This window comes from Eptatretus burgeri, chromosome 10, assembly GCF_056783735.1.
Source record: "Eptatretus burgeri isolate ZD-2024b chromosome 10, Ebu_testis_v1, whole genome shotgun sequence".
Taxonomy (NCBI): Eukaryota; Metazoa; Chordata; class Myxini; order Myxiniformes; family Myxinidae; genus Eptatretus; species Eptatretus burgeri.
Genome location: NC_140970.1, coordinates 11,735,386 through 11,879,564, shown reverse-complemented (window position 1 = coordinate 11,879,564; position 144,179 = coordinate 11,735,386). Strand labels below are relative to the sequence as shown.

Here is a 144,179-nt window from a genome sequence, read left to right as displayed (position 1 = left end):
TATACAGGAGAAGCGGCACTCCTCAACTCCATTGTGCATCTTCTTGATGTCTTCTTGCAATGGTTGCACTTCATCAGCATTGTTCCATTGATTGTCACATCTTTTTGGAGGTAGTTAGTCATTATTAACCCTTCACTACTCTAGAAAATGGTAGCCATGACCATTCCATCCAATGCCTTCTTCCTGAACTACTGGGGACTAGAACTTCAACATCTTGTGTATGCTTCCACTGCTTGCTATACTGTTTAGTCTTGTGATCAACTCACCCTTGGTCACAATCCTGCTGGTGAATGTGCTGGTGTGTTCTTGTCAGGTCAAGTCAGATTAAATCTCTGGCTTGCTGCAGGTACCATGTAAACCTGTACTAACCTGTTTCATGGTTGGGTTGTCGATGACAAAACCATCTCTCCCACCAGATTTTCTGGTGAGGAAGGTGTGTGGATATGGACACCTAGCAGGATTAAAAACAAAACCTGTCAAAGGGCGAAGGAGATCCTTGTGAAGCAAGGGCCATCCATTTCTAGTGCCCAACTGTGTCTGCGGATGCCCTCCTGCAGTTGGGTTACTTTGTTCAGGAGGTTGGTGGCAGAATTTGCACTCAGGCCACCGTAAAACCATTCACTACACAAAACACACTAAAAACGCAAAGAAAACTGAAAACGCACTCCGTAGAAGTTCCTCCTGTGCATCTGCCCTTTGCAGGGCAGCTCAGCAGATGATGGGATTGGGGCAAAGCCTTCAGGACCCCCACTCTTTGATGATAGAAGGAAAACCACGGGTAACCTTCCCAGGTCAGACTACTGTCGTGTGCGTCAGTTTGGTGCTGAGGTGTCATCCACCAGACGGCGGTCTCTTTGGGTTAACCTGAGGTGGTCCCTTTGGATGGGTGCCTGGAATGTCCTATCCCTAAGAGAGGATGATCGCCATTCTCTCTTATCATCTGAGCTCCAACATATGAACATTGGTATTGTTCTCTCTGGGGTTCGGAGACCGGACAGTGGCGAGATCATGGCGGGTGGTTACACCTACAATTGATCAAGTCAAACTGATGGTTACCATGCCCAAGGAGTTGTAGCTGTGTTCAATAAGCTGACTCCAATGGTAATTGAGGTAACACCGGTCAACAAGCATATTATGAGACGAAGGATTCGTCACTCCTTCGGTGTCATTTCCCTGGTCTCTGTTTATGCTCCGACTGAGGCAAGTGACCTCACCGTGAAGGATGCATTCTATGCCACGCTCGAGTCTGGATACTCTTCTAGTCTTGGGGGATTTCAATGCATCGACTGGAACTGATGGGGATGTTTTTGAGAGAGGTGTTGGTTCCCATGGGTCTGGAACTGTGAACCAGAATAGCACTAAGTTCCTTGACTTTGCATTATGTCATGGACTTAGGGTGGCTGGTTCATGGTTTCAGCACCTACAGGCTCATCGTTGGACTTGGTATTCCAACGCTGGTGGCGTGGGAAAGGACATTAACATGAGCTCTTGATGGTCGCTGGAGGATCATCCAGAACTGCAGGGTCTCCCGGAGTGCTCAGTTCCTCAATACCGACCACAGGCTTGTTATAGCAACTCTGAAACAGCAGCTTAAATCCAAGAGAATGGTACCATCCCAGCCCACTCCTTGTTCGGAGTTCCTCCATGTTGGTTTGAGCAGTGAAAAGCATTGGCTGACGTTTTGTGTTATCTTTGGACTGTTAAATCTTTGCATTGCATTTTGTTAATTTTTCGCTTGAATTCCATATTTAAAGAATTATATTTAAAGGTAAGCCTTTGTGGTTTTCCTTTTTGTGTACTTTATCCGTGCGGAACTTCTTACGAAACCTGGATCAGGCCATTTTTGCCACGCAGGAGAATAAATGTGAAAAAAAAACATTTAACTAATGCTTTGATGGAATTGGGTATGCCTGGAACGTGTGAGGTCAACAATTAATGCTCGGGTAACACACTGCCTTGGTCTGGTGAGAATGGATATACAGCCATACAGGTACAGTCGCTTTTACCTTTTAACCTCAGCAGTGTACGAGTGGTCAAGTTTTTCTTTGTCCTCGTGGCTGTTTCTAAAGTGACGGGTTTGCTTTAGAAATATGACAGAGTTTCTTTTTGTGAGTTTCAAAGCTGACAACACCCGATTTCTGAGCCGTTTGCTGTGTTAACACATGTTTTCTAAAGTGCAGAGGCATTGTGTTTTTTTCCCCATCACATGACAATTGACAGCTGTTTATAAATATTAATGTTTATATACATCTTGAAACGTCTATAATGCAATGCTAGTGTTTTTTAATAACTTATTGAAATTCCCCCAAAACAAGGGTCAAAGCTATACAAGGTTTATGGGTTGTATACAGCATGGAATATAGTCGGCAACCACACTGACTTGAATATGCTGATGCCGATGAATGAAAAATTGCCAATTTTGTTTGTGTCATAAAGCATGACACATTCTCTCTGCTATCTCTCTCTCTCTCTCTCTCTCTCTCTCTCTCTCTCTCTCTCTCTCTCTCTCTCTCTCTCTCTGTCTGTCTCTGTCTCTCTCTCTCTCTCTCTCTCTCTGTCTCTCTGTCTCTCTCTCCCTCTCTCTGTCTCTCTCTCTGTCTCTCTCTCTGTCTCTCTCTCTGTCTCTCTCTCTCTCTCTGTGTCTGTCTCTCTGTGTCTCTCTGTGTCTCTCTGTGTCTCTCTGTGTCTCTCTGTGTCTCTCTGTGTCTCTCTGTGTCTCTCTGTGTCTCTCTGTGTCTCTCTCTGTCTCTCTGTGTCTCTCTGTGTCTCTCTGTGTCTCTCTGTGTCTCTCTGTGTCTCTCTGTGTCTCTCTGTGTCTCTCTGTGTCTCTCTGTGTCTCTCTGTGTCTCTCTGTGTCTCTCTGTGTCTCTCTGTGTCTCTCTGTGTCTCTCTGTGTCTCTCTGTGTCTCTCTGTGTCTCTCTGTGTCTCTCTGTGTCTCTCTGTGTCTCTCTGTGTCTCTCTGTGTCTCTCTGTGTCTCTCTGTGTCTCTCTGTGTCTCTCTGTGTCTCTCTGTGTCTCTCTGTGTCTCTCTGTGTCTCTCTGTGTCTCTCTGTGTCTCTCTGTGTCTCTCTGTGTCTCTCTGTGTCTCTCTGTGTCTCTCTGTGTCTCTCTGTGTCTCTCTGTGTCTCTCTGTGTCTCTCTGTGTCTCTCTGTGTCTCTCTGTGTCTCTCTGTGTCTCTCTGTGTCTCTCTGTGTCTCTCTGTGTCTCTCTGTGTCTCTCTGTGTCTCTCTGTGTCTCTCTGTGTCTCTCTGTGTCTCTCTGTGTCTCTCTGTGTCTCTCTGTGTCTCTCTGTGTCTCTCTGTGTCTCTCTGTGTCTCTCTGTGTCTCTCTGTGTCTCTCTGTGTCTCTCTGTGTCTCTCTGTGTCTCTCTGTGTCTCTCTGTGTCTCTCTGTGTCTCTCTGTGTCTCTCTGTGTCTCTCTGTGTCTCTCTGTGTCTCTCTGTGTCTCTCTGTGTCTCTCTGTGTCTCTCTGTGTCTCTCTGTGTCTCTCTGTGTCTCTCTGTGTCTCTCTGTGTCTCTCTGTGTCTCTCTGTGTCTCTCTGTGTCTCTCTGTGTCTCTCTGTGTCTCTCTGTGTCTCTCTGTGTCTCTCTGTGTCTCTCTGTGTCTCTCTGTGTCTCTCTGTGTCTCTCTGTGTCTCTCTGTGTCTCTCTGTGTCTCTCTGTGTCTCTCTGTCTCTGTCTCTGTCTCTGTCTCTGTCTCTGTCTCTGTCTCTGTCTCTGTCTCTGTCTCTGTCTCTGTCTCTGTCTCTGTCTCTGTCTCTGTCTCTGTCTCTGTCTCTGTCTCTGTCTCTGTCTCTGTCTCTCACACACACACACACACACACATCCTTGCTCTACCCCCTCTCAATATAGTCCAGCACCTTTCTCCCACACCTCTCTCACTCTTCCCTCCCTCTCTGTCTCTGGAAGTGTCTGGACGGTGGTTATGTCCAGGCAGGGTTTGTCTCCAGATGTGTCCAGATGGGAGTTTGTCTCTGAACCTGTCCGGGTGGTGTTCATGTCCGGACATAACTTTATCTCTGGACGTGTCTGAGCAGTGTTTGTGTCTGGGCGCCGTTGGTCTCCGAACATATCTGGGTGGTATTTATGTCTGGATGGGAGTTTGTCTTTGGACGTGTCTGGGCGGTGTTTGTCTCCGAACGTGTCTGAGTGGTGTTTGTCTCCAAACATGTCCTGGTGGTATTTGTCTCCAAACGTGTCCCTGCGATCTTTGTCCCCGAACGTGTCCATGCGGTGTTTGTCTCCAAACATGTCTCTGCGGTGTTTGTCTCCAAACGTGTCCAGGCGGTGTTTGTCTCCGAACATGTCTGGGCGGTGTTTGTCTCCGAACGTGTCCGGTTGGTGTTTGTCTCCGAACGTGTCTGGGCGGTGTTTGTCTCTGAACATGTCCGGGCAGTATTTATGTCCGGACGGAAGTTTGTCTCCGGATCTGTCCGAGCAGTGTTTGTGTCCAGACGGATTGGTTCCAGATGCGTTTGGCGGGTTCTGGCTCCAGACGTGTCCAGACGGTGTTTGTCTCTGGGCCATATTTATAGTCTGATCATTAAAAATGGATTTCAGACGTTATTTTGTTTCTATCTTCACTGTTATTCTTTGCAGAATCGTTTTGATGAGACAGTATGAATCATAATTAATGCTCCACCGTATGTCTGCCTTCCGTTCCTCTCACCTCACACTGTCTTCCATCCCCCCACCCTCCTTGCTCACACACCCCTCCTTGCTCCCACACCCTCCTCACTCCGACACCCCTCCTCACTCCCCCTTCCTCCTCTCTTTCCCCCTCCACCTCTGCACTCTCCCCCCCCTCTTTCTCTCCCTTACCCCTCTCTTTCTCCCCAACCCTCCTCTCTTCCACACTCTTTTTGCCCCCCCCACCCCCTCCATATTCCCGTCAGCGAAGCGAAGGGTGGTATTTGCTCGTGTTAAATATATTAGGCTAGAAACCTTCTGAATAGCCTTTGTACATCTCAACACATTAAATTGTTCTTTTTATAACATTAAATTTCATTCCATAACAATGAATTTCTTCATGGCATTGTCACATCAAATAGCTTGAGGTTTGTAAAATATCAATATACTGTAACTGCCAACTTTCCTCAGTACTTTTGAAATGTGTTCAATGATGTTGCCATATTCACTAACTTCTTGGAGTGTTGCCAGAAAGTAAATATTCAAATGCTTGCACTTGTTGAGATGGGAATGCCAAACAAATCAACCTACAATGAAGAAATATTTTGAAATTGGGATCTATTATTTCGTTTTGTGATGTACTATTCCACTTATCCCAAGACGGAACATAAACCACGAATGGAAAACATTACAAATCATTATATTAAGCACACTCATGTCTCCTTGCTTCCTTTTGTTGCATAAGATACATTATCTCAATGAGAGGAAGACATCAAAAAACAAGAAAAAGAGCAATCAGAGATTGCAGACCCTCACCAGGACCTGTTTTGTGTGTTGTGCAGTGTCTGTGTAGTTTTGTGTGGTGTATTTTGTGCAGCGTTTGTTTACTGGTGTGTTACGTAATTAATGAGACATAACTAGAACTGCGAGCAGTGATGACTGGGTACCAAGAGGTCCCGCTTCGATGCAACCCTGCTTTGATCGGATACCTGACCCTGATCCATGATATTTTTTTTATTATTCAATTGAATTCGGAATGGGATTAAAATAAATTCAATGTAAGACCAAATAGGTACAGTACTGCATTGGAGTAATTAGAAGGAACCGAAACAAGCAAAAAGAAAAGATGAAGTCATCAGGAGGAACCTGGACAGGATTCGCATTTCAGCTGCTACCCCTCTACCCTCAAACCCCTTTAAGAAAAAAAAACCCACATCAAATTTTTTTTTATTCTGGCTGCTCGACCATGTGTTCAATCAAGTTTAAATTTACAACATGTATTCCACATCATTACGAGATCACAATTGTGAATTTTCACATCGATTGATTAAGCAGTTCCAGAGAAAACATTATTTAATATCTTTCTTTCATCCAATATAGCTGCCAAACCATGAGATATCAATTTTTCCTGAACAACCTTGTACACACATGCCTTGGGGAACATTTACGTGAAGTTTCCCCTTGGTCTGTCCAGCTGTTCTAGAGAAGAAGATTTTTCTGTTTTATAGAAAATCCAATGTGGCTGCCAAAGCATGTGACCTATGATGTCATCAAAAAATTTATTTTTGATGTGAACCTTTTGTTCCTCGTGGATAGGCAGTCATATGTGTAAAGTTTTGCCTCGATCTGTTAAGCTATTTTAGAGAAGATTTTTGAAGGTTTAAAAAAAACAAAATGGCTGCCAAATCATGTGACTGATGATGCCATCAAAAAAAATTGGATTTGTCATCATATATATATATATATATATATATATATATATATATATATATATATATATATATATATATATATATATATATATATATATATATCTTGTTCTTTCGGCTGCTCCCGTTAAGGGTCGCCACAGCGGATCATCCGTTATGATCCGCATATTGATTTGGCATAGGCTTTTACGCCGGATGCCCTTCCTGACGCAACCCCAGTCGCCTCTTATGACACAGGGATATGGTACACCCATTCTAACCGGGGCATACCAGGCCAAGTACACTGGTACTCACTTCGCCGACCTCGGAAGGATGACAGGCTGAGTCAACCTCCTGGTGTGTATTCATTCAAGCGGCCAACGGGGCTTGAACTCAGGATCTTTTGGATCCTGGTCCCTAACCACAACGCCAACACCAGGCTCCTGTTGAACCACTGTCACCAACACCAGGCACCAGGCTCCACCAGGCTAACCACTACGCCAACAACACTACACTATATGTATATATATATATATATATATATATATATATATATATATATATATATATATATATATATATATATATATATATATATATAGTTATGTATATCCGAGCTGAAAACTTCAAAATTTGATAACTTGGCATTTTACATCACATCTTTATTGTGGTTCAGCAAGACAGAATATGGTTGTAGCATGTACCAAAATAATTTTCCAGTGTACAGTGTATCAGAAAAAAATGGTCACTGTGTAAATTTAACATTTTTTGCATTTTATTGCACAGAAACTGTACAGTGTTGTCCAGCAAAACCAAATACAATTACAGTATGTCCCAAAAATAATATGCAGGTGTACAGTGTTTCCCAGAAAACATCACTTTTCGGAAATATCACCACTTTAAATTGCAACACCGAAGGTGTGCCGAAATTGGCACTCGCACCCGGTGGCAGCTAGAACAGAGGACGGGAGTGCCGATGCTAGTTACCTCTGACATAGAAGGTGGACAGAGGTTGTGTTTTCACCCCTGTCTGTCTGTCTGTTTGTCTGTGAGCATGATATCTCAAAAAGTTATTGGACAGATTTGGACAAAACCTGATGGACATGTTGAGTGTGTACCACGGACGAATTGATTAGATTTTGGTGAAGACTTGGATCCGGATACAAGAATTTTTTTTAACCTCTAAGTGATTTTTCGAGAGAGAGAGAGAGAGAGAGAGAGAGAGAGAGAGAGAGAGAGAGAGAGAGAGAGAGAGAGAGAGAGAGAGAGAGAGAGAGAGAGAGAGAGAGAGAGAGAGAGAGAGAGAGAGAGAGAGAGAGAGAGAGAGAGAGAGAGAGAGAGAGAGAGAGAGAGAGAGAGAGAGAGAGAGAGAGAGAGAGAGAGAGAGAGAGAGAGAGAGAGAGAGAGAGAGAGAGAGAGAGAGAGAGAGAGAGAGAGAGAGAGAGAGAGAGAGAGAGAGAGAGAGAGAGAGAGAGAGAGAGAGAGAGAGAGAGAGAGAGAGAGAGAGAGAGAGAGAGAGAGAGAGAGAGAGAGAGAGAGAGAGAGAGAGAGAGAGAGAGAGAGAGAGAGAGAGAGAGAGAGAGAGAGAGAGAGAGAGAGAGAGAGAGAGAGAGAGAGAGAGAGAGAGAGAGAGAGAGAGAGAGAGAGAGAGAGAGAGAGAGAGAGAGAGAGAGAGAGAGAGAGCGAGAGCGAGAGCGAGAGAGAGAGAGAGAGAGAGAGAGAGAGAGAGAGAGACACACACACACAGAAACGATATATAACAAGATGTCTCAAAAAGTTTTGGATGGGTTATGATAAAACTTGGTGGATGAGTTGGGTAGGTGACAAGAACAAGCCGATTATATACTGGTTAAGGTCCGGATTCAGATCCAGCCTATCAGTGGGATAGAAAGCGTGTAAACTATTCAGCCTGACGGAGGTATGTGCTCTACCGAGTACCATTCTAATTAATTTAATATATCAGTTTATTCATTGTCTGTGATGTCAACCCAATCTTTTCCATTTACTTCATTTCACTGAGGGGGAGGGGTATGTGGAGCAAGGAGGGATGGGGAAGAAAACAGTGGGGCAGGAACAGGGGCATTTTAGGATGTTGTATGAATGAGAGATAAAAATTGTAAATGTTGATTTCATTTTGTCTTCAAATGGAGTGACTAATATTTATCCTACTGAATAGTCAGCCAGGTTAGTGTGAAGAATTTTTAACCTTATTGTTTCTAAGTGTTTTTTTTCTGATCCAATTCACCATTCCATGAGTATTTAATCTCCCTTTGGATACTGTTGACTTCAATTGATTGGTAATTTATTTGCTAAATATCACTTTTCTACCATTTTGGCCCATCTTTTATAAATTGTTTTTATTTTAAGGTTTAAAGGATTTTTGGCAGAACTGTTATTTTGAAGACTCTTTTTAAACCTTGAATCGACCAGCACACTCACTTTGTGCCAACAACTCCTCCACTTACATCGCAATTGAAGCCGAACAATGAAAAATCAGTCCGACATCCCATTCCTTTTGAGATTGTGGCAGTTCATGCTTGAATGTTGGCATGACCAAAGGCTTATATTTAATTCTCAAATATAAATGTGCAGACTTTTTAACAAAGCTGTTTATCAACTGTGGCCTTATATAAATCAACTCCATTGGTCACTAGCACATGACATAAGTTCAACTTTTCCTTGATGTGCCTCAGAAATTTAAAGATCGTGAATACATTTTGTACAGGGGTATTTAAATTGTTCTTTGAGTGGGGTATCTGTTGGCAGACAAGAGCCGTGGTTTTTTTTCTCATTATAAGCTTAAATATATGCCTGTTATATTCCCTTAGTTTAAGCTGATATTGGTTGTTATTTCAGAGTTTAGTGAAGAAGTTTGCTACATCATACAATTACGAATATTACTAAAATGGAGCATTGAAACATCCTCCAATTATAAGGAGGTAAGCAAAGAAGGTGTCAGCAACAAAAACAAAATCCACAAGTACATGGACATGTACTGATGGTGTGCCCTCATATTCACTGCTAACCAAATGGGTGGCTGATTTTAAGTGTTGACTGAGTCCTTCAAAGATGACCCCAGGACAGAGTGACCTGCAAATGTGACCGGCCCATGAACTGTCACCCAGGGTGAACATTAAATATGGAGGACTGCAACATAAAGGTCACCAATCCATAGAACATAGTTTTTCTCAAGGCGGCATTTGCACGATCTATAAACATTTGAGCGTGTCTCATGGCTCAGTGAGATAGATCCCTCAAAGCCTCAATATGCACAACCTGCAGCAATAGCTGACATCAGGTCAAGAGCTTCGAAAACTTTTCAGCACAGATACAGCCAGCTTTATCCGTTTGTCTGGTCAGGAAACCTGGCTTCACCACTGGGACCCTGAACCCAAATTGGAATCCACGGAATGGAACCACAAGGGTCACCACCGCCCAAGAACGTTTGCATAAAATGGCCCTCAGCTAACAAGATCATGGTATAAGGAAATGGCTGAAGGACGGACGAATCTGAAAACATATATTCCTGGCATAAAAAGTTTGAAGGGCAAATTGAGTGAATTGGAGTCATGGGACATTATATGGAAAAAAACATTATTTAAATTTGGCATATTTTTGGACTTGTGTTTTGCTCATAGATTATTTTGAATGCTCCTCGTAAACTTTGCACTGCCTTATTACATCCCACAATGTGGCTGCTAAAGCAGAGGATGCTGCTACTTCCTTGTTCAGGAAATTATTCATCTTCTCATCTAAGACAGTATGAAGGTCCCATTTGCAGAGGCTTATCCACAGTATATCAGCTTCACCACTCAATATCTCTCGAAATCATCCATCTTGATTTTTGTAATCCAAAGTTTTTGGCAACTGTGAAGTTATCAACAATTGAGGCTGGAGCTACATTGGCACTTTTTACAGGTCTAACACTTTGTCAATACTTTACTTTAAAACAGTGTGAGGATTCAGTTTGTGACAACATTTTCAACAGGAATTACTGAATTATGCAACAATCATATTCATCTTATTACCTCCCTCACCGAAGGTGGAGGAGGTTATTTTTTCACCCTTATCTCTCTGTTTTTTTACTTGGCAATTTTTTTTTTGACAAGTATGTTGATTGCTTCCATTTGTTTGTTTGTGCACTCACCTTTAATCACCAACAGGTCACAAATTTGACACATCTTAATGAAACCACCAAATGGTGGAGTTGGTGGTCCGACAGAAACCTGTTTATTTTTGAGGTCAAAAGGTGATCATAGGCCAAAGGTCAATATCTTTTTCAAATTTCTAAAAGCCTCAATTTTCATCCGATTGACTTGAATTTGAACAGGATTTGCATATCAGGTCAATTAATTCAACCACCGTTTATTTATGAGGTCAAAAAGTCAACATTGGCCTAATTTGTAAAATTGGGAGGGCCATAAACTATAAATATCATGATATCTCAAAAAGTTGTGGACGAGCTATGACAAAACTGGGTGGATTAATTTGTGAGATGACAAGAACAAGCAGATTAGATTTTCGTTCAAATCCAGCACATCAGTGGGATACAAAACGTAAACTGTTCAGCCTGGAAGAGATATGCACTAAACCGAGTGCCGTTCTACTTTGTTTTGTTTTGCCAAGTGTCACTCTCTCAGTGATTTTTTTTTCCATTTGTTTGTTTATTTGTGAACAAAATATCTCAAAAAGTTGTGCATGGATTTGGACGAAATTTGATGGAGGGATTAGGTATGTGACAAGGACAAAATGATTAGATTTTAGTGAAGATACAAATCCGGATCTGGATCCGAGAATTTTTTGAGTGATTTTTTTCACCATTGAGAGATCGGGCCAAAAATGGCATGGAGCATGACATCTCAAAAAGTTGTGAACAGATTCGGACAAAACTTGATGGACAGGTTGGGTATGTAACAAAGACGAATTGATTTGACTTTGGTGAAGATCCGGATCCGAGAATTTTAAAGTGATTTCCCCCCCTTTGAGTGATGGGGCGAAAACGATATGAAGCACAATATCTCAAAAAGTTATGGACGGATTCGAACAAAACTTGGTGGATGAGTTTGTTAGGTGACAAGAACAAGCTGATTAGATTTTAGTTATGGTCTGAATCCAGATCCGGCTTATCAGTGGGATACAAAACGTAAAGTAATCAGCCTGGTGGAGATATGCACTATACCCAGTGCTCTTACAATTGTTTGTGTGCAGGATATCTCAAAAAGTTGCGTATGGATTCGGACGAAACCTGGTGGACAGGTTGGGTGTGTGACAAGGACGAATTGATTTGATTTTTGTAAAGATCAGTATTCAGATCCGATAATTTTTAAAGGAATTCTTCACCATTGAGAGATGTGGCCAAAAACGATATTTAGCATGATGTTTCAAATAATTATTGGGTCAATATGTTCGACTGGATCAGCTTTACGTGCTGGAGGTTTGTGCTCTTCCAAATACCCTTCTAGTTTGTGTTTGTGCTGTTTCGTTAGCAACACATCGATGTTCATGAATTGCGGTTTTAAATGCTGGATGTGTGCAGAACATAACATCTACCTTGCAAGTGGTTGTTGTCTTTGTTTGTCACTTGTTATTTTGCCTTGTGATATGTCTTGGGAATTGCCTTTTGAACCCGAGACTACTCTTGGGTGAAGTACCTGCAATGTTGAGACAAATCAGCCAATATTTGTGTGAAAAAATAGCCTCTAAATAACGAGCTGGGTTGTAATTGAAAACCTAATAACAACATCATTATCCTGAGACTGCGGTAGCTCAGTGTTTAGATGCTTCGGGTATACAAATACAGGGTGTTTCAAAAAGAGTGATGCAACTTTAAATCTTAATTTTCAGTGAAACAGAAACCTCAGCAATGTGAACCAAACATTTCTCGAATGCTTATAACATGGGATTTTCTATCACTGATTGCTATTGCAGTGAGTCACTGCTAGAGCTACTAAGAGCCCATGGTCTGAAATTGGCATTTACACAAAATCCTTGTAATTGATGTTCTCGATGTGTGCTCCTCCACGGTTCAGACCTGACTGCAAAGTTCTGTCCAACTTTCCTGTAGGTCTCATGTGACACTGTCTGGAGGTAGTCTGACACATCCTGCTTCAGATCATCCAGTGTGGCAGGGCAGTTGGCATAGACAAAGCCCTTGGCAGCCCCCCAGAACCAGTAGTCCAGAGGGTTCAAGTTTGGGCTATGGGGTGCTCAGTCATGAGTGGTATACAGGGCAATTTTGCGGTTTCTGAAGAGCTGCCACAGGAAAGTGATTGGTGTCACCAGCTGTATGCGGGGTTGCACCATCCTGCATAAACCAGGTCTTGCTGAACTGGTTTGAGGTGACCTTTTGGGCGATATCATTATGGAACTTCGGGAGCATGGCCCAGTAAGTGGTCACCGTTGATCGTCACCATCCTGCTGTTGTCATTTTCAAAACAGTAAGGCACTAGCATTCCCCATCTGGCATTGGAGGTGCAGAAGCATGTGAGCTTAGTCCCTTTCTGGTACCTCTCAGTGATCTCCTCAGGTGGTTCTGCCTCCCAAAAAATGTTGTTGTGGTTGTTGATGGCACCATTCAAGTGGAAATGGGCTTCTTCACTGAATCAGATCAGGATGATCCAGTTTGGGCACCACTCCATCCTGTCACTGAGTCAATTGCACATATCGAGTCGCTTCCTTATGTCATCTTGACTCAGTTTATGGCTAATAGAGATGATGTATGGGAAAAGCTTGAGTTCTTTAGTGAGGATACACCAGGCTGATGTTGGTTTGATGCCTAGCTCCTGGGAACGCTGGCAGTGGAACTTCTTGGGACTGTCCACTGCAGAATCCCACATGGCGTCGATGTTGACTTGGCTCTTGGTTGCTGATTCTGGCCTGCCACCATTGCCCTTGCTCTGTGCACTGCACTCTCGTGCTCAAAATGTTTCACAATACGTTGAATGGCACAATTTGTAGGTCCATCACGTGTTGTATTATGAGATTATGCAGGTCACTCTGTCCTCGGGTCATATGATATTATGAGAACTGCAGGTGTATTATGAGACTAAGGATTCGTCACTCCTTAGGTGTCATTTCCCTGGTCTCTGTATATGCTCCGACTGAGGCGAGTGATCTCACCGTGAAGGACACATTCTACGCCACACTCGAGTCTGTGGTTGATCAGTGCCCCAGACGAGATACACTTCTAGTCTTGGGGGATTTCAATGCATCGACTGGAACTGATAGGGATGGTTATGAGACGTGTGTTGGTCCCCATGGGTCAGGAACTATGAACCAGAATAGCACTGAGTTCCTTGACTTTGCAAGAAGTCATGGACTTAGGGTGGCTGGTTCATGGTTTCAGCGCCCACAAGCTCATCGCTGGACTTGGTATTCCAACGCTGGCGGTGTGGCAAAGGACATTGACCATGTCCTTGTTGATGGTCGCTGGAGGATGATCCAGAACTGCAGGGTCTACCGGAGTGCTCAGTTCCTCAATACTGACCACCGGCTTGTTGTAGCAACTCTAAAGCTGCACCTCAAATCCGGAAGAATGGTACCATCCCAGCCAAGGTTGGATGTTGGCAAGCTCAAGGATGAGAGGGTATCTGAGGAGCTTGCGAACAGGCTGAGTGGACATTTGGGGGGTCTGGATGCTTTGGGGGGTCCTGAAGAGTTGTGGAGTGCCTTCAAGACCACCGACCTTGATGTTGCCGGTGGATGTCTTGGAACTCACCGCAGGGCAAAGAAGAATTTTGTCTTTCAAGGGACACTGGATACCATGGACCAGAGTCGCAGGGCCAGGCTGAATGGCAGAGCTGAGCTGTTCAGGGAGCTGAGGCGTAAAACTGTACGTGCACTAAGGGTGGACAAGGAGGCCTATGTGCAAGGAATCTGTGAGGGGGTAGAGCATCACCTATGAACAGGTGATTCTCGTCCTGCTTACAGGGGAATTCACGCATTGCGTTCATCCAAGCCCATCCCTCCGTGTACTGCAGTTAGAGCAGAGAGTGGAACGCTCTTGATAGAGGAGTCCGAAGTGAAGGCCCACTGGGCCGGTTACTTTGAGCGGTTGTACCAGGCCGATCCACCAGCTGTCGAGTTGGACGTCAAGGGTGTAACAATCCCTGTTGCTGACCCTCCAATCAACTGTAGTCCACCTTCGCTTGTGGAAACACGGGTTGTGGTGAACCGGTTGAAACGGGGTAAAGCTCCAGGGATCTGTGGCATCCATGCTGACTTTCTCAAGGCTGGTGGAAATGTTGCACTCGTGTCATTGCATGCAGTTCTGTGCTCTGCTTGGAACACAGGCATCATCCCAACTGATTGGAAGAGGGGCCTTGTTGTCCCTCTCTGGAAAGGGAAGGGTGATCGCCAAGACTGCAACAACTACCGAGGGGTGACGCTGCTCTCAGTGCCGGGCAAGGTCTTTGCTCGGATAATTCTCGATAGGGTTCGCCACCATCTGCTTGAGCACCAGCGTCCAGAGCAGTCAGGCTTAACACCAAAGAGGTCAACGATTGACCGTATCCTTGCCCTTCGTGTCCTTACCAAATGCAGATGAGAGTTTCAGCAGGAGCTGGTTGCAGCCTATGTTAATCTCTGTAAAGCGTTCGATTTGGTGAATCGGGATGCCCTCTGGAGGATTCTTGGTCTTCGTGGGGTGCCACCAAAACTGATTGATCTGATGTCTGAACTCTACTCTGGTACTGAGAGTGCTGTGAAATGTGGTGGTACCATCTCTGACTTATTTCCAGTTGTTACTGGAGTTCATTAGGGGTGTGTATTGGCCACCAAACTTTTCAGCACTTGTATGGACTGGATTCTCGGGAGGATGTCGGAGAGATCAAGCTGTGGTGCATCGTTTGGGAATGTCAAGATCTCTGACATTGATTTCGCAGATGATGCAGTCATCTCTGCAGAGACTTTAGATATACTTTTGGGGGCCCTCGAGGTGCTGAATGAGGAGTCGGAGCCGTTGGGATTACGGGTTTCTTGGGTCAAAACTAAGATCCAGGCTTTCAATGACATCTTGGATGCTGCTGTCCTGTCTGTGTCTGTTTGTGGTGAGGATGTTGAGGTCGTGGAGAGATTCACTTACCTTGGCAGTGATATTCATGTCTCTGCTGGCTGAGTCAGAGGTCAATATACGTCTGGGTCGGGCCTGGGGAGTCATGGATTCACTGGATCATGGGGTGTGGCGCTGCCGGTACCTGTGCGGGAGGACGAAAGTCCGAGTCTTCAGGTCCTTGGTGCTTCCAGTCTTGCTCTATGGGTGCGAGACTTGGACTCTGACCAAGGATCTGAGACGGAGACTTAATTATTTTGGTACCAGGTCTCTTCGGAGAATCCTTGGCTTTAGCTGGTCGGATTTTGTGTCCAACGTGCAGTTGGTGAGAGAGACTCAGATGAGATTTATTACCTGCCTCATCCATGAGCGTCAGTTGCGGCTGTATGGACATGTGGCTCGTTTTCCTGACGCTGATCCTGCTCACCAGATTCTCTCAGCGAGGGAGTCTCGTGAGTGGAGGAGGCCAATGGACCGACCACGTTCCTCGTGGTTGCAGCAGGTTGACCGGCATCTCAAGGAGATGGGGATGGGCCTGGCATCTGCCTGGGGGATGGCCAGACGGAGGCCCCTGGAGTACCGGTGGAAAGTGGACGCAGCAATGCGCTGATCTGGCACATGCTCCCATACCTGACCTGATCACGTGTTCTGAGGTCGTATTCCCGGCAGAACCTTCGGCGGGTGTCTACATCTGATTTAGTCCCATACCACAGAGCCACCCCTGTTGTCTTCTGCTTCACTGTCAATGGCATAGTTGAGCTATGGAGCTAGAAATGACAGGGAACAAATATCACGATAACACCACCAAACCTTGAAAAGGAAAACAGTTTTGGTCAAGAAAACAAAGAAATTGCAGGAAGTCAAAGTTGTATTAACACAATCTTTTTGAAACACCCTGTACTTTATATTGCTGCCTTTATCCATAGCTGAACCCACAAGCTTTGGGTTGCCAACTATTTACCGTCAAGTTAATATTCCTATAAAGGGTTAGGGTTCCTCACCTTATTGACCCATTAAGCTTCTTCTTAGTCTCGAACTGTCATGGCACCAAATGTAACTTCATTCCTGAGAAAGTTATCCTGCTGTAAATCCCTTTCTCTTTCAATATCTCAATGACTCATGACACAGAAGCATTTGTATTCTGGATACTTTATATGCTGCAGTGTCTTCCAGCTTTGAAGCCTGCCAAAGTATCCTTTGTAGTTACAACCATACAAACATCGTCTGGCTTATTCAATTATATCCGAAACAACAGTGTACTTTGATATAAACTTTTGCACATTGACATCATTGTCTAAAAGTTTGATGAAACGGACAAGCTTCAGGAACGTAGCCACGTTTATGGCTGCGAAAAATTGATGGATTGATGGATTCTCTCCAAAACACTGGCATGATTCAGCATTCTACTTCTCAAAATACCTTTGCATATCAATGCCTGAAAGTGCATGTGATCTAATGAAACTTGGAGATAAGAAGTAACATGCTCCTTCCGTGTTCAGTGAGATAAATAGCCACAGAAGAGTCACATTATTGATGGGCACCGCTCGATCTTGGCATGACTCGGTCGAAGCTTGTAATGAAGTTATTAATGGTTATTGTGCTCTATTTTTTTTTTATATAGTTATTTATGAAATAACCACTGTGCAATCACTGTTACAGAGAACTGTAGGTGTTGATTAGTGAAGACATTCAATTATCAACCTGTGCATACCTAGCAACATGCCTAATTCATATTAGCTCATTGCAGTTGACAAAACAATGCAATAATTACCAAGCACAGCAGCTAAGTACACACTGATTGTAGAGAAAAATCCTTATGTATAGGATAATTCATCAGAGTAGTTCGCACCTGCAATCCCTCCTGCAGTCTCTCTATGGACAATCATTCTCAAATTGCCAAAGCAGTCTCCACTCTGATTCAACTAGTGCCTTACAAGGCATCTCAAGACACTTCTATAAAATTTCAACCCGGAACTCTTATTGATTGAGATGAACAGCACCAGTTGATCATAATTAATTCTATACTAATTTTTTAATTTTTTTTAACTACATTGCCATGTCATCAATTCCTGGGAAAGCCTGGTGTTGACTTAGTGGTTAGGGTGGCTGGCTTGGGATCTTAGGGTCCTGAATTAACACCAGGTGGGGTTGACTCAGCCTGTCATCCTTCCGAGGTCAGTGAAATGAGTACCAGTGTACTGTTACGGGGGCACAGCATCATTGGCATAGTCATGCCCCAACACAATGATGAATATGGCAGCTTGGCTACCAGGTAGCTAAGAACAAGAAGAATTTCTGGGAAGGGTGGTGTACTAAATGACACCATGCTTCCAAAACTTTAATTCAATTTAGGAAACAATGGTTATTCTTTACAATACATTTCAGAATGTTATAGATGCTTGTCATATATATATATATATATATATATATATATATATATATATATATATATATATATATATTTTTTTTTTCAAGTGTTTGTGCATTTTGTATTTGTGCAACACCAGCCTATGGTGTTGGTAAATTTGAGAATGGTGTGAGGATTGGATAGTGGTGGACTTTGTATGTTGGGATGGAATGGACACTCCATGTTCCTGTCCATGTTGTTATTGCTGCCCATTATATAATATGTCGTGGACTGATACAATGGCCTCTCCATAGTCCAGATTTAATGCCACTTGGATTTTTTTTCTTTGGGGACACCTGATATCAGTGGTTTACACCACATAGTATTTTGAAGAATGAAATCAGAAACGAATAAGCTGACAGGAGCTTACTATCCTATTTGGTGCACATCACACACATTGATGCAATGCTTTGCTTGTTACAAACCATGGTGAAAGTTTATAGTTGGGTCGAAAATCATACCACATGAGACAACTCAAAAAAGTTCTACTTCTGAACTATCCTGCCAACCATAATATCAGCAAACTATGACTAAAAGTGAACAATGATGCTGCTGGTGGAGAGCTTAACAAGCATAGCCAGGTGAAAGATAATATCAAAGCCACAAATGACCTCCAGAAAGATGTTCATGACCTCTTGCTTTCAGTTTTCATCGAGTGTTAGATCAGAAGACAAAGCAATTGCAGTGTGAAATGTCTCGAGAGAAGTGATTGTAAATGGTGCTATAGTTCAATTCTTTGGACAAACAACTCTTGAAAAAGCATGGTTATCTGCCATTATCCACTTCGAGATTTAGCCACAACTTTATTTTTCTTTCCTGAAAATGTTTCTTTAAAACATCACTGGTGTATATAATTTTATAAATTCCTGTATTTTGCGTGAAAGTAATGTTGAAATTCCTGGACCAGGAGCAAAAAAAAAAAATGAATGCATGTTTTTAATTAAAAATTGTGCTGATGTGACAGTAAAAAAAATAGTCAAAACGAGAACGGCACTGGGTAGAGCCAATACCATACCTCCACCAGGCTGAGCAGTTTAGGTTTTGTATCCCACTGATAGGCCAGATCTGCATCTGGATGTTGAACAAAATCTAATCAGTTCATCCTTGTCACACACCCAACATGTCCACCAAATTTTATCCATATCCATCCACAACTTTTTGTGATATCCTGCTCACAGACAGCCAGGAGTGAAAGCATAACCTTTATCCACCTTCAGTGGCGGAGGTAAAAAAAAAAAATAATAGTAATAAAAGGGCTGGCAGGATATCTTAGAGGAATACACACTCACCTTTAAGCTGTGTCGGCTGGGACCCAGCTGTAAAACTCTCACCCTGAACACAATGCAAATTCCAGCCACCTTCATTCAAAGCCGATTCGTAAAAAGACTTGGGCTGCAAACATTCTTGGGCTGGTCTACAAGAAAAAGGAATTATTTTTAATGTGACCTCTAATAAAGCAGTTTAATCACGCATATCAATTAAAATTTCAATTGGATTAAAAATCACACAAAGAAACAATACTGTTGGGGCACAATCTATATGTACTAAAACATTTCTATCCAATGGCCTATCACAAAGTAATTGCAGATAATTACAAGTATAGTTTAAAATTTTTTATTATAATTATACTCTATGACAAGGGCATTAAGAACAATCTGTGCACCATACTTGTGCATGAATTTCAAAGAAGTGAGTAGACTAATGATAAATCGATGCATCGTGTCGGGTTTCAACCTGAATTCCCAGCATTCTGGGCATTGTGCTCAGAAGGGAGCACGACTCGGATCACAGAATTTGTCACTACCGAAAGTGCAAACGGTGGATCAAGCTGATAAGACAACTGGGAATAGATCGGTTGTTAGTTTCGTGCCCATGCTTGTTCGAACGTCGATGACAAAATCAATAGAACTCAATGAACAGTTCCTGCAAACATTTCCCATCAAGTCCACTTATCCGACAAGAGATTCATTGGACGAGCAAATGTTGGAAAGGAAGTGAAGCAAACATGAAACATCGGCTTTCTAGAAAGTGAAACAAGACCTTGTAGTTAGGAGGATTACTTGTAGTTATGAATAACGGACCTTGTAGTTAGGAGGATTACTTGTGGTCTCCATATTGGAAACAAAAGCGAAATATAGGATGTGGAATTTATGATGTAAGAGGGTAAATATATTGTCCTGTGGTGTTTGATCATCTATCTGCAGGAAGTTTGAGCACTTGTTGCATCACATGATTGTTATTAGAGTTGTGGCTTTTTAAAAAAAAATTTATCTAATGGCCTAAAACAGTACCGCAGATCTGGAGCTCGATTATATTTTTGTATCTGCAAAGTATGATATTCATGTGAAATGTGTCGTCTTCCTCAAACGCATTTTGCGCCACACTGGCATCATGCGTGTCTGATAAATTTCTCTCTGGTCATCACTTGATCCTTCAATAAAGCATGACCGGTCCGAAACCATGCTGGCTGAACATTTCCCAGGCCATTCCTCCAAATCTGCCCTCCTAAACAGTAAGGAAGACGCATTTGGAGTGCAATGAATCGTGAAGCTTTTGTCACACAGTGGCTCGACATTGTGAGATGGCATTTGTCAGAGGACATGCCTTTTCCAGTGCTCCGGTGACTCGTGTTGGCATTTATAGTCCCAGATTAGACAGCATCTTCAGTTCTTCTTCAAAATGAGGACCTTGTGAAAGGGTACCCAACTATCAAATTCCATAATGAACAACATTCATTGAATTTTTATTGTGGATGTGTTATGATCCATTCAATTGTGTTGTCCTGGGGTTTCTTGTGACATTTGCACAAATGCTATTTCACATAAAGTGTGTCATGCATTGGTGATCTCTGTCTGTAGTCCTCCTTTTGTCCACCATCTATGCTTAATGATGAATATTTTCCCCCGTTTTACTTATTTGCAGATATATCTGATAAACTGCTGTCCTTGAGAATGGTGCTGAGGTACTGCACTCACCTCTGAGATGGCCAGTTTGAGTTTGATCCCCAACATACCTATAAAGTGTCAGAATGGTGCTTCACATGCAGGGTGTTGAAACACAGTATTCTGTCTGTCCCACAGTAGGATAATAAGCTGAGTGTCCTATCTGCTGGCATGAGTTTGTTGATGTTAAAGATCCCATGGAGTCTTTCATGAAGAGTCAGTGACGAAATACTGGCTTGGAACAATTGAATAAGTAGCAGTAGTAGTTGAAGTAGACACCAAAAAAACTGCTTCAAAAATAAACACTGCATATCCTTTTTACACACACCTACATAGTGATGTGAATACCACTTAACCCATTGAAATTCACAAACCTTAACAGGAGAAGTTCAAACTTCATATATCAATGGAAGACATTTTTTTTTAATTCTCCTGGATGTTGACCTCATAACTTTTAATAACAACCTCTTTGTCATCAAGTTTATAATTGTGCAGTCAGATGGATGTTTGTGTATATCGGTTATTCATGATGTTCCCCTTCAAAAAAATGCTCCATAGAAATTCTACAGAACTCAATAGATTTTCTACAGAACACAATGGAATTTATATAGAACCTGATGAAATTCTATAGAACTCTGAGGAGAGGTCGGTTGTTATATAGAATTCATTAGACATTCTACAGAAATCCATTGAAATGTCTGTAGAGCTCTGCACAGAATGGGTGGTTCATAGAATTCATTAGACGTTCTATAGAAGATCCACTTATATGTCTATAGAGCTCTGTGGAGAATGGGTATTCTATAGAATTAATTACACATTCTATAGAAGATCCATCTAAATATTTATCCAGCTCTGCAGAGAATGAATGTTCAATAGAATTCATGACATGTTCTCGAGAAATCCATTGAAGTATTTATAAAATTCTGTGCAGAATAGGTATTCTATAGACTTAATTACACATTCTATAGAAGATCCATCTAGATACTTATAAAACTCCGCAGATAATGGGTGTTCTACAGAAATAATTAGACATTCTATATAAATCCATTTATAAATTTAGAAAACTCTGCAGAGAATCAGTGTTCCATATAATTAATTAAACATTCTGGAGAAGATCCATTTAAATATTTATAAAACTACAGAGAAAGCGAGCTGTGATCTGTACATGTGCAGGACTTACTTCCATTGGAGAGAGATTGCATGTGAGCGCTTCGTCACATTCCACACATTTTGATTCATATCTCTGCCCAATTGTACTTGCCTTCTGGTTTTTTTGTTTGCTTGCATTAGCGGGAACAGTTGTCTGAGTGGCAGACAGGCTTTTGTTCTTCACGGAATATGCGTTTATTTTTTTTTTATATATTTTATATTTTTTTAACTCTGTGAAACATAATCTGTGGCTGATGCTCACCATTAAAGTAAGGAGGTAATATTTGCATTTAAACGACGACTGTGGTCATCATTAGTTACATATTTATACATTGGTTGCATATCCTGACGAGAATTCAGGATGGCATAATGTTAAATAGAATTTGGTCCTAAAGTTCCATCGAATTTCTATAGAATGTCCATAGAAATTTTCCATAGAATTTCTGCAGAACAGTTTTTGATGGTTGGATCGACAGTATCGCTCAGAGATCATGACTCGTCTTTGAGCTCATGACCATCCAACCATTAACTGTCAATCTGATGCTTCACCAACAGGATGATAATGTGGAGTTTAGGAGGGAGGCCAGAGCTTAGTTAGCACCTTCCTGCTTCAGCGTTTGAAGGTGATTCTCTGTGGGGTCTACAATCCCAGTCTACACTTCTGCATTGGTTGGTTTGCGTTGGTTGATACAGAGTGATTTGAAACAATGAAGGAACGAATGCTGGCAGTCAGTGCAGGGCGAATATTTCACTTTGTCAAGATTTCTGCAAGCTATTTTTAAAAGTTCCATAATAATTGCTTTTAATTTGTTTCAATGCTTTTCAATTAGTTGATAAACCCATGCTTACTGGTCATCTCCACTCATTCGTTCCCTTTTTTTCACACATGTGGAACCAATTTCCACATTGTCTTCAATCTCATTCTTCCCTCCATGTTTTCAAGACAGCTGTTCACCATCTTCTCAGATCACCCCCAATCCAAGCCCACCTCCTTCCAAATTTCCAGTTTTTCCTTCTTGAGAGTTTGCTTCTGTATCATCTTGTCCACCCCATGCATCCACCCAGTCCCTTCATTTTTCCCACACCCTTTATTTGCCCAAGCCTCCGTCTATTTTGTCCCTCAAACCAGCTGTTGGTGTGTTTCCCCACTCTCAATTTCTACTTTTCCTTTTCTTCTGTTATGTCCTGATCCATTATATGTTCTACTTAGCTCCTCCACAAGCCTCGACTTTGTATACAAAAAAAGATTGTTACAGATGTAGGTAGATTCCACCAGAGAATTTGGGAGGCTGTTCCAATTCTCGATCATTCTTTGACTGAAGCAACTGCTTCTGAGAAGTAGCCTACAACTGGCTTGAACACCTCCATGAGATGACTTCTGATAGAGTTGGTAATTACAGGAGTGAAGAAGAGGGGAGGTTTATGTGGTCTCGTCCTTTTATGACCCAGAACACCTGTATCATGTCACCTTGCCTTCGTCTGTAACTTAGAAAGTACATATTCATGTGTTTCGGCTGGCAAGATGGCCGAGAGGTATGTACACTCACCTCTAAGCTGTCAAAGCCGAATTTTGAATCTCAGCCCAGCTATAAACTGTCATCTCGGTGTTTCATCGGCAGGTGATTCATCAATGTGTGTTGAATGTTGGGGCACATATAAATATACAAACAAACCAACAAATATACAAAATCACTCTTCACCCATAGTTAAGATATATATATGAGTGACTTTGTTTGTTCCTTATACATATCTAAATTCCTGGACCAATTTCCAAAAAAATTGGCCCGATCTCACAATGGTGAGGAATCACTTTAGAAATTAAATAATTATCATGTCTAGATCCGGATTGGAACCTTCCCCAAAATCGAATCAATTTGTCGTGGTCACACACCCAAACCTATCCACCAAGTTTCATCCGAATCCGTCCACAACTTTTTGAGATATTGTACTATATAGGAGTTTAGCCCTTTCTCTCAGTGGTGAAGAATCACTTAAAAATTCTTGTAATCAGATCCAGATCTTCACCAAAATCTAATCACTTTGTCCTTGTCACACACTCAACCTGCCCACCAAATTTCATCCGGATCTGTCCTCAACTTTTTGAGATATCCTGCACACAGACAGACAAACAGACAGACTAACAGACAGAAACGGGTGAAAACATAACCTCCTTCACCTTCGGTGGTGGAGGTAACAAGTTAACGACCCTCTGAGTGAAAGACCTCTGCCATATTGTCGTCCCAGTTTTCCTCTTCTTTACTCTCAAGCTATGATGCCTGGTCTTGTTGCTGTTCATTCTGCTGATAAACTTTTGCACAATTATTCCCTCTATAGCCTTCATAATCTAAAACATCTCTATCAGATCACATAGTCAAGACGAGGTAACCCAATAAATAAATCTCATCACTCTGTGCTGCACTCTTTCCATGGCACCTATGTCCTTCCTCAAATTTGGCAACCAACACTGAACACAATATTCCAGGTGAGATGTCACTAAATTCCAGTGCAGTGGAAACACTATCTCTTGATTTAGGTATAAGTTATCCCTCAAAATGCAATCTAAAACCCTCTTGGGTTTACCTCTGGTGGCCTGGTACTTTACTGTTTGCTTACCTCCCGCATATATTCCTACCACAGATCATTTTCTTGTCTCATACCTTCCAAGACTGCCCCTTGCATTATATAAACTCCTATTTTCACTATTCTTACCCAACCCGAGCAACTTATATATTTCTTATGTTTTCTTATGTTAAACTGCAACTGCAAATATTTTTTCCCAATATCAATCAGAGTATCTCGGCTTTTCTGATTTAGGTCAACCCCCTCTCTGCTGTCTACCTTATCTCCAAGCTCATTGTCATCTACAAATTTGGATAGCCGAATCCCAACCCTTGTCCAAATCATTGATGTGGATTTGGAGTAATCACGTTCCTATGACTTATCCCGAGGATACCACACGACTTGCATCCTCCCTGCCAGATATCCTCCCCTTCCCTGTCACTCTTTGCTTCTTGTTGTTAAGCCAGTTTCCAAAACAGTTGGCTACTCTACTGGGCACTCCACAACCCCTCACCTCAGCCAACAGCCTTATATGTGGGATCTTAATAAAAAGCTTTTCTGAAAGTCTCGATAAACTACATCAACACACTCAGAAACTGCTTCATAGAACTCCAATAAATGTGCTAAACATGATGTCCCTTTGATAAATCCATGCTGATTACCTTGAATTGGTTTGAAATTATTAAAATGGTTCCCCATCCGTTCATTAACATCTCCAACACCTTAGTCACAATTGAAGTCAAGTTAACAGGTCTATCTTTCCCCGATTTTTCTCTGCCTCCTTTCTTGAATAGTGGTGCTACATTTGTTACTCTCCAATCCTCTCGGACCTGTCCTGACTCCAACAGGCTATTAAGGATATCCACTACCAACACCCTCATCTGCTCTGCCACCTCCCTCAACACTCGAGGTCTAGGAAGCATATAATCTGGTCCTGGAGTTTTATCATCCCTTAATTTTTCTCGCTGTTTCTTCACTTCCTCAACTCCAACTTGGATCTCTTCTAAAAGCCCTTGCTCACTATCAGGATCGATACTTTCCATGATTGAGAGTTCCTCTGAGTGCTCCTGTGTAAATGTAGAAGCAAACAAACGATTTAATAAGTCTGCCATCTCACGTTCATCGTCCACCAATTCTCCTGTGCTATTCCTCAATGGGCCCATGGCCCCACGCTCCTCTTAACCCTTTCTTTTCCCCTTGCATACTTTAACAATGCCTTGCTGTTGCATTTAATATCATTGGCTACTTCTTTTTCATGTTCACTTTTGGCGTGCCAAGTTATTTTCTGAAATAGCCTCTGTTTTCCTCTCTTCCGATGTGAGACAGACTCCAGTCCTGTTATTTTGTACTTCCTGAATGCCCTCTGATTTTTCCTTAATTATACTGCATACCTCCCTGCTCACCCAACCCCTTCTCACTACCTCTACATTTTCAACTTACTGAATTATACCTACTCTGCATCGTACATGTTTGCTTCTTGAAGGTTGCCCACCTCTCCGATGCAGACCACCCACTCATTATATTCACCCAATATAATTAAAAGCTCCCAAATCACTTCTCATACAGTCAAAGTTTGCCCTCATAAAATCCAACAACCTCACACGACTATCCCGAACTTCATATCTCAACAATAGAGTTGCATTTTCTCTATTGTGGTCGCTTGTTCCCAGATTCTCTCTCACCTTCACCAACTCCACCATATTGGGATCATTACGTCAAAAAGATGTCTAACACTGAACTCCTCCTTGTGGGATTTTCTGCAAACTGGGTTTAAAAGCCATCTTGGACAAGAGCAAGAAAATTATCATCCACTCTGTCTCCCCCCCCCCCCCCGTTCCTGGAGCCAATCGATCCCGAGCAAATTAAAATCCCCCATATTCAATACTCTTCCCTGAACACATGCCCTTCTGAATTCTCCATGTACTCATCTTTCCTGCTCTTCCCTCATACCAGGAGCCCTATTAAAACATCCCGGATAAATATCTTGTGCTATTCATGCAATCTCTAATCTCTATCCACACAGAATCATCTCCATCAATTCCCTCCTTAATGTCATGCCTTTCTCTTGATAAAATACTCTTTCAGCTAGATTGCCACACCTCCATTTTTCCCTTTCCTATCACACCTCTATACACTGTAGCTTTGAAATAAATCCTCCATTTGGATTGCTCACTGAACCACATCTCTCTTACAGGGCAAAGGAGGTCCTTGTGAGCCAACGGCCATCCATATTTGGTGCCCAACTGTGTCTGCGGACGTCCTCCTGCAATTGGATTACCTTTTTCTCGGAGGTTGGTGGCAGGAATTGCACTCAGGTCACGGTAAAACACTTTATAACACAACACGCACAAATAAAGCAAATAAAACAAAAAACCCACTGTGTGGGAGTATCTCCTGTGCAGATGCCCTTCACAGGGCAGCTCACTGAATGATTGGATTGCGGCAAAGCCTTCAGGACCTCCATTCTTTGTGAGGAGAAAAATAACAGGGCAACCTTCCTCGGTCAGGTTGTGGTGGTGTGTGTCGGGTGGTGGTGAGGTGTTGTCCACCAGACTGCGGTCTCCTCGGGGGAAACTGAGGTGGTCCCATCGGGTAGGTGCCTGGAATGTCTTCATTCCAGAAGAGGATGATCACCCGTCTCTGCTATCATCTAAGATCCAGCATTTTAAACTCAGTAATGCAGTACTGTCTGAGGTTCAGAGACTGGAAAGTGGTGAGATCATGGCGTGTAGTTACACCTACTGCTGGTTTGGTCGCTCTGATGGTTACCATACCCAAGGAGTTGCTATCGCTGTGTCCAATAAGCTGACTCTCATGATAATTGAGGTAACATGGGTCAATGAGCGTATTATGAGACTAAGGATCCGTCACTCCTTGAGTGTCATTTCCCTGGTCTCTTTATATGCTCTGATTGAGGTGAGTGATCTCACCGTGAAGGACGCATTATATGCCGTGCTCGAGTCTGTGGTTCATCAGTGCCCCAGGTGGGGTACTCTTCTGGTTTTGGGGGATTTCAATGCATTGACTGGCACTGATAGCGATTGTTATGAGACAGGTGTTGGTTCCCATAGGTCTGCAAATGTGAACCAGAATAGCACTAAGTTCCTTGACTTTGCAAGAAGTCATGGACTTAGGGTAGCTGGTTCATGGTTTCTGCACCCTCAGCCTCATTGCTGGACTTGGTATTCCACGCTGGTGGTGTGGCGAAGGAGTCGGGAAATATGCTCGTTAATGGTCACTGGAGGATGATTCATAACTGTAGAGTCGACCAGAGTGCTCAGTTCCTCAAAACCGACCAAAGGCTTGTTGCAGCATCTCTGAAGTTGCAGCTCAAATCCAGTAGAATGTTACCATCCCAGCCATGGCTGGCTGTTGGCAAGCTTCAGGACGACAGGGTAGTTGAGGAGTTTGCAAACAGGCTGAGTAGGGATTTGGGTGGGGGTCTGGGTGTTTCTGGGGATCCTGAAGAGTTGTGAAGTGCCTTCTTGACTACCATGCTTGATGTTGCCAGTGGTTGACTTGGAACCCACTGCCAGGTGAAGAACTTTGTCTCTCAAGGGACACTGGATACCATTAACCAGAGTTGCTGGGCCAGGCTTGATGGCAGAGCCGAACTGTTCAGGGAGTTGAGGCGTAAAACTGTACATGTGCTGAGGGTAAACAAGGGGGCCTATGTGCAAGGAATCTGTGAAGGGGTAGAGCATCACCTGTGGTCAAGTGATTCTTGCCCTGCTGACGGAGTAATTCATGCATTGTGTTCCTCCAAGCCCATCCCTCGGTGAACTGCACTTAGAGCGGAGGGTGGTGAGGTCATCACAAATGAGTCCGAAGTAAAGGTCCACTGGGCAGATTACTTTGAGCGGAAAAAACAGGCTCACCCACTAGGTGTTAAGTTGGATGTCAGGGAGGTTACTATCCTTATTGCTGACCCTTATCAACTGTAAACCACCTTCATTTGTGGAAACACAGGCTCTGGTGAACGAGTTGAAAGGGGCCAAAAGCTCCTGAAATATGTGGCATCCAGGTCACTCTACCCTGGACATGCTGCTTCTGCTTTCCCAACAATGGATGGAGGTCCGAAATGCCAAATTTGAGATCACAGCCATCTCCCAAGACATATCGTGAGCTTTTGATATGGTCTGGCATCCCACACTGCTCACCAAACTCTCTTCTTATGGTATCCAAAGCAATCTCCACTCATGGCTCGTGGATTTCCTTTCCTGTCACAGTCAATGTGTGGCTCTTAATGGCTCTTTCTCATCTCCTCTTCCTGTACAGGATGGATTTCCTCAAGACAGTGTTCTTGGTCCTGTGCTTTTTCTGGTTTTCATCAATGATTTCTCAGACTCTCTGTAAAATCCTCTTTATCTCTTTGCTGATGACTCCACCCTCTGCTGAACCACATCTCATCCCTCTGATTGGCAGGCAGCAGCCTGTTCACTCTCTGCAGACCTGGATAAAATCACGAGCTGGTCCTGAACTTTGAACATGTCTTTCAATCCCATCGAATCTCACACCCTCACTATGTCTCTCCAAAAGGACCATCTGGAAACCCACCCATGTACTTTCTCAACAATCCCCTTGAAGAAGTCCTTTCATTCAAGCTTTTGGGTCTCACTATCTGCCACGATCTTTCCTGGGAAAGCCACATCTTCAAACTGGCCTCCAAAGCCACTCGGCATCCTACGTCATGCAAAGACCTTCCTTGGCACACCTGAGCTTCCAACAACTTGCAAAGCTTTCACCTTCAGTCTGATAGAGTACTGCTCTCCTCTCTGGTGTGGTGCTCCTCTCTCACACCTAACTCGACTTCACGCTGTGGAAACCAAGTGCTTAGGATCATTGGTATCTCCCACGATGAAGCTGAGTCTTTGGGTCTCTCAATCTCTCACCAGAGGCAAGTCGGTGGTCTTTCTGTCATCTACCATATCCTCTCCAGCATTGCCCCCCCTCTCCCTGTGATCTGTCCCCCCTATATTTCTGCAGGCGCTCAAGGTCCACCAAAACCCCCCCTTCTGCTGAAACTGGCAATAACTACTGCTCATCTTCACTTTCATTATTCCTTTTCCCCGCCTCTTGAACAAACTCCCACACTCTCTTCAATCCCACTCCTCCCTCCAGGTCTTCAAAACAGTTGTTCACCACCATCTCATGTCTTCCCCCGCCCCCCCCCCAAAATCTTGATCTTTTCTGCCCACATTAATCCACCCCAACCCCAGGTCAGGTCAGGTATGGGAGCATGTGCCAGAACAGCGCGTCGCTGCGTCCACTTTCCGCCGGTACTCCAGGGGCCTCCGTCTGGCCATCCCCCAGGCAGATGCCAGGCCCATCCCCATCTCCTTGAGATGATGGTCAACCTGCTGCAACCATGAGGCACGTGGTCGGCCCACTGGCCTCCTCCACTCATGAGACTCCCTCGCTGAGAGAATCTGGTGAGCAGGATCAGCGTCAGGAAAACGAGCCACATGTCCATACAGCCGCAGCTGACGCTCACGGACTATGCAGGTAACAAATCTCATCCGAGTCTCTCTCAGCAACCGCTCGTTGGACACAAAATCCGACCAGCGATAGCCAAGGATTCTCCGAAGAGACCTGGTACCAAAGGAATTAAGTCTCCGTCTCAGATCCTTGGTCAAAGTCCAAGTCTCGCACCCATAGAGCAAGACTGGAAGTACCAAGGACCTGAAGACTCGGACTTTCGTCCTCCCGCACAGGTACCGGCAGCGCCACACCCCATGATCCAGTGAATCCATGACTCCCCAGGCCCGACCCAGACGTCTATTGACCTCCGGCTCACAACCTGCGGAGACATGAATATCACTGCCAAGGTAAGTGAATCTATCCACGACCTCAACATCCTCACCACAAACAGACACAGACAGGACAGCAGCATCCAAGATGTCACCGAAAGCCTGGATCTTTGTTTTGACCCAAGAAATCCGTAATCCCAACGGCTCCGACTCCTCATTCAGCACCTCGAGGGCCCCCCAAGAGGATGTCTAAAGTCTCCGCAAAGATGACTGCATCATCTGCAAAATCAAGGTCCGAGATCTTGACATTGCCAAACGATGCACCGCAACTTGATCTCTCCGACATCCTCCCAAAAATCCAGTCCATACAAGTGCTGAAAAGTGTGGGGGCAAGTACACATCCCTGACGAACTCCAGTAACAACTGGAAATAAGTCAGAGGCGGTACCACCACACTTCACAGCACTCTCAGTACCAGAGTAGAGTTCAGACATCAGATCGATCAGTTTCGGTGGCACCCCACGAAGACCAAGAATCCTCCAGAGGACATCCCGATTCACTGAATCGAACGCTTTACAGAGATCAACATAGGCTGCAAGCAGCCCCTGCCGAAACTCTCGTCTGCGTTCAGTGAGGACACGAAGAGCAAGGATACGGTCAATCGTTGACCTCTTTGGTGTAAAGCCTGACTGCTCTGGACGCTGGTGCTCAAGCAGATGGTGGCGAACCCTATCAAGAAATTATCCGAGCAAAGACCTTGCCCGGCACTGAGAGCAGCGTCACCCCTCGGTAGTTGTTGCAGTCTTGGCGATCACCCTTCCCTTTCCAGAGAGGGACAACAAGGCCCCTCTTCCAGTCAGTTGGGATGATGCCTGTGTTCCAGGCAGAGCACAAAACTGCATGCAACGACGCGAGTGCAGCATTTCCACCAGCCTTGAGAAGTTCAGCATGGATGCCACAGATCCCTGGAGCTTTGCCCCGTTTCAACTGGTTCACCGCAGCCCGTGTTTCCACAAGCGATGGTGGACCACAGTTGATTCGAGGGTCAGCAACAGGGATTGTAACACCCTTGACGTCCAACTCGACAGCTGGGGGATCAGCCTGGTACAACCGCTCATAGTAACCGGGCGAGCGGGCCTTCACTTCAGACTCCTTTGTCAAGAGCCTACCGCTCTCTGCTCGAACTGCAGTGCTCCGAGGGATGGGCTTGGATGTTCGTAATGCGCGACCCCTGTAAGCGGGACGAGAATCACCTGTCCACAGGTGATGCTCTACCCCTCACAGATTCCTCGCACATAGGCCTCCTTGTCCACCCTCAGTGCACGTACAGTTTTACGCCTCAGCTCCCTGAACAGCTCAGCTCTGCCATTCAGCCTGGCCCTGCGACTCTGGTCAATGGTATCCAGTGTCCCTTGAGAGACAAAATTCTTCTTTGCCCTGCGGTGATCTCCAAGGCATCCACCGGCAACATCAAGGACGGTGGTCTTGAAGGTGCTCCACAACTCTTCAGGACCCCCAAAGCACCCACACCCCCAAGTGTCCACTCAGCCTGTTCGCAAACTCCTCAGCTACTCTCTCATCCCTGAGCTTGGCAACATCCAGCCTAGGCTGGGATGGTACCATTCTCCAGGATTTAAGGTGCAGCTTTAGAGTTGCTACAACAAGCCTGTGGTCAGTATTGAGGAACTGAGCACTCCGGTAGACCCTGCAGTTCTGGATCATCCTCCAACGACCGTCAATGAGGACATGGTCAATCTCCCTTTGCCACACCGCCAGCGTTGGAATACCAAGTCCAGCGATGAGCTTGCGGGCGCTGAAACCATGAACCAGCCACCCTAAGTCCATGACTTCTTGCAAAGTCAAGGAACTTAGTGCTATTCTGGTTCATAGTTCCTGACCCATGGGGACCAACACACACCTCATAACCATCCCTATCAGTTCCAGTCGATGCATTGAAATCCCCCAAGACTAGAAGTGTATCTCGTCTGGGGCACTGATCAACCACAGACTCGAGTGTGGCGTAGAATGCATCCTTCACGGTAAGATCACTCGCCTCAGTCGGAGCATAAATAGAGACCAGGGAAATGACACCTAAGGAGTGACGAATCCTTAATCTCATAATACGCTCGTTGACCGGTGTTACCTCAATTATCATTGGGGTCAGCTTATTGGACACAGCTACAGCAACTCCTTGGGTATGGTAACCATCAGAGCGACCAGACCAATAGTAGGTGTAACCACCCACCATTATCTCGCCGCAATCCGGTCTCCGAACCTCAGAGAGAGCTGCAATCCCGATGTCCAAACGCTTGAGCTCAGATGATAACAGAGACAGGTGATCATCCTCTCTTAGGGATAGGACATTCCAGGCACCCACCCGAAGGGACCGCCTCAGGTTAACCCAAGTGAGACCGCTCTGGTGGACGACACCAGCACCACTCCGACACACTCTCCCGCAATCTGACCCAGGGATGTTACCCCGTGGTTTCCCTCCTATCAAAGATTGGGGTCCCGAAGGCTTTGCCCCAATCCCATCATCCGGTGAGCTGCCCTGCGAAGGGAAGCTGCACAGGAGGTACTCCCACGGAGTGGGTTTTCAGATTTTTTTGCGTTTTTGCGTTTTGCGGAATGAAGCGTTTTACGGTGGCTGGAGTGCAAATCCTGCCACCAACCTCCTAATAAGAAGTAACCCAACTGCAGGAGGACGTCCGCAGACACAGTTGGGCACTAGATATGGATGGCCGTTGGCTCACAAGGAGCTCCTCCGCCCTTTGACAGGTTTTGTTTTTAATCCTGCTGGGTGTCCATATCCAAACACCCTCCTCACCAGAAAACCTGGTGGGGGAGACGGTTTAGTCGCCGACAACCCGACCATGGAACAGGTTAGTACAGGTTTACATGGTACCTGTAGCAGGTCACAGATCGAACCTGACCTGACCTGACCCAACCCCACCTCCTTCAAAACCCTGTTTCCCTTCCTGAAAGTTCCTGAAGTGTCCATCTTGTTTTATCCAGTGTACCCTGCCCCATCCCTCTCCCTTCCACAGATCTCCTATTGTCTCTGTTCCTCACTATTTTGTATTTCACTCTCCCACCCTCTCGTCTCCTGCCATGTTATATGTTCTGTGTGTTAGCTCTTGCATGAGCCTCGACATGTTATACAAAAAAAATATTCTCAAGACTGGTGGAAATGCTGCACATGTGACATTGCATGCACTTCTGTGCTCTGTTTGAAGCACAGGCATCATCCAAACTGACTGGAAGAGAGGCCTTGGTGTCCCTCTTTGGAAAGGGAAGGGTGATCACCAGGACTGCAATAACAAGGGGTGATGCTGCTGAAGTGCTGGGCTAGGTCTTTGCTGGGTTAATTCTTGTTAGGGTTTGCCACAATCTGCTTGAGCACCAGCACCCAGAGCAGTCGGGCTTTACACCAAAGGGGTCAACGATTGACCGTATTCTTGCTTTTCTGGTCCTCACCGAATGCAGGCAAGAGTTTCAACAATGGCAGCTCACAGTCTTTATTGATCTCCAAAAAGCGTTCGATTCAGTGAATCGGAATGCCATCTGGATCATTTTCGGTCTTTGTGGGGAGCCACCAAAACTGATCAATCTGATGTCTGAACTACACTCTGGTGCTGAGAGTGCTTTGAGGTGTGATGGTTCCATATCTGTCTTATTTCGAGTTGTAACTGCAGTTCCTCAGGGGTATGTACTGGCCTCCCCACTTTTCAGCACTTGTATTGACAGGATTCTGGGGAGGATGTCGGAGAGTGCATCGGTGCATCGTTTGGGAATGTGAATATCTCTGGCCTTGATTTCTCAGATGATTGAGTAATCTTTGCGCAGATGCTGAATATCCTTATGGAGGCCCTCAAGGCACTGAATGAGGAGTTGGAACCACTGGGATTTCGGGTTTCCTTGTTCAAAACTAAGATCCAGGCTTTCAATGACATATTGGATGCTGCTATCTTGTCTGTTCCTGTTTGTGTTGAGGATGTTGAAGTCATGGACTGATTTACTTACCTTGTCGGTGATATTCATGTCTCCACATGTTGTGAGCCAGAGGTCGATAGACATCTGGGTCGGGCCTGGGGAGTCATGGATTCACTGGATCATTGGGTGTGGTGCTGTCGGTACCTATGCAGGAGGATAAAAGTCCAAGTTTTTAAATCCTTGGTGCTTCCAGTCTTGCTCTCCAGATGTGAAACTTGGCCTCTGACCAAGAATCTAAGATGGAGACTTGACTCCTTCTTTACCAGGTCTCTTGGGGAGTCCTTGGCTATCACTGGTCAGACTTTGTGTCCAAAAGCGGTTGCTAAGAGAAACTCAGATGAGATTTGTTACCTGGATAGTCTGTGAACGTAAGCTGTGGCTGTATGGACATGTGGGTCATTTTCCTGATGCTGATCCTGCTCACCAGATTTTCTTAGCAAGGAAGCTTCTTGGGTGGAGGAGGCCAATGGGCTGACCACTTCTGTGCAGTAAAATCAGCCAACACATGTCCTTTGGCTCAACCGTTTAATGGCGGCTCTCACCTCCTCCACTCACGAGACAGCCCGCTGACATCACTCTCGGTTCCGCCTCGTCAGTTCCGGCTCATCATGCATTCATTAACATTCATGCAACTCCCAAGACCACATTTTCCTTTTTTCGTGAAAATAAAAACTGAATGCAAAAAAACAAAGAACATAGTAAAGCATGTAATTGTCATGCATTCATCAACATCCATGGAACTCCCAAGACCACATATTCCTTTTTTTGTGAAAATAACAACTGGTGATGAACCCCCCTCGCCCCCCACCCAAAAAAATTAAGCATGTCACATGACAAAGTCCTAGATCCATTCAGGGGCTCGACAATATCTCATCCCACGACGAACACCTGGGGTAAAAACTTGTGGAGGTATTTGTTGGACAGGGCTATGTGCCTTATAGTCCTCAGAACCCATCGTACTTCCAGCAGAAAGTCCATTAAGGTCTCAATTGCAGGTGCTAGATGAATTGCATTCCACACTTTCCCATCAGAGAGTCTGGAGAGAGCAGTAACTCTCTGTCCACTGATCTTGAGGAGCTGGGTATACTTGTTTTGTCCTTTCTGGTGAAGTCCATGTTTCCGAACTCACACGAAAGAACCACATTAGAAGGTGGAAGGTTTCGCTCTGCGACGCTTGTCTGTGTATCATTTAGACTTCTCTTGTTTCTGTTGAACACAGCGTCTCACATCCTCGAGTCTTGCAGCAGGTACACTGATTTGACGATCCCCAATGTGCAACTTGGTGTGCAATGTACGTCCATGTAGAAGTTCAGCAGGGGTCTGATGAGTTGCATGTCTTGTTGCTCGATGCGTTTGCAAGAAGTCGGGTACGAATGATTTCCAGGCCTTCCCTTCGAGATTTGCAGGATATAAACAGTTCTAAACACTCTGTTGAATCCTGAAACCAGTCCAGTCTGGTTTAAGGCTTGTGGGTTTAAGACTGTTGAATCCAGTCCTTAAACACTCTGTTTCTTTCCTGCAGAATATCTCCCCGTTGGCTTGTGGGTAATAGATAGAACTATGGCAGTGTTTGATGTCTCTTTCCTGCAGGAATTCACTCAGTTGAAACAAACTTAGATCCATTGTCAGAGATAAGTTCCCGTGGATTTCCTTCAGGACTGAATACTGTAGTCAGGAACTTGATAACTGTAGCAGATGCAACTTGGGACATAAAGGCTACTTCTGGCCATTTGCTGAAGTAATCAATTAAGGTAATGGCATAGTGACAGTCCATTTGGCCGTTATCAAGTGGTCCCTCTATATCGATGGCAAGCTTTTCCCAAGCAGCATTAGGGAGTGGAACTGGTTGCAAAGGTGGAACCCTTTTGGAAGAGTCACTTCTCTCAATGATACCCGCTTCTTCAAGCGTTTTCACTTCTTGCGAGACAGCATCACGGACAGCAAAAGGTAAACGGCGAAGCTTCTGCTGGATTGGCACCACATCGGACCTTATCTTCACTCTGTGTACAAATCCTTTTGCACAGTCTAGAGTTTCAGTGATGTTAGGATTTGATGTCTGCCAAGCCGATGTTTGATGCACAGAGGTACTTAGCACCGATGCAGGAGTACCACATCCATAAACAATATTCAGTCCGAGAGCAGTGAAGAGGTCCATGCTGAGTATCGGTGTTCCAGAAGGCACAATGAAGAAATCAGCAGATACAGAAACATGGTTGTGTTGCACCTGTACTTGAAGACAATCAACTACAGAGATCGTTTTTTTTTAGGTAAGTCGCCAAGTGTAATTTTGGTTCTATAAGAAGTGCATTATTGAAATACTCCAGGTAGGTGGACTCTGGAAGTGTGGAAACGGCTGAACCTGTGTCCACCAGCAATTCAGTTGACCATGCCTGTCCATCAGGTGTGCAAAGACAAACATCACAAAATAGGTTCCCTCTAATTTGTTCAGAGGCTTGTGTGTTTATATTTAAAACAGTCACATCTGGCACAGTCACTTCCCACACTTGGTATCTGTGGTCTTGACTGTGACATACTTAAGCAAAATGTCAACTTTTGCCACACTGCCTGCAATTTACTTCTTTTGCAGGGCGGTTGGGGAAATTGGCTAAGTGCATTACAGATCCACAACGATAACAAGTACTCTCTTGGCATACCTGTCAAGCATGTGAACATTTTGGGCTTGCAGGTTCATTTGATGTGTCCTTGTTGATGGGGTCATGTCTGTATTGCCCCACGCCGGTACGTGGACGTCAACGTACCGCATGTAATAAATTTTTGCTTCGGCCATGGCTGATTCGATTTGTCCCGCCATTACGAGGGCTTTATGTTCCACGTAAGCTACGGTTCCAAAAGCAACCATTCATGTATACGAGCTGTAAGGCTTTTTTCCACGAGCTGATCTCGTATCATTTCATCAGAGAGGTCACTAAACTCGCAATTAACCGTAATCTCACGTGAAGCAGCAACGAACTGAGCAGTCGATTCACCCGGCCTCTTTGCTCGTTGACGAAACTTAAATCGTTCGAAAACAACGTTCACCTTTGGCATGAGAAAAGGCTGTTAATGCACTGACAGCAGCAGAGTACGTGTCCCCATCAACTGGGAGGGTATAAAATAAATGCTGCCTTCAGTTCCTTGACAGTGTATAAGCAATGTGCGCTTCCTCGCATCAGAAAGTGCGTCGTCATTTACTACCAGCATGAAGTTCTTGAATATGCGCATCCATGAGGTAAAAGGTATCGAAGGCTCACCCGGATTTGGTAAGAATGCAGCAGGTGGTGTAAGGGCAAGGTGAGCCATCCTTCTCACCAATATGTTGTGTAGTAAAATCAGCCAACATGTAAGTCCTTTGGCTCAACCGTTTAATGGCAGCTCTCACCTCCTCCACTCACTCGACAGCCCGCTGATGTCACTCTCGGTTCTACCTCGTCAGTTCTGGCTCATCATGCATTCATTAATATTCATGCAACTCCCAATACCACAACCACATGTCTCGTGGTTGCAGCAGACTGATCGGCATCTGAAGGAGATGGGGATGGCCCAGGAATCTGCCTGGGAGATGGTCAGATGGAGGCCTCTGGAGTACCGGCGGAAAGTGGACGCAATGACGTACTGCTCCGGTGCCTGCTCCCATACCTGACCTGACTTCTTTCAGCAAATGCGTCATACCCCTCATCAACCACCCCAGCTTCCAGCTCTTCCATCTTTCCATTCAAGCTCCTGTCATTCATAAAAAATACCTTCAATCTTTCCCATCCTTTAACTACCCCTGCTGCCCCAGCCATCCAACCAAATCCTCATTATCAAGTTGAAAAAAAACTCCCAATTTATTTCTCAAGAACTGCAGCATATGTAGCTGCCCACCTTCTATTGAACACCCTACCAGGCAGGAGAATTGGTGGAGGATGAAGGTGAGATGGCAGGCTCATTAAATCGTTTTTTTTTTTTTTGCTTCCACATTTCAACGGAAACAGTCATGGGGAGATCCAATATGTTAGAGTATCTATCTCGGGGGTGAGCAAGGGCTTTGAGAAAACATCCAAGTAGGAGTAGAGGAAGTGAAGAAACAGCGAGAAAAATTAATGGATTATAAAGCTCCAGTGCCAAATCATATGCATCCAAGAGTATTGAGGGAGGTGGCAGAGCAGATAAGCGAGGTGTTAGCGGATATCTTTCACAGCTTGTTGGAGTCAGAAGTGGTGCCATATGCTCAGAGAGTTGCAAATATAAGCACTAATTTAAGAAAGGTTCTTCGGTGTAATTATGGAACAATATAGACCTGTTAGCTTGATTTTGATTGTGCGGAAGGTGTTCGAAACAAGGAAACAGATAGGGAACTATTTGAATAATTTCAAACTTATACGGCACTTTCAAAATGACATAATCCGCTTCAAAACGCTCAGGGTACATGCGCAGAAACCCCTGGAAGCTGAAAAGATTGGGGCAAAATAAAATATATTATGTATCCGGGATAACCATTGTTGCTTGGAGTGGCTCACCGAACTTCTGAAAGATACTTGGAAAAGTAAGTACCTGAGAGAAAGGGCTGTGTCTGCACAACAAAAGATTCAGAGAACTTTCTCAGCTCGCTGAACAGGCACCTGCCCATCCTGCAAACCACAGAGCAGGTGGATCTGTGGTGGGACGTGTATTTCGCAACCCCCGGACATATCGCTACCATTGAATGGACTGTGTATCTAGATTGGGTTCTTCTCAACACCAATGGGAAGGACATAGAGCTGGGGCTTGAACATATACAAGGTAAGTTTAAAATCACATTGAGAAGGGGACTTGGGGGGGGAGCTACAGGAGCTGTTATAAATATATTGCTTGTTTGGTTCTGGGACCACAAGAGAAGTTATACAAGATGTTTGCAAGTATTGCTAAAAGTTGAAGCGTGTGTGTGTGTGTGTGTGTGTGTGTGTGTGTGTGTGTGTGTGTGTGTGTGTGTGTGTGTGTGTGTGTGTGTGTGTGTGTGTGTGTGTAGTGCAGTGGATATAGTATATTATATCTGGATTTTTAGAAGGCTTTTGATAAGGCACCACATAGGAGGTTGTTTACTGCAGTGAGTGCTTGTGGTGTGGCTGGTATTAGTACGGTAGAGTAGCTAATGCCATTGGAAAGTGGCTTCGTGATAGGAAGCAGAGAGTGGCTGTGAGTGGGGGAATGGTTGGGAGAATGTAAGTAATCGGGGAACTCAGTGGTCAGTACTAGGACCATTATGAATTTATAAAAACTATTATTGGAAAGTGGGGTTAAGTGTCATGTTTCTCAATTTGGAGATGGCACAAAGCTTGGAGGTAAGATGATCGCAGAGAGGGGGAACAATTAAGGCCTTCACAAAGGAGAGTAAGAATAATGAAAGTAGGGCCGACATGATGCAAGGGGCAAGTTTGGAGCGTGGCACATTGGAAATGGAACTGGGGTTGGTAACAGATATGGGAGCTCAGCACCCAACACAATGGCAGGCAGCTGTAGGTAAAGCTGACGTGGTTTTACATTGTCATCGTGGAGACATGATGGGCCAAATGACCTCCTCGTGCGTCGAAGTTCTTTGTATCAGTGCCCTTTCACCATGCCACCTGTCAGGATACACACACACACACACACACACACACACACACACACACACACACACACACACACACACACACACACACACACACACACACACACACACACACACACATACACACATATACACACACACACACACCAAATGTATTTGAAACGAGAAGAGCACATACATGTATATATATATATATATATATATATATATATATATATATATATATATATATATATATATATATATATGTATATATATATATATGTATATATATATATATATATATGTATATATATATATATGTATATATATATATATATATATATATGTATATATATATATATATATATATATATATATATATATATATATGTATATGTATATATATATATATATGTATATGTATATATATATATATATATATATATATATATATATATATGTATATGTATATATATATATATATATATGTATATGTATATATATATATATATATATATATATATATATATATATATATGTATATGTATATATATATATATATATATATATGTATATGTATATATATATATATATATATATATATATGTATATATATGTATGTATATATATGTATATATATATATATGTATATATATATATATATGTATATATGTATATGTATATGTATATATATATATATGTATATGTATATGTATATATATATATATGTATATGTATATATATGTATATATATATATATATGTATATATATATATATATATATATATATATATGTATATGTATATATATATATATATATATATGTATATATATATATATATGTATATGTGTATATATATATATATATATATATATATATATGTATATGTATATATATATATATATATATATATGTATATGTATATATATATATATATATATATATATGTATATATATATATATATGTATATATATATATATATGTATATGTATATATATATATATATGTATATGTATATATATATATATATGTATATATATATATATATATATATATATATATATATATATATATATATATATATATATATATATCGCTTTTGGCCCGAATCAATGGTGAAGAATCACTTTAAATATTAAATAATTCCCAGATCCGGATTCCGATCTTCACCAAACTCGAATCAATTCGTCGTTGTCGCACAGCCAACCTTTCCACCGAGCTTCGGCCGAATCCGTCCACAACTTTTTGAGATATCCTGTTCACAGACATAACAGACAGACCAGGGGCGAAAACGGTAACATCCTTCACCTTCGGTGTCTGAGAGAAAAAAAAAACAAAAAAAAACTTCAGTTTACCACAAGAAATCATGATTAGTCTGATTTAATTTTGTATAAAAATGTGTACTTGTGTCACAGCATCGACAGCTGGAATGTCCAGATTTAAGGTTAAAATTACCAAGTTCCACCATCACGGCAAGGAAAGCCCCCTCCCCCAACGCTTCCTCTCACCGCGGGTCCTTTCAGAGAACCCCGCCTCTTACTCTTCTTCTTCTTCTTCTTCTTCTTCTTCTTCTTCTTCTTCTTCTTCTTCTTCTTCTTCTTCACTCAATGCTGGCAATGACGCGTTTTCATGATCCGTCTGTGCCTGCCCCACTGCTCTTCCCGTTCCCGCCCCGCACGTCGTCATTCATTCCGTCGATAAACTGAGAGGTTGAATGAAAGTTGTGTGTGTTAGTATCTCAAGACGGCACATGCATGATGAGCCAAATGGCTCCTTCCTGCGACACGGTTCCAGCTTACAACATCGCTTGCCCTTGTAAACGCTACACTTTTCGACGCCAGTTTCGTTGTTGTTTGCGAGAGCCGATGACACTTGAATCCCACAGCCCCACCCTCTGGCTTTGAGGCAAGTCGGGACTTTCCCTGAAGCGAAAATACCCGTCACATGACCCATTTCCGTCAGACCAGCGGAGCAGGTAGTGTGTTTTTCCTTCACTCGTTTGCCTTTACCAACATTGTAACTCGTATTTTTTAACTTTTTGTTTTACTTCATGGTCGTCAAAACATCATTTTGACGGCTCACGTTCTTTCTGGTCTTGTTCATTGTGAATATTTATTTAATTATTGATTTATTTACAATGGGAATTCAACCTCAAGGTCTTTTGGTCTCACTTGTGTTTCAAAATGTTTAAAAATTTGATATTCATTGTCAATATTTTGTCAATGTTTAATTCCTGAGCATTTCAATGAAAACACACACACACACACACACACACACACACACACACACACACACACACACACACACACACACACATAAACACCAGTATATATGCATATGTAAATATATATGTGTGTGCATATATAAATATAGATATATACAAGGTGGCCTGAAAGTCTCTTTACCCCTTCCCAGTGAAGCATTGTTCTTGAACTCTTTTAATATACAGGTTTTATTGTACAGTACTTACAATAATTAATTTGTCATTGTATCTGAATGTGCTCCATCATTCTTGTGAGTCAGTGTTTTAGCATACCATAGTGGGCGAGGGGCCGAGGGCAGAGGGGAAGGGACGGATGGAAGTGCGAGAAATTTATCAGGGGTAAAGTAACTTTCGGGCTACCCTGTATATAAATATATATAAATATATATGCATATATAAATATCTATATTTGGAAGGAAACATTATTGATATGTTGATCAATAATTTAAAATTAACTTTGTTTAATTCTTGAAATTGAGATGAGGAAGAAAGACGAGGGTGGAATGTTGCGGTTAATGAAAGGAAAAATAATCGTACAATGTTATCAAGTGTTTTTTGTGTTATTTTAATCTTGTTTAAGTGTGGTTAGCTGAGGAAGAGTTGTTGAGAAGTCAGGCAAGATTGTGCACACATGGCGAAATTCTACCTTTGAGATGTCTCTTCTTGGTTCGATTCCTGAGTCGAATATCAAAACTGTCAGATTAGTGATTTGCATTCAAGGCGAGTGTGCCTCACAAAATGGACTGTCCCAATCACCTCGGACTTGAAGCTGGGGACCAATCTGATAGCAAGACTGGCAACTCCCCCATTTGCTCTGCTCAGCTGTGTCAATGCAAAAGATTGGCTAGTGGAATGATTTTTTTTTATGGGGAAAGGATATGGAATGGGGGAAGGGTATGGAATGGAGTTACCCCCTCCCCCTCCTTTGGGTCAGGGAATTTTGTAAATTTAACCTTGGATTTGTACATTCTATGACACTTATGCAAAATGAAGGCAGAATAATCATGTTTTCCTGATGAATTTACACCTGAACCCGACAGAAACCTTGTCGCAACAGGAAAATCAATCAAAAACTTCTTCAAAACTTCAAAGATGTATTATTTTTTTAAAGGAAGTATTTTCGTTATTCTTGGGCAATAATAACAGTAAGCTGTTCAAGTGTACAAAAAGTGGTAGAATACGACCTAAAGCGGTAGAGTTGGCAACTGTGGTATTGTTACAGCCAATGGTGTAGTGCCAAATTTTGAGATGCTGGAGTCCTGAAAAAATGTTTTAGCCGTGACATCATCACCAAATCTAATCTACCATCACATCAAGTTTTAAAATGAGCTCACCATTTGAGTGCTCAAAATGAGTGATAAATTAAAAATGCACATTTTACCATGAGAGGCAAAAGCATAAATAACTATAAGGGCACTCGGTCGAGCGCATATCTCTGACATGCAATGCCTGATCCAGAAGAACATATTGGGCCCAATACATTTTTGAAATATCATTCTATAAATCGCTTTTGGCCCTATCTCTCAAAGGTGAAGAATCACTTTAAAAATTATCAGATCTGGATCCGGATTTGGATCTTCACCAAACTCGAAGGAATCTGTCGTTGTCACACACCCAACCTGTCCAACAAGTTTCATCCGAATCAGTCCAGAACTTTTTGAGATATCCTGCACACAGACAAACAAACAGAAAACCAAATAAAAAATCACTCATAGAGCAACAATTGGCAAAACAGTGCAAAGTGGAACAGCACTTGGTGGAGCGCATAATTCTGCCAGGTGTTACAGTTCACCTTTTGTATCCCACTGATGGAGCTGGATATGCCTGTTGTTGGCTTAGTGGTTAGGGTTGTGGCTTTGGATCCTTGCATCCTGAGTTCAAATCCTGCTCAGCTGTTGAATTAATAACAGATGGGGTTAACTTGGCCTGTTATTCTTCCGAGGTTGGCAAAATGAGTGCCAGCATGCTGGTATACTGTGTCGGAGTGGCAACTCGTCCAGAATTGTGCGCAATAGCCAAGGAGACTGCTTCGGCAGCACCAACGCTCTGCACAGAGTATGGTCCCAATGGATGGATGGATGGGCTGGATCCAAAACAAAATCTTTTGGCCTATTTTGATATTTTGGCCAATGTTCACCTCAAAATTAATAGGTGGTTGAATGCATTGACCTGATAAGTAAATCCTTTTAAAGTTTCACATCAATTGGATGAAAATTGAGGATTTTAGAAAATCTGGCCCAAAATGCCTTTTGGCCTATTTTGACATTTTGGCTTATGGTCACCTCAAAATTAATGTGGTTGAATTCAGTGTCCTGACATGCAAATGGTCTTTAAATTTCAAGTCAATCGGATGAAAATTGAGGATTTTAGAAAAGTTGGCCCAATTTGGCTCAAATTTGCCTTTTGGCCGATGTTGATCTCAAAAATAATAGGTGCATGAATTCAGTGACCTGACATGTAAATACTTTTCAAAAAAACCAATCGGATAAATATTGAGGATTTTAGGAAATTTGGCCAAAATTGGCCTTTTGGCCGATGTTGATCTCAATATTAATAGGTGGTTAAATTCAGCGACTTTATATGCAAATGGTCTTCAAATTTAAAGTCAATCAGATGAAAATTGACAATTTTATAAACAATTTAATAATCTGTCTTATGTTGAGTTGACCTTATGGCCTATGTTGACCTTTTGACCTAAGTTAATCTCTAAAGTCAAAGGTGGTTGAATTTATTGACCTGACATGCAAGTCCTGTTCATATTCAAAGTCAATCGGATGAAATTTGAGGATTTTAGAAAATTTGGCTCAAATTGGCTTATCGGCCTATCTAGACCCTTTTGGTCCACCAAATTTTACGAAACTTCAATGCGGGACCATCGCAGGGTCAGTGACATTATTCTCCGAAAATTTCAGAATGGTCGGTTTAATTTGGGCTGGAGGCGAGCAGATAGACAAACGAACAAACATACCAAGCTGAGCCGAGCCGAGCAATGCCGTGCCATACCGAAACAAAAGCGGAGGTGATCAACATACTTGTCAAAAAATTTTTTATTTTTTTTGCCAAGTTACAAACAGAATGGGGGATGAAAACAAAACCTCCTTCACCTTCGTTGACGGCGATAACAAACACTCACACCCACTTTTTCTCACAATTAAGAATCCCCTTTAAAGAAAAAGTCAGATCAATTTCGTTTCTAACCACAGTTTTTCTCGAAAACTATATTTTAAGAAGCGAAGAGAAGTTATTATTATTATTTTTAATTTAGTACCATGTGGTAAGTTTCGCACCAACACCAGACCGACCTTCATGACTGGGTGCCACCATCTTTAAACTGTAGTGGTTTATGGGATATCTTATGCAATATTGAACGTATATTTTTTTTGTTCTTTAAAACAATTATTTCAATTCAAGAATTTAAATTGTTTGGTTATAATACATCAGTTTAATTTTAAAACCTTTTACCTTAACTTTAATATACACTGACATACCATCAAAATTTAAGATGCCCCTCGTAAATGCTGAGGGAGGAGTTCTGAGAGATTGAACTATTGTTTCAATGGGAATAAAGGGATTCGTTCATATCCTCTCCACCACATCCCCTATTACCCAAGTGTACAGTCAGGCAACACATATTTCAGAGTTAGGTTTCAGAAGACCTCACGAAAATATAAACATGCAAATGTGATACCTATTTATAGATACACGATGACAGAAAAAAATTGTTCAAGTGCCAAAACACTCCATAAATTCTTAACCTATTGATTAAACATGATATATAAATGGCTCTCAAAGTAGCCAGTAACACTTCTGGTCACGCTTATAATGGAAAACAAAATGGAAATGGAGAGTAGGAAGGGTGGTGTGTGCGCTCAGTGGACATGTGTGCCTTGACTTACAGTGATGAGAAAAAGTTTGTTAACCCTTTAGAATTTTCTGTATTTCTGCATAAATTTGACCTAAAATGTGATCAGATCTTCATCTAAGTCCTATTAATCGATAAAGAGATCCTGATTAAACAAATTACCCTGAGAACCTGATGGCCCTTGAGAATCAATTGGACCTTGAGGACCCTCCAGAATTATTCTAGAATTACCCATCAGAATTATCCTTTAGAATTACTTTAGAATTACTCTTTAGAATTACCTTTTAGAATTACCCTTTAGAATTCCCCTCTAGAATTATTCTTTAGAATTTGTCTTTAGAATTTCTCTTTAGAATTACCCTTTCGACTTACTCTATAATTACTCTTTCGAATTATTTTAGAATTACTCTTTAGAAGTCCCCTTTATAATTACTCTAGAATTACTCTTTAGAATTCTCCTTTAGAATTACTCTTTCAAATTACTCTAGAATTACCCTTTTACAATAACTTTAGAATTACCCTTTAGATTAACCCTTTAGAATTTCTCTTTTGACTTACTCTTTAGAATCACCCTTTAGAATTACCCTTGAGAATTTCTCTTTAGACTTACTCTTGAGAATTACCCTTTTGATTAACCCTTTCGAATTTCTCTTTAGACTTACTCTTTAGAATTACCCTTTAGAATTACCCTTTAGAACTTCTCTTTAGATTTACTCTGGAATTACTCTTTAGAATCACCCTTTAGAATTAATCTTTGCAATTACCCTTTAGAATTGCTCTTTAGAATTACTCGAGAATTGCCCTTTAGAATTACCCTTTAGAATTACCCTTTAGAATTACCCTTTAGAATTTCTCTATACTTACTCTAGAATTACTCTTTAGAATTAGCCTTTAAAATTACTATTTAGAATTTCTCTTTAGACTTACTCTAGAATTACTCTTTAGACTTACTTTAGAATTACCCTTTAGAATTACCCTTTAGAATTTCTCTTTAGACTTACTCCAGAATTACTCTTTTGAATTACCCTTTAGAATTACTCTTTAGAATTACCCTTTAGAATTACTTAAGAATTACTCGAGAATTACCCTTTAGAATTTCTCTTTAGAATTTCTCTTTCGAATTACTTTAGAATTACTCTTTCGACATACCCTTTAGAATTACTCTTTAGAAGTCCCCTTTAGAATTACTCTAGAATTACTCTTTAGAATTCTCCTTTAGAATTACTCTTTCAAATTACTCTAGAATTACCCTTTTACAATAACTTTAGAATTACCCTTTACATTAACCCTTTAGAATTTCTCTTTAGACTTACTCTGGAATTACGCTTTAGAATCACCCTTTAGAATTACCCTTTAGAATTTCTCTTTAGACTTACTCTGGAATTACTCTTTGGAATCACCCTTTAGAATTACCCTTTAGAATTTCTCTTTATACTTACTCTGGAATTACTCTTTAGAATTACCCTTTAGAATTACTTAAGAATTACTCGAGAATTACCCTTTAGAATTTCTCTTTAGAACTTCTCTTTCGACTTACTTTAGAATTACTCTTTAGAATTACCCTTTAGAATTACCCTTTAGAATTTCTCTTTAGACTTACTCTGGAATTACTCTTTGGAATCACCCTTTAGAATTACCCTTTAGAATTTCTCTTTATACTTACTCTGGAATTACTCTTTCGAACTTCTCTTTCGACTTACTCTGGAATTACTCTTTAGAATCACCCTGTAGAATTAATCTTTGCAATTACCCTTGAGATTTGCTCTTTAGAATTACTCGAGAATTACCCTTTAGAATTACCCTTTAGAATTCCTCTTTATACTTGAGAATTACTCTTTAGAATTAGCTTTTAAAATTACTCTTTAGAATTTCTCTTTAGACTTACTCGAGAATTACCCTTTAGAATTACTCTTTAGAATTACCCTTTAGAATTACTCGAGAATTACCCTTTAGAATTTATCTTTAGAACTTCTCTTTCGACTTACTTTAGAATTACTCTTTAGAATTACCCTTTCGATTAACCCTTTAGAATTTCTCTTTAGACTTACTCTGGAATTACTCTTTAGAATCACCTTTACAATTACCCTTTAGAATTTCTCTTTAGACTTACTCTGGAATTACTCTTTAGAATTACCCTTTAGAATTACCCTTTAGAACTTCTCTTTAGACTTACTCTGAAATTACTCTTTAGAATCACCCTGTAGAATTAATCTTTGCAATTACCCTTGAGAATTGTTCTTGAGAATTACTCGAGAATTACTCGAGAATTACCCTTTATAATTACCCTTTATAATTACCCTTTAGAGTTACCCTTTAGAATTTCTCTTTATACTTACTCTAGAATTACTCTTTAGAATTAGCCTTTAAAATTACTCTTTAGAATTTCTCTTTAGACTTACTCTAGAATTACTCTTTAGACTTACTTTAGAATTACCCTTTATAACTTCTCTATAGACTGACTCTTTTGAATTACTCTTTTGAATTACTCTTTAGAATTACCCTTTAGAATTACTTAAGAATTACTCGAGAATTACCCTTTAGAATTTCTCTTTAGAACTTCTCTTTCGACTTACTTTAGAATTACCCTTTAGAATTTCTCTTTAGACTTACTTTAGAATTACCCTTAAGAATTACTCTTCAGAATTACCCTTTAGAATTACTCGAGAATTATCCTTTAGAATTCCTCTTTAGAATTACCCTTAAGAGTTACTTAAGAATTACTTGAGAACTACCCTTTAGAATTCCTCTTTAGAACCCATCAGAATTACCCTTTCAAACCCTTTTGAACCAGATTTGCTTGAGCCAGGGTGGAGATTATACATTCGTTATTATTCTTGCCAAATTATACTACTATTATTATTGTTCTTCATATTATTTGATAAATTAATATATGGTTTGTTGCAATGTTATCATTTTTTTTGTTCTTTATTTTGCAAATCGAATGCCATGCCGTGGAAGCACATATTAAGCTGACAGATGCACCTTAACATGGTGTACATTTAAAACATGGGAATTCTTCTGGGTTATTTGTTGTCAATGAGCCTCATCAACTCAGGAGATCATGACGATCATTTTGGTACATCACATTCCACATCAGAACGCTCTGTTGTGTCTTCAAGGTCTTTTGGGTCCTTGGGGTATTTCGGTCTTCTGGGTCTTTTGGGTCCTTGGGCTATTTGGGGTATTTTGTGTCATCAGGGACTTTTGGATCATCTGGGTCTTTTGGGGGTTTTTTTTGTCCTCAGGATATTTTTGGTCTTTTGGGTCCTCTGGGTCTTTTGTGTATTTTAAGTCCTCTGGGACTTTTGAATCATCTGGCTCTTTTGGGTCTTTTGGATCCTTGGAGACTTTTGAGTCCTCTTTGTCCTCTGTAACTTTTGGGGCATCTGGGTCTTTTGCTTTTTTGGGGGGTACTTGGTGTTTTGGGTCATCTGGGTCATCTTGATATTTTGGGTTTCTTGTGTCCTCTGGGTCTTTTGTGTATTTTATGTCATCTGACTTTTGGGTCTTTTGGGTCCTTGGAGTCTTTTGGGCCCTCTTGATGCTCTAACTTTTTGGTCTTCTGGGTCTTTTTGGTCTTCTGTATCCTCAGGGTCTTTTGGGTCCTCTGAGACTTTTCAGTATTTTGGGGTCTTAAGGGTCTTGGGGGGGTTTTAAGGGTCTTCAAAGGTCGAAGGGGTCTCAGTGGACTAAAGGGTCAAAAGGGTCCATTTTTCAGAGAAACACCATGTGTTTGAAAGGTTCTTCTTCTTCTTCTTAATTTTTTACTGATGGACTGAGGAAATGATCAAATATTGAAACAGCTTCACTGCTTAAAAATGGAGAAAAATTAATAATGGCATCAAAGAAGTGGGTAAATAAATAATGTTGACAAATGTTAGTTTGAAGATGAATAATCGATTTTCATGTGGTTCTTTTTTTTTAATAATAATAATAATTATTATTATTATTATTATTACGTTGTTAAGCTAAACTCGGTGTCAGATGGACTGAGGTGTCAGAGTGGCATTCCAGTGCCCCTTTGGTTATAGCAGTCACGTCGGCCGATGGGCCCAAATGCACTGAGCCAGCTCAAGGGCCGAGTCGCACCTTCACCGAGCTCAATTCGGTTTGTCCGAGATCGATCGAGGGACATGCTGGATTCCTCCTCCCAGCGAGACACTCAAAATGGCAACTTAGAGTGGTTCATCTCACTTGATCGGGAGAGATCTGGTGATGGGGGAGCTAATAGTCCTGCTAAATAGGAGAAAGATTTATGCAAGAACAAATATAGGGAAGAACAAAAGATTGAGGAAGTCACTGTCATTCTGTTTATGGATACAGAATGGACCTTGGTCTGTTATTGAGGGGGAAAAAACTCCAGAGATTTATCCAGGAACATTCCCTTCAGTCTACAGTATGTCTCGTTGGGGCATACTATGGTATTACATAGGCAAAATGAGCTCAAGCAGGTTGTTGTGGCGCTTGACCAGCTTCTAGGATGGCTGGAGTAGAATCAAATTATCAGAAAAGTAGAACATGGAATGGACTCTGCTCCCTATATGATGACCATGGTGAACAAGCCCTGGCAGGTTCATTAATCTTAGGCTCTAGGCTGCAACCCAGAGGTCTTGTCACACACCCGCAAGGAGATGTGTTTAGTCTCGCTGAAATTTGGAGCCTCTTTCGTCTCGCTGAACATTGTAAAAGGTGTTCGTTGTTGCTTTATATCTCCACAATCTCGCCCATCACATTCACACGGAGATAATCTCCCTGGCCCCTCCCCTGTCATTGAAGTCCAAGTTATATGTACTTGTTCACAGCATTACACCATTTGGGGGGAGGTTGCATGTGGCAAAGGGGGGAGCTAGGGTTGTTCTTTCCTCCCTTGCTAATTCATCACAGCAAAATTGAGCAAACATGAAGATCTCTTCTTTAGAGCACTTTCTGTGCAATGCGGGGCCAAATGTAAGCAAAGTTCGGCATCCTGAATGTAACGTTCCAAAATGACCAGCATGAGAAACATGAAGACACTTCTGTGCACACACTAAATCAAAATTTTACAATACAAACATGATAATGTCTGGCCATGATTTAATGCTTACAATCCATGTGGGAAATGAATTCGTGAGACGAAACTTTGAGCATTCAGGGATGCTTATCGTGGCAGTGGCCATGTGGTTGAGAAAAAAAGGAGAGGTCAGCTTGGACTTTCCCCGTAGGGTGCTCCCTCTGTGAATCACTTAACGTAATAACGGGCATTGTACCGTCTATCATGGGATCCGGAACCTTGTCAAGCCAACTGTGCATGAGAAAAGCTTCTGCTGCTATATGCATGTTATGCCAATTTGACCAAAATTCACCAGATTGGACTGTGAATGGAGATGCAGCCACAAAGGATGCCATTCCTAAATCCCTCACAGGAGTTTTATGGATAAAAAATGTAGTTGCTAATTCCAGCACAAAACTATCAGTCTGCATTGGTGGCACAAGTGAATGACAAGTTAACAACATAATGGTTCGAGTTATCCACCATGAAGGATCACAAGGTGATGACGTTTCGGGCTTTACCATTCATCAGAGAAAAAGGTTTAGGGACAGTCTGGTCCTCGATTTTGTGTTTGTCTTTCGACTTACTATCAAAACTAATTGACCTCTAAGAGTGACCAAAATGAACCAGCCTCGTTTGTACATTCATAATGTTCAAAAACCATCAATTACTGTTTTTGAACGTAACGAATATAACATGCTCGCTGGTATCACTATTGGCTCACATGGTGGGGTGAGGTGGGGTACAGGACATAATGTCATATTGACACACAAGGTGTTGCTCGCTGTTGGTTTCTGGAATGGGAAAAGGGTTGTGGACATAATGTTGACATGTAAGGTGTTGCCGTTGGTTCATATATGTCGGGAGGTGGTACGTGATGTTATATTTGGCACGCTAGGTGGCGCTGTTTGTTCATATAAGAAGGGGGGAGGGTAAAGGATGTGCTAGAGGTTGCTGTTTGCTTTCTGGTTTTAGCAATGAGGAGTCAAGAGCGGTATGGCAAGTCTGCTCTGTCCTGGATCAGATGTTAAACCTGCTCTCCTGTAGCCTACTTCATGTTACTTTAATGCTGGCTTCCATGCCAGTCATGGACAGGTAACAGGCTGCAATTAGCAGTCCTGTACTGACACCCCTTTAAAACAATTTTAATATTTCTGAAACTTTTCTCTTAAACTCCTCGACCAGGGACGATAAAAACCCATTCCATTACCCTGAGCACACAAAGCAAAGTGAAAAGCAGGGTTAACGAATTGGTTCACTTCTGTCTGTCTGCCCTGTCTTCAAACGTCAGTTTGTGATCAGGGAACAACACAATTTCAATTGAATGTTATATTTTGAACACAAATCGGACCATGTATCGGAAAACAAACCTGCCGTGTAATAATACTTTGGCTCTGAATTTGTCCAGACTTCAGCTCTCGGAAGAAAAGATCGAAATACCAGGAGTGAAGACACGACGTGTGATCTTCCAAGGAGTCAACCTTTTCCCACTCCTGTTTTGCCTGGCTCTCGATCCCCAAAATAACCTCATTAATGAGCAAGGACATGGATACACCCTAACATCCAATAAAATAATATCCAAAGAAACAAGAAAAGATGACACATCGTCTGTTACATGGATGATTTTAAACTCTTTGCATCGAAGGACAAAAAATTGGCAAAACAACTGAAATTGGTGAAACAGTACTCCGACGACATCAAAATAGAATTTGGCCTCAATAAATGTGCCAAGTGCATATTCATACAAGGCAGGCCAACAAAAATGGACAACATAAAAATCGACCGAAATACGACAATGCAGGAGCTCGGCAATGAAGCATCTTGCAAATACCGTGGAGTTGAAGAGGGCCACCAAACATGTCATAAAAAATGCGCAAAACAATTACCAACGAATACCTGTAGAGAACGGGGCTGATCCTGAAAACATACCTCTCCCCAAGGAATAAAACCACAGCCATAAACCAACTCGCAGTACCAGAGTTCCAATGGAGCTGTGGAATAGTAAACTGGCCACAAGCGGAAATCAGAAAACTAGATATTTGAAGAAGGAAACTCCTCACTATCCACAAAACGTTCTACAAAAATCAATGCATTCTGAGAAGGTACCTGTCGAGGAAAGGAGGTGGCAGCCTCATGGAACTCAATCAAGTGCACAGAGCGACGACCGTAGGATTAGCAGAGTACGTGAAAAGTTCAACGGACTACCAAATACAATGTGTCCAAGCATGAACACAACAAACCAGAAACGGCATCTCTCACTCGCCTTCCAAAAAACTTCCAAAAACAGGTGCGAATATAAGATGTCATACACCAAACCGAAACAGAAACAAATACAGCCCCAACAATTGCAAAAAAGACAAAAGATAAAAAACAACAAGACGAAATTCCAACAGATATATAGTGACAACTGAGAGAAAGACAAAAGAGCAGGGCACTATAAAAAAGAGTTGGACAGATTGGGGATAGACAAGGAAGGATCACTGGAATGGCTAAGAAGAGGTCAGCTCAATTGGGACAGATAACAAATCATGACAATTTCCCAAGACCAAGGACAGAACACAAATGGCTTTTAAAAATGGCAGGACTGAGCCAATTAGACAAGTGTAGATTTTGCAAGGAAGAAATAGAAAGCATGAGCCACCTCCTATTGGGATGTAAAAAGCTCATGTCAGAGCAGCTGTACACACAAAGGCACAACAAGGTATGTAGAGTAATGCACTGGTACACCTGCAGAAATTTCAATATCCCAGTTCCACAAAACTCATAGAAACACAAAACAAAAGCAATCAATGAAAACAAGGACATAATGCTCACTTACGACCAGATGATCCCATCCAGCGTCAACATAGAAAACAAAGCACTGTGACTGGACAGTGTTAAGATACAACAAGGAAAAGAAGGCATTGCTCATTGAGGTTTTAGTACCCAATGATCTTGGTCGAAACAATCCTGAAAAGAGCCCTCGGAACAATACTCTGAGAAACAACACAACTTAGCATGGATACTTCGAGTCCTGGGAGAACTCTGTTGCACCTTCTGAAACCTGAATTATGGAGATAACCAACGACACACATCCACCTCTAGAGTCTGACTTGTGATTGAAAATAAGTTGTATTGTATTCTGAAATATATATATATATATATATATATATATATATATATATATATATATATATATATATATATATATATATATATATATATATATATATATATATATATATATATATACATACATACATACATACATACATACATACATGCATATCACGAGTAGAGTTACCCACACCTTGTGTGGAAGGAATTTGGAGTTGAGAAAAACAGAGCCAGGTACAATGTACAGTATAATCAGCCCATGCTCACAAAGCGAAAAGCAGGGTTCAGAGATTGGTCCCATTTGTGCACACGCACATACGTACATATGTACATACATGCGTGCATTTATGAGTTTTGTAATTCCTTTTTCTCTGGAACCGCTTGTTGGATTGACAAGAATTTTTCACCATTGGTGCGACTATCCATTTAGAATATTATGATGTCATAGGTCATGTGGTGTGGCAGCCATGTTGGAAAAAAAGGAGAAACGTTGGACCTCTGTATCTCAAACCGCTCCATAGACAAAAATAAGACTTGACACCTGTCAAGTTCTCCCCATGCAGAATAAGTGTGGTTTTTTAAATGATGTTTTAAGTGTCTTCATTATGACGTCATAATTGCATACATAGAATGCTGCATCCGATCAGTATGAAAATATTTGAGGGTCATCTAGGGAGGGTCAACAGAAAACAGGTCATCTCGGGAGGGTCTAAATTGGTCAACAGAAAATAAATTTTTAAGACATCATCTATCAATCATGTGGTTTGGCAGCCATATTAAAAAAATTAAAACCTTCAAAAATCTCAAACGGCTGAACAGAAACTTTACAGGTATGACTGCCTATCCATGAGGAACAAAAAATTCCCCACCTATGATGCCATAGGTCACTTGGTTTGGCAGCCATATTGGATTTACCCTAAAACTTTTTAAAATCGTCTTCTCCAGAACGACTGGACAGATCGAAGGGAAACTTCACAAATATGTTCCACAAACCTTGGGGATACCAGGGTGTTCATGAATAATTGATAGGTCACATGGTTTGGCAGGCATATTGGGTTGAAGGAAAATATTTTTTTTAATTTCCTCTCCTGAAGCACTGCATCAATTGATGTGAAACTTCAAAATTATGATCTCGTCATGATGGGGAATACAGTTTTGCTTTAAATTTCATCCTGACTGTACACATTTCTTTGCCAGTCAGAATTTTTTTTTTTTTGAATCTGCATTCTTTTCTTGTTTTTTTTTTTGAACAAGGGTCACTTGGCTGTGCCTGGATGGGTTTGAGAGTAGAGGAGTAGCAATTGTAACCCAAGTCCGATCCAGGTTCCACCTGATGACTTCATCTTTGTTTTTTGCTTGTTCGGGTTCCCTCTGATGACACCAATGCAGTACCTATTTCATTTGGTCTTCCATTTGCTTTGAATTTAAGGGGTTTTTTTTAATAAATACTTGCCGCCAGAACAGTAGGTTCACACCAAGTCCTTCTAAAGACTGTGTGGGGTAAGTATTCCATGAATACCATCTAGTTCCAAGTAATTAATCATGTATAATTTAGCAGGCAATACGATAATAATAATAACGTCATGATTAATACAATATATATATATATATATATATATATATATATATATATATATATATATATATATATATATATATATACATATTTAACATAAAATAACAGGCAAAACTGTCAATAATATGATACAATCAGGCAATACTACACAATAATGTCCACTGCAGTGCCTCTGGATAGACAACATTTCGAGTCTGGTTGTTGGGTGCCAGAATTGTGAGCTGAACAACAGAGATAAGATGTTTTGTAATATTGCCTACCACCAGGTGGTGCTATATGATACACATTTACATCGAGAGAATTGGGGTCTTCCCCCCACCCTGAACCCCCTACCCTGTAGGTTTGAAAATGTTTTCTTGCATCTCCATTTGCCAAGATTATTCCAATTGTATGCAATACGATAGGATTATTACTGGTGGGGCTGATTCTATCAATGGACAGACAGACACAACTTTACATATATTTTCATGTAATAAATCCCTTTCCCCACTGATCTTTGCACTATTTCATCTGATTTACTTGAAATTTGAACAGGATTTGCATATTAGGTCAATTAATTCAACCACTTATTACTTTTGAGGTTAACTTGGGTCAAAAGGTCAACATAGGCCATAAGATCAACCCAACATCAGCCAAATTTTTTAATTGCTTCTAAAATTGTCAATTTTCATCCAATTGACTTGACATTTGAAGACCATTTGCATATCAGGTCGTTGACCTCAACCACCTATTAATCTTGAGGCAAACTTAGGCCAAAATGTCAACATCAGCCAAAACATCAACAAAGGCCATATTTATAAAATTGTCAATTTTCATCCGATTGACTTGAAATTTAAACAGGATTTTCACATCATCTCACTGAATACAACCACCAATTATTTTTGAGGTCAGCACATGCCAAAAGGTCAACATAGGCCAAAAGTCACCAACTTAGGATCACTTTCTAAAATCCTCATTTTGCATATGGTTCACTTGAAATTTGAACATGATTTGCATATCAGGTTAATTAAATAATTAATTAAACCACCAATTTTTTTTTAGGGCTAGAAGTCGACACAGGTATAATTTCTAAAATTGATAGATAGGGCCAAAAACTATATACAGTGTATATATATATATATATATATATATATATATATATATATATATATATATATATATATATATATATATATATAATCATATCTCAAAAAGTTCTGGATGAGTTATGACAAAGCAAGGGGATGTAAGTTGGTTAGGTAACAAGAACAAGCGGATTCAATTTTTGTTCGGATCCAGCCCATCAGTGGGATACAAAACATGAACTGTTCAACCTGGCAGAGGTATGCGCTCTAGCGAGTGCTATTCTACTTGTGTTGTTTTGCCAAGTGTCACTGTATGAGTGATTTTTAATTTGTTTGTTTGTGCACACAGAACATGAGTTTTTTTTCTCTGCATCCACTTGCTGGATCGAGACAAAATTGTCACCAGAAGTGCGACTACTCATGCAGCATGTTTTAATGATCATGATGATGTCTCGGTCACGTGGTGTGGCAGCCATGTTTGAAAAATGGAAAAGATTTGGACCTCGGTATCTCCAAAACTGCATCAAGGACAAAATTGAAACTCTTTCCTTAGAAAGTACTCCACATGGGGAATAAGTGTAATTTTTACCCTCGCTGAAGGAGATGGTATTGAGTTTGGGTCCATTTGTTATCTTGCCAAAACGAAGTTTTTGCAAGATATGTTGGTCAGCTTGTATGTTATTTTTTATTTTTTATTATCTTGCCAAAACGAAGTTTTTGTAAGATATGTTAGTCAGCTTGTATGTTTTTTATTTTGTTTTTTTTTGTTTGTTTGTTTCTTTGTCTGTAATCACGTATAAAAAATTCTGCAGAGCAGTTATCATTGGAAATTTTTGTAACTTCGCATATCAGAGGCCTATAGAGGTCCCTTTCAGTGCACAAAATTTTGAAGGTCAAGGTCAAAGTTCAAGGTCACTTTGTCGCAAATCAGGGGAGTCGACGAAACCCTTACTTTTTGAGTAATTTTGATCGGATCGTCTTCAAACTTCATGGAAATATAGTTCATGGTCTGGCGCTCAGCTGATTAATTTTTGGTGGCGATTGGCCTTGACCTTCATGGTTAGCACCGAAGGTCAAACATATTTGACCCCAAGGTCAAATTTTCAAGTTTTAGGAACCATATCGTGTAGTACCTCAAATTGAACACCTCGATGAGTGCTTTCTAGATATGTCAAGCTTGAGACATTATGACGTCATTTGGTGACGTTATGAGGCAAACGCATATTTTTCATGGTTACTCTGTAGAACGATTCTCATCGGAATCTCTCGTGGGCAGATATTCCTCAAGGAGTCGCTCCTGGTGGATAGTAGCTCTGTTCACCTCGGTGTGACCTTAAATAAGTCACATGTGGTCACCTTTTGGCAAGATACGGGTCACCCTACGGGTGACATTGGTTTATTTGTTTGTTTGTTTGTTTTGTTTGTCTGCACAGAACTTTTGTGTTTTTCTCCACAACTGTTCGTTGGATCGAGACGAAATTTTCACCACAGGTGCAAATATTCATGTAGAATGTCTTAATGATAATTAGGACGCCATAGGTCATGTGGTGTGGCAGCCATGTTGGGAAAACGGGAAAAAATGGACCTCTGTATAACTGAAACTGCACCAAGGATAAAATTGAAACTTCGCACACAATAAGTATTCCTCATGGGGAAGAGTGACATTTTTGCATGACATCATCGGTGCCTGAGTTATGACGTCATAATTTCATATGGAGAACTACATTTGATCAGTATGAAATTTTTAAGATCCTCATGGAGGATCTCCATCGAAACTTCCTGAAACTTGGCGTATAACAGTATGTAAAAATACCCTGCGCAGACAGTAACAATCTCCGATTTAGAAAATTCCTCCGAGAAAAAAAAGTTATGACGTCAAAATATCTCCGCTGATGGAAATCGCCTAAAAAATTATCTCCAAAACTAGGCAAGCTTTTTGAATTCTGTTTGCAGAAATCGAACAGAGCATTAGCAGAGATGAATTCCCGCACATATGATACATCACTATGACATCATATCAATTTTTATGACGTCATTCCTATCTTTTGACATTTATTGTTTCACAACCCAGAGTTTTCATCGGACTTTACTGAAACTTGCCATGTATATGCAGAAATCCCACGCGCAGGCAGTAACCATCTCTGATTTTGGAAATTTTTCCTAGAAAAAAAGTTAACATCATAATATCACCGCTAATGGAAATCGCCGATACCATTATCTCCGAAACTAGTTTGTTTCACAGCCTACAATTTTCATCGAAACTTCCTGAAACTTGGCATATATATGTAAAAAATACCCTGCACAGACAGTAACCATCTCCAATTTTGAAAATTCCTCCTAGAATAAAAAGTTATGACGTCAAAATATCTCCGCTAATGGAAATCGCCAAAAAAATTATCTCCGAAACTCGGCAAGCTTTTTGAATTCTGTTTGCAGGAATCGAACAGGGCATTAGCAGAGATGAATTACCGCACTTATGATACATCACTATGACGTCATATCAATTTTTATGACGTCATTCCTATTTTTTGACATTTTTTGTTTCACAACCCAGAGTTTTCATCGGATTTTCGTGAAACTTGCCATGTATATGCAGAAATCCCACGCGCAGGCAGTAACCATCTCCGAGTTTGGAAATTTTTCCTAGAAAAAAAGTTAACATCATAATATCGCCGCTAATGGAAATCGCCTATACCATTATCTCCGAAACTAGTTTGTTTCACAGCCTACAGTTTTCATCGAAACTTCCTGAAACTTGGCATATATATGTATAAATACCCTGCGCAAACAGTAACCATCTCCAATTTTGAAAATTCCTCCTAGAAAAAAAAGTTATGATGTCAAAATATCTCCGTTAATGGAAATCGCCTAAAAAATTATCTCCGAAACTCGGCAAGCTTTTTGAATTTTGTTTGCTGGAATCGAACGGGGCATGAGCACAGATAATTTATCGCAAACCTGATACATCACAATGACGTCCTATTCGTTTTTATGACGTCATCATGAAGAGGACGAGGATCTTAGCTCATTTGAGCTTGTTACTTTGCTTTTCATCCTAATTCCTCAAGATCCACAAACATGCAAACCCCTCCCCAAAATGCACTGTGGAGGGTCTATAGATAAACATGGCATAAGTCCACAGATAAGCCTCCTTCTGACACCCCGTTTATTTATTATTTATCTTTCTTTCCCTCTTCCTCAGACTCTGTGGCCGCTGCAACCACAATAAATTAATTTGGGGAAGTTGTCACAGGAGGATCGAGTAAAACTGAAAAGGATGACTTGAAAAGCATTGCATGCATGGAAACCGCCATGTTGTTAAGCGGTGCCAAGCGCTCCGTTCCGTTGGAGTGCTCGCCTGAGAGCTTGTTTAAATCAAGTTCACCGCTTGGCATGCGTTAAGGAAGCCACTTGCTAACGGAACACACCCCATTGGTGGATGTCGTCACGTGACCTCCACAAAGTTCCGCTGTCAAGGTCCTGACAGTGTAGTAAGCGGAAGTGCGTTCCGATTGGGAATTTTTTTTTTCCCCCTTGCATCGATTCGTTGTAAAATCACCATATTTTGGGGGGGTATTTGTCAAAGTACAGTGCGGAGAAAATGTGAGAGATTACTCAGCTTTTCGTTTCGTTCTTGTCGTAGAAATGCTTTTAAAGCGGAGATTACTCATTTCTTTCTTCCTGAGGAAAACCCCAAACGGGTTGTTGTTGTTGTTGTTGTTTGGGATTTTTTTTTTTTTCCAGGAGGAAGCTTGTTCATCGTTATACGGAAACGTCAATGCTCAGTTTGAGAAGAGTTTGTCCGTAACGTCGGCCTTGCTTCGGATAAATGTCTTCGGCCGTTCTGCTGGAGTCGTGTGCTGGCGAGTTCGGGACGGGGAAGCCTCCGGACACGAGTTCTGCTTGTGATTCGGCCCAAGACGCCGACATTCGAGGTGCGTCTTCCTGTCCGAGTACGGAGGCTTCGGGGCCTTGTTTGATAATTCGGCGGAGAGTTGCTCGGTGAGCTGCGGTCGGCCTGGAGAGAGGGAGAGGGGTATTTTGTGTGAGTGGAGCTCCGATCTGATTTACCGACACAACGTTGTTTTGGTTCAAGCACAAGTTGGGTATAAATGGTCCCGCCGTGAAATGTAGAACATGTCGTTCTTTTTCCGTGTTCTTCACCGCTTTGTCCTTATTAACCACTGATGGTCACTCGTCCGACGTTGTGGTTTCCCAGTGGTTCACCAGCGTTGGCAACTCAGCGGTGAAACCTTTGGTAGTTTCCCATTCCCAAGCTGTTGGTGTGTGTGTGTGTGTGTGTGTGTGTGTGTGTGTGTGTGTGTGTGTGTGTGTGTGTGTGTGTGTGTGTGTGTGTGTGTGTGTGTGTGTGTGTGTGTGTGTGTGTGTGTGTGTGTGTGTGTGTGTGTGTGTGTGTGTGACTCTGACTCTTACTCTGACTCTGACTCTGACTCTGTCTCTGACTCTGACTCCGACTCTGACTCTGACTCTGACTCTGACTCTGACTCTGACTCTGTGTGTGTATGTATGTATATATATATATATATATATATATATATATATATATATATATATATATATATATATATATATATATATATATACATATGTGTGTGTGTGTGAGACTCTGACTGTGTGTGTGTGTGTGTGTATATATATTTGTGTGTGACTCTGACTGTATATATATATATATATATATATATATATACATATATATATATATATATATATATATATATATATATATATATATATATATATATATATATATATATATATATATATATATATATATATATATATATTGTTGCGGATTCGCGCCCGCCGGCGTGCGAACGGCCACGTAACTCGAATCGCGGCACGTCGCCCACCGGACGGACAATCCAGTCGTGACCCTCTCGGACTAACGCCGGGAACCAGTCACGGGTGGACCTTTCGGCCTCACCACGATCGTGCCAATCGGCCCCCCGCGTGGGATAGGGTTGCTCGCCAAATTCGACCTACCTAAGTACCCACACGGAGGGTAGACCGGGCGATCGCACCTCGCCGCAGGTCGACTTCGGACACGGGCCACTTTAAGCGACCCGTTCCGTACTATCGGGATAACCGAGCGGTGTTATCGTTGGCCTCGACGGTTCGATTAATTATCGGGCGTATTCAGCCCACTACCAACCCTTTACGTGAAGTAAGATGGAGATTCAATGAAAGAAAAGACAAAGCGAAACGGGAAAACAGTTCAAGATAATTCACATTTATTCCGCGACGAACGGAAAGCACACATATACAATTACACCAAAAGCACATGGAAAAGAAGAAGAAACACAATATTACACAAAAAGCAAATATAAAAGAAGAAGACAATGCAGAGCTATCCGACTACCGAGCACACGGCAACACTTATACAATTTTACTTCACAGACGGCGCCGACAACACATATACCCAAAGCAAAAGAAAAGGACCACCCTCAAGGATGAGGCGGCCCTGGGGCCGAGACCGCGTCAGGCCTACCCGTCTGATGATGAGACGCAAAGTGGCGGTGTCGCCCCAACTCCGCGGGCCTCACGGACAGTGTCTGGTAGGGGGTGGGAAAGGGGCCCCTTTGTCACACTATCTCAGCGCGGGGGGAAACAGGAGGGGGTTGTTGATGCTCGGGGGAAAGGAGGATATCACCCTGTCTTGGGTCCCGCGACGAGCGTCTCCACCACGGCCTCGGTCGCGCCGCCGGCCTCTCCCTCCGCAGCTCCCCGACTCCGACGCGAGCACCCCCCTCAACCGCCTTCGCCGCCGCCGCCTCTCCACAGCTTCGTCCGATCGCCCTCTCCGTCTCCTCTCTTGACTCGTCCCAACTCTTCACTGGCTCAGCGAACTCCCAACTGCGAACTCTTGACTTCTCCCCTCCGAACTGCTCTGTTTGGCGAGCGCGGCCGTTTATATCCCCCGTGGCTTCGCTCCTTCACCTTTGACCCTTTACCTCCGACCCTTCACCTCTAACTGGCTCCCCATTGGACCGAGGAAAAGTGGGCGTGAATGCTTTTTGATCCATGAATTTGCATATAGCGACCGCTCTCCAACGCCCTGGAGGCGGGGCCAAATCGCCCCACGCTCACCGATAGGACGGAACAGAAGTGGGCGTGAGTCGTTTTTGATCCGTTTTCCTCGGAAAGTCTGTGATGTTTCTGAACACGCTGCTCGGTGCGCGCCCTGCACGAGTCCAGTATCGGTGCCCACAAGTGGCGCAAGAATGGTGGCGATGCGATGGTGGCGAGTTGTGACGGTAAAGGTCGTGGCTGTTGTTGTGAAGTGGCGTTGCGGTTGGTGGTTGCTGTGTGATGGCTGTTGAGACGTGTTTGGTGGTCGTAGTAATGGCGGCTGGTCCAAAATAAAGATAGTTAAAGAAAAACGGCTATCTAAAAGGGTCGCAGCCCGCATGAATGACATTTATTCCCTCCAAACAACGGGTTTGGGCCTAACTACACATATACTTACAGAGATATCTCACTTAAGGGACCTGAATGGTGGTTTGTGAATTTCGTCAACCACAACAATATATATATATATATATATATATATATATATATATATATATATATATATATATATATATATATATATATATATATATATATATATGTGACACTGACTGTGTGTGTGTGTGTGTGTACACGCGTGTCCATGCCAAAACAGCATTTTGCATTGTGAAATGTTCGGTCTTCATTGTTGCATTTTCGTAATTTTTTTCCCCTCTGTTGTTTTTTTATTTATTTATTAAATAATAGATTTGCCATGGCCTCATGTGTTGCGTTACGAAAAGCTGCTGAGTGAAAATAAAGATCTGAAGCAAAAGCTCACATGTTGCACCAACTTGGGTAAGCCGGTTATTTATCAAAAATACGTCCACCTTTTATTTGTCTACCTTCTACCTTTTATGATGAATCAAATATGAATACTGTGTTTGATGCCTGTTTGTTTTTAAAATGAAACTCGATTGAGGTTCAATAAAATAAATTTGGAATCTTGGCCATTCAGGAGAACGATTCCCACACCTTCCTCAAACCCTTATTGAGAAAGCCTTTCAGAAGCTTCCACTTCCTCATTTGTTTTCGATTTGCTTTTGATTTATTCAAGCCAAAGTGAAGTTATGTGAGTTATCCAAGTAGTGGCATTCAGAGCTCGCCTTCATTGCATCATTTGGGATTTAAAATTTTTTTTTAAGGAACCTTTCTTGGTGAATCTCAAGTGGAGGTGTCGAAACTGCAGAAGTTAGTGGAGAACCTCAAGCAAGAAAATGCTCGTCTAAAGACACCTCCTTGTGACGAGCCCCCCCAGCAGAATCGAGAATCTATTTGTGCCACTACGGGTTAGTGCTGAAACACCGTCGCTGCTTTGTGGACATTCCTGCGGCCCGTCACCCGTCACCCGTTTAACCACCTGCTTCCTGTTTCATTGCTGGGAAGGAGGAAAAAGCCCCAAACCGAATGAGATTGTTTCCCCAGGACGTTGAATCATTGCACTAACTTGGTTAAAGTTGACTCGCTGAAAATTTCCTGGGGGATTGTCATCTTTTTGTCATTTGCTATGATGTATGTGATGAGTAATAATTGCACACCACCCGTATTGGCCAGACTCGTTTGTTTTCGAGGGCAACAAGTCAGAAGAGCAACTGGAGCCTCATAAGTTTGAAAAGAAGACTTTGCTACCTCAAAGCATGGTGTGTGTTGCCTTTTTAATTTGTTCTTTTTCTTCTTGTATTCGACTTTAATAATGCTGGGATATTTGGTTTCCACATGAATGTCGGCCTGAGTCATTGTCACACCGTGATTTTTATCTGTGGAGTGTACCATTTGTTGTTTTATGAAGGGTGACTTACCCGTTAAATTTGTGAATAGCCAGGGAATCGTTAGGCCAGTCACTGTTACCCTGAGTTTCTCGAGTCGATGGCCTGCCAGCACGTACGGTCTTTGTGGATGTGGTTCAGCGATTTGAGATTCCTTTGCCTTGGTCGGTACCTTACCGTTTGATAGCTTGACCCCCCCTCCCTCCCCACAAATGCAGTTCCTCATGCCGACCATCTTACTTTCTCCATTTCTGGTGACCTCACACCCTGACAGATACTACAGCAGTTGTTTGATGACATATCCATGGATGGTGGGAACCTAATGCAGCAGATGCAACGTGTTGAGGATTCTCTGAGCCACTGTGCTACGCAATTTAAAAAAGCATCTCCCAATACAGCTGGAGCCACATTCGCAACGGGATCCACAGAGGGAAGCCAAGGGCTAGTTCAGCATGATATCCTTACTCGATTCGGCATCCTGGCTATGGAATTCCATCGTCTTGCGAGCAGCGTGCACAAGAGTGAAGAACGAACTGCTGGCTTGCAGGTCAGCCCAATCATTAAGCTTTCCTGGTCTTCCTCTACATGCATCGGTTAAACTGTTGTTTTGAGTGAAATTGCCGTCGTTTAATGTAGCACAATTACTCCCTCCTGTGTGAGGAATGATCCTTCATTGGAACCGTACCATTCCATTTGATTGATATGTGAATAATTGAGGGGTAGGTTTCATTCGAGCGTCGATGGACCGGTTGTGAACAAACAACAATGATTCCTTTCAATGCTTCTTGATCTCCAACCACCTTTTATCTCTATCTCCACGGTGTCATACAGACCCTTTGCGAGCGATTAGTGAAAGAAAATGGAGAGCTGAGAGAGAGACTCGAAAAAGGGATGGTCCCACAAGTTTGTGGAAAAGCCCCGCAGACAAGGTGAGTAGGTTGTGGAGGGATTTCGGTCGAGATGAGTGGAACGACAAAATATTTATGCTTTCTCAGTTGAATGTCGTGACTGATTAGGATAGTGCGAGGTTGTTGCATGATCCGACCAGTTCTTTCTGGATTCTGGTGCAGTTTCCTATTTTTATTTATTATTGTGTTATTTCTCCAAAATTAGCTTTAAAGAGTGGATCTGGGTGTCCGACCAGTCGTTAACATTTGACGAAAACATTTCCGCACAAACGACCCGACCGATATGGACCAAATTTGATTCAATGCATTAGGACAATAAGGTCTCATGGGGTTGTGTTCCCCATCTGAATCCACCCCTATAAGAGGCTGAAAAGGGGGGTTTGACGTCAAATTCAGGTAATTTATTTTTTAAATCTCATCAACTGACATCCAGATGCAGATCAAACTCTTCCGTGAAACGTCAGGACCATGCCGTTAACTTAAGGTGTGCTCCCCATCCGAGGATCGGCACACACAGCGAGGACCGTACCACATCAGGAAGGGAAGGAGGGGGGCATGCCGCCTTCCCTCAAATGCCTCATTTTCACCCTGCCTTTTGGGGAAATAACCGTCAATTTCCCTGCAGGGATATTGTTACCTCCGCCACCGAAGGTCAAGGAGGTTATGTTTTCACCCCTTTCCGTCCGTCCGTCTGTCTGTCTGTCTGTCTGTCTGTCTTTGTTTGTCTGTGTGCAGGATATCTCAAAAAGTTGTGGAAGCATCCGGATGAAAGGACATGTTCGGTGTGTGACAAGGACGAACTGATTCGGTTTTGCTGAAGATCCGGATCCGGATCCGGCAACTATAACTTTTAAAGTGATTCTTCACCATTGAGAGATCGGGCCAAAAATGATATGTAGCACGATATCTCAAAAAGTTGTGGACAGATTCGGATGAAACTTGGACATGGGTGTGTGGCATGGACGAATTGATTCGATTTTGGTGAAGATCTGAATCCAGATCTGGATACGATAATTATTTAATTTTTCAAGTGATTCTTCACCATTGAGAGATTGGGCCAAAAACGATACATACCATGATATTTCAAAAATGTAATGGGATCAGTTCTCATGGATCAGGCATTGCGTGGCGGAGGTATGCGCTCTACCGAGTGCCCTTCTCGTTTGTTTTGTTTTGTTTTGTTATTTATGTCATTGTCACTGCAGGCAAGCATCAGAAGACTGCAGACAAGGTTGGCAGAGTCACACAGACAGAAAGGAGGATAAGGTTGATCCAGCAGACTTTGGGTTCAACAATCGGCCAGAAATGAAGGGTGCCATTGGGTTTGTAAAGGTACATAGCTCATCAGCCTTGATCGTTGCACTGCGAGATGATGAATGGCCATAGTCTGCAAATTGCATTTTGTTTGTTGACTGCTTTTCTTTACAAGTTTTGGACTTTCTCGTGTTGTTTTTCTAAACTTAATTTCCACACAAAAGTGCTGCTGTGATTCCCCCACCTCTCCCTCAGCTGTTTGTGCTTTGTTTCCCCACATGATTTTCCTTGTTGAACCATCAACCCACCCCTTGCTCGGTGATAGTAGAGAGGCTTGGAAACCCCCCTTGACGTTTCATTTGATTCCATTTATCACTGTTTTGCTTTTGATCACATGAAAGAGTGTCATTTGAGTAATTTCCACGTTTACAAACTTTTTTTCAGTAAGCTATGAATCATGTTGTCCATTAATTCACAGTGCCATTGACATTATCAGAGTGATAACATGAGGGGGAAGTGGAGGGGACGTTGGGGATGAGACCTGCAGCAGCCTTGTGTGTTTGTGGCAAAGCCTTGTTTTCATGTGAATAATTGTCTGCAGTTCCTGGTTGGAACTGGAGTCTCTTGGTTTGATTTATTTTTAATATATATATATATATTTTTTCTTTTTTTTTCAGGTCATGGACAAACAGATGCACAAGGAGCACACAGAAGAATCCTTGAAGTTAGTTTGTCAGAAAGTTAAAACTTTGGAAAAGCAGCGGAAAGAGGTACAGATTACTTGTGCATTGCAGTCCGAAGGGCAATATTCCCATTTTATTTTTTAACCTGCATCTCAGCTCTGTCTATCAATTCAGTTGTTTGTTTTAGTTTTTTTTTAACCTCGATATCTATATACCAGTATATTGTTGAAATATATATATATATATATATATATATATATATATATATATATATATATTTATTTTTTTTAACGCAACTTACAAAAATACACAATGGTCCATTGTTCCATTTCATATATGATGTGCACCTCATTGACACACGGTAATTTTTCAAGGTATTCCCACATGGGCCCCCCCCCCAAATCACGGTTATTTTACTTCCAACTTCAACTTGTATTAAAAGTTATTTTGATTTAAAGCGAGATCAGTGTTGGTAATTGGCACAGGTCGAGAATCGAGATCCATCGCTATCGCCATACCGGTATGACTATAGTGGAACGCTGTACCAGAATGATCATACCGGTATCGCAGATCACTGACTCGGCACAGGACTGGTACGTCTTGACTTCATACGTTTCACTGTTCCAGGTGTAGCCGAGTCCATCAGAGCTTTTTACCCCTCAGCCTGAATTGGCTAAGGAGTATCGTCATCATAGGCATTGTCCGGGCGTCCGTCAACTTTTGGTTTCCGTCAATTTCGAGGAGAACGCCTTGTCCGATTAAATCCATTTTTGCAGGGTATGTTGGGGTTGAGTAGAGGAAGGTTCCTTTCGAAAATGGGCGCGCTGCGATTTTCAATGTGGCCTCCATGGCAGCCATCTTGAAATTGGTTTCTGTCGATTTTGAGGAGAACACCTTATCCGATTTAAATCCATTTTTGCAGTGTGTGTGTTGGGGCTGGGTAGCGGAAGGTTCCTTACGATAATCAGTGCGATGCGATATCCAATATGACGGCTCGGGCAGCCATCTTGAATTTGGTTTCCGGACAATAACTTGAGAACAGCTTGACAGATTGATTTTATTTTCATGGGGATATAATGGGGATGGTTCGAGGAAGGTTCCTTTCGATTTTCAGCACAATCCGATATCCAATATGGCGGCTAGGGCAACCATCTTGAATTTGGTTTCCGGACAATAACTTGAGAATGGCTTCACACTGATTTTATTCTGGCGAGGTATAATGGGGTTGAGTAGAGGAAGGTTCCTTTCCAAAATGGGCATGCTGCGATTTTCACTCTGGCCGCCACGGCAGCCATCTTGAAATTTGTTTCCGTCAATTTCGAGGAGAACGCCTTGTCCGATTAAATCCATTTTTGCTGGGTGTGTTGGGGTTGGATAGAGGAAGGTTCCTTTTGAAAATGGGCGAGCTGCGATTTTCAATATGGCCACCATCTTGAAATTAGTTTGCGTCAAGGGGCTGAGGGGTTACGCCCGCTTTGCGGTGCTATTTTTTTTAAATCATGTAGTCCATGTACGGTTTTAATGATTGTAAACACCTTTCTTCGATTTGTTCATGTTTGGTATATATCTACCCAATGATCATGGTTTATTGGGGAGTTTTGCAGGAAATAATTGAAGAAAAGATATTATTTTAATTCCATGATGATTTGCACATGCTGTGGGATCCATTGTATATCCTTCACGTAATGAGTTAATGGGGTAATTAATTTGGGTCATTGTACTGAGGAAACCGAGTTAATCGAGTAATTACTCTTCTGAGTGGTGGTGGTTGTTGGGGAGGGAGAATTGGTGGGGGGGGGTGAGGTTGTTTCAGATGTGTAATGAACAGGGGGGTTTGAAGGGGATGGTGTGAAGTGGAGCTTGGGAGGGGGATGGACGACGAGAGGGGCTTGAGATGGAGAAACGAACCTATGGATTCATGTGAGGGAAGTTTCCCATGGGAGTTACAGCATTTGAAAGGCAAAAAGGGCAGGATAATGAGGAATGAAGAGTTTGTGAGTTACTTGTTGTAAGGTAAATGGTGAGGGATTGGCGATGGATGTGATGCTGGAGTTAAAGAAGGGTTAAAAGATGGATTGATGTCTGGAGGGATTAAAGAGTGATTGAAATATGGATTATTCGACGAAAAGACATATAATAAGTTGGAGAGTCGAGACTTGGGGGACCGGGGACATTACTCGGGGAATGAAACGTGCTCAATTCAACGCCATTTCCCTTCCCCATCCCTCTAAATACCATGCGGGAACTGGAAGTCTATTTTACTTGAAGATGTGTCTTATTCTGGGAATGGGAACTCACTCATAGTTCATTCCGGTATCGTCATCGGAAATCACTGACTCGGCACAGTGTTTCTAAAACACACCCGATTCATCATCGATATATATATATATATATATATATATATATATATATATATATATATATATATATATATATATATATATATATATATATATATATATATATATATATGTATATATATACACACACACATGTGTGTGCAGCACCGGTCTGAAGTTTTAGAACATCCCCATTTTTCCCATTTTTACTGACATTTAAGCAGTTTAATGTTTCAATGTACTCTGAAATTAAAGCATAGAACAAATAAACAATTGCAGATAAAAAATTAAATCATGGAATCGTTTTGTTTAACAAAATTTAATCTCAATATTTGACTCATCAAAGTAGCCACCTTTTGCAGATATAACAGCCGAACATACTCGTGGCATTCTTTCTACAATGAAAATCAAATATTGTTCTGAAAGTTCTTCCCAACACTGTTGCAGAAGTTCCCACAAATGTATTGCCCTTGTAGGTTGCTTTGCTTTCACCCTTCTGTCCAGTTCATCCCAAACCAGCTTGATGGGATTCAGTCTGGAGACTGTGCTGGCCATTCCATGATTTGCAGCCTACCGTCTTGTTGTTTTCTTCTAAGGTAGTTCTGACATAGCCTGGAGGTATGTTTTGGGTCGCTATCTTGCTGTAGGATGACCCCTAACCGACTGGGTGTAGACCAGAGGGTATTGCATGGCACTGCGAAATGCTGCGGTCGCCCTTTTTTGGTTCAGGGTGCCAGTCACTCTGTGCAAGTCGCTGACTCTGCATCCAGCAAAAGAGCCCCAGGTCATCACGCTTCCTCCTCCCTGTTTGACAGTTGGTGTCACACACTGAGGAACCGTCCTTTCGCCTACTCGACGTCATACAAAAACCCTGATTGATGAACCGAAGATTTCAAATTTTGATTCATCGGTCCATAGGACCTTCTTCCAATTTTCAGTAGTGCACTGGTGGTGCTTCATGGTTCAGGCAAGCCTCTTTTTCTTATTTTGCCATCTTAGTAATGGCTTTCTTCGGTCGATGAGTTGGTTCGGTGATGAGAACAAGCCGATTTAGATTTTGGTTTAGGTACGGATTCAGATCTGACCTATCAATGGGATACAAAATTTAAACTGTTCAGCATGGCGGAGGTATGTGCTCCACCGAGTGCCGTTCCGTTCCGCAAAGTTGTCACTCTGAGTGATTTTTTTTTTTTTTCATTTGTTTGTTTGTTTGTTTGTGACCCCACTCCTCTGAGCTCCTCAGGTTGATCGCTATGAAATTTTATAGGATCACATTGTTTACCACGGTGCACCTAAATCGGGGCTTTAAAGAGTCTTTTTCTCTCAATTCGTAAATTATAAACACACGAGCTGCCACCTGTCACCATCTCAGCAAAGGAAGATCCATATATACAGTGCTTCATAAAAAGTTCATCTTCTTTTGGATTTCAACCCGGATACCAATATATTTGGTGAGGTGGTAACCTCCGATCATCAAATGTGAAAATTAATTGTCAATTAAGACCTTACCATGATTGGTAAAATTGGCAAAGGAGGAGTCACGTGACCTCTCAAATGGGTGAATCATTCAAAAACCGAACATCGTACAAATACAATTCACAGATCGATTTTTAAAGGTAATTTTTCTGCTCATCGAAAAAAGTTACTCTCAAGGGTAAAAAGAGTTTGTGGAAAAAAAAATATAAAAGAAAGGTTCCCATCTTGGTTCATTTCACCAAATATACACCTCAAATATACATACATCATATAATTTAAAAGAACCAAGGTAACATCGTGATTTGAGTTTTGATCGTAGATGTTTGATTAATTTCATTGCAGATGTTTCACCTCAAATGAGAAATTTTTTGGAGTGTGTATTATTAGTAGAAACGGGAATTCAGTAACAACATATCGTCGTGTGTGGAGTTTGCAACAATGGCAACCATTCATTTAACTTTTAAATGTTTTCTGGTCACAATCACAGAAATATTCAATCGCAGGTGATATATATTTCATTTCTTACAATGTTATCCATATGTTCGACTTCTTAACAATATCTTATCTGAGGGGTCGTTCAAAAATTACTTACCTAATGCGTCGCGGTTGGAGTTTGGAGTTTGGTGGGGGTGGGTGTATGTCCAAACGTTGGTGAGTTTTACACTTGCAGGGGGTTGGGAGGTATTTCCAGAGTCATTATGTAACTACCTTTTACGTTACATATTAAAGTCATCTATAAAAGGACGTTTTGGACGTTTCCGGGGGAGCTTTCCCATAACCTTGAATGAGGTTTTGATAGAGCTTTTCTCTGTTGGTCATGGCTTTGCCAAGAGATGTCATTGAAGTTCGTCGATAGAAAAAGAAAAAAAACTGATGCCGCCTCCATAAGAGGAAGAAGGGTTGCAACAGGAAAATAGGTTGTCCATCCCTATAAAACTGAAATGTTTTTATCCCCCGCCACGTGGCGGAAGGGGGATATTGTTGTCACCCAGGGCGTCCGGCTGTCTGTCCGTCCGTCCGAGCGTCAACATTTATAGCTGTGAGTGCGATAACTCATAAACTGTTCGCCATATCGATTTGAAATTGGGTCACACGTACCACCTGAAAAGGAAGAACCCTATTGATTTTGGGCATGGCCGGATCCAAGATGGCCGACTGGGGCGGCCATCTTGAAAAAAAGTTTTTTGTAAACTGTGGTCTAATATTCAGAAAACTCGTGTCCACTTGTCTCTTCAAAATTCCCAAACATAAATGCTTTATACCTACTGTATTTGCAAGCAAATAACCTGTGGGTTACACGTTAAATTGGTTCCAAAAGTTCCAACTGCAGGGTATACGTACACGTTTGCGGGTTATACGGTATCTCACCATATGGCATGTGACATAACCACAGGGGGCCAAGTTCAATTTATCAAGAAGATACAAAAAGAGGTCTTTTTAAAAAATAATTTCAAGTTTAATTGCATTATCTTTTAATTGCAGTTCTTTCGCATATTTTACTTACATGCACACACACACAATTACAAAGCTATTTCAGGTACTGGTAAGTCGTCTTCCATAAAGCGCACAAAGTCCTCGTTTTCTGTGTCACTGTGAAACAGCTGAAGCAGCTCAGTCGGCAAGTGTGGGATGTCTTCAGTTAAGTTTTTTTTGAAGAGCGCTTGTAAAGTGGCTTAAGCACTCAAGCAAGCAATACATTCAAAACTGTTGATAAGGAATGGCTGGCTTTCAAGTGCTGGCTAGCTGATTGGTAATTCACTCCCCAGATCTGTCACAATCAATGTCTTCATCACTCTCGTCCTATTCTTCTCCAAAAATCTGCCCACTGTTTCGACAACTTTCAGTTTGAGTTTGGCCATGAAACTTTTATCTCTTCTCTTATTTGTACTGACAGCAGACATTGTATGACAGGGACTTGTAATGGTATGGACAATTTTGTGGAATGATATAAAATTCAACAGCCTGTGGGGTATTTAAACATTTCTAAAGGATGAGCAGTGTGGTTTCCATTCACATCAATACCGTAAACCATGCTGGTTTTTAAAACATTGGTACAGTAAACTTTAATTATTATAACAGCCCTTTCTCAAGATAATTTTAATGTCATTTGGTTATTTACCGCAGTTGTATTTGAAAAGAGTTGTTTGTTGGCCTTTGACCACAAAGCCATATCGGTTGTTGGAAATATGGAGATCGCGTATCTCACGGTCAAATAGAAGGGAAAGCTGGCTTACGGGGCATACCCATGTAAGGATTATGTGTCTGAAAAAAAAATTCCCCAAGTTTCCACGAGTGGGTACTTGGGAGCGGGTTATTTGCATGAAAATACAGTGTTACTATTTTTCATCAAAGAACATCAGATTGGAATTTAAATAAAAAAGTTAAAATAAAGTACCTGAATGAGTAATTGTTATTTGTACAGTTTGACTCATGCTTGGGTCATCTGGTGGCATAAATTGCATGTCGTCCGTGATTGGTCAAAAACTACCTTTGAGTGCGATTTTATGTCTCTGCAGCCAAAGACGGCAGACATTATGTTTTCGGGTTGTGCATCAGTAGCAGGTTTTCGTTACTGCGATAACTTGTGAACTGTTGAAGGGGTTTTGATCAAACTTCGTGCAACTATGCAGTATGATGCAAAGATGAACTGATTTGATTTTGGGTTCAAGAGGTCAGACGTCATATGCCCTTTGAAAACAATTTTACAGGTCATAACTCAAGTTCGAATTATCTGATGTTTTCTCTTCTACCCCTCTCTTTTCTCTCTTGCACTCTATTTTTCTCTCTCATACGATCTCCATTTTTAGGTCATCTCTACATCTCAGTAGAGATGACCTAATAAAGCCAGTCTCGAAGTCTGTCCGTACGTCCGTCCATCCGTCCGCAATCAAACCGAGTGGAGACAAATAACCAATAGTGGAATGGATAGAGGTCGATGAGACATGCACAACGATATAACTTTCGAGGTCAACGTCACGAGGCTGTCAAAGTTGCGAAAATCGTCGATTTCAAATCATATCTCCTCCCTCATTTATCAAGAGAGATCAAATGTTATTAGTGATTCAGATACTATGGACTATTATCTAGAACAACACGAGCAATTTTTTTGAAATATGCTCTCGTTCTGATTTTATAGTTTTTATCCGCCTCAACACGGTCTCCCGCGCTGATTTTAACTTCAAATTCAATGATGCTTCCACCTTTCGCACTGCATAAGGTTGATCGACACTGAAATAAAGCGAATTTGACATGAAATTCACCTTTAATGAGGGAAATGCATCGAATGCGTTGCGTGGGGTGGGTGTGGGTGCCGAGATGCCGCGGATTCTGGCAGGCACGGGATGAAGCCGAGAATTGTCTCCTCGAGGGAATGCTTACTGTTGGGGTCTGGGAGATTAATGTTTACATTTTTGAGAGTTTTAGAACACGCTTTACAGGTCTCTGTAAAAATTCCGGTGCAAAAGAGACGTTTTGTGATTGTATAAAAAATATTTCATCCGCCGCGTCACGGCTCGTCACGTGACACCACGCGCGAGAACAGACGCGTCGTTGAGTCACGTAAAGGTTTTGCATGTGCGCGCTGACATCATCGCACTCCTCTACTCTGTGGCCGAGATACGACTTGATCGACACTGAAATAAAGCGAATTCGACCTGAAATTCACCTTTCGATTATCGATGCCCCTAATTTGATTTTGCTTCTGTCGACCTCTGGCAGAGATGACCGGCACTCCCGCTCGGGGGTATTTTTTCATGTGACCTTTAATTGAGATCGAACACGGGCAGACAGAGGCGTATTCGTTGACTCGTTACGTCAAGTTATATTTTATAATTGTTCTTGTATTGTATAAAAAAATTGGCCCCAAAAGGTGTGTAAACTTTTGATATATCATGAGGGGGAGAGGGGTGGGTCGATGCCACATGACTGCATGGCCATGTGCATTCTGATTCCTGCTTGGTGTTATGAAACACAAATTATTTGCATTTTGGCTTCAAGATGTGTTGCAGAGCCTTATGTAGCCTGTTGTAGTTTCAATAAATAAATAAATTTCTGCTTCTGCTGGCAAATCAGTTCATCTTTGCATAATACTGTATATTTATACCAAGTTTGGTCAAAATCCCATCACTGGTTCACATGTTAGCACGGTAACACAATTTTTAACCTAACACGACCTCTGACCTTTGACCCCCAAAATCTAATCAGTTCATCTTATCGGAGGCATTATGTTTTCAAATTGTCCGTGAGTCCGTCTGTGGTCGGTTTTCGTTTCCACGATAACTTGAGAACGACTGAAGGAATCGAAGTCAAACTTGGTACAAGTATGTATAATGATGTAAAGATGAACTGATTTGATTTTGGGGTCAAAGGTGAGAGGTCATCATGTTACCGTGCTGGCATTCAACGTCAAAGAGTGCCATTCTCATTGTGTTTTGTACTCTGCCCAGGGGGCAGGACCAGAAATGGCACTGCTCTTACACCTTTGTGCCATGTGATCATAACTACCAAGTTTAAATTTCTGCACAATCATTTAGGAGCAGATGGTGTTATAAACTAAAAAAAAATTTAACTCAAAATTTGAGTGTCATTCCTGGTGGAACTTTATGCATCTTTCAACTTTGCTTCGGGTGGGGAGCATGGGGATTTGCAATGGTACGCCATCGACTTCGCTCTAGTTATACATTAACAATAATTTTGCACGTTTCCGATTGTATCTTATTCGTATTACTTTTTTGAATGTCCCTTGTAATTTTAAGCTGTATATGCACAATCAAGTGAGATTTTTCTCAGTTGGTTTGAACATCGGCCAAGGATGTAGAACGCCGGGTTCTGGAATGTTGAACGAACGAAAGTATTTCAACATCTGTTTGATGTTGTTGGGAATTGGCGGTTGAGTCAGGAATTTAGAAGGGTCAAACTCAGAATCACTGATATCTTTCTCTTGATCGTCCTTTTCTCCATCCTCATGAATAGGAAGTGTAGCCTGAAGGTCATGCGATCTTGATGTTGACACGGACTGAAATTTATGACAATTTGCTTGAAATATTGTACAGTTCACATCCTCAACACCTAAGTGAAAAACCAGATCGTTTGTCTTGTACATGGAAGATGGGTTTGTAATGTTCATTGCTCTCGTGCATTAATGAAGGATAGCACTGACCTTGCACAGAATCTGTTGTACAATGATTAATGAATGACCACCCATCACTTCTTCACTCGCAAAAGATAAATTGTGCTTCTCTATAAATTATCTTGATGTGGCATTTCTGTATGCGTATCGAGTTTGCCACGTGCATGTTGGGAATGTTAACGTCTGCGCACAAATCGGCTTGCACCTGGATAAAAAATTGAACATGATGGGACCAGCGAAATGCACGTCGACGACTTTATATTCGCAATTGGATGTGGTCATGCACAAGCATCCCAATATGAATATGCAGTAAAAAAAAAAAAGAATTCAGGAGGTTGACATGTATCATTAGCTTGAGATGGAGTTGTTGTGCCTTTCTTCAGAATTGTCCTTTTTTCTTTTTTGGTAGATTGGTCATAGTTGCATAAGCTAATTGTGCAATTTCGGAGGAACACGTTCAGAGGACATCTTTGTATTTCTGCTGGGTTTTTTTATTTGCAGCTCCTGGATGTAAACAAGCAGTGGGATGAACAGTTCCGGACAATGAAGATTCAATATGAAAGCAAAGTGAGTGGTTGGGTGGCTTTTATTTATTTATTTATTTATTTATTTGTTTAAAACAACTTGGAAAAAAGTTTTTCTACCTACGTGTACCTCCTAAGTGTCAGAGCAGTGGAGACTTATTGGTATAGATTTTTGAGCAGAACAAAGTGGCATGTAAATGGTGGCAAGAAAATAATCACCGTGAGTGGTCTGACGTATCACCACTCAAAAGAGTTTATGGGAAAATGAGATTCAGAGGGCTATATGATGAGGAAATACGTTTTATAACTGAGTGAATGAACAGGAAAGTGGGAGGTGTTGAGGATAAAATGCCTTGTATCTCATTGGTAGATCACAGAGCTGCGTGCCCGGTTAGAATCCTCCAAAAGATGGGCGTTGGAATCAAGTGGAAACCAGGAGCGTCGTGAGCGTGAGTTTGACAGAGCTCTGCTCACAGCCCGAGATCGAAATGGGCGGGATGAGGTGATTTTATTTTATTTATTTGCTTTGACCCCCTCCCCCCTTTTATTTATTTATGATACGTATTGCTGCTGCTGCTGCTGCTACATTGCTTTCTCTATGGTGACCAAAAATTGTATAATGGACTTGTTCATTTCTCTGAAGAGATGTACAGGTTTTGATTGATTTTTTAACACAAGCCAATTGAGCGTGAAGTGTTATGAAAGAATACATCTTACGCTGGTGAGAATAGCTGTGCGACACTTTTCGGCAGATGGTCACACTGTCATCCGAACCCCCCCCCCCCCAGTGTACCATCCAAGGGGCTGCATGCCTAATTGTCAATGATCTGGCTGTGAGGTTCCTTATAAATATTGTATTATTAATGATGTTAAAGGTTTGTTTTGAAAACTTTTTTTTTCCTTGCAAGTACCCAATTAACACTAAAATTGCACTTTGATACCTGTATGAGGTTATGGTTTTTCCTTTTCTTGCTATTAGTTGCCACTTGCTTGCCATTTGCTGTCCATATATTATCGAGATTTATGTCTTTCATTTGTCATTGGCGTCTTTATTAAAAGAGCTTCCTCAATGTTATTTTTCTCTCATTTCAACAGTTAATCTAAAGGATCACTTAGCTCTGGGAAGGGGAGTCGGGGGTGTGATGGGGGACTTCCCTATCATTTTGTAAGTTGATTCTCTCATGGCATATAGTGTAACAAAAAATAAAAACCTCATTCATTCTTTTATGGCATATTAATTTGGACCCCTAATTAAATGGGATTTATAGTTTGTCAAAGACTGAATGGTCCACAGGTTTACTGTACATTTTATGAGCCCCAAAGGCACCAGCCTATTACTTGGCACGATGGGTTCAGGTGAAGGCGCTTTGAGAGCAACAGCGTTGTCAAGACTCGTGAAGAGAGACAAACTCAGCTGAACAACTTATATTTGTTCATGTGAATGCCATACTTTTAAATTCTGTAATGCCGTGTTCCCTGATTAGTATAGGGTCATTCTTCATTTTCTGATATTTATCCCCATAGTTTTTTTTTTTCTTTTTAGGTCATCTCTACTGAGATGACCTAATAAAGCCGGACCAAATGTCCGTCCGTCCGTCAATTTTTCTTTCCGATCTTCATGAAACTTAGTATGTGGGTAGAGGTCGATGAGTGTTGCACAACGATATAACTTTTGTCCGGGTTCAAGGTCAGGGTCAAGGTCACGAGGTCACATAAGTTATAAAAATCGCCATTTTCAAAACCTATCGAGTCTGCCGTTCTACAAGATATTCGGCAACTGTTTATTGATTATGATAGTAAAAAATATTATCTTGTATCTAACCGGACAGATTTTTGAATTTCCTTCCCTTTTGATCGTCACGTGATCTGGAAGATGGCCAAAAACGCCGATGCGATTCGCAAAGAAGGAAAGAAGGAAGGAGAAATGAAATATAAATATAAAACACATTTTAGCCTTTTATATTTATACATTTTCCGCCGAAGGTGCAAAAGTTTCAAAACCCGAAATGTAAACGTCAGCATTTATTTTCAAAATATAATTTCGTGCGCGTGCGCCAAAATGCCGAGTCATCTTTAACCGAGCTGCGCAGTAGAACTGCGCAGTAGTCTTCGGTCATAACTGAGCATTGAGAACTTGTGGTATTATAGAGATGACCGTCACCCCCACACGGGGGTAATTTTTTAAACATGATATTTTAATCTGCTCCATCTGTCTCTGTCCATCACACTCTCCAGTTGTACAGAAATTCACGAAACTTAGTTATGATCACCACATGGGAAGAAGGTGTGAGAGCAGTATTATTTTTGGTGACACCGTCTGGGGTGGGGTCAAAAGGTCAAATCCCCCCCCCCAAATAGTTAAATTTGGGGCACATTTTTAAAATGAAACTTTGTACATCCAATCAACATTAGGGGATGCTGAAATATTTAACATATTTTTGGATTTGACCCCTGGTTTATGCCTGGTCATGGGCGTCAAAATGAGAATATATTTTTGGTTCACGGGAAAAAAATTTCACGAAAAAAATAAGTGACCACGATATTCGTTATTGTTGTCTGTCTGTCTGTCTGTCTGTCTGTTGGGTAGTCGATCCAGTCGAAAAAAAATATTTTTGAAATTTGTTCTACCCTTATCACTTTTTCCATCTGTTTGTCTGTCCCTCTGTTCTATCCAGTACTCCGTTAATACAATGGCGATTTCGATGAAACTTGGTTGGTAGGTTCATACCATGACCTGGTTGTGTGCAAATGAGAACTGTTGCTCTGGACACCACCGTTGCCTAGCAAATGGGACTTTGGAATTTTTTGAAAAATCATAAAAAATGAATTTTTTCAAAAATCGGGCCACGAGCGACTGTGGGCAGTACATTCAGCCATATTGTCAAAAATTTCCAGCCGGATCCTATGAAAACTGTCGGAGAAGATAGACTTTGAATGAATCCTGGTCGAAAACAATAAAAAAAACGTTCGTTATATCTCAGAGACTATGAGTCAGATATACATGAAACTGGTATGGTAGGTTCATGGTATGTCCTAGTTATGTGTGAGAAAGAACCATTGCTATGGACCCCTCCATTGCCTAGCAACGGCCGAAAAACCTCTAAATGTGGGGGTATTTTAATGAAAAAACAATCTGCAGCATTAACCCTTGAAGCTAGAATCATGAATTTTCTTGTGCTTAATCCTCAAGTCATTCCCCATCGAACGGGACCATCACGTCAGATTCTATTGGGTAGTCGACTACCCATGTCCACCTACCGGCTTGTCTGTATGTCTGTCTCTGTCCCGACCATAGCTCCGTGCGTTTTAATCCGATCCTGATATAATTTTGGTGGTAGGTTTATATCATGATCTAGTTGTGTTTTCCTGAGAATGGGCTTGGTGCGCCCATTATGCACGGAGCCACGCCCAAAAAACATGTGTTTTTAGGGGGTAGCCAATTTCAATTTGCATCTTCACCTAGGTCCGAGGGGGTTTCTCGAATCTGACAGGGGTTTCGGTATTTGGTTAGCCCAATGGCACCTGCATAGCCCCACTGAGCTCAATTTTTCATTTTCGTCACAAGGTCACGAACTTAGAAAATTGCGAATTGTGTTTTTAGGGGGTAGCCGATTTCAATTTGCATCTTCTCCTCAGGGGTTTGTGTCGAATCTGGCAGGGGTTTTGGTATTTGGTTAGCCCAATGGCACCTGCGTAGCCCCACGGAGCTCGATTTTGTTTCATTTTCGTCCCAAGGTCAAGGTCACAAGGTCACGAACTTAGAAAATTGCGAATTTTGACGTAAAAATCCATCTTCTCCGAGGGGTTTGTCGAATCTGGCAGGGGTTTTGGTATTTGGTTAGCCCAATGGCACCTGCATAGCTCCACAGAGCTCGATTTATTTATTTATTTATTTATTTTTTTCATTTTCGTCACAAGGTCACGAACTTAGAAAATTTAGAATTTTGACATAAAAATCATACGAATGCCCACACTTTGAGAGCTCGGATGACTATTTTTTATGCATAATCTTGAGGTCATTCCCCATCAAAAGTCTTGAAACCATTTTGCTCTATCTCGAACACCTTGCCTGTGGCGCCCCCTTCAAGTTTGTTTTTACACTGATTTCCTCAAAGTATGGATAATCCGAGGAGTGCGAAATGCCATATAGCCTATATGACGTTATATTGTTCCTGGAATGTTCCAGAGGAAGTTTTGCACCAAAGGTCATAATCCTTGACCTTTGAACTTTAAAGTTCACAAAAGGTCAAAGTTGTGGGAATCGAACTGGGTTTTCGACCTTCTTCGACGAACTAACTCCAATAAGCTATATCACGTATCCTGTTTCCTTATTTTAATGTCCACAACATTGTTTTGTGACCTTTAAAGGTTATGCAAAGGTCAAATTTTTAAAGTTGTTGAACGAAACCGGGTTTTTGACATTTTGCAGCTAATAACCTGTCACTCGTACCACATCATGTTGATCATTTTTATAACTTGGTCAAACATTATCACATTGTCTCATCCTTGACTTCTGAAACGATCTACATTGTCAAATACCGCTCGTGAACCATCGTCGTCTTCAGACTTTTTTTTAACTTGATTTGATATTGGTTAATTCCGAGTGGAACTTTTTGCCATCTCTCAACTTTGCTTGCGGTGGGAAGCGGCATTTGCGATGGTATGCCATCGACTTCACCATAGTCTTCATTTTGCGATGAACATAACCACTTTTGTCTTGAGCAGCATAAGGGGGTTAAGTGATTAGCACAGCAGCTAACAGGTAAGCAAATTTGAGTCACTTACGAGAACTTGTTCATCATTTGGAATGGACAGAGAAGTCCCAACAAAACAGCACAGAACACTTTCTAAAGACGTATCCAATTATTGAAGCAACAGACGGTCGCCTGTACAACTAAGGGTTTGGTCAGGATGGTGAGTTATGCAAATGAATAAATAAACCTTCAAGCAGGGCAGAGAAAAGAAATTGGATAACCGGGGAGTGGTTCTCTCGTGCCTCCAGGTGTCCAGACCCTTCTTTCCTCTGATCACTGCACCGGCTGCACTGAGCCAAATTCCAACTCGTTGAAGCAGATCTCTTCTCCCACTCTGGATCATCAACTCAGCTCTTGAGAAGTGAGCTCTGCTGCATACCCGTGGCACATCGTTTTTCTCGGCTCACCTGTTGGGATAGTTTATTGCACCTCACAGCATTCCAGGTTAATGGTTCAGGCTCATGGAATGGCTGGAATTGTAGCAGCAGTGGAAAATGTGGGGTGGGGGGCCAATAATAATCATGAAGAAGATGGGGGTAGATGTAAGAATGCAGCCATATTGGTTATCTCTGTGGTGCTATCTGATTGGCAGCTAATTTCAAGTGCACAACCAAAGAAATCCTCACCCATCAAGGTGAGGAAAACATAATGAAGACATTGGTTTGTTTTTAAAAACACTTGTACACCACCAGGGGATCTCACACTTCCCCAGTGAGTGCTCAAATCAAATCATTTGTTTCCTCAAATCACCGTGATTGAAGAAGAAAGAGAATGAATTTTGATGTTTCAGATGCTTTGTTTTCCAAATTAATAACTTGCTTTTGTAAACTTTATTTACCCACTAGCAAGGACAACCCATCACTTTGCTGATGGGTATAGTAAGGGGTGTGGAGAAAGAGGGAGAAGCGAGGTGTGGGGGAGCTAGAAAGGAGGGATGTGCAAGGAAATGGGGTATGGGGGGCAGGGAGAGCAATGCCTCACCAAACATGGTTATACACTCAGAGGGTGGGAGGGGTGGGAGCGAGGAGGAGGGGGTTTGTGAGAAGGTAAGCCTCAGGGGAGTGGGTTCTGGACTTGTGGTGAAAGGGTTGGGGGAGGCAGTACAGGATTTCATGAAATGGGGTACGTTAAAACAGCATGCAGACCGCCTGAAAATGTCCTTGGAGATTGGGGGGGTGGAGAAGGGAGGTGTTTGGAAAAAGGTAAGAGGTGATGGGAGAGAGAGGGAAGGTGGCATGAGTGAAGGAAGGGTGATAAAACATGTCCAAACAGCAACATTTTCTTTTTAACCGCTGGGCTATATATAAAACTAGGCTGAAGCATTTAAATCCCATGCTATCTAACTGGCAAAGGCTTACCTGCAGGCATTCATGCATGTTCGCACATGCAGCAACCTATGTACCCCTCCCATCAGCGCACTCTGAATCGGATTTGTTCATGCTACACTCTGGGGAAGCAGTTTTAAATTCAACACTAAACCATCAATCCCTAACCCCAAATACTCGCTCCTCCAACCTCCTCGTAGTCCATGCTCACTGCACGCGCACCAGCGATTTATACTCGTGCTTTCACTTGCACAAATTCTCACCGGCACACTCAACTTTCCACACACTCTTACTGTGTGGCACGTCCTGCATGGCTTCGGCACTGCAGCATGTCCGCTCCCTGTGTGCCAAAGCACGTGGTTTGCGAGACGGCCGCATAACCTGCATCGTGGGCCCAGGTATGAGTTTCGTCCACGTGCCTCAAAACGCACGCACCACACACATGAAGCAAAGCATGCAGGCATGCAAACAACTCAATGGAGAGCACCCTGACAATAAACTCGATCTACCCATTTGTACCACATCCATGTGTGCTCTACGTACCTTTTTGTGCTTACAGCAACTTCTGCATGCATGCCTGCTTGCACATGCAGGGACTTTTTGCACCCCTCTGGTCGGCTCACTCCAAATCTGATTCATACATACTATGCTCTGGTGAAGGGAATTTTACATCCAAAACTAAACCATCGTACCTTAACAGAGGGGGAGGTGTTTGGGGGCAGAGGGGAGAGATAGTAGGGTGGGAGAGAGGGAGAGGGGTAGGTGAGAGAGGGGGAGTTGGGGTGATGGGGAGGGGAGGGTGAGGAGGGGTGGGGGAGAGGAGAGGGAGGGGTAGATTTGATGCCCAGTTTAACGTCCATCTGAGAGACGGCACACTGATGAATCGCCCTGCCTGTGAAACACCGGGATGACTGATTATTGCTGGCTCGGTCTTCAAACCCAGGCTGGACAGCTTGGAGTGAGCGTGCGTACCTCTCAGCTCTCCTGCCATGATGTGGCGATTCATTACTTTGTAACAACTGAAAACAATTTTATTCCTTGTAATCCTCTAACTTAGTTTGCCTTCCTCACACCAGAGATGTATCGCTGTGGAAGCTTGTAGAGATTGAAGCTTGTAGAGCACTCGCCAAGTGGCTTTACCCTCTGAACCCTACCTTGTGGCCATTTTACCAGCCGCTATTCAAACATCCATATTCCTGAACGGCTTGATTTTTCTCCAGCAAGCCCATGGTGGGGGAACCGAAAGTCCAAGCAGCTCAGGGTTCAGAGGGTTAAGCAATCAAGCAAGCACTCCAACAAAACGGTTGAAGAAACTTTTCAAAAACGAAACGTTTAATTTTTTTATATGGATCTATGTCGAAGTGACGGGTCTCGTAATGAAAGAAGATCATTCAAAAAAGAGGGGAAATATCTTGGAAAATGAAATTGCACATTTTCAGCAGGTGAGCCACCACTCGATGCACCGCAAGACATCGCAGAGCCAAACGTAAGCCTGTGGGGTCTAAACATTATTCAAGTCGATCGATATATATTCAGGGATGGTGCGAATACTTTTGCCGTGTATCGCCATGACTTGCAAACGAACAACCAAGCAGCTTGTAGAGTTTTTGCCAAGTGGCTTGGCACTCAAGCAAGCACTCCAGCCAAACGGTTGATAAGGAATGGCTGGCTTGGTAAGCAATAGCAAGCTGATTGGTAATGGGACGTCCCAGCAAAAAACAAAATATCGCTATTTCTTGGCATTTTCAGATTTCACTTCAGATTTCGACATTTATTGAGTCCACGTGATCCTATACTCAAAACGGCAATTGTATTTTGATAATAGACTTTCTATGATATGTTTTAATTAGTCCGTGAGAGTAGACCGTGGAAAATCACATCAGATATCCATAAAATCACTCCACGCTCCTGATTTGAAAACGATAACATTTACAAAAGCGATGTAAACAGCAATACGCAGCTATGACGATAAGGCATTCAATGAAGTGAGTGAGGAAAGCAAAAATAAAGATACGAGTGCTTTTTCATGAAGAAAGCATTGCGGCCTGTTCCAATTCAAGGCATTGTTGAGCAGGCCGAACAAAGTGGTGAATTAAGACCAAGAGGGCTGACTCGGGGCATGACCAAGGATGACACCTTGATAAAGGATAAGTAAATATGGCTGTTAATTATCTTCAAAAGGTTGGTTTAATTTAATCCAAACACCAAATTTTCATTCATGCACTCCCGTGGAGTTCCCTTGGTATGTATGCAAAGTTTTGGGCCGGTGCGTTTCATGGTTTTGGAGTTATGGAACACACACACACACACACACACACACACACACACACACACACACACACACACACACACACACACACACACACACACACACACACACACACACACACACACACTTGTTAGTATGGATGACGGAGTATCTCAATCTGTCAGAGGATTCAAGCAAAATAGAGCTGAACCCACTCATAAAGTTGACATATCCATATTTTTGATTTGTGGGCAATTCCTTTATCTAATCATAGTGGAAGGCTTCTTCTGCATTGCATTAAACTGTGTGTATTGCAATCTTCTTGATACTTAACTCCAGTCAATACAGTGACTTGATGATATAAACAGATCATTAACCACATGTGAGGCAGTTGCTCATCTTTCCAAATTGATCAACTTTGAAGTCATCACAACAGTGCTTTGTCGGAGCATTAGGAGACGTTTCTTCAGGGAATATGTTCTAGCTTTATGATGTGAGATCTCTTCATCAAACGCGATTGATTGGCTTGCAATAATTTACCCCAACACTGAAAGAAAGGAAAATTGTACTCTTGAAAGTTTAACAGCCAACGTATCGATATCGAGAGAAACAAAAGCTAATTTCAAAATGCAACTTTACCTGTATTTTTAGTGTTGCTGCTTCATTAAATTTTGAACTTTCAAATTAATAATGATAATCCCAACTTACTATACAATTCTGGTTTTAGTTTTGGTGCACGGATTTAAACCTAATTCTGTTTGAAAGCATATTTTATTAAGAAATGAAAGATCACTTTTATCTCCAACTTTGGCAAAGTCTGTCATCGTTCAGTCTTCTTTCTGCAAGGAGATGGAGGTGTTGCAGCTTGTCCTGTACTGCATGTAATACTTGAACGAGTCGATAACCTTCCATCCTTGCATCCTAGCAGCAGGAGCGACAGCGACTCGAAAGCGAGTTGCGTGAGGCTCGTGCACAGGCAGAACTTCATAATCGCAAATTGGAGCAGATGGACAGAGAGGTTCGCCGACTCAACAAGGTATGCCTGAACAACCAGTTGCTGTGAACTTAATATTCAAAATGTTTCCATGTTTATAATTTTGGCACTTGCATTTGTAAACGCATCATCAGTGGTAAAGGCTCCGTACGTACATGCTGATTAAAGCTCAGTTGGCTTGATTTGTCTCTATTTGCTTACATGTTTCTCTTGCAAGTAAGTTTGTCAAATGGGGTGTCACTTACGTTGTGCCGCCCCTCCGCTTATTTTGGAACATGCTTAAATCACCATTTGTGATAGCGAATGGTGTACAAGTATAATGCTTCATGTGATATTCCCATGAAACACACTTCCCTCCACAATGGCTCCATTTCTTTCTGAATTGCTCTTCTATGAGTCAATTTTAATGCATGAACAGAACATTTGAGCATGAACAGGACACTTGAGGTTTGATGTGGATTCTGTTATTGTGATCTACAAATATATTATAGCTACAATATTATCAAAAGTGCAAACACTTTTACTAATGAATGAAAATACACCCTGACAAGTTTCAAATATATTGTTGCGGGCCGGGGGTAGGGTGAGAAGACCACCAGGGGGGGATGCTATCTTGGGATCCCACTAAACTCCCCGGAATTGCAGGCCATCGCACATAGATAATTCCGTGACTTGGTGGGTCGCTAACCGACCGTGAACGCCAATAACTCAACCAAGTGACTTGGGGTCCTCTGTCGAGTTAATCCGGTTACTGAAAAATAACCACGTGATCTAATTACCGGGGGACACGCCCTCGGTACGCCTTGTCTGAACTGGATCACTTTACCGGATCGGATGTAGCTGAGCTGCACCGCCAAGGCCGTACTGGCTAAAAGGAATGGATCATTGGAAAATAAAGTCCCGGCGAGGTTAGGATACGGACCATGCTGGATCAATGAAAGAACAGACAAAAAGGAGCTGGAAACATTTCTCCAAAGGATTTATTAACAGGCAGGCGAGGAAAGATATGTGGCACAGTGAATGTTGTTTATTGTTGTCTGTAGCAGGAATTGGAAGAAATGTGAGAGGTGTGGCAATACACAAGCAACTTACAAAAGCAGACACAGAGCAGAGTTTTCTCGATATAATTCTTCTACAATCTTAACTTAAGCGAGGACAGGTGCCAGGAGACCACACACACACACACACACACACCCAATGAAGAGGGGTTAATGAAGAGAAAAAGGAGAGATGATGCTAACGGTCTCTCAATACCTTGCACGATTGCCCGACTGTGCCGCCAGTACGTTTTGGGGGGATGCTCCGCTGGGCGATACCTCCCTGACTGCTCGTGCGTTGTCTCTTGCTTTGTGGCACTTCATGCAGCTAGCGTCGGTCCAGAGAATGAGGCATGACCGTCGGGCGTGAAGGGAGGGACTTGGGTGGAGTCAGAAGCCAATGGGTGGAGAGAGACGACGAGGCGGTGAAGAAGGTGGAGTCAGCAGGCAAATTGGTAAGAATGGTTGGAGCCAGCAGGGGAATGGGCAGACTGTTGATATCAAGCCAGACAGAACGACGGGCAGGAACGACACACCAGCGGCTCCGTGACCCGTCCTTTTATCGACTCCGTGGTGCAGGATAGGGGCGACGACCTGAAGCGATGTGTCGTCACCCAAATCGGGTGCTCTGGTTGGGCCCCGGCCACTGCGCGCCCGACTGTGATGGCTGAAAGCGGCTCCACTCCACTTCCGGCAAGATGGTTCCAAGCTGCGGAATCGTCTCGCTCCGAACCCGATGATATGAATCGCCTTGCACCAAACCCCGTGATATGAATCTCCTTGCACCAAATTCCGTGATATGAATCGCCTTGCGCCGAACTCCGTGATATGAATCGCCTTGCGCCGAACTCCGTGATATGAATCGCCTTGCGCCGAACTCCGTGATATGAATCGCCTTGCGCCGAACTCCGTGATATGAATCGCCTTGCGCCGAACTCCGTGATGTGAATCGCCTTGCGCCGAACTCCGTGATATGAATCACCTTGCACCAAACCCCGTGATATGAATCTCCTTGCACCAAATTCCGTGATATGAATCGCCTTGCGCCGAACTCCATGATATGAATCGCCTTGCGCCGAACTCCGTGATATGAATCGCCTTGCGCCGAACTCCGTGATATGAATCGCTTTGCACCGAACCCCGTGCCATGCCCCGATGACCCGCAGTTGGCACTAGTCAATGTGCCTGCTCCGTGGTGCGCTGCGCAGCCCGAGCCATCCGGCCACACAGCATGGCTCTGCCTGGTAACTGCTGCATCGAGGCGGAGGTGCAGGAAAATGTCTGCCGTCTGCGGGAGACATTTTTGACTGTCGTGGTTGAGCGAAGACCAATGGTAAGACGTTATTGTAACCCCATGCGCAGACCTGACCAAAGGTATTTGTTATTCGTGCCCCGTTCCGTACGATGATAAAGTATCACGGGCTGCGTGCGAGTCCGCCATTATACATGTGGTCAGCGCGCGGGTCCACCCACCATCGAGCATGCCCCGTACAGTGTGTGTGGGTCCGCCATTAAGCACGTGGATATTTATCAAAGGCAGTGTCGTGTGCACGGTGCCAGCGCTGATCTGTGCCAGGGAATTGAGGGAAAGGATTGGATATAATGATTAGATGGAGATTCGGATTGAAAATGGGACAGATATGTTTATTACTGGAGATTGAAAAAGAGTGCACCACATGCATACTGTATGTTGTTGGCATTTGGTGTGTTGGTTATGCCTCTGATCTCCTGAACACTGGGTGGGGGGTCATCGCTGTGGGGCACGTGCTCCAATGCTCCATGCAGCACTGGCGTTTATTGTTGGTTTCTACTGCTGCCCTTGGTCTTCTGTGAGGACGCATTCTTATGCGAAGGGAGCGGCTGTGGTTTTTACCGATGGGTGTCCAAGTGTAGTGCCTGTTGGCTCACGGGAGGACCCTTTGCTTGGATTTACCTCAGGAATAGAGAAAAAAGAATAGGAATGAGGTTCAGAGGTTTAATCAGACCTAACTATGAGATTTACACAACGCACTTGTCCCTTTTGTCCAATTACACAAGAAGGAAGGGACTATCTGAACGTACATTAATGAAAGAACTGACTGAGCACCACTGCATGTTGGCTGCTATTGGTGTTGGGTGGGGGGGGGGGATGCAGTTTCCAGAACCGCAACAATATTATTTTCGTACATCGGTGTGAGATGGTGCGTGTGTTTCTGCTATATATATGTAAAACTTCTTCCAACGCCAGGTATACGTTCTGGGATAACCATGTTGGAGGAATTATTAAACGTATGGGGAAATTGGAGATGTGTTCCAGGCTCCCAAAAAAACTGACCCTAAAACAGCCTTTCTTGCTTTTTTTAAAGTGTTTCTTTGTATGGAATGGTGCAGCATTATTCAATATACATTGAAGGGGTTGAATTGCTGCTGGAAGGGGTTAAAGTGCTCCGGGTAGCTGCTGAATTAGGCCTAAAGAAATGTGTTATTGGCACTTGCTTTGCCTTCTGTTTTCACTCCCTGTGAAGTTCTGTGGAGGGATTTATCTTCAGCCTTCTGTACCGTCCTCATGGTTGATTCATTCATGCCATATTCCCTGGCCAAAGGTGGAGCAGAAACTGATGATGATTTATTCAGGATATCAAGTTTGACCTCCATGGTCATTGTTTTCCTCCTTCTCTCGTCTGGTTGGTTCATATTGGGTCTTTTGTGAGCCATAATGATCGCAGTAAGTTCACTTGACGGTGGCAGGTTTATTTATATAAACGCGCATTTTATAATTTAACTTGCATACATACGCAGCACGAGCTGCCGTGTGTGTGTGTGTGTGTGTGTGTGTGTGTGTGTGTGTGTGTGTGTGTGTGTGTGTGTGTGTGTGTGTGTGTGTGTGTGTGTGTGTGTGTGTGTGTGTGTACACGTACGTACATATATTCATTAGTAATTACTTCATTATTAGTAATTCATTAGTAATAAAAAGGAATAAGGAAAAATCGTGAAATATTTGGGAGAGCACCGGCCGTTTTTGTCGCAATTGATCCAGAATGTAAATTCGATCTGCGATCATGATGGTGGCAGGTGGCAACTCTATAATCGTGTGTATAAATTAAATATTCATTAACCCTTCTCCATACAAGGGGGGTCTTTTATCCTTGTATTTAGCCTAAGAAGACCTCCCTTGTGTGGACAAGGGTTAAGTAAAGTACAGTACAGTAACAAGGAATAAGAATAATAGATATCTTGGGGAAAACACCAGCCACGATCGCGTAAATGTGAAACACGCCCTCACGTTGGGGAGGTTTTGACGCATTTAATTCAGCGTGTAAATTGGAAACCGCGCTTGAGGAAGCCACGTTGGAGGAAGTTTTACTATATATATATATATATATATATATATATATATATATATATATATATATATATATATATATATATATATATAGATGTGTGTGTATGTATATATATATATATATATATATATATATATATATGTATATATATATATGTATATATATATATATATATATATGTATATAGATCTAGATATATATGTGTGTGTGTATATCTATACATGTATATGTATGTATGTATATATATATATATATATATATATATATATATATATATATATGTATATATACAGAAATACCTTGACATCTTATATATTATTTCCGAGTTTGTGGTTTCGTGTCGCGCCATCTTCGACTTTGTTTTGCGCTCGAGTAATGTGATATTCGGCTTACATTATCTCAAAGACCATATGAGGTGCATGGTACAAAAAAAGTAAACAAAATGGTTCTGAAACAGTGAAATCGTATTCCACTTACTGCATTAAAGTAAAATTACTACTGATACTCTGCATCAGTTCCTTTCTCAAACACACCCACCCCAACATGTCGCGCAGAGTACGGGTTATGCTAGTATGAGTTTAATTCATTCTGTGACCGAGCTCGTAACTCGGTTTGCTCGTATATCAAAACAATTTTCCCAATTGAAATTAATTAAAATACCATTATTCAGTTCCAGCCCCCCTCCCCCCCCAATTTTTTTTTTTTTGAATTCACTTTATCCCTAAACTTAATTGCAACAATTTTATTTTTACATTTTATTTTTTTATTCCCTTTGCCGTTACACTTAATTGCAACAATTAGCTGTTACCGCAGCTTCAAAATAATCGTAACGCCCTTGGCTGGCGTTGTAGCCTTCAACGAATCCTTCTGCTTGAGAAAAGTACATATCGTTGAAGTACTACGCTCAAACTCCCTCGCCAACTCGACAACACGCACTCCACGTTCATGTTTTGCAATGATTTCACGCTTCATTTCAAGCGACATCATTCGTTTCTTCTTTGCATTGTCCTTTGCAGTTACTTTTTTTAGCACTCATGGTTGAGTAACAACAAAAATTTGGCAAAATAACTTTGGCAATGAAAAAACAAGAGTCAAACACAACGCAGATTACTACGGTACGACCCTACTCAACGAGATAACCAAGAGAACTGAACGAGTGAGTGGCGGGAGATGCGTGAAAAGGCGGAAGAAAAAACAAAAAAAAAACAGCTCGCTCAACTCGTAACTCGGATCTCGACTCGTAACACAAATCAAAAAATCGTCCGACCAATGGTTCGTAACTCGGAATACTCGTAAGTTAGTGCATTCGTATGTCAAGGTATTACTGTGTGTGTATGTATATATATATATATATATATATATATATATATATATATATATATATATATATATATATATATATATATATATATATATATATATATATATGTATATATATATATATATATATATATATATATATATATATATATATATATTTATTTCAAAATGTGTATGGCGTGACTAAGTGCTCCCACCTGATCTCCAACGGATGCGAGTCCCGCACATGTGCATACCAAATCTGCAGCTTTTGTCTTTTGACATCAGTAGCTGTGCTGAAGCCTCCGAGTTGGAGGTGACACTTTGATCTGCACATGTGCAGGACTCCCGTCCATTGAAGATTGGGTGGGAGCACTTCGCCACATTTCACACAGTTTGATTTACATCTCCACCTGATGGCACTTGCCTTCTGTTTTTTTTTTTTTTTGGTTTGCATTGGTGGAACAATTGCTTAAGAGGCAGACAGGCTTTTGTTCTTTGCAGATTATGCGGTTTTACCGTGTGAGACATAATCTGCGGCTGATGCTCTCCATTACCGCCAGAGGGTGCTAATTGCACATATTTATTTGTTTATTTTTGTCAAAACGATCTGGAATGCTTTGGTTTGCACATCATTGATGCAATGGATAGATGTGTATGGAGAATGCCATCATTCCACCAATCCCCTGAAAAAAGGGAAAATGGTCATAAAATATTTGTTGTTCCGTTTGTTTTATTTATTCAAATTCCAAGCACTTCATTTTTGTGTTTTGGCATAATACCATGAGTACCTTTTGCACACAAAGTGAAAAGTATGGTTAAGCAATTGTTTCACTTTAGTCTGTCTGTCCTTCTGTCTGTCTGTCCTTCTGTCAGCAAACTTCCGTTTATGATCGAGGAATAAGCTGATTTCAATTGAATATTATATTTTGAACACGAATCGGAACATTAATCAGAAAACAAGCCGATAGTTTTCCTGTACTTTGGCTTTGAATTCATCTCGATTACACATGCGCGGAAAGAAGCGAGGGAATATTTTCACTGTCTCCCTGTCTGGCAGTCAAACAAAATTTAATATCATTCCAAACAGGAAACCTACTGTTTTAAAGGATGTCATAAAGGATACAAACAGGCACAAATAACTAATGTAATGTTTTAAATACGGTGGTGTAAAAGACACTCCATCAACAGCATCAAACTTCCAGAATATTTTTCTACAACTTCTAAAATCTCCCTTATTTCAATTCAATGATGTACTTGAATACTAGAACTCAAATCGCCTTTTTGACACTTTCAAAATCCTTCCGTTTAGCAGTACTTGTAAGAGATTATTACGGCATTTTACGTCCTCACAACCAATTAAATTTGCCGTTTGTGGACCCCACCATGTCCTTGTTTCTCAAGACAGTGTGGGGTGAGCTGCCATATGAACTCTCGAGTTCAAGAAGTGTCTATGGTAGTTTTTGTTTGACTTCTATGCACTCCTGAACTCGGAGTAAATACACCGATTTTTGGGGGAAGTAATGACGGTTTCTTCACCAGTATATGTTTAAAACATGCCATGAAATATTCAAATGATGCATAAATTAAATTGTTCTGCCTTGTCCTCCTGAACCAAGTTGCCTCCGTGTTTGATAATTGTGGGATGAACAGTGTTTAGCTTTGTTATTTATACTAGTATGTGCCCGTAAAAAATAATAAAAAAAAAATAATAAATAAATATTCAAACCGCGAACAACAAACAACCACGCAGGCCGTTTCTTCGCTCTCGAGTGCCCGTACGTGCGTGGCCCGGAAGTTCGAATATTATTCGCAGTTACGATTATTCGCAATTTAGTCTTAATACCCAATTATTCAATTAGCGCCAACGTATTTTACCTTTTCGCAATGTCGTGGCAAGGAAAAACAAAAAGAGAAGAGAGAAAAAAAATTTACTTCCTGGTTCGGAGCATACCAGCACTCTGATGTTTCCGAAATTTATACACTGGCTAATATGAAAACGATCATAACTTGGGGCATTGTGTTTATCTATAAATGCGCATAAGAAATAAAGAAATTATTAGAATACACGAAGTCATCATTATCCGGAAGTCCGTACGTTGTAACCCGTAATGGATCCGGAAGCCCGTACGTTGGAACCCGTAATGGCGAACGCGGCTGAGCTTCCCTTTCCCATCGGCCACGCCCACGCAACAACGTGTCTATCATTGGTTTGGTAAATAAATGGCCATAACTTGGGAAGCACTTGTCCGATTAATATCAAACCTTGAAAAGGCACATCCTCGGGTCCCCAGCAATATACCTGGCAAGTTTCAATTAGATCGGACCAGCGGTTGTCGAGAAACGGCGGTCACACACACACACACACACACACACAAACAAACACACACACACACACACACACACACACACACACACACACACACACACACACACACACAAACACACAAACACACAAACACACAAACACACACATTGCTGGAATTATAGATAGATGGTGATAAAATGTGCAACCTACTCGTGATGTCCATCAAATATCTTTTCATGGTTTGTATGCTGCGGTGGGAGTTTTGAGTGGTGAAAGAAGCGATCTAACCATGAAAGATGTCAGTAGTCGACGGAGTTCAGAGTGGGCACAGGAGTCCGAGAGTTGGGAGAGAGCGTAACATTTTTGATGTATGCATTTTTAGGCTTTGGCTGATGCATTGGCTCACGGTCCTGGTGCAATCCCTGGAGCAAACCGCAAAGACCAGGCTCATTTTCCTGAATGTGAAGGTCGTGAAGATTTGTTAACTCAAGTTGCTGTATTAAAAGAGCAGGTGAGTTTGGACATTATTTTCTTGTCTCGATGTCACAGCTTGTGGAACAGCTTCGTCTTGAAGTTTAGAGTGTTAACATACTGTTTACATGTTGACGTAGGATGTCCAGATTAACAAGTTTATGATTGCAGGTGGGGATGAGGGATGTCATATGTGATGATTGGGTATTCCACTTGTAAAGAAAAATGCGAAATTGTGATTTTTATTGAGCACAGGGAGACACTTCTCTAAATGGGTGACCAAGGAATGAAGGCCATTTGAAAGCTTGGCATATCAGAAATTGACTTGATGTGGGACAAGCAGTTGTGTGTAACATGCTAGAGCTGGGAAGGAATGGATGGTGGGGAGGAATGAGCTATATTGTTATATCTAAGGGAGATGCATACGGAGGCCCCCCAAATATGTTTGTATTGTAATATCAGAATCTTCTTTTTATTTTTAAGTTAAACCTTTGTTGCTGGCAGTTTGGCAAAGTTGAATATGGTAGTCCATTGGCAAAGATACACTCATCCTTTTGAAATGTCATAATGCAGCAGTTTAACCCTGATGTTCAGATTTGCATGAGTTGTCAGACCTTCCAAAACGTCAAAACGACCACCTTCTAATCGTTGCATTTTCGGACCACAGGTAAAGATCTATGAAGAGGATTTCCGCAAAGAACGAGCAGATCGAGAGCGCATGAACACCCAGAACGAGGAGATAAGGCTGGAAGACTTGAAACTCAAAGAGAAAATGGATTTGACGAGTGCTAAGGTGAGGAGGTTACCCTTTGATTATACCAATCGTGTGAGAAACCCTTTTTTTGCCGATGGTATGAGAAAGCCTTTCCATAAGCTCAGCTTGGATGTCAGATGATTTATTTATTTTAACCACAAGGTGTGGTTTCGCACGAAGGAACAACCAATCAACTTCCAGTACTTTTCCATAAAACCTGGTGGCAATTTCTTTGAAAAAGGGAAATTTGGACATTTTGTTCAGGGGATCTTCGTTCAATGAAGCACACACCATTTGGGACAGTCAACCTACGTATGGTTCCGAACTGTTTTATTCCTTGGACTCTCAGCGGATTCCTCATTTACCACTCACTGGCTATTCGCTAATCGTGTGGACATACATTTGGGATACCTTTGTGGCTTCACCACTCTATCCTCTTCATGAATTTTATCCTCCCATGAACTCCATCGTGTGTAGCATTTATCCAACCTATTTTCCACCTGATTGTGTTAATTCTACAGGAGAATATTTGCTCTTCTTTGTTATTTGTGTTAGCCTGAAGCGTTCATCTTTTCTCCCATGGGGACTTAATATCTCGCAACACATCTTCCAACTGAGGCTTCCGCCATGTATTAGTGATCTTGTGGACTTTTTTGTTTTGGTGTTTTGCTTCATGGAGTTCGCAAATTCGATTCAATTGACTAGTTGTATTTTCTACATAAGGAACTTTCAAATTTTGTTGGAATGCAAGTATAGTAAAGTAACTTGTGACTCTGTTTCACATGACTCCTCTCGAGGTGCATCAACAAGTTAATGTTCGGTGTATTCAGTCAGCTGGCATCAGTTTTCTTCTTTGCTTCCTTCAGTCCTCACCCATTGAACATAAGTATGAATTAAGTAAGATCCCAAATTACTACAAAAGTAAATTGCTAATTGACTCAAATTATCACATAGAAATTGTGTTGATCTCTGTGTCCATATATTTTAAAGTGGATCCTTTGCTTGCATGAAGTTAGACTGATGGTGAAATTGCCTCAAGCCTGTGTCTTGTTTGCCTTTCACTGCACTGAACTGCATTATCGTTTGCAACCTGGTCCCTTTTAATGCTGATCTGAATTCAAATCTATGAATGGGGAGATTGCAAAGAGGTGGGGGCAGCCTTTAACCCTTGTCCTTATTTGTAATGCTGATCACCTCTTATGCTACTATTGAGTTGATTATATTTACCCTTTGGTACATAATAATGCCTTCATATAGAAATAATGTCTGCAGTTTTATTTTTTTTTATTTTTTTTTGTGTGGTGTCTTCCAGGAATAAATTTGCATCATAAACATGAAAGGAAGAAATGGTCATGACTTATTCCATTGCTTGTTATTATACATTTTATTCGTTCGGTCAATTGCAGTTGATTAATATTGAAGAGACTTTGGCAAAAGAGAAGCAGGAGAAAGAACACTTGCAACGGTTGATGAAAACTTACAGACCTGTAAGGCAGTTTCAAGGTTTTCATCTTTCTATTTTATTACCTTTGTGAAAATGGCTTTGCATTTTGATCTTGTTTGTCGATATTTCCAAAAGATTGTCTTCCCTTTGTGGAATTTGAGTACCTGTGAGGAATGTTGTGTTACGTCTTGGTTTGCATACTGATAAGCAGGACAAGAGTTACGGACATAGTTATGTCTATTATTTTTATTATCATTATTATGATTATTACTCGTAGGCACTCCAGTGGGGGATGTGGGAGGGGGGGGAAGGAAGTTACCCTTCTCGGCCTGCAAATTTTTTGTTTCTGTATATGTTGCCGAGGCTCGTATGAGAGCTAAAACATAATGCTTAACAGGGGGGGGGGCAGTAGACGAGGGGTGGGAGTGGGAAGGACAAAACAGTGGTGAACAGACACATTAGATCTGTGGAAGGGAGAGGGATGGGGCAGGGAACATGGGGTATACAAGATGGACACTGCAGGGAATTTGAAGAAGGTGGGTTTGGGGTGGATTGACGGGGGGTAGAAAGATCGTGGTTTTGGATGGGGGAAGATAAGTGGTGGTGAACAGCTGTTTTGAAGGACTGGAGGGAAGAATGGGATCAAAGAGAGTGTGGGAGTTTATACCAAAGGTGCAGAAAAAAAGAGGAATGAAAGGGTGAAGGTGAGCAGTGATTCGTGATTTTGGTAGTTTTACTGGAAGGGAGTAGCTGGTGGACCTTGAGCGCCCTGCAGAAATATGGGGGGGGGGGGCAGACAGAGCAGAGGGGAGGGCGAGACCGGAAAGGAGACTGTGGAGGAAAGAAAGACCACCGACCTGCCTGCGGGGAGAGAGCGAGAGGCCCAAAGACAGCTTCACCGCAGGAGATATCAATGATCCTAAATGCCTTGGTTTCCATAGTGTAAAGCCGAGAAAGGTGGGAGGCAGGAGCACCAGCCCAGAGGGGAGTGCAGTACTCCATCAGGCTGCGGACAAAAGCTTTGTATGTGGTCAGGAGCTCAGGTGGGCCGAGGAAGGACGTTGCACGACGGAGGATTCCCAGTCAGCGACTGGCTTTTGAGGCCAGGTTGGAAATGTGTTTTTCCTCGGAAAGGTCATGGCAGATAGTAAGACCCAGAAGCTTGAAAGAAAGGACTTCTTCCAGAAGATTATTGAGAAAGTAGGGGGGGATTCCAAACAGTCCTTTCAGAGAGGTATGTTCCAAGTGTTGGACCAGTTTGTGATTTTATCCAGATCTCCAGAGATCTAAGAAACTGCTGCTTGTCGGTCTGAGGGATGACAGATGGTATGGCAGAGGGTGGAGTCATCAGCAAAGAGATAAAGAGGATTTTTCCAGAGAGTCGGAGAGCTCATTGATGAAAACAAGAAAAAGAACGGCCCAGAATGCTGCCTTGAGGATCTCCAGCCTGGACAGGAAGAGGGGATGAGAGAATCCATTTAGGGCCACGCTTTGGCTGCGACAGGGGAGGAAGTCTGCGAGCCATGAGTGGAGATGGCCTTGGATACCATAGGAAGAGAGTTTGGTGAACAGGGGAGGGTGCCAGACTGTGTCAAAACCACGCGATATGTCTTGGGATATGACTCTGATTTAATGTCCAGCATTGAGGACCTCCATCCATTGTTGGGAGAGCAGAAGCAGCATATCCAGGGAAGAGTAACCTGGTCTGAAACCAAATTGATGATAGGAAATCAGGCCATTGGGGAAGAGGAAGGATTTAATGTCTGAAGTGATGATGGATTCCATCACCTTGCTGATAATTGTGGGAAGGCTGATTGGTCTGTATAGTAGTTGCAGGGATCTGTTTTTGCACCTTTTTTATGCAGAGCGGTAATGTTTGCTGATTTACAAGCGGATGGCAGATGACCTTGAGCAAATGAGAGGGTTAATGGAACAGAGAGACTGTGAGCAAGAGCAGAGGAGCAGGTTTTTAGGACACGTAGGCTGATGCCGTCTGGACCGGTTGCAGAACCTGAGTCGAGGTTTGACAGCAAGCTCTCCACTTTGTCAGAAGAAAATGACACAGAGTCCAGGGACAGCTGGGTGTGACTGGGTCAAGTGGTTTCAGAAAGCGATGGGTTTCAGACACAAAATTTAGATGAAAACACCGAGTTTTGGCATTCAGCCTTTTCACATGCTGTGTCAGCAGTGCGGCCATTTGAGGTAAGGGAGGAGATGGAGGGGGAACATTCACCGTAAACAGATTTGATTGGACACCACCAGGATTTTGAGGAGGGAGAGAGGTTTGAGAGTTCAGACTTGATGTTAGAAAGATGTTGTTTTCTGGCTCTCCTCAGGGTAGACACATACTTGAACTGAGATTACCCTCAGTTGGGTTTGCTTTCCATGAGGCAATTTCAAGTTGTTTCAGGACAACAGCCTCGCCACAAGCTTCAGTGAACTATGGGTGGGAGGAAGGGTAGGACAACGGAAGTCGAGAGGGGATAAATCTGTGCATGAGAGAAAGCAACTTTCTCTGAAAGAATTCCCAGGACGAGTTGATGTTGGAGAAAGTAGTGATAGGAGACCAGTCGAGAAGTTTGATGGTTGCTTGGAGACTCTGCCAGTCAGCTTGAGTGAAATGCCTGACTCTACAGCACTGAGGTAGTTCTCTAATAACAGCCAGAGAGATGTCCACTTTGACAAACACGTTCTCAGAAGAACCGATTTGGAGCGTAGGAATAACAGCAGATATTGTCAGAGAAATTTGTTAAAATCAGATCCAGAAGAGATGGAGTACCGTTGGTTGAGATACGGGTCGGAAAGTTGACCGATTGTGTCAGTCCCAATGAGTCGCAGAAGTCTTTTGCTGAAGTGCCATGGCAGGTGAGAGAGGTATCCACACCCAGCCAACTGGCATGATGACAATTGATGTCACCACATATGAGGAAGAGAAAGTTCGGATGAGAAGATAGAAGTTGGTCCATGTTTTCAGATAGTTAGGTGTAAATGGAGTCATCACTGTTTGGTGGATGGTACAGCACACATATAAACATGTGGTGGGGGTGGAGGGAAGCTGTAGCCAGAAGTATTCCTGGGGGTGTGGGGGAGTGAGGAATAGAGTCTTTGATGAAGAGAGCAACTCCTCCACCAGGATGAGGCTCAGGTCTGTCATACTGGAGGATGGAGTAATCAGGGAGAGATATGAGGGAGTCAGAGACATCTTGAGGGAGGAAAGTTTCTGTTAGGCAGATTATGTCTGGTTTGTCGGTGGCAACCTGAATGGAAATATCTGTCAGGTTTGAGCGAAGGCCCGGATACTTGAGGTCCACACTCTTCATGAAGAGGGAGGAGAGGAGGCTTTGGGTGCACGGGAGAGGAGGGGGAGGGTAGGAAAAGGGAGGAGGGGAGGGGGGAGGTCAGGAGAGTTGTTGAAAGAGTGTGGGGGATTGCAGAAGAGCTTGGGGAGGGGGTCTGATGAGGAGTAGAAAAGGCTCTGTGGTGCTGGGTTGAGGTACAGTGGGGAGTAATAAGAGAGGGTGCAGAAGGCAGTTGAGGATTTGAGGAGGTAGAGTGATGAGATGGAGGGGAGAGGGTAGCAGTATGCTGCAGATGGAGGACAATATGCTGCAGCAGTCTTGGAAATGCAGTCTATAATTTTTGTCATGCTTGAAAGAAATTTTATTGATCACATCATCATATTTCCACCACATTTCAATTTTGGAGTTTCATTGATATCCACGTTTGCTCAATGATAGTAAGATTTTTTTTTTCACTCTGTGTATTGTTACCCAACCTGTCTTAGCAGTCTGAGCGACGCCAGGAGGAGGAGCGATGTGGTCCACTGCTGACACAAGGAAACTACCAACAGGAGGGTGGCTGGGGAAATGGCTTCAGCGGTATTGAAGAAATGCGTTATCCACCCCGTGATAAGGTAACTCTTGTGTCATGATTGCTGAATTATTTTGCCGGTTTTTGTTATGTGGGTGTATAGAAATTTTCTTCCTGCATGTTTCACCATCTCATTCTTTGTTGCCTTTCTTTTCATGACAGCACTGGGACTACCGTTTGAGGCCACCTCCACCATACCAACCAAACAATCTTGATGACATTGAGCATGACTAAATTCTGGTATGTTTGTTGTGTCATTGCACAATTATTTAATTGCTTTTTTTGTCGGGTGGGGTGTGCTGTTATTACACCTCAAAAAAAATTTAGGTTTCAAAGAAATTTGTTTTCGGATTATTTTTATTTATTTGTTACTTTTTACTGCGGAATATAAAGCAGCACAGCTCAGCGTTGTTTAACAACACACAAAACGGAAGATGAGCAAGCACAACATTCGATGTATTGGATGCATTTTTACCCCCCACACGCGAAGTTAAAAGCTGGGTTAAGCAATTGATTTATGTCTGTCCGTCCATCTGTCTGAGTTTATGAACAAGGAAGACCTTATTTAAATCGAATGTTACATTTTAAACACGAATAGGAAGACAAATTTTCCGTTTTACCATACTTTGGTTCTGAATTTGTCCTGACGACACATGCACAGAGAGGAGTGAGATCATTTTTTTAATCCGTCTGCCTGTCTGGCAGTCAAACAAAATTGAAAATAATTCCAAACAATAAACTTACTGTTTTTAAAGACGTCATAAAGGACACAAACAACAGGCATGAAGAAATAATGCAATTTGTTCGATCGAGTGATGTAACAGATATTGGATAAAAGGGTAAACCCAGAATTTATTTATTTGTGTGCCTTTAACCTTTTAAAATCTTTATTTAAATTGAATTATCGACTTGAGCACTGAAGAACACAAATCACCTTGACACTGACAACAACCTCCAGTCTCGCAGTATTTGGACATGTTCTATAGCGCAGTGTATAAGGATGGTTGGTGTATACGACTGCTTCAATAATGCTAAACTTCCAGCTTATTAGTATGATGTTTTTTTTTCTTCTCGGTGTAGTAAATAGGAACATGCCGAGGCAGTTCTCAGATGGGCTAACTTCATCTGCGCCATGCTTTGCTCATATAGTGCTGACACGACAGCAGCAAGTAATAATCTTGTACCATCATGCATGCAAGTGCAGGTGATTAAAACTAGAAGAGCACTCGGTATTGCACAACCCTCCGCCAGGATGATTAGTTTACGTTTTGTATTCCACTGATAGGTGGGATCTGGATTCGGACCTGAACTAAAATTTAATCGTCTTGTTCTTGTCACCCACCAACTCACCCACCAAGTTTTTCGTCTGAATCCGTACACAACTTTTTTGAAATATCGGGCTATATATAGTTTCAGCCTCATCACTCGATGGTGAAGAATCACTAAAAAAAAATTTCAGATCTTCACCAAAATCAAATCGATTCTTGTTACATACCCAACCTGTCCATCAAGTTTTGTCTGATACCATCCACAACTTTTGAGTTATTTTGTTCACAAACAAACAGACAGGGGTGAAAACATAATTTCTATCCACCTTCGGTGGCGGAGGGATTTGCTATCGGTTGATGTTTGCTATTTTATAATTTTAATTTACTTTTTGATCAGTTTAGCAAGGGACCAGGGATCAGCTTTGGTATTTTGAGCCACAATACCAATAAATAAACTGGAAAAATCACAGCACAACCAAAAGGAAAACCAAAAAATGGATCCATGGTGGAGGGGGAGGGGGAGGGGGGATCTCCCATTTAGTGCACTTTTCATGTCACCTCCACAAAGCCAAAATTGGGAAGATTTTGCAAGCTGAATTGATTTATGTTGTATTTTAAAGCATTCTGCCTGGTATCCTGGTGGATACTTTATGTATGGATACATTTTTTTTTTTTTTTTTGGAATCTTCACCTGAATTGCTGGTTTGAGTTTTGATATTTGGGTTTTTGAGACAGCCATTTTGGAATGCCTCAGGAAAAGCTCCCAAAATGAATGTGCATTCAAACAGTTGCTTTGTGCCTATTGAACAACAAAAGTTGATTGATGAGCACCGGTCACTGTTTTGGTATCATATTTTACGATTTGGTAACAATAGCTTATGTGTACATACACAGTGGTCGTACAAAAGGTTGCAATCTACGTTCTCAGTCCGTGACTTCTCCCAAAGGCATGATTTATCATTTAGACCCGTGTCTGTTTAGTGTCGCTCTTTTGGTACTGTGAAAGCCTTTCACCCTTTGGCGTTCAATGCTCTTCTTCGCCACCATGTCTGCTGAGAAAGAAAATAAAAGGTGCAACTATTAAACACAGGATTGATGTTGGTCGAAATGGAAGCTGATATGTTCTTTAATATCAATGGATCTATTGAGACTTGGACCTAAAACATTGCCTTCAATTCAAATATTTATTTCTTGCTATTGGTCTATATTCTAGTCTTTTGGTCTTTAAAAACTGCAGACTCTAGAATGATCACCTAGTTGCACCTTCTTTATCCTCACCATCACCGTTTATTCTTACTTTTTCTTTTCTTTCTTTCTTTTTTTGCCAGCAAACTATTTGCCATAGTTACCTCCGCCACCTAGAGGTGGACGGAGGTTATATTTTCACCAATGTTTGTTTTGCCTGTATGTCTTCTGTCTTTCTGATTGTGATCAGGATATCTCAAAAAGTTATGGACAAAATTTGGTGGACAGGTTGGGTGTGTGACAAGGAGGAAATGATGACATTTTGGTGAAGATCTGGATGCGAGAATTTTTATCCCCTGCCACGTGGCGGAAGGGGGATATTGTTGTCACCCAGGTCGTCCGGCTGTCCGTCCGTCCGTCCGGGCGTCAACATTTATAGCTGTGAGTGCGATAACTCATAAACTGTTCGCCATATCGATTTGAAATTTGGGTCACACATGTACCACCTGAAAAGGAAGAACCCTATTGATTTTGGGCGTGGCCGGATCCAAGATGGCCGACTGGGGCGGAAATCTTCAAAAAAATGTTTTTTCGCCATATCGATTTGAAATTTGAGTCGCACATGTACCACCTGAAAAGGAAGAACCCTATTGATTTTGGGCGTTGTCGGATCCAAGATGGCCGACTGGGGGAGCCATATTGAAAAAAAATGTTTTTTGTTATAAATGGAAAACCGCTTATCTGATTTCAATTCTTTTTGGTTACTACGTTCCTCACCCCTGGGGAACTTTTTCGAGATGATAACCAAATGGTGTATTGTTTCCAATTCACCTCCCTCATTATCTGGAATATGTATGACCTTTTACATTCAATGGCGGGGGATTCCCCATCTCTGATGGGATATTTAATTCCTTATTATTCTTCACCATTGAGAGATAGGGCTAAAACCGATATATAGCATGACATCTCAAAAAGTTGTGGACGACTTTTGATAAAAGTTGGTGGATGAATTGAGGAGGTGACAATAACAAGCCAATCAGAACCTGCAGATCCGCACTATCAGTGGGCGACAAAACATAAACTGTTTAACCTGGCGAGGTTTGCACTTTACCTATTGTCATTCCATTTTATCTTCTGGAATTCTTTATCTTCACTGTCAAACATGATCTGTTCGACGTGGACCTTACTCATAAGCTGCCCTGAAGAAGCGTTGTACGTCTGGGTCTCTTTACTTTATTTTTTGTGCTGCTGCATGGGTTGTCAACGTTCTTCCGAGTCCTTCCACTTCCCTGAAGCAATGTTATGACTCCAACATTACATGTCACAGATGTGCACCAGCTCCTCAGAGATGTACGCTAGTGGCAACTTGGGAGTGCACATAATGATGATTGAAAGATTGTTGATCAAGGTATGCTAACCATCATGGGAAGCGTGGAGAAGCTGACGTTTCGGACGTTAACCCTTCGATTGAGCAGGCTTGACGACTCCTGAACTGTCAGTCTCTTTTCTTTCCAAGGCAGTTAGCATACACCAATCATAACGTTTGATCTATTTGATCCATCGGCTGCCGATGCAGTACAACATTAGCCCTCGTGGTCTAGTTTTCCATTAAACGATGATCTTAAAATGACTTGTGCATGTCTGTTTGCTTGAGCAAAGAGGAAGAATATTTACAGGGTTGGTATTCCATACCATGCCTGGTGTTGACTGAATGGTTAGGGTGGTAGGCTTGGGATCCCAAAGTCCTGAGGTCAAATCCCACTCTCCGTTGAATTAATACCAGGTGGAGTTGACACACTCTGTCATCCTTCCGAGATCGGCAAAGTGAGTACCAGCTTGCTGGGATGATTGAGCCATTCAAGTATCCTGCGTCAGAGTGGTGACCCATCCAGGATTATGCCCATTAGCCCAAGAGACTGCTGCGGCAGCGCAGACACTCTGGACAGAGTATGGTCCCAATGGATGGATTCCACACCATTCTAAAATCTTGTCAAATCCTTTGTTAACACTGTGAAGGGTTTCTAAGGTAACGAGTTAAAAAAAGAAAAAGAACAAAAAAAATGCTGATATATCGATTATTATATATATATATATATATATATATATATATATATATATATATATATATATATATGTATATATAAATACATATGTGTATTGTAAATGTGTGTATCTATCCATCCATCCATTGGGACCATACTCTGTGCAGAGCATTGGTGCTGCTTAAGCAGTCTGATTGGCTATTTGGCACAATCCTGGATGGGTCGCCACTCCGACACAGGATACGAGCAAGCAGGCACTCATTTTGCCGACCTCAGAAAGATGACTGGCAGAGTCAACCCCACCTGGTATGAATTCAACAGCCGAGGGGTATTTGAACTCGCTATGCTTGGATCCCAAGCCCCCACCCTAACCATTAAGCCAACACCAGGCGTGTGTGTGCGTGTGCGTTGTTTTTTTTGTGTGTTTGGTTATTCTGTTGGTTTGATTACTTTGTTTCTGAGTCTGTGGTTCTGATCAACCATTGTAACTGTGTGTGTTTGTGTGTGCGCGCGCAGGCATGTAAAATGGATTGAAGAGAGGACATCTTAAAATTACAAAGGAAATGGATTTGATACCTCATTTAATATAATTTGTTACTTCATGGTGAATGCTCTGTCTCCCTTTGAATCAACCCGATTGGAATCAAACAATAAATATCTGTTCTAATTCGTCGATTTTATGTTCATCTTGTTCACAATCAGCTTGCTTCTCTCTGCGGAGGTGTTTTGGGCTGAATTATATTTTTCCACCATATCCGGCTCTCGCCACTGGGCGTCAAACACCGTCATATGATTGTGTGAAAAACTGCCTTCACCTCACCTTCCCGTCATGGTGTGACATTTATTTTCATCCAACTGTTTCTACAACACCTTTTGCAAAACCCTACCAACATGTAATCAATATGCATGATTTAAGTATGATTAAGTAGGTTGCTGCAGTATGGGTTGCTCTCATTTTGATCAGGTAGGCTTTAGGTCTGCGTTGTTTATATCTTTACTGGAGATGACTTTGTTTTACGCATTTGAAAAATACGAATAATTAAACTTGTGTCTTGCACTGGCAATGTTTGTAGGTTGGGGAAAAGGTAGGAGAGAACATAATTATGAATTGCTATCTCATTGGATAAAAGTTTAATTGTTAATAAGGAATCCCAACACTGTTTCTTCGACCTGCTATGTTTCTCGTTCCCACCCCCCCCCCCTTCCCCCATTTTGTTTTCTTACTCTATTTTGTTGTCACTATGATTTCTTCACCTTTTGTCTAAATGAGCCTAAACACATGCGTTATAAAATGAACACTGAAGAAAAGCAACATTGCCCCCAACCCCTTTTGCTTCTTCAGTCAGCATATGCAGCAAACAGAAAATGTCTGACATTTAAATGCATATATCTCATCTTTGGTTAGAAATAGTAATTTTACATTTTTATTGGAGGATATATTTGAAGGGGTTGCAGGATGGCGTAGAGGTACATGCATTCGCTGCTATAAACTGTCATCTTTGTGCTTCACAAGCCAGGCGAGGCATCGTGTGTCGTTCCTCGGATGGACATTAAATGGGAATCCCATCTGCCAGCAATCGTTGGTGGACATGAAAAGATCCCACGGTATCCTTCATGAAGACTATGAGATATCGGCTGCACATTGAACAATTCCAAATTCCTGTCGAAATCAGCTCCAGTTGGACAGCTCTGGTGTTTCACCACGGTCCATTGGAAGGACTTTAAACTTGGGTCTCCAATCTGCCACCATTAGTTAGCTTGGCGAGCCGGTTTGTGAAAGGCTTCAGCCAAAAACGTTCCCCAGTCGACTCTGTAAGAAGGAGGGAATAATTTAGGCCTTTTAAATAGTAGTAGTACATTAGAAGTTGTATTTAGCAAGATATTTTGTGAAATTTGGTGTTGGGAATTTGCATAAATTAGACCTTGAATGCCGCAGAATAATTATTGTTTTTGTTTATGAAAATGTGATTGTCAAAAGAATGAAGAAGCAATAATGAAATCAACCTCTTGATATCAATGTTGATATCAAAAATGTTCAACTGCTTCTCGTACAGCAGACCCTCCTTGTTGTTGGGGGTTGCGTTCTTAAAAAACCCCGCGTTGGGCAAAACTGCGATGCGCAAAGTTAAGACGTCATGGAAAAGAAATAGGGTTCGGGGAACCGACTCGAAAATTTATCGTTTGAATTTGTTTTGTTTTGTTGCCTAAAGTCGTAAAAATGAAAAACACTTAAAATTGTACTTTATGGTGATGACAATGGAGGGCGTTGGAGGTTATTGAGATAACGTCGACATCTCTGGTTGAGGGTCATCAGACTTTGTGAAGAAGGAGGTGATCTTTGTCTGCTTTGCCTTGTTCTGCATGTCCTTTCTGGACCTTCGTATACGGTGCCTTGACAGCGTCCATCTCGCACTTTAATTTCAAGCACTTCTCCATGAAGACGAGCAAAAACCTCCAAGATTTGTGCCTCATTCTGCTTTATCCCAAGTGTTCTCTTTCATGCTCCTCAACTTCACTTATTTTCCCACTCCTCGCTTCAAAACAAACAAACAAATATTTTCGCTCAAAACAAAAATCATAAGCTCATTCTGCCTCTATTTCCTTCCTTACTTCATTCTTTATTTCTTCCTTTCTCACTACCTCCCAATTCAACCAACATTGCTCATTATTTAATTAATTTGTTTCTCACTTCAAAAGCTTTTTATTTAAAAACATTTTATATTTACTTTGCCTTATTTCACTAAACCACACATATTCCTCTTCTTCATAACTATTTACTCTCACGAACACCCCACAATGTAATTATAAGACTAGCGAAAACTAAATCGGGCATTATAACGCGATGTCAAACAAAATCACTGATAAGTCTGTGAGGGACAATGTAGAAAGAGCAACCGAGTGTGCGATGGAGGGCAGCGTGGGGCTGTGAGTTAAACCGGAGATGCGGGGTTGTGTATTCCTCTGCGCCAGACCATGATAGAGTGAGACACCCATGCTGTGATCGGCACATTTTATCACAATAATTTGACCGCGATTAACCAAAACCGTGATGCAGAAACCCACATTTGGGGTGGGCTTGCTGTACAAGAGGAAAAATGTTGACTAAATGCCGAAATGTAGTCGAAATTGGTGCTGCATTGACACACTCAAGTTGGTGTGACATGTGGATTCAATTTTGAAGGCAGTTGATCCGAAGACAGAAACTATCTTCGAAGATGAGTTGCATTGCTTCGGAAAAAGTACGTACAAAATTGAATCGAACGATCTCTGTAATCCAAGAACTCACGAGTGGAACGAATAAATTTTATTTTTGCTCTTAATGTGGCCAAATTTGTCTGAAATGATGACACTTCAATATCTCACGCTTGCAATCATCGTTGTTTACAACAACCATAATTTTTTGTCTCCATGTTCTGTCGGAAGAGGAGCTCGATAAATATAATTTGTTGGCTATTTGTAAGGTTGGATGACATGCGGTGGGGTTAAGGAAGATCAGAGACAAAAGGGTATAGTGTGCCCAATATGATGGTGAATGGAGCGAGCAGGTTTGTGCATCTGATGTTTGGTTCAAATTAGTGTTTTTTAGGTCATCTCTGCCGAGATGACCTCATAAAGCCAGACCAAATGTTCGTCCGTCAACAATTTTTCTTTCCGGTCTTGATGAAACTTAGTATGTGGGTCGAGGTCGATGAGTGTTGCACAACGATATAACTTTTGTCCGGGTTCAAGGTCAGGGTCAAGGTCACGAGGTCATGTAAGTTATAAAAATCGCCATTTTCAAAACCTATCTCGTCTGCCATTCTACAAGATATTCGGCAACTGTTTATTGATTATGATAGTAAAAAATATTATCTTGTATCTAACTGGACAGATTTTTGAATTTCCTTCCCGTTTGATCGTCACGTGATCTGAAAGATGGCCAAAAACGCCGATGCGATTCGCAAAGAAGGAAAGAAGGAGAAATGAAATAGAAATATAAAACACATTTTTAGCCTTTTATATTTATACATTTTCCGCCGAAGGTGCAAAAGTTTCAAAACCCGAAATGTAAACGTCGGCATTTATTTTCAAAATATAATTTCGTGCGCGCGCGCCAAAATGCCGAGTCATCTTTAACCAAACTGCGCAGTTCGAGCTGTGCAGTAGAACTGCACAGTAGTCTTCGGTCATAGCTGAACATTGAGAACTTGTGGTATTATAGGGATGACCGTCTTCCCCACACGGGGGTAATTTTATTTGTAATATTTTCTGTATATGATTATATAATGTCAAATTATATATAACAATTGTTGGTATTGTTGTCTGGTCGAAAGATTGACATGGCCACATTGGTGACTTGCCTGCCATTTGTGGAAATGAGTTTGAAATCGTGGATTAGAATTATTGCAAGAGCAGAAATCGCTCCAATAAATAATCATCCAAAATATTAATGATTGCAGGACTAAAAACCTGAGTTTTCTACACCTGCCTTAAAGGGTGAGATACTATATTAGGCACTAACATTACTCTTCTTATTATTATTATCACCTGTTACTTATTGAACTTCACTCTATTCTGTTGAATGCGTTCATCTTTCAATTCATTACCTCTGTCACCGAAGGTGGACGAAGGTAGTATTCACTTGTTTGTTTGTCTGTGAGCACGATATCTCAAAAAGTTATAAATGGATGGATTCAGATGAAACTTGGTGCACAGGTTGGGTGTGTGACAAGGACGTATTGATTCAATTTTGCTAAAGATCTGGAAACTGGATTCAATTTATTTTTTAATTTTTTTTTCAAGTGGTTCTTTTTGAGATATTGTTCTTTGCAGGTATATCGTTTTTTGCCCTATTTCTCAATTGTGAAGAATCATTTAAAAAAAAAAAATTTAATGCTCGTATCTGGATCCAGACCACCAAAATTTAATCAATTTGTCCTTGTCACACACACACCCAACCCGTCCATCAAGTTTCGTCCAAATACATCCACAAATTTTTGAGATATCCTGCTCAAAAACAGACAGGTGAAAACATAACCTCCATCCGCCTTCGGTGGCAGAAGTAATGACTATTAGACTAATTATAGATGTGAAGGGAGATGTACAAAGAAACGATATTGGATGATCTTTGTATTGTTTTGATATGTAGTACATATAGTTCATCTTATCCAGCAGTATTTGTGTGTAGTGAAGAATTGGTGTGCTTTGTCCACTATCTTCAGGGCTGGCTATTGGTGATGGGAACCAAAGTGTAGCATGTGGTGTGAGTACTTTGACTGATGATGTCGCCATTAAGACTTGTCGTTGATATCCATCTGAAGCATTATTAAACAAATAATTATCATATGAAATATTAGTAATTTTTATTTTATTGTATTCCTTGTATGGCACATGATTGTTAGCATAGTTATTTAAACATTTATCATGATGAAGTAACATTTTGAGGTGGTTTTTATTTTATTTTAATTTTATCGTCATGTGCAAAGCAACGGTGATGGCAGGGAAGTAGTAATGGTGACCAGGATCACCATTACTATTTCCCTCCCATCACCGTTGCTAATTTTTTTTTTAATTCATATAATGTACTTTTTTTTAACCATAATATCTGGGTATATATAATCAAAAGAAATTGGCTTTGGTGTTCAGCTCCCTCATATCTTTGCTGATTTTTGAGGATTTTCTTTTTTTTTTTTCAAGCACCCTTCCGCTTGCAGTTGATTACACCTTCCCTCGTGATCCTGGCACTCACTGAATGCTTTATTCATACTTGTCCCTCGGGTTTCTCCCGTCTTGTAAGTGAGACATCAGATGGAAAAGTTCTTTGGGAATTGCTGTGAAAACGTTTGCTGCATGTGGGTTTTGTTAAAAAAAAAATTATCTGTGTGATCCCATGTTGGTGGGAATGGAATGATGAAATTCATTTGCATCTTACTTTGATGAAACATTTGGAGAATATGCTTTTTCCACAGTATATCCATTTTAAATAGAATATGATAGACAACACTTTTAATGTTGTATCATGTGGATTTAGGAAAATTAAATGATAATCACAAATCGTACTTTTTTCTGTCATTTAATTGGTAAAGACCAGAACAACCACCACTGTCTTGGTGTTACTTTGTGAGACTTCAGCTGCTTTGATGCACCCCAAAATAAATATTTAAGGCTTAAAAGAATATGATATGATTAGGAGGCCAGATACCCAGATGGGCCCAGGTCTCATCACATGTCACCATCTTCAAGAAATCATCTTCCTCCCTTTGGTGGAGTTCGAGGAGCACACGTGTTACCTTTTGATAGAAGATGAATTCCTTACAGCAAAAAAAAAAAAAACAGATGAAAAAAAAAACAGCCTACCTGGCACTGGCCTTATTAAATTTTGAGTGAGAATTAATTATTGTTTCCACGGTTCCAACACTGACATTCAGTTCTTCTGCAATTTCACACGTCAGAATCTAGCACTTCTCCAAATTGGCCTTTTATAACATTTCATAATATCGGACTTTCAAAATGATGTAATCTGCCCCAGAATGTTTGGCACGCATGCACAGAAACCCCGAGCAATGGAGATCAGGGCAGCCGAACATATATTATGTGTGCAAGATGAGGATTGTTGCCAAAAATACTTGAAATGTACCGGCGAGAAAGGGGTTTGCCACTGCACAACAAAGGAGTTTAAGAACTTTCTAAACTCGCCCAAAAAGCTTATAGCTTGTCGCTGCTCGTACTACAAATTCCAGAGGCCACATGTACAATGTACAAGGCCCAAAGGTTCAGAGACTGGTACGTTCTACTTGATGTACTGCATTTCCATCTAACTCGAAGCATCTGCTGGATGGGACGCACGCAGGCATGCCAAAACCGAGCTCCTTTAATATATCAGATTTAGCCATCCTGGTTTGAATTGTCAAAGCTGGCTTGCTTACATTTTATTCTGACCCTGTCTCAAAGCAGTTGGATGCACCCTGGCGAATGAGATGATGAGTGGGTGCATACATTTTGAGTTATTGAAAGGAAAGATGCCATTTTGGCTGATGGAAATCTTTATTATTCTCTGTCACCTTTTAAAAGCACTGATTAAGCAGAAGCAAAGAAAGAGTTTTTAAAAGGCTAAGGCAAGAAGCTGCAAGCTTATTGTTCGTCGATGAGACGTATTCAAGGTTTGAAATCGCTGACGTAGAATTTTTGGTCCTCTTTTCTCTCGCCTATGGAGCCAACTTCCCCTGTCTCTTCAGTCCCATTCTTCCCTTTTCAGGACTGTTATTCACAACTACGTCAGGTCTTCTTCCCTCCACCTCTCCCCCACAATCCATACTCATTTCGATCACTTCTCCCCCAAATGACCCCATTCCCAAGCACTCTCCTTTTTCCAGGTGATTGCAGCAATTCTTCTCCCACTCTCCACTTATTTTCATTTGTTAGTTGTTGGTTCATGGTTTGTTCCTTTTTTTCTGCTTCATCCCAGCTTTTCCCTTCCTTTTATTACTGTGTTTCACTCAGCTTGTTCAGCCCATGTGTCCTTCCCCCACTCCCCTTGATCTCACTCTTACTTCTGTTCTTGTGTTGGTGTTTCCTTTTTTTATATTTTGTTCCCTTCCATTCTACTCTCGTTCTTGCACGAGCCTCGATCATGTATTCAAATATGTATATATATATATATATATATATATATATATATATATATATATATATATATATATATATATATATATATATATATATATATATATATATACAGTATCTCACAAAAGTGAGTACACCCCTCACAAATATCTAAATAATTCAGTGTAACTTTTTAAGCAGCTGTGCTGGAAGCAAAAGCTGAGAGTTGATGACAGAGTAGACATTCTACAATATGGTATGCAGGCACAAAACTGCCATTCCATAAAAACAATGTAGCATATTACGAATATTTCTGAAAGAGGTGGCAACAAAAGTGAGTACACCCCTGCTATTGTCTGCACAAGAAGTAAGTCAAGCATGGTGAAACAGCTTCCATTTTCATCATTTTCTGCATATTTAAGTCAAAGAGTGTTAAAGGTACAAATATGCACCAAACGATACACACAATGTCCATAGAGCTGCAACCTCCCTGGTATGTTAAAAGTGAACAAGTGTACTCAATGCAGTGATTGTCTATCTGCTTGCTGAATAAATAATTGCTGAGGAGATACTGTACCAATCGCCATTGAGAAAGCAGCATGGCTCCTCATGGTAAAGAGCTCTCGAAAGATGTCAAACATCGAATTGTTGCCCTCCATAAAGATGGCCAAGGATACAAGAAGATCAGTGCTTCATTGAAAGTAAGCCCCAACACCGTGGCCAAGGTCATCCAGAGGTTCTCCAAGAAGCGTACAAAAATGAGTTGCGCTCACCAGGGCAGACCAGCAAAGATGACTGCACGTACTGTTCGCCAAGTTTAGAATCTAGTCCTCCAAGACAGATGACAAAGTGCCGCCAAGATTGCTGAAGTGATTTCCACAGCTTCTGGCCAGTCTGTTAGTGCGCAAACCATATATCGCACACTCCATCGTATCGGGTTACATGGGCGTCGTCCAAGACGTAAGCCTCTCCTGAAGCAGAGCCACAAGAAAGCTCGCAAACAGTTTACTGAAGCACATCAATCCAAGCCCCTGGACTACTGGCAACATGTCCTCTGGTCTGATGAAACAAAGATCAATTTGTTTGGATCTGATGGAGTGCAGCGTGTCTGGCGGCGACCTGGGTAACAGTAACAAGACAAGTGCGTTATCCCCACTGTCAAGCATGGTGGTGGTAGTGTCATGGTTTGGGGATGCATGAGTGCTACCGGAACTGAAGAGCTCAAGTTCATCGAGGCAAACATGGATTCTACAATGTACTGTGACATCCTGAAGGAGAGATGTTACCTTCCCTGTGAAAACTTGGTGGAGGAGCTGTATTTCAGCACGGAAACGATCGGAAGCATCGTTCCAAGCAGACAACTGCCTTTCTGAAGAAGCCGAAGGTCAATGTGTTGGAGTGGCCAAGCATGTCACATGATCTAAACCCAATAGAAAACCTGTGGGGCATCCTGAAATGTAAGGTTGAGGGACGAAAGGTGTCCAACATCACGCAACTTTGAGAAGTCATTGCAGAGGAGTGGAACAGGATCCCAGCAAAGACATGTGGAATGCTGGTCAACTCCATACCGAGTAGAATAGCTGCTGTGCTCAAAAACAATGGTGGACATACAAAATACTGAAAACAATAACGCTTCAATGTAAGAAAGTACATAGGGTGTACTCACTTTTGTTGCCCGCCCCTCCCCCCCCCCTTTTCACAGATATGCCCAGTATGCCACATTGTTTCCACAGAATAAATGTTTTGGGCCTGCAAATGTATGATGGAATGTCGACTATCATTTCTTTGAGTCTTGTGTTTATAATACATCGAAGTAAAAAGTTGCAACAAAATATGTACATTTTTGTAAAGGGTGTACTCACTTTTGTGAGATACTATATATATATATATATATATATATATATATATATATATATATATATATATATATATATATATATATATATATATATATATATATATATATATATATATATATATATATATATATATTATTACGGTTGTGGAAATTCACAGGACACCATATAGGTCCTTTAGATCAGTTATGTCGATAAGTCTGTGTTCAGATAGATTTCCCCACTAGCGGGTTTCTTCGTGTCACAGGGCTGTGATCTTTGAGGTAGTGTTTTTCTTTTGCTATCTTTATTTTGGACCAACCACTTCACAAGAACCACCTCCACCACCAACCACATCTCGACAACCACAGCCACCTTCTCCACAACCGCCCAACCACACCACCATCACAACCGCCTCAACCACAACCACCACCGTGTTTCCACCTCAGCACACGGTTGCCAGAAGCCTGACATTCATCGAGGGAGAACGGACGACGGCCTCACACCTTCCCCCCAATGAATAACCCTGCGAGAGGAACAAAAAGTAACGAAAGCTATGGAAAAGGCAAAAGAAAGGCCCCGATCCAGGAGAAAAACAAGAAGGAATACCGAATGCGGTGCAGCGGCGAAGGAACGGCCCCGATTTGGCGGGAAAACATTTCCTTCGAGAAGTTTCTCGTGTGTGTGTATATATATGTATATATGTATGTGTATATATATATATATATATGTATGTATATGTATGTATATGTATATATATATGTATGTATATGTATATATATATGTATGTATGTATGTATGTATGTATGTATATGTATATGTATGTATATATATATATATATGTATATATTGTTGTGGCTGACGAAATTCACAAACCACCATTCAGGTCCCTTAGGTGAGATATCTCTGTAAGTATATGTGTAGTTAGGCCCAAACCCGTTGTCTAGAGGGAATAAATGTCATTCACTCGGGCTGCGACTCTTCAGGATAGCCGTTTTTCTTTTACTATCGTTAATTTGGACCAGCCGCCATTATTACCACCACCAACCACGTCTCAACAGCCATCACACAACAACCACCAACCACAACGCCGCTTCACAACAACAACCACCAACCACAACGCCGCTTCACAACAACAACCACCAACCACAACGCCGCTTCACAACAACAACCACCAACCACAACGCCGCTTCACAACAACAACCACCAACCACAACGCCGCTTCAAAACAACAACCACCAACCACAACGCCGCTTCACAACAACAACCACCAACCACAACGCAGCTTCACCACAACCGCCACGACCTTTACCGTCACAACTCGCCACCATCGCATCCACACCATCTCGCGCCACTTGTGGGCACCGATACTGGACTCGTGCAGGGCGAGCACCGAGCAGCGTATTCAAAAACATCACGGACTTTCCGCAGAAAACGGATCAAAAACTACTCACGCCCACTTCTGTTCCGTCCTATCGGTGAGCGAGGGGCGATTTGGCCCCGCCTCCAGGGCGTTGGAGGGCGGTCGCTATATGCAAATTCATGGATCAAAAAGCATTCACGCCCACTTTTCCTCGGTCCAATGGGGAGCCAGTTAGAGGTGAAGGGTCGGAGGCAAAGGGTCAAGGGTGAAAGAGCGATGCCACGGGGCTTATATAAACGGCTGCGTTCGTCAGTAAAGGCAGTTGTGCGGAGTTCAAGAGAGTCGTCGGTGGAGCTGGAAAGAAGTGGGAGAAGTCAAGAGTGAAGAGTTGGGACGAGCCAAGAGAGGAGACGGAGAGGGCGAGTAGACGGAGCTGTGGAGAGGTGATGGCGGCGAAGGCGGACGAGGGGGTGCTCGCGTCGGTGCCGGGAGCTGCAGAGGGAGAGCCCAGCAACGCGACCGAGGTCGAGGAGGAGACGCTCGCCGCGGGACCCGAGACAGGGTGATATCCACCATCCCCCGAGCATCAACAACCCCCTCCTGTTTCCCCCCGCGCTGAGATAGTGCGACAAGGGGGCCCCTTTCCCACCCCCTACCAGACACTGTCCGCGAGGCCCGCGGAGTTGAGGCGCCACCGCCGCTCCGCGTCTCATCATCAGACGGGTAGGCCCGACACGGTCTCGGCCCCAGGCCCGCCTACCCCCCTCATCCTGGAGGGTGGTTCTCTTTTCTTTTGCTTTGGGAATATGTGTTGTCGGCGCCGTCTGTGAAGTAAAATTGTTTTAGTGTTGCCGTGTGCCCGGTAGTCGGTTAGATCTGCATTGTTGCATTTGCTTTTTGTGTAATATTGCATTGTCTTCTTCTTTTACATGTGCTTTTGGTGGAATTGTATATGTGTGCTTTCCGTTCATCGCGAAATAAATGTGCTTATTGTTGAACTGTTTTCCCGCTTCGCTTCGTCTTTTCCTCTATTGAATCTCCATCTTGCTTCACGTAAAGGGTTGGTCGTGGGCTAAAACGCCCGATAATTAATCGAACCGTCGAGGCCGACGAATAACACCGCTCGGTTATCCCGATAGTACGGAACGGGTCGCTTAAAGTGGCCCGTGCCCGAAGTCGACCTGCGGCGAGGTGCGATCGCCCGGTCTACCCTCCGTGTGGGTACTTAGGTAGGTCGAATTTGGCGAGCAACCCTATCCCACGCGGGGGCCGATTGGCACGATTGCGGTGAGACCGAAAGGTCCACCCGTGACTAGTTCCCGGCGTTAGTCCGAGAGGGTCACGACTGGATTTTCCGTCCGGTGGGCGACGTGCCGCGATTCGAGTTACGTGGCCGTCCGCACGCCGGCGGGCGCGAATCCGCAACAATATGTATATATGTATATATGTGTGTATATATATATGTATATATATGTATATATGTATATATGTATATATGTATATCTATATATATATGTATATATGTATGTGGGTGTATATATGTGTGTATATATATATATATATATATATATATATATATATATATATATATGTGTATATATGTATGTATGTGTATATATGTATATATATATATGTATATATATATATATATATATATATATGTATATATATATATATATATATATATATATATATATATATATATATATATATATATATATGTATGTTTGTATGTGTATATGACTGCCTGTCATCCTTCTTGGGTCGGCAAAATGAGTAACGGCTCGTTGGGATGATTGAGCCATTCGAGTATCCTGTGTCGGAGTGGCGACCCGTCCAGGATTGTACCCAATAGCCAAGGAGACTGCTCCGGCAGCACCAATGCTCTGTACAGAGTATGGTCCCAATAGATGAATGGTTGAACATTAAAGGAGTTTGGGAAGAATTGCCTGCTCTGCTTTCGGATCACAAATAGGTAATCGGATTTATATTTTCATTTTAACAGGTTGAAGGGACCTCAGCCTTTGCTATAGATATCCATCAATGTTCTTGTCCATTCACAGTATTCGAGGAGTACAGAGGATGTGATGGAAATGCTGAAATAATCGTTTTCCTGGGAATAAAAGTTCATCTAGGCAAACAGTTGCTTAAAGTTGATACAGTAACTGGCAGCTTTAATTCTCCAGACTGTGTTCTCACAATTAAGATATTGTGAATTCTTCAGCATTAGTTGGTGGACGTTAAAGATCCCACGATGTCCTTCACAAAGAGGAGGCGAGCTATCGCCGGCACCATGAACAAATTGCTGCCCCAACCAATAGAGGATACTGCATCAGCGACACAGCTGCACCCTCAGCCAATGCTGCCACTCTCAGACTCGGCCTTCTATTGCATATGAAGAAGAAGATAATCAGCTTTCCTTGTTTTCATCTTTTTAATCCATATTTGAAACGTGTTCAATGTTTTGGTTTTAAGAGGATCAGACTCTCGATCTGAACGCATTCCATAAACGAACATGATGTCAGTGTGAGTCAAAGTTAAGTTATGTGAAAGCAACAAAGCTGCCTGAAAAGAGCATGCAGATTGGCAACAACGTCGGTCCACAAATGATCAACCACGCAAGTTTGTATTGGCATGAGCAACTTCAATAACGTGTGTTACCGTTCTTTAGTATTCGTTGGTGTTACCACAACTGACCCCGATACAAACCTGCACACGACTTGTCAACATCTAAATCAGACAATCCAGCTCTCGTGGGATATTTCACCATTCGTCAACCAGTGCCACTTCCAGTTAATAATTCTGATTCAGCTGATATACCAGGATGGAGCAGAGGTAGAACACTTACTTATCCTTCAGTTGACCACAAATGTTTGGATTCTTGACCCGACGATCTTCTGTCCGACTGGTGCATCACAAGCGTGAGCATCAACGAGTTCATTGTCGGTATATAGCTCGACTGTGTATCTATGAACTAGCAACCACCCGTTGAAAAATCACAGGGGCTAGATGCTTTGAATAAGATAATTTGAAATTTTAGAGCTGTTCACAATAAAGTAATTGAAATAAATTTAATTGTGAAATTATGATACAGAGAATATAACTCATTAAACAGATGTTCGCGCTCTGGGTGCACCTGGGGAGGAGATGCACAAACACACACATGTCTGTTGTGATCATCAGCATACGGATCAATGGGATGCACCCACGAGCAATGGCGATCACCGCAGCAGATTTCAATCGATCACCGACCCCAGCAATGACCGCGACACGAAGATCGAAATATCGCGCTCCGTAGCGAGCGGGGCCCCTGGTCCATCGGGATGGCTTGCGGCGGGCAAAAGGCAACGGGGAAGGAGTTTATTTTGGTCAACCACACATCAAAGGGCGGAGGAGCTCCTTGTGAGCCAACGGCCATCCATATCTAGTGCCCAACTGTGTCTGCGGACGTCCTCCTGCAGTTGGGTTACTTCTTATTAGGAGGTTGGTGGCAGGATTTGCACTCCAGCCACCGTAAAACGCTTCATTCCGCAAAACGCAAAAACGCAAAAAAATCTGAAAACCCACTCCGTGGGAGTACCTCCTGTGCAGCTTCCCTTCGCAGGGCAGCTCACCGGATGATGGGATTGGGGCAAAGCCTTCGGGACCCCCAATCTTTGATAGGAGGGAAACCACGGGGTAACATCCCTGGGTCAGATTGCGGGAGAGTGTGTCGGAGTGGTGCTGAGGTGTCGTCCACCAGACGGCGGTCTCCTTGGGTTAACCTGAGGCGGTCCCTTCGGGTGGGTGCCTGGAATGTCCTATCCCTAAGAGAGGATGATCACCTGTCTCTGTTATCATCTGAGCTCAAGCGTTTGGACATCGGGATTGCAGCTCTCTCTGAGGTTCGGAGACCGGATTGCGGCGAGATAATGGTGGGTGGTTACACCTACTATTGGTCTGGTCGCTCTGATGGTTACCATACCCAAGGAGTTGCTGTAGCTGTGTCCAATAAGCTGACCCCAATGATAATTGAGGTAACACCGGTCAACGAGCGTATTATGAGATTAAGGATTCGTCACTCCTTAGGTGTCATTTCCCTGGTCTCTATTTATGCTCCGACTGAGGCGAGTGATCTTACCGTGAAGGATGCATTCTACGCCACACTCGAGTCTGTGGTTGATCAGTGCCCCAGACGAGATACACTTCTAGTCTTGGGGGATTTCAATGCATCGACTGGAACTGATAGGGATGGTTATGAGGTGTGTGTTGGTCCCCATGGGTCAGGAACTATGAACCAGAATAGCACTAAGTTCCTTGACTTTGCAAGAAGTCATGGACTTAGGGTGGCTGGTTCATGGTTTCAGCGCCCGCAAGCTCATCGCTGGACTTGGTATTCCAACGCTGGCGGTGTGGCAAAGGAGATTGACCATGTCCTCATTGACGGTCGTTGGAGGATGATCCAGAACTGCAGGGTCTACCGGAGTGCTCAGTTCCTCAATACTGACCACAGGCTTGTTGTAGCAACTCTAAAGCTGCACCTTAAATCCTGGAGAATGGTACCATCCCAGCCTAGGCTGGATGTTGCCAAGCTCAGTGATGAGAGAGTAGCTGAGGAGTTTGCGAACAGGCTGAGTGGACACTTGGGGGGTCTGGGTGCTTTGGGGGGTCCTGAAGAGTTGTGGAGCACCTTCAAGACCACCGTCCTTGATGTTGCCGGTGGATGCCTTGGAGTTCACCGCAGGGCAAAGAAGAATTTTGTCTCTCAACGGACACTGGATACCATTGACCAGAGTCGCAGGGCCAGGCTGAATGGCAGAGCTGAGCTGTTCAGGGAGCTGAGGCGTAAAACTGTACGTGCACTGAGGGTGGACAAGGAGGCCTATGTGCGAGGAATCTGTGAGGGGTAGAGCATCACCTGTGGACAGGTGATTCTCGTCCCGCTTACAGGGAATTCGCGCATTACGTTCATCCAAGCCCATCCCTCGGAGCACTGCAGTTCGAGCAGAGAGTGGTAGGCTCTTGACAGAGGAGTCTGAAGTGAAGGCCCGCTGGGCCGGTTACTTTGAGCGGTTGTACCAGGCTGATCCCCCAGCTGTCGAGTTGGACGTCAAGGGTGTTACAATCCCTGTTGCTGACCCTCGAATCAACTGTGGTCCACCATCGCTTGTGGAAACACGGGCTGCGGTGAACCAGTTGAAACGGGGCAAAGCTCCAGGGATCTGTGGCATCCATGCTGAACTTCTCAAGGCTGGTGGAAATGCTGCACTCGCGTCGTTGCATGCAGTTTTGTGCTCTGCCTGGAACACAGGCATCATCCCAACTGACTGGAAGAGGGGCCTTGTTGTCCCTCTCTGGAAAGGGAAGGGTGATCGCCAAGACTGCAACAACTACCGAGGGGTGACGCTGCTCTCAGTGCCGGGCAAGGTCTTTGCTCGGATAATTCTTGATAGGGTTCGCCACCATCTGCTTGAGCACCAGCGTCCAGAGCAGTCAGGCTTTACACCAAAGAGGTCAACGATTGACCGTATCCTTGCTCTTCGTGTCCTCACTGAACGCAGACGAGAGTTTCGGCAGGGGCTGCTTGCAGCCTATGTTGATCTCTGTAAAGCGTTCGATTCAGTGAATCGGGATGTCCTCTGGAGGATTCTTGGTCTTCGTGGGGTGCCACCGAAACTGATCGATCTGATGTCTGAACTCTACTCTGGTACTGAGAGTGCTGTGAAGTGTGGTGGTACCGCCTCTGACTTATTTCCAGTTGTTACTGGAGTTCGTCAGGGATGTGTACTTGCCCCCACACTTTTCAACACTTGTATGGACTGGATTTTTGGGAGGATGTCGGAGAGATCAAGTTGCGGTGCATCGTTTGGCAATGTCAAGATCTCGGACCTTGATTTTGCAGATGATGCAGTCATCTTTGCGGAGACTTTAGACATCCTCTTGGGGGCCCTCGAGGTGCTGAATGAGGAGTCGGAGCCGTTGGGATTACGGATTTCTTGGGTCAAAACAAAGATCCAGGCTTTCGGTGACATCTTGGATGCTGCTGTCCTGTCTGTGTCTGTTTGTGGTGAGGATGTTGAGGTCGTGGATAGATTCACTTACCTTGGCAGTGATATTCATGTCTCCGCAGGTTGTGAGCCGGAGGTCAATAGACGTCTGGGTCGGGCCTGGGGAGTCATGGATTCACTGGATCATGGGGTGTGGCGCTGCCGGTACCTGTGCGGGAGGACGAAAGTCCGAGTCTTCAGGTCCTTGGTACTTCCAGTCTTGCTCTATGGGTGCGAGACTTGGACTTTGACCAAGGATCTGAGACGGAGACTTAATTCCTTTGGTACCAGGTCTCTTCGGAGAATCATTGGCTATCGCTGGTCGGATTTTGTGTCCAACGAGCGGTTGCTGAGAGAGACTCGGATGAGATTTGTTACCTGCATAGTCCGTGAGCGTCAGCTGCGGCTGTATGGACATGTGGCTCGTTTTCCTGACGCTGATCCTGCTCACCAGATTCTCTCAGCGAGGGAGTCTCATGAGTGGAGGAGGCCAGTGGGCCGACCACGTGCCTCATGGTTGCAGCAGGTTGACCATCATCTCAAGGAGATGGGGATGGGCCTGGCATCTGCCTGGGGGATGGCCAGACGGAGGCCGCTGGAGTACCGGCGGAAAGTGGACGCAGCGACGCGCTGTTCTGGCACATGCTCCCATACCTGACCTGACCTGACACATTGCCGTCTACGGCAGACCTCCCGCGTCGTTCTCGTGTCTTATTAACTCCGCAAACTTCGTTTGACGAAGGTATTGTGTTGACCCCTGTGTATTTATTTATTTGTAAATATGTGTGCGGACAACATTGCGCAAAAACTGCTGGACCGATTTTATGAAATTTTCAGAGATGATGTGCAGTTACTCAAGGACGCCAGGCGAGGCTTTTGGGAGCAATCGGATCAAAGGTCAAGGTCAAGGTCACAAAAAGGTCAAAATCGTTTTTTTGCGATTAAAGTGTCAATTTTGTTCCGATTTACATCAAATTAAGTACAAAATGTTCAGTATTCAAATCCCGATCCACTGATATAGCGTATGGTATAGTGTTTGCAACCCTAGTTAGTCTGTGGAAGTCAAAGGTCAAGGGGGTCACCAAAATGGAGTTTTTGATTGGGAAGCGTTGTGGACAACATTACACAAAAACCACTTCGCAGATTGTCATGAAATTTTGTGGATGTGTTTGGCATCACGAGTGGACAAATCGATTAGATTTTGGGAGCGATCGGATCAAAGGTTAAGGTCAAGGTCACAAAAAGGTCAAAATCGTTTTTTCGCGATTGAATTGTCAATTTTGTTTTGATTTACAGCAAATTAACTCCAAAATGTTCAAAATTAAATTCCCCATCCTCTAATATGACACATGGTAATGTACTTTTGTCACCCAAGGCGGGGGTTGGGGGTCAAAGGTCAAGGGGGTCACACAAATTCACATTTATATCGGAAAGCGTGGACAACTTAACGCAAAAAAAAACAAAACGCAGAGAGGCTTTAATTGTTTTGGATTTGTTTGGCATCATGAAAGGACAAATCCATTAGATTTTGGGAGCGATCGGATCAAAGGTCAAGGTCACAAAAAGGTCAACATCGTTTTTTCATGATGAAAACGGTTCATATGTTTCCGATTTACATCAAATTAACTCCAAATTGTTCAGTGTTCAATTCCCCATCTTCTGAAATGACACAAGGTATGGTACTATTGTCACCCGAGGTAGCGGTTGTGGGTCAAAGGTCATGGGGGTCACAAAATGCATATTTGTATTGAGATGCGTTGTGGACAACTTAATACAAAGGTAACTAGTGGCTGCGGCGAAGGTATGCGCTCTACGAGTGCCCTTTCTAGTTTTAATAGGTTGAATAGAATAATCTCAATGAAAACCTCAATAGAATAAAGTGCTGCACAAAATAATTTGAAAACTGGATGTTATCACTAAATAACAAATCGAACTCCCAGAAGTTGTACAACTTGTCTGGGAGGAAAAACAAAAACTCCATTGCAGCTTCCTGATGGGAGTGGGTGTTTCTATAGATTGTAGTACATCACCACAGCAGATTTCAGTCGATCGACGATGACCGCGACATGAAATTCGAAATATTGCACTCCAGATCGAGCAGGGTCCATGGTCCATTGGGACAGGTTGCGGTGGGCGAAAGGCAGCGGGGAGGGAGTTTATTTTGGTTAACCGTGAACTTTTTGCATATTATTATGTAGATAACTTTGTATGATTTCCAAATCAATTCCATCAGAGCACCTTGAGTGAATATTACGCGTGTTCTACACAATTGTAACATGGCTTGCAGTGTGTTTGTCTCATTTGTAAATGCAACCATGAAGGTCCGCATTACGTAGCTACAGTACGTCTTCTGATTGTGATGTAATCGGCTCTGTTACAGGGCGTCGGTGCTGCCGAAGCAGTTTCTTGGGAAGGATTGCCCTGGGTGGTTTACCATTGCCCTCCCAGTTGAAGTTATGGCAGGAATTTGGAATTTGTTCAGGATGCCGGCGATAGCTCAGCTACTCTTCGCGAAGGACAGTGCGGGATTTTTGACATCCACCAACCAATGCTGGCAGACAGGACGCCCAGATTCAGGTCCCTCTGAGGGACAGCCCACACATTGATGAATCACGTGCCCGTGAAGCTCCAGGATGCCAGGCTGGACAGCTTGGAGGTGAGTATATGTACCTCTTGGCCAACCTGGCCAGCTTATATCCAAGCTGCAAAATTGAACTTGTACTCCATGAGAACTTCCCAGATAGTTTTCTGTTTGGTCATCATATGGTGATTGGTTAATTTGTTTTGCATTGTGTTTTATTTTTTTGTCACGTTTGAAAACCTCATCGGAATTGTTGACAACCTTCATTTTGTGTCGCTTTCCTGTTTCGAGGGTTTTCATGCATTTGCAGTCCTTTACTTTCCACGTTGCATAAGCGAGTCACATTGTTCGAGGAGTTCCCCACTTCGCATGTAACTAAGAACATCTGGTACCCCTGGTCTGGCATTGAATGAGTCTCAGAGGGAAATTAGGGGCTTGGAGGAGGGGTGTGGGGGTGCTTGGGCTGTGTGGCGTCTACCCGGATCGAGGGCAGGCATTCGTTAGTTTATAAAGGGGTTGGAACAAACGACATGGCCATAAACTCAGGGTGGGGATGCTGAGGACGACTGAGAAAGGCAACCTGTCTAGGCAACGGAGGAATAATTGTTTCAGAGAAAGGTTTCGATTCTCTGACTTGGTTGAACTCGAACCAAACTGGTGGCATATAATGCCTTTCTGAGAGAGAGAGACGGAGACGGAGATGGAAACAGAGACCGGCATCCACTTGAACAAGTGATGATGCCAGAACCGTTATGATCTGGTGTTGTTATCCCAGCGACTGACGACATCTCTTTTCTCTTGGGACCTTTTGGCTTTTGGAGATGCGGTATTTGAGTTCCACGTCATCTTGAGCAACAAATACCATTCCGAGGTGGACTTTCTTGCCTGCATGGTGAGTTCCTCTGCTGATTCAAGTGAAGTCTTTGGTACAACATCATATCATGGTGAGTTATACATGCTCATGTTGTACCATTGACCCTTGGTTTATCTTGAGGCTATAAAGCGAATTGCCTTTGTCGAACGATCTGCGTACTTGGAAGTGTGAGCCTTAGGTTGGGATATTTTGTGGATAAATTGTCACCATTTTTTTTTTTCGAAGATGGCCAAACGGGTCTTCGTCAAACTTTCAAAGATTAATCAGTGAGTGTCAGGGAGTGCTTTACGCAAAATAAAAATATTGAAAAGAATAGATGGGTTTTTGGGGGATTTTTTTAAAATTGCTCTTCAGTGCCGCAGCCTTTGTAGCTGCAGTGGCCTGCAAAAGCATTCATCCCCCTTCCAAAGTTTTCACATTTTGATTCCACCTGAGCTTATATCAAGATGCTTTCAAATCAAGCTTGATACGAGTCAAAATTTGCTAATGCGTTACATTGCCTTCATGGAATTTGGTACGTTATAATTTTGCCTCTTTTTTTTTGGATACCTTTGCCCAGTGTCGAATGTTCTATTCCTACTACGTAGTTACATATCGTAGGACACATCCGTAATAAAGTGTGTGGCATCGAAATTCATAGTTTGTCCGATTTTACATATCTTGTTCCGAAAAACGTTGATTCCGATGCACTTATTTTGTGACGTCCGCGTAGAACGCTTTTGCATTCTCCTCGTAGCCATACTCGCATACGTCGATTGGAATATTAATCACCTTTCCCACAGAGAATATGTTCATAATCCTTTGTTCTGCAACATGTTTCGCCGGAAAGATTGATGAATTGCTCGTACGGAGCAATGTTTCCTCGGTTCACGTGCGTAATATGTGTCCGTCAAAGTTTCACGGGGGAGCATAAATGATGATAAGCTTTACGATTTAGCTGCATTGCAATAAAGATATCAATTATATGTATTACATCGTAATTGTAGTATACCGATCTGCATGAATCGCCTCTATTGATGGCCGATCGTGCAAAACAACGTCCGACGAAACTGATGATGCAGGTCTGTCAATTTCTTACGCACGTGAAAGTGGTCTGCAGGTCACGTGAACGAGGTACAACAGAAGTGATGACGCTATAGGCGTGTGCCGAGTGGCACTGCACAACAACACGTCATTGTTTTCCGATGAAGAAGCCCGTAATGGCCGTGATATCTCTGCTATTATGTGAAAAATGGCATTTTATCCCCTCATATTTTGGTCAAACCTGACGCACGTTAACCCCACTTTATCGGCAAACATTCTATATTTTCTTCTTTTTCCAGTGACTGGAAGCGTTTATAATGAGTGAAACCCAAAAATGTATCAAATTATTCCAGAAGTGACGAATTGAGCGGAATTATTTGAATATGATTTTTCTGACCGGCTGTCACGCTTTTGTAATGCATGAGCGAATTTCGACTCGTATACGAGTCTTCACAAACTATTTCAAAGTGATAAAGCTAAAAATGCAGATAAAATGTGAAGTTAATTTTACGGAGAAAATCAGATGATTCTCATTGCATAAGTATTCAAACCCTTTGTCTAATTCACCCTAAATCACTTCAGGAGCAAATTATTTGTTTGAAAGGTTACAAAATAAGTGTTATAGGTTCACCTGTATGTAATCAGTGATTTCACTTAAAAATTAAGCTCCCCCACTAATCGAAGGAGTTTTAAGGTGCAACTCACTTGGTCAACCAGCAAGGCAAACATGAAGACCAAGGAGCTTTCCAAAAAAGTCAGACATAACATGTTGGAGAAGCATCGTTCAGGAGAGGGTTATAAGAAGATTTGTCATTCCTTATCCCTTTGAGTACGGTGAAATCCATCATTAAGAAGTTGAAGATGTATCATACCGCCTCGACTCTACCCAGATCAGGTCACCAATCCAAACTCAGCAGCCGGACAAGCAGGAAACTGGTTTGGGATGTCACTGTAAATCCCACAATGACTTTGAAAGTTCTGCAAGGTGCAATGTCTGAGATGGGAGTCAGTGTTCATGAATCAACAATATCCCGTTGTCTTCACAAAGCTGGCTTCCATGGACATGAGGTGGTAAGAAAGAACCCATTACTGAAAAAAAGACATCTCTTAAAGCCCATATGAAGTTTGTGAAAAAGCATCTTAATGATACTGCAGGCATTTGAAAAAACGTTTTGTGGTCAGATGAGAAAATTTTAAAATTATTTTTGGTCTAAATTCAAAACGTTACGTGCAGTGTGATCCTAACACTGTACATCACCCAGTCAACACCATCCCTACTATCAAGCATGGTGGTGGCAGCATCATGTTATGGGGCTGCTTTTCATCAGCAGGGACTGGCAAGCCTGTCAGGACAGAAGGGACAATGGACGGTGCAAAGTACGGGAGAATCCTTGATGAAAACCTGCTTGAGTCAGCCATGAATCTGAAACTGTGCAGGAGATTCACATTTCAGTAGAACAATGATCCAAAGCACAAAGCTAAAGCCACACTGGAGTGGCTGAATAAGAAGAAAATAAATATTTTTGAGTGGCCCTGTCAAAGTCCTGACTTGAACCCAATTATACATTTATGGTGAGAGTCGAAGATTGTCGTCCCTCGATGATCCCCATCAAACTTGCCAGAACAAGAGCAATTTTCACAAGAAGAATGATCAAAGGTTTCACAATCTCACTGAACAAATCTGGTCGAGACCGACCCAGAAATACTCATGTTGCAGTCATTGCTGCAAAAGGTTCTTCCACCAAGTACTGACTTCAGGGGCTGAATACTTTTGTCACCAGTGAATTCTGATTTGTACATGTTTTTTTACATGTAATACTGACATGTAACCTCCTTCAACCATAACAGTGTTTATTTTGATCTCTTCAGTTATGAATTCAAATGTTATTTTGGAAAAATTGTTTCCACATAATTCATCTAAATGTGGCATTATTGGTAGAAGGTGAATACTTGTACAGGTATGTAAAAGGTAACATGAAATTATCCCTGGCCACATTACTTAGTGGGTGTCGGGAAGTGTTTTAGGTCCCCACAAAAATTAGAAAATAACCAAAATTAGATTTCTTCAAAATGCCAACAGGATTAAAACAGCACCGGGCAATGCCGGGTTCCCCTGCTAGTTCATTATAATTTCGAATCTTCATTTTAATATTCGAAGATCAAGAAGGTAATATTGTATGGTACAGGAAAAAAAAACTGTTAGGTTGAAATGTATACTGAGAGTTGCATTGATCAGAGGTTGATCACTCTGAAGATACAGTATACATATGGTGAGGTTGAATACTGATGGTTTCATTGGAGAATGATCTTGAGAATAAGCAGATCATTAGGGTATCCAGTCAAATGGACTGGATAACCTATTGTTTTTCTTCTGTTTATTATTATTAGGGTTTCAAGCATGGCTGAAGCCCTATTGAATTCGTTAGTATTATTATTATTAACGGCATTTTTATGTTCTACTGACCGATTTTGTGGCGGATCTGGAGGGAAAACTGTCAGATGAAATTCAACGAAACTTTACAGGATAATTAGTCACCACGTGAAGTTTATACTATGAAACATTTGATGACGTAGGTCACGTGGTATGGCGGCCATATTGGATTTTATCCAAAACCTAAAAACATCTTCTTCTCCAGAAGGGATAATCTGACAGCCTCAATCTTTTGCACACATTTGCTAAGTTCGATGTTAATGTGAATTTGTTAATTTGGTCGAAATCGTTACATAATTAATATGATTTAAAATGATGCTGATTCGCCTCATTAAATATGCAAAATATGCAAATGAGAGTTGAAAAAATTTAATGACAAATTTAGATAGCACATAAACAGGGGACTCCCAATATGTTTACACTATGTCTGTATTTGACCCCAGTGAGCCCCCAGAGCCCCCCAAAGTTGAAAATGACCCATTTTTTAAATGTCATAAAATAAAAACAACGCTTGGATGAAATTCAATGAATCTTATCCATTTAATAACTCTCCACCTGAAGATTATACTTTGAAAATTTTGATGATGTCTATCACGTGGTATGGCGGCCATATTGGATTTTATCCAAAACCTAAAAACATCTTCTTCTCCAGAAGGGATAATTTGACAGCCTCAATCTTTTGCACACATTTGCTAAGTTCCATGCTAATGTGAATTTGTTAATTTGGTCGAAATCGTTATTTAATTTATATGATTTTAAATGATGCCGATTCGCCTCATTAAATATGCAAAATATGCAAATGAGAGTTGAAAAAATTTAATGACAAATTTAGATAGCACATAAACAGGGGACTCCCAATATATTTATACTATGTCTGTATTTGACCCCAGTGAGCCCCCAGCGCCCCCCAAAGTTGAAAATGACCCATTTTTGAAATGTCATAAAATAAAAACAACGCTTGGATGAAATTCAATGAAACTTATCCATTTAATAACTCTCCACCTGAAGTTTATACTTTGAAAATTTTGATGACGTAGGTCACGTGGTATGGCGGCCATATTGGATTTTCTTCAAAACCTAAAAACATCTTCTTCTCCAGAAGGGATAATACGATAGCCTCAAACTTTTGCACACATTTGCGAGGTTCCATTGGAATGTTAAGTTGTTAATTTCGTCGAAATCGTTGCATAATTTATATGATTAAAATGATGCCTATTCGCCTCATTAAATATGCCAAATATGCAAATGAGAGTTGAAAAAATTTAATGACAGATTCTGATAGGCCTTGAAGAGGGGATTCCAAATATGTTTACGCTATGTCTGTATTTTACCTCAGTGAGGCCCCAGAGCCCCCCAAAGTTTAAAATCACCCATTTTTGACATGTCGTAAAATGAAAACCAAAGAAGATAGACAAAAAGTGACCACAAATTCTGGAAGATATTTTAACGTTCTACAAGTTCGCCATTTACATTAATATGCAAATGTGGAGTTATTGGACTTTTTTGGGGACTTGAAAATTTGTCCAGCCTCGATTTGTCCAATGTGAAGTTTCTTTCTCTATCATGTATTGCTATGGGCTTTTCAATCCTTCATCGATATAACTTGAGGGACCCCGTAGCTGGGCCACATTGCAGACTTGAACTAACTTTCTAACTCGGAAAACCCATATCATGTGACAGGGTGATGGTGTTGAAATTTGTTAAAACGGAGGCACGCCTTGAAGCCCGGGATTACTGGTTTACCAGTTTTAATTATTAGGGTATCCAGTCAAATGGACTGGATAACCTATTGTTTTTCTTCTGTTTATTATTATTTTTCTTCCGCCGTAAATTTGCAAAATTTCCAATTTTTTTCGCTTTAAATGCCATTTTCTCAGAAATGGTAAGACCAATCGACACAAAATTCGGCCGCCATCTTGTTTTTTAGTGTTTTTTTTAAAAAAAATCTTCTTCTCCAGAACAGCTGTGCAGATTGCGGCGAAACTTTACACGCACATTCTCCCTGAGGTCCTCTTTCAAGTTTGTTAATTTGTTGTTGATACGTCACATGGTTTGGCGGCCATCTTGAAAAAACCCTAAAACCTTCAAACATCTTCTTCTCCAGAAGCGCTGGTCCAATGAAGGCGAGATTTCAGAACTATATTTGTGACATACATGCGATGCAAGTTTGTTAATTTCGAAGTGATAGGTCACGTGGTTTGGCCGCCATGTTGGATTTAAGAAAAATATTAAATAATGTTTTCTCTGGAATTTCACAAGCCATCGAAGCGAAAATTTGCAAGTGCCTTCCTCCCTCAAGTCTGCATACATGGTAAAAAAAAATTTACCTCAGAAGTCACATGGTTTGGCGGCCATCTTGGATAGAAAAATAGACCTTATCCGATTTACACGAAACTTCACACAGTTGTTCAGGTCGACGAGGGAAAGCAGAATTTAAATTTATGATATCATAGGTCACAAGGTTCGGCAGCCATCTTGGATTGAAAATGAATAAATTTTAAAAATCTTCTTCTCCAGGAGGGCAAGACAGATGAAGACGAAACTTCACACATATATTCCCCATGAGGTCCTTTCTCAAGTTTGTTAATTTGTTCTTGATCGGTCACATGGTTTGGCGGCCATCTTGAAAAAACCTGAAAACCTTCAAACATCTTCTTCTCCAGAAGTGTTGGCCCAATGAAGGGGAGATTTCAGAACTATATTCGGGACAGGAAGGCGATATAAGTTTGTTAATTTCGAATTGATAAGTCACATGGTTTCGCCGCCATCTTGGATTTAAGAAAAATATTAAATAATGTTTTCTCTGGAACCGCTTAGCCTAAAGAATCGAAAGTTTGCAATTATCATCTACCGTCGTGTATACACGTGTGGTAAAAATTATGCTGTCACACGTCACATGGTTTGGCGGCCATCTTGGATAGAAAAACGCACCTTTACCGATTAACACGAAACTTCACAAACGTGTTCCAATACCCAGTTGGAAGCAGAATCTAAATTTGTGATGTCATAGGTCACATGCTTCATCAGCCATCTTGGATTGAAAATGAATAAATTTTAAAAATCTTCTTCTCCAGAAAGGCAAGACAGATTAAGCCAAAACTTCACACATATATTCCCCATGAGGTCCTTTCTCAAGTTTGTTAATTTGTTCTTGATTGGTCACATGGTTTGGTGGCCATCTTGAATTTACCTTAAAACCTTCAAACATCTTCTTCTCCAGAACACCTGATCTGATCAAGGGGAAACTTCACACCCCTATTGCACATGAGTAGGGAATACAAGTTTGTTAATTTCTAATTGATATGTCACATGGTTTGGCAGCCATGTTGAATTTAAGAAAAATATTAAATAATGTTTTCTCTGGAACTGCTTAACCTATCGAAGCGAAAATTTGCGTCTGTCATCCTCCATGATATCTGCATACATGGTAAAAATTATGAGGTCACAAGTCACATGGTTTGGCCGCCATCTTAGATTGAAGGATAAATATTAATTCATGTTTACTCTGGAACCACTACTTCTATATATGCGAAACTTCATATTTATAATTTAGGCTACATGTGAAACAAAAGTTTAAAATTTCAACCTGATCGGCCGTGTGGTTTGGCAGCCAGAATTATTTAATTATTTGAATCTGGTCGCCAGTAATAACGAAATTGAACGTTTTGTGCTGCCTGGTTCGTAACTCGTCTGTTCCGTGCCGTCTCGAAGCAGGCCTGTGTTTGTATCACCATTAAATAATGTTTTCTCTGGCACCGCTTATCCTATCAATGCAAAACTTTGCGACTGATTTAAGTCTCATGTTGTATCCGTTGTGTCAAAGGCGGACACTTCTGGGTACCCGGTCATCACTGCCAGCAGTTATAAAGTGGCAGTTCTAGTTCATCTTTGTTTCTTGTGACGTAAATGTCTTCATCCTTTCGGAACATTGTGGGTTCCAAGATATCGTTGTGACCCTACATGCCTCTTTCATCATCTATGGATATAAATCGCTGAACATCCCTGAAGCCTAATCTCATGTTTTTTTGTTTTTTCACCCAAAAGGGACGTGGCCTTCCGAACCATAATATGTGCAGTGGTGCAGGATAGCCAAGATGTATTCATGGAATAGCTCGTTCTAATCGATGCATTGGATGAATTATGAATTCTTGCTGCACCACTGGTAGCCTGGCTGCAGATTGAGGAAATTTTCAAAACAAGGCCAAGGATCCAGCACTTCTGGGTCTGTGTATGATTTAAACATTTGTGCAATGACAATGGATTGTTTTCGATTTTGAAAGTTCAGCGGAGTGGGGTCGATGGAAGGAAGGTCCACTGTACAAAGTCGTCGAATCAGGCCTCGTTCTTTTTTATCCTTCAAGATACTCGAACTGATGAAGACCTTCAAAAGACCCATTGCAGGCCATCAAGAGATTGGTCAATTGGTGAATCCTCAAAAGAACCATGTGAGTGATGACCCCACATTGCCACCCTGGAAATATTTCCCTTTTATCCTCTGTGCGGTGGATCGTCCTGGGAAGGTCCACGGAGTCACCCGAATGTTTCTCAACCCAACCGCTCACCCTATGCCCAATTGCGTTTGTATGAGCACTTCAATTTCTCACTTTATTCACGGTACTGACTCGATTTTGCTCGTTTTAGCTTTTATATCTAATAGAGGATTGCATCACAGATATGCGTGTCCTGACCACATGGCTGCACTCCTCAGTCTGTCTCCAGTTTTCGTACCGCAGATCCCGACCATCCGATAGCAATTATCCACTACTATTTTCGTTTCTCGTTGAAAGTTCTGTCGGAAGGGGGAGGGGGGTATATTGGAGGTAAAAGTGGGGAGGGGGTTTTGGTTTGGGTTTGGGGTTAATGTGAGTTTCCTGTCTTGCATTTCTGCAGCAGGTTGCCAGGCAACTCGACTCTGCACCAAGCCCTCAAACCCCCAATCCCACTCCTATAGACCAATCTCCTCCCTCTGCCCATAAATAAGACACGTCATCATTTAAAATAGTTATTCGAATGTTTGAGAATCGATAAATAAACATTCGATGAATTTGGACTCATTATGCAGACAGACATAGATGCATATCAGTCGTGCGACGAAGGCCCTTGGTGGTGGAAACGTTGAACCTCAGCCTTGCCTTTATGCGAGACTGAAAAAGTTGGTTGCTGCTGCCTTTTGGAAATCTCCGTCTGCCTTCCCAAACTCGACTTTCACTCGATTAAGTCAGTCGCTGGTTTGAGGCAGGAAATAAGCTCTTTGCATCCACCAAAGGGAGCAACATGTGCAAGCAGATGGAGGACCAGGTGATAATTACAATATATAGCACTTTGGTGTGAGCCCAAAGGCAATGTGGCGCATCTTTCCTCTTCGTGCCATCTGTACAACAGCTACAGCTGGAGCAATAGTCAACGTCGATGAAAGTATTGGAATCTAGCTAATCGAGTGGTCACTCAGACAACCTCATTTGTGGGAATACTTTGTGTTTAGATTGTGGTCCTTCAAACGTGATCCGTTGAGCTCATGGCATTTCAGCGCATAGTTTACTGCAAGCTAAGTTTACCATTTTAACACCTTAATGGGGAGAGAGGGGGTGGAGTGGGGGAGAGGGACGAGAAGGACGTCTACACACACACACACACACACACACACACACACACACACACACACACACACACACACACACACACACACACACACACACACACACACACACACACACACACACACACACACACACACACACACACACACAAACATTTTATTCGTACAACAAAATTTAAATATGCATGCACTTCAATAAAATAGACATTATCAAAGATTTTAGACGCACTCCTCATGATAAATCCACAAGCAGATCAAGAAGATTTGTCCTCCTCCTTCATCTGCTTGTGGTTTTATCTTGAGGAGTGTGTCTAAAAGCTTTGATAATGTCTATTTTATTGAAATGCATATATATCAAAACATGTGGAGTGTGACGAGTACTCCGCCGATCCCCATTGGACACAGTCCGACACCAAAGCGTCACCTTCAACACAGAGGCCTCGGCCTGGTGACTGTCAAACATAGAAAGATTATATGGTCAACATCACTCAGACATCAAACGGAGCCACCGATCTGGATTTCAGGCTTATTTGCCCTCAACAGGACGGCGTACAGATAAATATCGAACCAATGATGACCGCATTTGTCATTTGTACATCAGACGCACCTCCTGACTTATTGGGAGCATCGCCACGGATTATGTCTCAAATGGTAAAACTGCATAATCCGCACAGAGCAACCATCCGTCTGCCACTCAGACAATTGTTCCTGCTAATGTAGGTTTGCATTCTAGGATCCCGAGTTCAAATCCTGCTGGCTGTTGAATTAATACCACGTGGGGTTGACTCTGCCTGTCATCCTTCTGAGGTCGGCAAAATGAGTGCCAGCTTGCTGGTATCCTGTGTCGGAGTGGCGACCCGTCCAGGTCTGTGCCCAATAGACAAGGAGACTGCTTAAGCAGCACCAACGCTCAGCACAGAGTATGGTCCCATTGGATGTATATATATATATATATATATATATATATATATATATATATATATATATATATATATATATATATATATATATATATATATATATATATATATATATATTTGTTGTCTCGTCCACAAAAGCGCATGCCTCTATGGCAATGGCACCCAACATAGGCAGTTATTTCATTAGTCTTCATGTAGTTAGACCTCCCCTCATATCTAGTGGGGTAACGGGATGAAGTGCATTGTGAGGGTCTCATCGTTAGGTCGAGTAACTATCACTAATTCATGTTCTGATAACGACTCCAACTCTTTCCTTTTCGCCATAGTGCAAAACACGCTTGCAAGCTCTCATGCCATTCAATGGGTGATTGATCATTAGCACACCATGATGCCTCCCATGGCTCGGATCCACCATACTCCCTCCACTACACACTACACAACCCACGCACGGGCACAACACAACCCACGTACTGCATGACTCGGATTGTCCTCAGCACTGCGCGATGCTTGTCCAAGCAACAGACAGTAATAGCTCGATCGCATCTCACCGGCGACCTCCCGGGTGAGCACGCGGAATTGATACAACCCTCGTCCAGTCTCCACCACAGCAAGACGGGGCGGTGAGGAGCGGTCCCAAGAAGGGCAATCCGGGAGTTTGGTTTGGGGCCCGGGTGTGCATTTTGGCTCATGAGGGGGCCCGTGGGTGGCAGGGAAAGTCCCTTGCTGTTTGACATTCAGACTGCACTCAGAGCACGTTCAGGGCCGGGATGCCGGCTTGGGGAACATGCCCTATGTTGAGTCAGGAGTTCCGACCCGTGCCAAAGTGGATGGGCAACTGAGATGGTTTCCGTCCCAGAGCCTGGCAGGGTGTGGCTATGGCTGCTGTGGCCCAACGGAGGAGCAGGATTCGGGTCATAGTGTGTTGCTTTCTGCTCATCACCCCATCCTTTGCCCCAGACTTATAAAAGGGGGAGCGCGAAGCCGTTAGCTTTCTCTCTTCGCTGCCGCTCTTCACTCACCTCTCGCCACTTCGCTTCACTCCCTGTCTCGCTATTGGTGTGTGATTGCCAGAATGCGCTTTTCCTTCGAAAACGTGATGCAGGGCAACTGCCTAGACTCCCTGCCATGCTGTCAATGTTACGCCATCCCCGTGCAACCAGGCAGATCAGTGTGGAGCACACGTTGAAATGAGCCCCGGCAAAATAATAAAGTAGGAGATAATGCACCATATCACAAGGTGGGATGGCTCAGGCAGAGCGTCCTACGGAGGTACATGTTTCACACACAGACCTTTACATGGCTAGCTTAGGGGTCTTTCTCCTCAGGCATCTATTCTCCTCTCTCGCTCCACCCCTCTATCTCGTCTTCTTTGGACGCACAAAGAGCATCATTACTGACTCACAATCTCATTGTCCTCTGGCACGACACCGCACCCCCCACATTGTACTACACCACACCTCTCATTCCCACACCTTAGATACAGCCAATATTCCTCCCACCTACCTCTCCCGTTCTGTGTTTCGTTGGTCTGCTGACCATACCAGGTATTGAGAGGTCATTTATCCTCACCTGTTTTCTTTCTCTCTGGCTATCTAATCGTGTGTGTGTGTGTGTGTGTGTGTGTGTGTGTGTGTGTGTGTGTGTGTGTGTGTGTGTGTGTGTGTGTGTGTGTGTGTGTGTGTGTGTGTGTGTGAGTGTGAGAGATGGTGCCTGTCCTAGCATAAATTAAGTTTGCTTGTCTTTTGCTGCACCCCACAAATTCCTTGCTAACCCCTGCTGTGCATAAAAATAACCCCATTCAATGTGCCGCATACTTTTCCTCGCTTGATTGTAAATAAATGCTTTGCATAGAAATGTCCCCAGCTCGTTTTCTTGTTTTCTTCCATTGGTCCAGCATGGTTTGCACCCTCGTTTAGCTGGGACGCTATTCCCCAACAATCTGTTTCCGAGCCGGTATGTGCTAGGCAGTCCCGCTCGGCTGCATCAATTCTGGTGAGGTGATCTGGTTTGAGAAAGTGTGCACCAAGGGCGTGTCCCCTGGTAATTATATCATGTTTAGGTAAACGGTATTAGACGGAGGACCCTAAGTCACGTGGTCGAGTTATTGGCGTTAACAGTCGATTAGCAATCCGCTGCATCACAAAGCTATTCGTGTGTGATGGCTTGCGATTCCGGAGAGTCTGGTGGGAACCCGAGGTAGTTCACCCCTCATGGTCTTTGCCTTCGATCTCGGGTCCTCAAATATATATATATATATATATATATATATATATATATATATATATATATATATATATATATATATATATATATATATATATATATATATATATATATATATATATACACTCTACGTACCAAATTGAACACCTTAACTTGACGAGGCAGCAAGGCACAGATCGAGTCCCATCACAGCGCTCGCTGCATGAACTGTCAGCAACAAGTGTTACCTGCCACATGAGCACACTGTCTCTGCCCTGCTGATCACCACAGGAGGTTTGCAGCCAGGAATCTTATACGGCTGTGTTCTATTGCTTCTTTGGTTGAATATATCTTTACTTTGGTACAGTATCATGGAGTACGGTAGTACTCCATATTGAGGGATGACAAGGGCAAAAACTGGCTGCCGATTCAAATGTGTGCACAATGATACACTCATAAACTCAATGGTGATACAAGACATGTTGGGTGTGTGGCAAGGAAGAAATGATTCAATTTTGGTGAAGACCTGGATCCGGATCTGATAATTTTTAAAGTGATTCTTCACCATTGAGTGATGGGGCCAAAAATGATACACAGCACAATATCTCAAAAATGTATTGGGCCAGATGTCCCCACTGATGGGAAAAGTTAAAGTTGATCTGTGAATTTAAATTATTTCATGGACTTTTAAAAGGTTAATTGTGTTGCACTCTCGGTTTCACTCAGAGCCAAATCTCTGAGCTACTTTCCCGCGCACCACAAAATGGGACTGCCATAGTTGTTGCAGTGTGTTCCACTCCAGTCTGTCTCACTCTGTAAAGATAATTCAGTCAATGACCGTTTTTACAGCCATTTTTCCCTGCTGTGCAGGGGTTTGGCTTTTTCTTGAGGCAATGTTTTATGGCCGGATGCCCTTCCTGACGCCAACCCTGGTCGCCTCTTACGACACACAGGGATATGGTACACCTATTCTAACCGGGGCATACACCGGGACCAGTACACTGGCACTCATTTCGCCGACCTCAGATGGATGACAGGCTGAGTCAACCCCCTGGTGTTAATTCAGCAGCCAACGGGGCTTGAACTCAGGACCCTGGGATCCCAAGCCACCACCCTAACCACGAAGCCAACACCAGGCTTAAAGATAATTCAGTCACATAATAAATAATACGTCATCAATTGGGGAAAATGAAGAGAAATAGAAGGAAATGGGAGGGATCGGGGTAAATGTGAGTGGAGGCAAGGTGGCAAGTTGATAAGGATCATGCATCTGTTGTATTGAGGGGTGTGTGTGTGTGTGTGTGTGTGTGTGGGGGGGGGGGGTGGTTGGCAAGGAGGCTTCATATCTAATATCTAGATGGCCCTTCATCCGAACATCCCTGAACATTTTAAGCACTATTCTTGAAGTATTTAATTATTTTTATTCCCCCCCTCTTTTTCTTAATCCTGTCTCAAAATCAGGAATCTTGTGTTTTGTCCTTCAACAAGGCACGCAGTCCATCACCACGACTCGCTGAGCCGCCTGTCGGTGAAGTTTCCCTTTCGGATCCACGGCTTGGCCCAGGGTAGGGAAGTCCCGAAAACCCAAGCTGCGACGACTCACCGACGCTTCCTCGAAACCGACACGCAATCAAACAGGATCCAAGACATTCCCGGTGAGGTCCCGGAAGCGTGTCCAGTTGTCCTGGGAATGCGCCGTGTGGATACTGGAGACCGTGTTATTTATTTTATTACTCCTGGTTGTCGAGTCGACCCACCGGAGTCGATTCATGAAGTTCGTTTCGAAATTCCACGCAAACGCTGAAGAGAGGTTGTTTGTATTCAAGGCGAGTCACCTGACAGGACGTGTTTTGTGAACAAACAGCGACGCATGGGAAGGACGGATCTAGGAGCGCAACGTGCGGTCAGTCCGTTCTACCTTGGACAGTCAGGCTCGCTCACCGTGAGTTCGAATATAATAAGAGTTCCTGACAAGGAGGCCATTAGGCCCATTAAATCCTGCGCTATGGTCACCAACATATGGTGATGATGATGATGATTATTAACTATTTTCACGGCATTTTGATTCATGCCGTACCTTTTTCATGGTGTTTGGGAGTGTCAAAGTACCTTCTTGAGCAAGGGATGCACTGTGTGGTTTGCCATTGCGTTGCCAGATAATTGGGGCAGGAATTTGTCAAAGACATTCTGGGGTCCTTCACGTCCAGCGGCAGTCACTAAATGCATGCAGATGGGTTTGCAGTTGAATGTCTCACCTGGCAGACGGTGTGTACTAGTTGATCCAACACCCTGCCTGTTGAAACACCAGAGTGACGGTAATCCGTTTGGATCGGGCAACGAGCAGAAGCGTTGCTCAGATTTTGTTCCACTTAATGGCAAACAATGGAGTTTGGATGGCTGGTATCAAAGGCCAAAGATCGTCACCAAAGATCGTCCTGAGCCAAGAAGGGGAGTGGCTTGGTCTGATCCAAAAAGGCATGTGGCTGATACGGCAGCTCGGTGCGATCAGGTAGGTAAAACGAGCAGGGACAATTCAGAAGAAATTGATGAAATTGCTCGTTGAGTAAGGAATTGCCGGAATAACTTTGTCATAGCTCCATGATCTCTGAAAAAAACAAAAACCTGGAAATCAATTTGGTTCTTATAAGTCGATAGGGCTACTGTTTCATGAGTTATAGCACTTAGTTTGGTCATGATCATAACTTGGAAGTCAATCGGACTTGAAATGGCGTTTTTATCGCAATTTGAAAGTTTTGACCCGACCCCCGTGACATTCGACCCCCGACCGCTAAGAAGGGTGTTGGTGTGACACCCCAATGAGACATGTGGTTGGATGCACTATTGGAAGATGCACATTTTGGATTTGGTTTGAAGTCGATACGACCATTTTAGCAGACGTTATTGCGAAAATAAGGATTTTGGTTTTTCAGTGACCTTGACCTTGACCTTTGACCTAGATTCACCAAAAACGACAAGTTTCTAAGTTGGACCATGGCCGACGTCTGTACCCAGTTTGGTCATGATTGCTGAAACGGTGTGGCTGCTACAGGGTAAACAAACAAACAAACAAACAAACAGACAGACAGACAGACAGACAGACACACAGAATGACACACACAACCGACCAACATAATTTCCGAAATCCGAAGGATTCCGGCTATTAATAAATAAATAAAAGAAACCTCGGCCGTAAACTCGTATTCATAACGTGATGACAATGCCTTTCCACGCACACAACAGTAAAAAAAAAAACCTGAGTGACACACGACGACTCGTAGAGAAATGTGTGTTCACTGGTGGCATCCTTCGTGAATATTGAGCAGTCGCCACAAAAGACCAGGTCTCGCGGAATGGCCTAGAGGTAACCACATTATCCTCTAAGCTCTCCAGCCTTGGTATGAATTCCGACACAGCTAATAAATTGTCATTTCGGTGTTTAACAGGCATGGTCTTTTGGGTCCTTGAGGTCTTTTGGGCCTTCGAGTTTTTTGGGTCCTCGATGACTTTGGGGTCTTTAGAGTCCTTTGGGTGGGTCCTCAAGGGCTTTTGCATCTTTTGGGGTCTTTTGGGTCTTGGGGATCTGAAAGGGTCTTCAACAGTCGAAGGGGTCTCGCAGTCTAAAACGTCGAAACTTACTTTCCAATAGTCCATAATTTATCGATGTATGTGCATGAACTCAGGGTGCAACAGACGTTCAAACGGTACGTAATTAATAGACGTACAAACAGTCTGAAACCGATGTTGAAACGGTGCATAATTAATCAACATTTCGTCACACGGCTTCACTGTGAAAGGAACATTCCAACAGCACGTAATTTATAGACGTTCGTGTGGTCTGCAACTAACGTTCAAACAGGCTGTGATTCGTAGGCATATAGTCTTCACGGACTGACGGACGGCTTCACTCACGGGCTTCACGGACCATGCTTTTCCTTTTTCTCAGGGGTGGCTTCCGTCTGGCCACTCTCCCATAAAGACTAGATTTGAAAAGTGCTGCAGAGATTGTTGCCCTTCAGGCAGGTTCTCCCATCTCAGCCAAGGAACTCTGTCGTTCTGTCAGAATGGTCCTTGGGTTCTTGGTTTCCTCCTTGAAAAAGGTCCTTCTTGCCTGGTTGCTCAGTTTTGTCAGGCAGTCAGCTCAAGGTAGAGTCGTGGTCGTTCCATATTCTTTTCATTTCCTCATGTTGGAGCTCACTGTGTTTTTATGAAATTTCAGCATTCTAGAAATTGTTTTGTCCACCCTTCCCCAGATGTATGCCTCATCACAATTCTGTCTCAGAGTCCTACGGACAGTTCCTTGGACTTCATGGTAGATTTTCTGCTCTGATATGCACTGTCAACTGTGGGACATGATATAGAAAGGTGTGTTTCTTTCTAAATCATGTCCAATCAATTAAATTGGCCACAGGTCAGGTCAGGTCAGGTCAGGTATGGGAGCATGCGCCAGAGCAGCACGTCGCTGCGTCCACTTTGCACTGGTACTCTAGGGGCCTCCGTCTGGCCATCCCCCAGGCAGATGCCTGGCCCATCCCCATCTCCTAAAGATTCCGATCAACCTGATGCAACCATGAGGCACGTGGTCGGCCCACTGGCCTCCTCCACTCACGAGACTCCCTCGCTGAGAGAATCTGGTGAGCAGGATCAGCGTCAGGAAAACGAGCCACATGTCCATACAGCCGCAACTGACGCTCACAGACTATGCAGGTAACAAATCTCATCCGAGTCTCTCAGCAACCACTCATTGGACACAAAATCCGACCAGCGATAGCCAATGATTCTCCGAAGAGACCTGGTACCAAAGGATTTAAGTCTCCATCTCAGATCCTTGGTCAGAGTCCAAGTCTCGCATCCATAGAGCAAGACTGGAAGCACCAAGGACCTGAAGACTCGGACTTTCGTCCTCCCGCACAGGTACCGGCAGCGCCACACCCCATGATCCAGTGAATCCATGACTCCCCAGGCCCGACCCAGACGTCTATTAACCTCTGACTCACAGCCAGCAGAGACATGAATATCACTGTCAAGGTAAGTGAATCTCTCCACGACCTCAACATCCTCACCACAAACAGGCACAGACAGGACAGCAGCATCCAAGATGTCATTGAAAGCCTGGATCTTAGTTTTGACCCAAGAAACCCGTAATCCCAGTGGCTCCGACTCCTCATTCAGCACCTCGAGGGCCCCCAAAAGGATATATATATAAACTCTCTGCAAAGATGACTGCATCATCTGCGAAATCAAGGTCCGAGATCTTGACATTCCCAAATGATGCAACGCAGCTTGACCTCTCCAACATCCTCCCTAAAATCCAGTCCATACAAGTGCTGAAATGTGTGGGTGCCAGTACACACCCCTGACGAACTCCAGTAACAACTTGAAATAAGTCAGAGATGGTACCACCACATTTCACAGCACTCTCAGTACCAGAGTAGAGTTCAGACATCAGATCGATCAGTTTTGGTGGCAACCCACGAAGACCAAGAATCCTCCAGAGGACATCCCGATTCACTGAATCGAACGCTTTACAGAGATCAACATAGGCTGCAAGCAGCCCCTGCCGAAACTCTCGCCTGCGTTCGGTGAGGACACGAAGAGCAAGGATATGGTCAATCGTTGACCTCTTTGGTGTAAAGCCTGACTGCTCTGGACGTTGGTGCTCAAGCAGATGGTGGCGAACCCTATCAAGAATTATTATCTGAGCAAAGACCTTGCCCGGCACTGAGAGCAGCTTCACCCCTCGGTAGTTGTTGCAGTCTTGGCGATCACCCTTCCCTTTCCAGAGAGGGACAACAAGGCCCCTCTTCCAGTCAGTTGGGATGATGCCTGTGTTCCAGGCAGAGCACAAAACTGCATGCAATGACACGAGTGCAGCATTTCCACCAGCCTTGAGAAGTTCAGCATGATGCCGCAGATCCCTGGAGCTTTGCCCCGTTTCAACTGGTTCACCGCAGCCCGTGTTTCCACCAGCGAAGGTGGACCACAGTTGATTCGAGGGTCAGCAACAGGGATTGTAACACCCTAGACGTCCAACTCGACAGTTGGGGGATCAGCCTGGTACAACCGCTCAAAGTAACCGGCCCAGCGGGCCTTCACTTCAGACTCCTCTGTCAAGAGCCTACCACTCTCTGCTCGAACTGCAGTGCTCCGAGGGATGGGCTTGGATGAACGTAATGCGGGAATTCCCCTGTAAGCGGGACGAGAATCACCTGTCCACAGGTGATGCTTTACCCCCCCCCTCCCACCACAGATTCCTCACACATTGGCCTCCTTGTCCACCCTTAGCACGTGTACAGTTTTATGTCTCAGCTCCCTGAACAGCTCAGCTCTGCCATTCAGCCTGGCCCTGCGACTCTGGTCAATGGTATCCAGTGTCCCTTGAGAGACAAAATTCTTCTTTGCCCTGCGGTGAGTTCCAAGACATCCACCGGCAACATCAAGGATGGTGGTCTTGAAGGCACTCCACAACTCTTCAGGACCGCCCAAAGCACCCAGACCCCCAAAATCTTGACTCAGCTTGTTCGCAAACTCCTCAGCTACCCTCTCATCCTTGAGCTTGCCAACATCCAGCCTCGGCTGGGATGGTACCATTCTCCTGGATTTGAGGTCCAACTTCAGTGTTGCTTTCACAAGCCTGTGATCAGTATTGAGGAACTGAGCATTCCGGTAGAC

The 144,179-nt window shown here is 42.5% G+C and overlaps 2 protein-coding genes across 11 annotated transcripts in view; both read left to right on the top strand.

Annotated features, from left to right (window-relative positions):
• The first annotated feature begins 41,388 nt into the window (after window positions 1–41,388).
• On the top strand, window positions 41,389–111,116 carry LOC147017950 (TNFAIP3-interacting protein 1-like). Of its 4 annotated transcripts, none has more exons than XM_085897096.1 (18): window positions 41,390–41,694; window positions 60,354–60,544; window positions 63,387–63,476; window positions 63,824–63,967; window positions 64,233–64,318; window positions 64,719–64,991; window positions 65,276–65,373; window positions 66,558–66,684; window positions 67,284–67,376; window positions 76,734–76,799; window positions 77,127–77,258; window positions 86,009–86,119; window positions 94,427–94,555; window positions 95,183–95,308; window positions 96,676–96,756; window positions 100,501–100,626; window positions 100,746–100,823; window positions 105,595–111,116. In XM_085897096.1, the coding sequence occupies exons 2-17, from the start codon at window positions 60,439–60,441 to the stop codon at window positions 100,815–100,817; spliced, it is 1,860 nt and encodes a 619-aa protein (XP_085753222.1). In that variant the 5' UTR covers window positions 41,390–41,694; window positions 60,354–60,438; the 3' UTR covers window positions 100,818–100,823; window positions 105,595–111,116. The 4 variants fall into 4 exon arrangements, with proteins under 4 accessions (XP_085753223.1, XP_085753222.1, XP_085753221.1 ...); XM_085897095.1 differs by having other exon boundaries at window positions 41,391–41,694; window positions 86,012–86,119; window positions 100,498–100,626; XM_085897094.1 differs by having other exon boundaries at window positions 41,391–41,694; window positions 100,498–100,626.
• A 27,940-nt stretch (window positions 111,117–139,056) lies between these two features.
• LOC147017948 (uncharacterized) overlaps window positions 139,057–144,179 on the top strand; it is a 189,027-nt gene continuing 183,904 nt past the window's right edge. For 3 of the 7 annotated variants that reach the window (XM_085897084.1, XM_085897083.1, XM_085897080.1), the window contains exon 1: window positions 139,119–139,452. The gene's annotated coding sequence lies outside the window, so the exon portion shown is untranslated. Of the gene's footprint in view, window positions 139,453–144,179 lie in introns of all 7 variants that reach the window. The other 4 variants (XM_085897081.1, XM_085897085.1, XM_085897086.1 and 1 more) reach the window with 4 other exon arrangements.

Excerpts from the sequence above, each read along its gene's own strand:
- LOC147017950 (XM_085897094.1), top strand. The coding sequence starts at position 60,439 with ATGTCTTCGGCCGTTCTGCTGGAGTCGTGTGCTGGCGAGTTCGGGACG. Across the intron at positions 63,968-64,232 it reads ATCTATTTGTGCCACTACGG|ACTCGTTTGTTTTCGAGGGC; the intron begins GTTAGTGCTGAA and ends CGTATTGGCCAG. Across the intron at positions 100,627-100,745 it reads GTTATCCACCCCGTGATAAG|CACTGGGACTACCGTTTGAG; the intron begins GTAACTCTTGTG and ends TTTTCATGACAG.